This window comes from Anopheles funestus, chromosome X, assembly GCF_943734845.2.
Source record: "Anopheles funestus chromosome X, idAnoFuneDA-416_04, whole genome shotgun sequence".
In the NCBI taxonomy this organism is placed as follows: domain Eukaryota; kingdom Metazoa; phylum Arthropoda; class Insecta; order Diptera; family Culicidae; genus Anopheles; species Anopheles funestus.
In genome coordinates, this window is record NC_064597.1 from 6,841,999 (window position 1) to 6,982,452 (window position 140,454).

The 140,454-nt window shown below is 42.2% G+C and overlaps 16 protein-coding genes and 1 long non-coding RNA gene across 31 annotated transcripts in view; 9 read left to right on the forward strand and 8 right to left on the reverse strand.

The window, feature by feature from the left end:
* LOC125773964 (serine-rich adhesin for platelets) overlaps positions 1 to 1,713 on the forward strand; it is a 15,560-nt gene extending 13,847 nt beyond the window's left edge. For both annotated transcript variants that reach the window (XM_049444462.1, XM_049444463.1), the window contains exon 3: positions 1 to 1,713. This exon is cut by the window's left edge and continues 538 nt beyond it. In XM_049444462.1, the coding sequence (XP_049300419.1) occupies positions 1 to 241 (241 nt within the window). In that variant the 3' untranslated portion in view covers positions 242 to 1,713.
* An 11,260-nt stretch (positions 1,714 to 12,973) lies between these two features.
* LOC125774178 (tRNA dimethylallyltransferase) lies at positions 12,974 to 59,228 on the forward strand. The gene is made up of 6 exons (XM_049444517.1): positions 12,974 to 13,291; positions 15,467 to 15,604; positions 21,970 to 22,325; positions 58,169 to 58,313; positions 58,382 to 58,485; positions 58,561 to 59,228. Exons 1-6 carry the CDS (start codon positions 13,049 to 13,051, stop codon positions 59,135 to 59,137), a joined length of 1,563 nt encoding a protein of 520 aa, XP_049300474.1. The 5' UTR covers positions 12,974 to 13,048; the 3' UTR covers positions 59,138 to 59,228.
* On the forward strand, positions 44,962 to 46,583 carry LOC125774369 (general odorant-binding protein 45-like). The gene has a single exon (XM_049444607.1). The coding sequence runs from the start codon at positions 45,648 to 45,650 to the stop codon at positions 46,581 to 46,583; it is 936 nt and encodes a 311-aa protein (XP_049300564.1). The 5' UTR covers positions 44,962 to 45,647.
* Positions 52,307 to 54,831, forward strand: LOC125774309 (general odorant-binding protein 45-like). Its single transcript, XM_049444587.1, has one exon. The coding sequence runs from the start codon at positions 52,871 to 52,873 to the stop codon at positions 53,897 to 53,899; it is 1,029 nt and encodes a 342-aa protein (XP_049300544.1). The 5' UTR covers positions 52,307 to 52,870; the 3' UTR covers positions 53,900 to 54,831.
* Positions 55,465 to 58,174, reverse strand: LOC125774376 (general odorant-binding protein 45-like). Its single transcript, XM_049444610.1, has one exon. The coding sequence runs from the start codon at positions 57,812 to 57,814 to the stop codon at positions 56,900 to 56,902; it is 915 nt and encodes a 304-aa protein (XP_049300567.1). The 5' UTR covers positions 57,815 to 58,174; the 3' UTR covers positions 55,465 to 56,899.
* LOC125774095 (sodium-dependent neutral amino acid transporter B(0)AT3) lies at positions 59,186 to 65,252 on the reverse strand. Its single transcript, XM_049444510.1, has 10 exons — positions 64,883 to 65,252; positions 63,187 to 63,700; positions 62,826 to 63,100; positions 62,147 to 62,751; positions 61,838 to 62,085; positions 61,474 to 61,581; positions 61,188 to 61,391; positions 60,952 to 61,109; positions 60,623 to 60,886; positions 59,186 to 60,547 (listed from the first exon to the last, which is right to left on the reverse strand). Exons 2-10 carry the CDS (start codon positions 63,277 to 63,279, stop codon positions 60,349 to 60,351), a joined length of 2,154 nt encoding a protein of 717 aa, XP_049300467.1. The 5' UTR covers positions 63,280 to 63,700; positions 64,883 to 65,252; the 3' UTR covers positions 59,186 to 60,348.
* A 636-nt stretch (positions 65,253 to 65,888) lies between these two features.
* On the reverse strand, positions 65,889 to 76,823 carry LOC125774442 (uncharacterized). 3 transcript variants are annotated; one of them, XM_049444659.1, is made up of 4 exons: positions 76,702 to 76,823; positions 66,698 to 67,067; positions 66,531 to 66,629; positions 65,889 to 66,463 (listed from the first exon to the last, which is right to left on the reverse strand). In XM_049444659.1, the coding sequence occupies exons 2-4, from the start codon at positions 66,856 to 66,858 to the stop codon at positions 66,124 to 66,126; spliced, it is 600 nt and encodes a 199-aa protein (XP_049300616.1). In that variant the 5' UTR covers positions 66,859 to 67,067; positions 76,702 to 76,823; the 3' UTR covers positions 65,889 to 66,123. The 3 variants fall into 3 exon arrangements, with proteins under 3 accessions (XP_049300616.1, XP_049300618.1, XP_049300615.1); XM_049444661.1 differs by lacking the exon at positions 76,702 to 76,823 and adding an exon at positions 67,211 to 67,335; XM_049444658.1 differs by lacking the exon at positions 76,702 to 76,823 and adding an exon at positions 67,171 to 67,328.
* Positions 67,543 to 75,892, forward strand: LOC125773840 (brefeldin A-inhibited guanine nucleotide-exchange protein 3). Of its 4 annotated transcripts, none has more exons than XM_049444451.1 (8): positions 67,543 to 68,637; positions 68,701 to 68,931; positions 69,062 to 69,195; positions 69,262 to 69,899; positions 69,970 to 70,284; positions 70,364 to 72,034; positions 72,102 to 72,537; positions 72,601 to 75,892. In XM_049444451.1, exons 2-8 carry the CDS (start codon positions 68,847 to 68,849, stop codon positions 75,637 to 75,639), a joined length of 6,318 nt encoding a protein of 2,105 aa, XP_049300408.1. In that variant the 5' UTR covers positions 67,543 to 68,637; positions 68,701 to 68,846; the 3' UTR covers positions 75,640 to 75,892. The 4 variants fall into 4 exon arrangements, with proteins under 4 accessions (XP_049300408.1, XP_049300409.1, XP_049300407.1 ...); XM_049444452.1 differs by having other exon boundaries at positions 68,705 to 68,931; XM_049444450.1 differs by having other exon boundaries at positions 67,543 to 68,615.
* Positions 76,123 to 77,318, forward strand: LOC125774465 (translocator protein). Its single transcript, XM_049444662.1, has 2 exons — positions 76,123 to 76,945; positions 77,016 to 77,318. The coding sequence occupies exons 1-2, from the start codon at positions 76,619 to 76,621 to the stop codon at positions 77,226 to 77,228; spliced, it is 540 nt and encodes a 179-aa protein (XP_049300619.1). The 5' UTR covers positions 76,123 to 76,618; the 3' UTR covers positions 77,229 to 77,318.
* Positions 77,319 to 78,158: 840 nt separating this feature from the next.
* On the forward strand, positions 78,159 to 79,383 carry LOC125774486 (protein FAM32A). 2 transcript variants are annotated; one of them, XM_049444665.1, is made up of 3 exons: positions 78,159 to 78,293; positions 78,407 to 78,671; positions 78,950 to 79,383. In XM_049444665.1, the coding sequence occupies exons 2-3, from the start codon at positions 78,435 to 78,437 to the stop codon at positions 79,070 to 79,072; spliced, it is 360 nt and encodes a 119-aa protein (XP_049300622.1). In that variant the 5' UTR covers positions 78,159 to 78,293; positions 78,407 to 78,434; the 3' UTR covers positions 79,073 to 79,383. The 2 variants fall into 2 exon arrangements, with proteins under 2 accessions (XP_049300622.1, XP_049300626.1); XM_049444669.1 differs by having other exon boundaries at positions 78,166 to 78,293; positions 78,383 to 78,671.
* Positions 79,384 to 79,657: 274 nt separating this feature from the next.
* Positions 79,658 to 95,929, reverse strand: LOC125774241 (heparan sulfate glucosamine 3-O-sulfotransferase 6). Of its 8 annotated transcripts, XM_049444523.1 has the most exons (7): positions 88,658 to 90,515; positions 88,458 to 88,536; positions 88,155 to 88,399; positions 87,627 to 88,054; positions 85,188 to 86,888; positions 81,537 to 81,661; positions 79,658 to 81,457 (listed from the first exon to the last, which is right to left on the reverse strand). In XM_049444523.1, the coding sequence occupies exons 6-7, from the start codon at positions 81,657 to 81,659 to the stop codon at positions 80,465 to 80,467; spliced, it is 1,116 nt and encodes a 371-aa protein (XP_049300480.1). In that variant the 5' UTR covers positions 81,660 to 81,661; positions 85,188 to 86,888; positions 87,627 to 88,054; positions 88,155 to 88,399; positions 88,458 to 88,536; positions 88,658 to 90,515; the 3' UTR covers positions 79,658 to 80,464. The 8 variants fall into 8 exon arrangements, 5 of the variants coding, with proteins under 5 accessions (XP_049300480.1, XP_049300485.1, XP_049300482.1 ...); XM_049444528.1 differs by lacking the exons at positions 87,627 to 88,054; positions 88,155 to 88,399; positions 88,458 to 88,536; positions 88,658 to 90,515 and having other exon boundaries at positions 85,188 to 86,516; positions 86,856 to 87,017; XM_049444525.1 differs by lacking the exons at positions 87,627 to 88,054; positions 88,155 to 88,399; positions 88,458 to 88,536; positions 88,658 to 90,515 and having other exon boundaries at positions 85,188 to 86,527; positions 86,856 to 87,017.
* On the forward strand, positions 93,688 to 94,262 carry LOC125774565 (uncharacterized). The gene is made up of 2 exons (XR_007421053.1): positions 93,688 to 93,782; positions 94,150 to 94,262. It is a non-coding gene; the product is annotated as an uncharacterized LOC125774565 (long non-coding RNA).
* Positions 95,930 to 101,221: 5,292 nt separating the features above from the next.
* On the forward strand, positions 101,222 to 105,046 carry LOC125774209 (ankyrin repeat and LEM domain-containing protein 2 homolog). Its single transcript, XM_049444520.1, has 2 exons — positions 101,222 to 102,290; positions 103,784 to 105,046. The coding sequence occupies exons 1-2, from the start codon at positions 102,137 to 102,139 to the stop codon at positions 105,022 to 105,024; spliced, it is 1,395 nt and encodes a 464-aa protein (XP_049300477.1). The 5' UTR covers positions 101,222 to 102,136; the 3' UTR covers positions 105,025 to 105,046.
* A 636-nt stretch (positions 105,047 to 105,682) lies between these two features.
* On the reverse strand, positions 105,683 to 110,376 carry LOC125774084 (uncharacterized). Its single transcript, XM_049444504.1, has 2 exons — positions 109,578 to 110,376; positions 105,683 to 108,736 (listed from the first exon to the last, which is right to left on the reverse strand). Exons 1-2 carry the CDS (start codon positions 109,864 to 109,866, stop codon positions 106,785 to 106,787), a joined length of 2,241 nt encoding a protein of 746 aa, XP_049300461.1. The 5' UTR covers positions 109,867 to 110,376; the 3' UTR covers positions 105,683 to 106,784.
* Positions 110,377 to 110,803: 427 nt separating this feature from the next.
* On the reverse strand, positions 110,804 to 112,583 carry LOC125774393 (general odorant-binding protein 69-like). Its single transcript, XM_049444623.1, has one exon. The coding sequence runs from the start codon at positions 112,130 to 112,132 to the stop codon at positions 111,302 to 111,304; it is 831 nt and encodes a 276-aa protein (XP_049300580.1). The 5' UTR covers positions 112,133 to 112,583; the 3' UTR covers positions 110,804 to 111,301.
* A 49-nt stretch (positions 112,584 to 112,632) lies between these two features.
* On the reverse strand, positions 112,633 to 114,804 carry LOC125774293 (general odorant-binding protein 45-like). Its single transcript, XM_049444572.1, has one exon. It carries the CDS (start codon positions 114,802 to 114,804, stop codon positions 113,731 to 113,733), a length of 1,074 nt encoding a protein of 357 aa, XP_049300529.1. The 3' UTR covers positions 112,633 to 113,730.
* A 2,701-nt stretch (positions 114,805 to 117,505) lies between these two features.
* On the reverse strand, positions 117,506 to 118,958 carry LOC125774432 (uncharacterized). The gene has a single exon (XM_049444657.1). It carries the CDS (start codon positions 118,195 to 118,197, stop codon positions 117,529 to 117,531), a length of 669 nt encoding a protein of 222 aa, XP_049300614.1. The 5' UTR covers positions 118,198 to 118,958; the 3' UTR covers positions 117,506 to 117,528.
* Between the last annotated feature and the right edge of the window lie 21,496 nt (positions 118,959 to 140,454).

Below are 140,454 nucleotides of genomic sequence, written 5' to 3' on the forward strand. Positions count from 1 at the left end.
ACGGCAGCGCCGCATCGGGCTGAAGAATTTGTTCGAGGAGCTGAAACGGCAGATACCGCAGCTGCGCGACAAGGACCGTGCGCCCAAGGTAAACATATTGCGTGAGGCTGCAACCCTATGCAACCGTCTCAATCAGGAGGCCGAACAAGTGAATGAGCTTCGTCAGCAGCAGATAAAGCTGTACGAACGCGTGCGCTATTTGCGTGCCACGATGCACAGTCATCGGCACGGTGTGGAGTAAACCTGAGGGGCAGTGGGCGAGAACCTGAAGAGTGAGAGAAAACAAGGTACGGTAGATAGCGGGAAGAAGAGAGTTCGAAAGATACCTAGGAAAGGATGTTGACTCCCACACGTGTGTCGGGTAATATGTTGCTGGTACACCACGCATGATCTTGTTTTTTGTTTTAATTGGTTTTGCTAATATACATTGGCAAAACCACAGCGAGAGACGAATAGAATAAACAATTGAAGAATTGGTTAGAGCTTAGGAGAGAATAGGGGGGAGGGATATTAACGGATATGAAACAAACTAATAGTTCCTGATTTTTTGTTTTGGTTTGTTTGTAAACAAAATCAAGCCTAACGTGTTATTAATAATTTGTTCGATGCGATTGTACATAGCTGGGATTTATAGTGGGATATGAAATTTAGCGATCTAAAGATAACTAGAACTCGCTTTAAAAAGAGGAGAGCATGAAACCCTTAAAATTCATCGTTGTGTTAATTCTGATACAGTGTTGACCATTCGTTTAAGTCTTTTTGTTTTTTTTTCTCTTCTTTTTATCTTTAACTTTTGTAATCGAAAGGATGCATTTTTTTCTTCTTCCTATTAAATATATAAATATACATATACATACATGATATATGATGTCTGATAACAGACTTGTACAGCACAGCAAGGAACCCCACTAGAGAGGGGGACAAGCAAAGACCTCTCTCGAGTGAATCCGTTTACCTTTCTTACCTGTTTTTTGTCGGTCTATACCCGTTGCTGCTATTAGGTTTAAGAATGCGCAGTTAAATGTGCTCAGCCGACAAAAGGAATATATAGTTTATTGCGAAAGTTGAACCGTAAATGGAACCGAAGGATATTACAGCTTTTTTTTTGTTTTGGGTGTGGTATATGGTACGCAGAATGCGTCCGAAAGCACCCCCAAACACCCGTACCGAACGGTTTTGGGGAATGGAATTGCTCTGAGAATCTTACCGAGTGCGTTAGGTTATTGAGTTTGTTTTTTTTTATATACATATATATTTCTTTTACGAACAATTGCTTGCTGCTGGGCGGTAATATTATAATTATACTTTGCCTTTGGAAAGATCGCGACATTGATCTAGCAAGGTTTAGAGTAAAGGGCAAGCAGGACAAGCATATGGTCTTGCTATATTAAACTCTCTCACTCTCTCTCATTGGCTTCCTCTTTTGACACTATGCACTAAAATGCAAAAAAAAGTAGTTTGCTTTGCACAAGGTTAATCGAACGAGATGATCCGTTTTATGTGTGTAAGCGTTGTGAAAATCGGGGAGAGCATAAACAGCATTTATTCGTGCTTCGAAACTATTAGTGAAGCTATTGTACATTCACAAAAAAAAAACTAATAACACGATTGCATATTAGGTATTATATATAAGAGAGTGCATTTGCTGCACTCCATATAAACATAAAACAAAAAAAACAAAAACACACAAACACGTAGAACAGGATATATAAAGCTGCAGAAATACATACATATTTGCTATACTTCGTACGTATATAGACATAAGGGAGAGATAACAATAATTTCTAGCCAGAATTGTATATGCTATATGATGTTGATTAATAAGCAGAATCGTAAGATATAGGGATTATTGAAAACAAAACAATTTAAAAAAAAAAAAACAAAAAACACACTACACTAGCTCTAAACAATTTTGCGGCAGGCATCCATATGCAGAAGTAGAAAGACGAAAGGAGAAAGGGGAAGGGACAAGTGTATTAGTAGCGAATGGTGCGAATATGGATTGAAGATTTGACGAATGCATTGTTGCAATCTTTTTTTTTTCATTATTCCTTTTTAAAGACAACTATTCATTATTTTTTCTGCACATTTTGTTATGCTTTCTAAGAAACATAGTATTTAGGATTTATTTCTTCCTACGTGTTTTTTTTATTGTCCTACTCTCTAAAAACAAAAATTTATTGACTGCGCTTTGTGGTTGGAAACGAAGCTGGTGATGAGAAAAGGGTTTGTCAGTGATGGCGTTTGTTGGTGGGGACTGTAAGCGTTAGAACAGAGAATATCTTCGATATTGTTCCGCTCTCACCAGCATCCGCCCATAATATGCAGCCCTGTGTAACGTTTGTGTTCATTACTTTTTACGATTAGTGTTTGCGGGGTGCGAGCAAAACAGAATACGGCAAAACGAAAGGCTTAGAGGTGCGGGCGAACCGGTAAAAGCTTGGCAAGCATCATTATGTACAGAAGATAATGTGAAGGGAAAGACAAAAGTTTTGTTTTTTTTTGTTTGTATTTTGCAAAAAAACCCGAAATTGCGAGTAGAAACGCGGAAATGTTTACGACATTTAGATTAAGTGAGGGGGGAGGGGGGGAGATATGAGAACAGTGCCCGCTATTGCGGTGATTTAGACGTTCCTTGTGTGCGTTGTGTCTTACTTGTTCTAGGTAGAGAATAACGTTTTTTTTTCTTCATACATTATAATGCTACAGTACTGTTGATTTTTTTTTATTAATTGCATTAAAATACAAACATACTAAAATTAGAACTTTTTTTTTTAAATTTTATTAGTTGTATTAGGATTTTTATAGTTAGGATTTTTTATTCAATGAAGTTGATTTTATTGCTCGTCGTGGAGGAGGAATTAATTTTTTTGGAGAGAGGGAGGGAAGGCAAAGAGAGGGGTCCGTGTTATAATGCACGGAAAATCGAGCTTGCTTTTTGCACGATGGCAACACAGACGAAAGAACTATGCATTTTCCGACGCTGTTGGCCGTCTATTAGCCGAGATAAAGAGAGAGCGAGGTGTGTTTGAAAGTGAAAGTGATGCAGTTGTAGACTATAGGAGTTGCAACGGACGTCTTCTTGTAAGCGAACTGTTGTCAAGGCCCCGTCAAAGATTTTCCCTCCCTCGAAGTACAGAAAAAAAGAAAAAAACAAAAATCATTCAATTCAGTGGTGTTGTGCTTTCCGCGCCATTTACCCGAGATTAGAAATGTGTACTTCTCCTAATTTTGGTCAATCATCAAAGTCACTAAAAAATCATTTTTTTAATTACAATTTAATGCTAGTGTATAAACGACACAAATCAACAGACATTAGGCAGCGCTGCTAGAACTTATTTAGGATGTTTTTTTTTTAATAAAAGGGATTAGGGATTTTTTTTGTTGGATTTCATGTGCGAAAGGATTTCTTGAATACTGTTCGCGTAGGCAATAAGTGGACCTACTAGTTTTACGACACCTTTTTATTACCTTTAATAATAGTACTACTACCAACTACTATTTTTTTTTTTCGTTTGTATAAATGTTTTTTTCCGAACCTAAACAAATTTGGTGTTTTGTTTTTTTTCTCATTCTGACCGAGGTGATGCTTTCTTAGTATGCGTCACTATTAAACCCCATGCGTGGTTGCGTGTTTGTGTGGATGCATATGGAAGTTGTGCGATTGATAATCATTGTTTGAAACATTCAGGAAACGAGCCCGAGGAAAGAAAACTAATCGAAAAATAGCATAGAATGCAAACGTTTGGTAAGAATTTGCTTATTTGCGTGTTTTTTTTCTTCTTCTTTTAATGTCATCTTCCAACTATTTCTGATGTATTTATGCGCAACCTCGCATCTTACGTGACACCGCACAGACGTACATTCACTCATCGTTTTTAAAGGGACGTTATACTAAGAAATAATCGTACCTTTATGGAAGGACAAGGACAAACTGAAGGGTGGGAGGGGAGGTAAAAGAAATACTCCAGCAAGGAAAGAAAACAAACAAAGTGTACCTATAAGAACCATCGGACCTTCGGGCAGATGCGCCACACGTTCATGCGACCTATTTGCAAAATAGTAACCTCTCGCGTCCGCTGGTGGATGAGAAGGAATGGAGAGAAAAGAGGGTGGGGAGGAAGAAATAAATATACCAGTGCTTTACTTACTTATATACATTATATTCGCATACCTATTTAGCGATCAACTTCTACCGAAGTCAAATTCCTGCATGTTCATTAATTATATATCGTACATTCTAAACAAGAACAAGGAAACTACCTATGTACTAGACTATAAACTATGATAAAGATATAACTATACAGACACATACGTATGCAAATTTCATGTATGTGCATATTATATATATACACACATACACTCACAGACACACACACACACTTCAAAATCCCAAAGGAATTATTGATGAGTGAAAAAAACACAAAAAGGGAAGCTAAACTGAAATGAATGCATTTTCTGATAACTATTATTATTACCACTACCATCTTCAAGCTCTGGGGATCATATTCATCCCCAAGGTATCTTCACACAAAACAAGCATATGCAAAAGGACCCATGTGTTTAACATCCTTTGCTGATATTTTGTTTGCTATTTTTTTTTAAATATTTTTTTTGTGTATAAGAAATAGATTGTGTTTTTTTTTGTATACGAATTGCTCAACGTGTATGGTGTAACATTTTGTAACAGAATGTGTTTTACTTTTATTGTGAACTTACGCAACCGCACACCTCGCCCCGAAATAAAAAAAACTGCGTTCAATTACCTCTGGCTTCTGAACCATTTCGTGATACCAACATATTTAGTTCTGTAACATTTTTTTTTTAAGTTTTGTTTCCGTTTTTTTTGTTTTTAAATCCCTAAAATTTAAATCTCATTTGCGAGGTTGTTACGTTTGTACTTTCTCTTTCTCTCTCTCGCTCGCTCTTTCTCTCTAACGATGGCTTATTGTACAAAATCAGAAAACCAGGAACACACACACACCACGTGATAAAGTTATGTTTAACACACATCGAACTTAAATTTAAAAAAAAACCCCGCCATTATCAAGATATACATAGCGAATGCAGAATAATACAAAGCGCGAGAGAGTTAGAGTGAGAGGACAAATAGATTTTGATATGCGCCCGAGGTGAATATAAAACATAAGTAAAATGGCAAAAAAACAACCGACAATTGAACTTGTTGTGTTATGATAAATGTTCGTTTTGCATATTCTTCTTCCTTTTTTGTTGTGTAGAATAGTAAAAGAAGAAGAGGAAGAAGGAGGAGGAGGGCGGTATTGCGTTTGTTATTTGTTTCTTCAAACATCCCGGTGAACGCATGGGAAAATGTTGATGATCGTCTTATCTTACGTAGAATGCCACATACGAACATCCTCCGGTACATGGTGTATGGATGGAAAATCTATTAGGTACTACCCCTCGTTTTTTTTGTTTTACTCTATCCTATAGTTACGAACTTAAGCTACTGTTTGCTACCAACCCCGCTACAAGGCAATAATACAATCTATCTCTCTTCAAGTACGATCGGTTAAACATAGTTTGGGTTTTTTGTTTTTTTTTTGTTTCGTCTATAACTAAGATTTTTTCTTAGCTAATTTAATTAATCTGTTAAGACAAATAATAAGTGCTGCAACGCATGCAACAAACAATGAAGAAAGAAAAGAAAACAACAAATATACAAATCATGTACAGAAATAAATAGGGATGCATATTATAGAAAGGTGAGAGCGCTGATGCTCCACAACTTCAGACGATCCTGCGGATCTCGGATGTCCTTTTTTTGCGAGATGAAGTTGAAGAATATGTATAGGCGGCTCGCAGAGCCATATACAACCCTTCTTCCCAAAAGTTCCTCACTTGTAAGCTAGGGGTTTTGTTTGCCCATACAAGCCAGTTTCGTCGTGCGCGCACTGTACGCGCGAGACAAGCTTGCATATGGGCATGATGAGCCGCACGGTAGAGAAGAGAATAAAATTAGCATGGTATGTTAGATATTGTTTGCAGTTTAAAATAAACAAAAAGCAAGGCATTGATTCGAGTAATGGTAGTTAGTTGAAACAAAGTTGGAGAAGAAAAAATTAAAAATGAACTATTGTCGCTGATTGTTAAATGAAACAAAATAAAATCCACACACCCAAAAAAGATTTAAAAAAACCCCTCTCTCCCTGCTTGCAGTCAAAACGTATGATTGGTGGTCGGGAAGAAAAGCAAAAAAAAAAAACATCATGATTTTGTGTGTTTCGATTCTCTTCACAAAATATTGAATAAATTGAAAGAAATGTTCATGCATATGGAGACCTTGGGATACACTACCGATGGAGAAGCGCGATTGCTGTCACCCAGAAATGAAGGAAGAGAAAAAAATGGTAAGTTTTTGTCTGATTTTCCGTTACTGCATACCGTCGAAAGAATGTACCACCGGTGTACTGTGACCCGGCAAACGTCTAACCAAATCATTCGGCAAACGTCTAACCAAAATCATTCGGCAACCTTGAGCGGTTTATCAGCTGGATCAGCTTCATTTTTCTTTGCACGGTTCCGTTTTTGTGGATGTACTAGTTTTTTTTCCCCTGTGTGTGACATAACGTAAAGAGCTCTAATTGTCTCTTCCCACGAAGCAGGGTAGCGAACGGAGCCACGCGCAAACTTCTTGTTTCGCTGGCATTGACGATGACGCACGGGACTCTTTGGTAAAGTGTTAAAGAATGAATTACCCTGAGAAGGAAGGTGTACAGGGAGTTGGCGAAGGGCTACAAGAGGGAGTTGGGTTTGAGGGTCTAATCCCAGACGATATTTGTTGTGGTTTTTTTTCTCTCTCTCTATTCCTTTCCTGCCTTCTGCTGTTCGTGCTAGTCTACTCATCATCTTGAAGTAAAAAAAAACCCCATCTCTCATTCACTGATAGTGGTGGACGAACGGTTTCATTCTCTTTGGAGTTTTTTTTTTTTTGCTGTAAAAGACGAAATAGAGGGAAGGCGTGTAAGTTCCTGAATGTGAGAGAACGAGCGGGCATACTATTGGCATATCACACAATATTTACACATGTGCCAGTGCGGCGCCGTTGGAGGCCACGAGCCCGATTTTTCCTCGGTTGCTAAGGCCTTCGGCCGCTGATAGAGTATTGGTTATTTGTGGAGCGGGTAGCGTTAGACGCATGGGGTATAGGGCAAAACGCACGTCCGGCTCACGTCATCGCGTCGACTTTACCACTGGATGTCACTCACAAGCCGTGCTTTATGGGGTAGAGGCATCCAACGCATCGCGCTCCGAGTGAGTGCCCTTAAACGTTTGGGAGTTGGAGAGACAGAGTAGTGTTTGACATGGGAATAACACCCGCATTTGTTACCGGCCGGTAGCTAGCATTCGGCCTTACTTGTTCTGCCCTCGCCCCCCCAACCATCAAACATGTATTGACAGCTGATAGTGCTCTGGTCCAGGTGCATCTCAAGGATCTTTGGGAAATAGTTTGCGTACTTGCTATTCCATATCAGATACCGGCTTTTTTTGTTTATAATGTAGGATATAAAAACCTAACTACTTTTGGAGATTGTTCTTCAATTTTTTTTCCAACGAACTACGGTTTAACTTCTACTGTGTAGAGAGATACCACGTAATCGTCTTAACCAATAAATTCCCCAAAAAACCGCGCGACTACTACTCGCACTAGACTAGAATGTCACGCGTAAAAACGGGTGTGGGTTCTAATTTTAATTGAAAAACCACAGCCCCCAGATAGCGTACCGGTGCAGGAAGGTTAAATATAGTCACAACAGGAGAAACTCGGCGTAGTTGTCTGGTTAGGGATATAAGATCTTTCCTCACGCACCGGATGATGGAGACCCGCACGTTAACGTCTGGGCGACAGATTTGGGAACTTTGGAACACTGCTCAGGGGGCATTGCCTCCAAGGTGGAGGTACAGATGTAAGCAAACAAATATTATAAGAATCTGGAGTAAGAGCGGTTTCAACAACGGCATAAATGTACTTCGCACTAGCGTTGGCCGGTTTGAAGCTGTCTTATGGAATTTTCCCTTGGGATGGTGGGGGATGCATCAAGCGTTCTAGCACACGCTAAAAGTTGTCGGCCGGGTGCTAAACGATGGTAATGATCACCTGCAAAAGCATGGCCGTCAAATAGCCCGTCTAGAGATGTTCTTGACGTAGCCCTCTGCCACACTATGGGAATGGGGCAGACTCGGCAGGGATCCAGGGATCTGTACAGCCCAAAGCATCTTCGCCGAACAATCGTGGCGATCGTTGACCTAAACTTAGATTGATCTGTCACGGTCCCTTTATTTTTAACACACACATATACCATAGGAAGATGTGCGCTATCGGCGCTACAGTAGGCAATAGTGGATGAGCTGGGAACCATGAGAGCAGCATGGTGAAGGTAGAAGCTATTTTAGAAGGCATGTTCTGAGCAATTCCACCTCTTTAGAAGCAGTGTGTTGCCATGCTAAACATGATTCACTTCAATTCAGCATTTTTTGAGGATTTTTTTTAAACTAGCGTTCTAAAATCGTTAACTGATTGAGTTTGCAATAGCATTGTGCCTTTTGTACTTGCTTTCAGCACCGTTACATTATCCACTGACGCTATTATATAAGTTTAACGTCATACCTCGCAACTTTTCCTGGTGTAATGGAGTTCAATTTTTTCCAATTTTGCACACTTTCATATAATTTCTTGTTTGGTTGGATGGTTTCATATATACCTAAAGCTAGCACGATGAACTCTCGGAACTTACAGCAGTTCTGAGAAGCTTGCATAAATAACGCATCAATATTAACCAGATCTTTGAGTAAACTCTATACACCTTACCTCTACTAGACCTTCGCTTGCGTGGCAGTTACGATGATAAAACCGTTGTAATTTCTTCTAAGAATTAACGATTCCCTGAAATGTAAAGCGAGCTTGCTTTTCAAATATATGACGGTACGGACTTGCAACCGACGCTGACCTTCACGCTTGGCGGCATGTCTACCGAGCAAGGAATGTACGATGTTGCGTTTCTACACCGCCACTGCCCAGCAGTGTTCGATGTTTTCCATCAAATGTCTTGATAGCGTGCGGTGTGCTATTATAAAATAATAAAGCAACTCACACCGATTGTTGTCCGAACGTTACCTGTGCGGCATGTTGCGAGTATGCTTCTGATATTCTTCAGTTCACCGCACCGCGCACCGCGATAACTTCGAATACGTTGACATTTAACATCTCCACTTCCGATCATCAAATGTTGTGTACGCGCTTTGCGGGTTTTTGCTAGTGCGGTGGGGTTTCGGTCAGGTAGTTTCGCTGATAATGCTCCTGGTAAATTAATGTGATAGTCTTGGTCGGTCGGCTCGACCAAGAAAAATATCGAAATTTTCTCAGTCAGAAAACGAGAAGCGAAAAAGAGAGAAAAAAAAACAGTCGCACAAACAAAAACTGACTCTTACCAAGTGTTTGCGTCCACATCGACATTATTCAGTGAAATCGATAATTCCCTTCCAAGGGCTATTCTGCCAACCCAATCATGTACCGCCCTTTGCCTGCGGTTGAAAAGAAAGTCTGGAAAAACGGCCTTCCAAAGCCTTACACGGCTGTGGTTCGGTACGCGGTTGTAAGGCTTTACGTCCTCCCAGAGGACGTTCACACTGGTTCTTCCAGCGTGGCGCAACCCGGGCACACCCGGGTTCGATATCTTACACGGGATGGATGGATTGGTTAGTTACATACAATCTTCTTACAATTGTGTCGCTCATACGCGGTGAACTTACCGGAAAGGTGGAGTTTGGGTTACAGTTTTCGTATTGCATTTCAGCACTGACCCTTCCCAGCACGGTTGGTAGTGTTGCTGGTCATGTTATGTTGCACTTTGCATTCTAACATGTATGCGGATCTGCCTAGTCGAAATGGCGGTTCAGGGGCGAAGATACCTGAGGTATTTGGAGAACGAAAGTTCTGTCTGAGTCGTCTGAGCCCTGAGAATTACGCTGTCTGTCACATCGTTGTTTTTTGCACGTTGGGAAACAAATCGACATAAAAACCACAGAAAAACCTTGGCTAGACTTAATAGCTGGATGTCCATGATCAGTTTGAATGGTCACATGACATCAACAAATTATGAACCTTATGCAGCTAGCGAACTTGAGCATAGTGCTCAGAATGCTATGCATAAGTATGACATTTATGTCAATTTGCTACAAATTATTCTAAATTTACGAAAGCATGGAGATACTTCATGTGTATTTATTTCCAAGTTTTCAAGTTTCTCTTTGTTTCCCAATGTTTAGGTACTCCACCAGCTAAGATACTTCTCAAACTTTTAGAATCCGACTGGGTCTCATCTGGAGACGCAAGTTTGACGTACAATAGTGTGAATGCTTAAAACACGTTTTTTCTTGTTTCTACCAGGCTCCGAACTGTAGGTCGTTTCATCCAGCGACCCTTACACACTAACCGTGCAATCGTTTAAAGTTGGAACTACAGGAAGAATAAAGTCCAAAAATCTTGCTCTGAATAAAGCATCTTCAGGGGGAAAACCACGAGGACTGAGTGATCTTATGTGCTCCGAATCTCAGAAACGAGGTCGATATCAAAACTCCACACACCAGAAAAGAAAAAAAAAGAAGGTAAATTCTATAGCTCAGCTTTTGTTAATTGTTGGAGTATTTCAAGATTTTGCCCTTCCGTTTTTTGTCAGGACAAACCTATTCATTCTCGAACATCCTTCCTTTCTCAGTTTTTGTTCTGCGCTCGCCAGCCCGTTTTCTCTTTGATCTGTGTGACCTTCAACGATTTATGTTCGGAGTTTTGTGTTCTAGCGAGCAACGGGAAGATTCCGGTTAACTGAAACAGGCAAACATCTTTCCGATGTCTGTATTTCTGCCGTCTAACATATCCGAAAGCAAAATATGTATGTATGCGTGTGTGTGTGTGTGTGTATGCATGAAAACATTAGGATGAGAGATGAGATGAAGAGAAAGGTGCCGGCTAGGTGACTGAGAGGCGGACTACACCATGTTCCGGGCGCATTAAAGAACGCGTACCTAACCTAACACAGCCGCATACGATTACGACCCCGGCACGGAAGACCTCCAGCGAACGGGTCCAAAAAGGGTCCAGCAGCACAAAAACAGGTATCTGAAAGAAAGAAAAGAAAGAAAAAAACGGTGGCTGTGCAAAATACCGAAGCAGTGGGTAAAAGTAAGCGGCAAAAATGTCTAGGCGCAAAAGCAGCGATAGAAAACGCCAAACTAAGACTAAGAAAGGAAGTAAGTAAGAAAAAAAGAGGATCATGAAAGAAAAATAAGGCAGATACAGAAAAGGAACGCAACCAAATATCGTGCAAAAAGGCTGGCAAACACACATAAAACAGCAGAAAATACCAAACATGTGGAGAATGGAGGAATTAAGCGGGACACGCAGTAATGCAAAAACGACCTTAAATAAAAGAGGTCGAAAAAGCCGAAAAACCGAAGAAGGCTTAGATAAGCGGTAGAACAGGTAATGGAAGAAGCAACAGAGAGTTGGGAAGGTAAGATAACGCAAGAAAGGTAAAGAATGCGTTTTTTTTGTTGGTGGTGTGTTGCTGTTGCTTATTATGGTAAAGGAAAGGAACGAACGAAACATACGGAAGGAAAGGTAAAAGATGGCGAAATTAGAAGGGTATTTTTTTACTGCTGCTAAAATTCGCAAACTAAACAAGAACACGAAAGCGGCCCCTAGCCGGTGTAAGAAGTTTGAAACGAAGCGAACGGTAGGAGAAAGAAAAGCAAAAGTCCATACATATCCATGGCAAAATGTCCGGTGAATGGCAGAACGAGCGCGTATATACATGGTGGTTTCAAAGCGTGGAATGTGTTCGCTATCGTTCACCATTATCATGACTCGTTTCATCCCTTTACTGCCGAAACAACGCGGTGTGGAGCACGAGGAGAGATAGTGAGTGTGCCCGGCATTGATGTCTAGAGCTAAGAATTTTTGATGTTTCTAACCTCAAATTGGCTATCTTGTTCCAGCTCTGTTCTTCTGCTTCGTGCAATGTCGATTGTCGAGAACAGGCGATTTTGGTTTTTGGTCGGCTGTAGCTACCCAACTCAAGCCGGTGAAGGGATATTTCGTTCGACAAACTAAAACTGGAAACGAGTGGTACTCGCATTCCGCGGCCAGGTTGAATCACAGACTCCCCAAAATTCGGGGCGCCGCCGCTCAACTTGGACATCATTTTCGCGATGCAAGTAAACTAGTTTTGCTGGTTGCGATTTGGCATGCTGCCGATGTTTGCTGCATGAAGTTGGGCTTTGAATCATCCGTTCCGAGAACGATGCGGAATGCGGAATGGAAACTCAGCTTCTGCTTCCAAGAATAGACGGCGTTTTTATGAATAATAAGGTATTATTGGTATACGATTCCATCAGTAGCGATTTAGTATGACATAGTATGAGCGCGGCTGAGTGTTGGAAAACTATGAATGAATGTTCGTTAAGTGGTTTAATTTTTTCTGTGATGCACTTCGGTAACATGATGTCTAGTGTTTTTATTTAAGTAATACTACTAAACTTTGACTACAATTTTTTTTAAGTGATATCCTTTTTTTATTTCTTAAGAACGTCCTGATCACGTATCAAGACTCATCGTATCAAGGATAGTCAGTCCTTGCTACAGGAAGATGATCCGGATGGGATTTGATCCCCAGTACTGCCGTGTGGGCCGGCGCCGTTTATCACATACACCACCGGACTGCCCCTTATGTGATATTCTACAGAGAGAACAATTAGGTAAATAATTATTTTTTAAAGAACTTATTTCAGGTGATGTAAATTGTAAAAGGAAGGTAAAAGAAGGAAAAATACATTTAATTAAATGAAGAGCCTTCAGGATGTTAAATTTCAAGCATATGTCCTTTCGAAGAATTATGACCAAAGTACGTATCAATCGACCATTGTTTTGTTACCACAGTAGCTCATCCACTCACCGGTAACTCACGAACTGTCAGTGGTGCGTCCGCGTGTCCTCTGCACACGGTCTGTGTTTTTTGTGCGGTCGCGTTCGATGTTTGTATTCGCGTTTCGTGTACCGTTTGCAGTGCGTTTTTGTTTGTTTGTGACCACCGATACAGTGTACTGCCGGCGTGGCATTAGAGTGCAACATAATCCGCGGTACCTGCATTCCACAATGTCTGCAAAACCGCCGGTTGTTGTGATACTCGGTTCAACCGGTACCGGCAAAACAAAGCTGTCACTCGAGCTAGCTGCCCGGTATGGGGGCGAGGTGATCAGTGCTGATTCGATGCAGGTGAGTGACGCGTGAGACCTTGGTTGAGTGGCTTTTTGGTGGGTGCCGTTTCGATGATCCGGTCCAACCGATCAGCTGTTGGACGTTCCGAACTGATGCTGTCGGATGCTGTCCCGAGAACATAGAATTTTAATTTAAAAAAATAAAATGAATGATGGTAGATCGTTTTGAAGTGGCGTTTCCACGCGTTATGCTTGCCTAAAACAAGCAACAACCAGTTGAATTTCTTGATCCAGCCACACCGATAAGGCCAAGGTTCTAGTTATGGATAACAGGTCTTGTAAATGAGCTGCGGTATGATAAATTCGACAGATTAGCCTAATGCGAGATGTCTACCCAGCCGAACTCATAATGGAGTACCCTTTTGGGAAGGGGGAGAGACTTAAAAGCAAATGTACAAAAACTCCGACTCCAACACGCGCCTAGCTTTTAAGATCTGACCTTCAATGGATGGCCCTGAAGAAATAAAAAAAACCTAAAAACGCTCCTTGCTCACCTCACAACGCTACACTCTTTAAAGTGTCCTGCCACTTCGCTTCATCTAATGCTGCGGTAAGGCATACAATTGTAAACTTCATCAAATCCTTACCAAAAAAAAAAACCCTTCGTCATCGTTGGTGGTTCGGTGCCGTTAATGCCCTTCGCCCGTCCGTGTGCTTTTAGCGGTCCTGTTGGGGCGGCAACATCCACACACACGGATATTTGCAAAATCATTACCAATACGATAGGTATGCGTCTGTACGGTTTCATTCCCAGAAAGACTTCCGTAGGATTACTCATATATTACAGGAAGCGATGACGTCCACGGTTTCCCAACGATTTTTCCGGACGTTTCTTGCTCTTACATCTGGCTGGTTGTGATTAATTTCCCCTAATCAAGATTTGCTCCGACACCATATGGTTGTCGGTTTTAAGCAAAAAAAACATAACGTTAGACCAGGAGGAAATTTTGATGTTTCATTTTTTAATTGTTTTTCCGTTCCGTAATATACACCCTTCTTTGAGTAAGCAAACTAAAGGTAGTTTAAGATGAGTTTGTCCATCCTTTTGTTTTTGACTTGTCACGTTGATCAAGGTTGTTATAGCGGCCTATTATCGCATGTTTCGACGACGAGACTTTCATCTTTCCACAGTTACCGACCTGATATTGGGGCCGTGCATCATTGCATATGAATTCTTACAAAGATTTGAACCCACCTGCATAAACCAGCCAAGATCGTGCTCCTTAAACAACGCGCGAAGAATTCTTCGTAAATCTTAAATCTTCTTAACTTTATAGCAAGTTTTTATCAACTATAGACAGAATCCAGGTCTCTAAGGCACATATCCAATTTTGATGGTCTTCGACTTTGTTAAAAAAAACTCATCTATCTTTGCTTAGAAAATGCTTAGAAAATTAGATTTCTTTCTGGTGTTTTTTAGTTTGAAGGTTTGTGAATAAATTATGTTATGAATAGAAATAGTAACATCGGTTCGCAACCTTGAAAAGCTAAACCGAAATGCGTACCCAGGCTGCGACTCGTTGTAGATCCCGGGCACGATTGGGTAAAATCGTAAAAAAAAGCTTCTTTTACTCGGTCCCCTGGACGTGAGTTGGATGCCGCCAAGGGTTTTTGAAATTTGACAGCAGAACCGGGTCGTTAAAAGTGTGTCCACAAACACATCCCTAGCACCGCCCGCGGGGAGGGGAATTCGGGAATCTGAGTGAAACATTTCTCGACTCCGATCGAAGAAGAACTACGGCGGTTCATAATTATCGGGCTACTTAGTCTCGCGAGATCTTCGAGATCTTCGAGACACGGAGCGTTGATAAACGTTCTGTATGCATAAGTCTAAAAAGACTGACACCAACCGACTGTTTGAAGCAGGAAAGCGAACAAGACCTAAAGGCTGAACAACTTTTATGGCTCGCTGCTATTGCTGTAAAGCTTTTCGTTCTAACGTTCTCACGCATTTCTGTGGTGTGGAAGCGAAGCGGTGTTTTTTGTGGAACCATCGCTGCCAGGCCGCTCCACGAAGGGGCCAGCAAAGGTGTAATTCGATAATGGTTATCTGCTTCCAATCTCAGCTTCGGACGTCCGTTTAGTGGGTAGTTGGGGGTTAGTGTGGAACGCAAAGGCGAACAGGTCGATTGTGTGAATTAAAATGTTTCGATTTCGATTTCGTTTTCCGCAGGTTTACAAAGGACTAGACATTGTAACAGCGAAAGCGACGCAAGAGGAGCAGCAACGGGTGGTGCATCATCTGCTGAGCGTGGTAACGCCTGATCAAGCCTTCACCGTGACCCATTTCCGCGAGCGAGCGTTACCGATCGTATCCTTTACGTATTGTAGACTTAAGTGTACTTTGTACTTGATTTCTACCTAACACTAGAACTACCAAGCGTTTTAAGCGTTTTAAGCGTTTTTCGTTCGAAGTTATTTTTTTTCGAATTTCGAATTTTCGAAGAGTTGGAGTATATTTGATTGATTATTGGAGATATAAAGCTCATGTTTTGAACTACCTTAGGATTGTTTAACCCCCAAAAAATAATGTGATGAAAATGAAGCGTTTCAGTCAAAATGACTGGTACGATCAATCTAGTGTTAACCTTTATGATATGTTTGCAATACCTTGGGGAAAGGGTGGTCAAATGAAATCAGGAAATAATTTTATTGACTACGAAGAAATGATGAATTGTTTGTACACAAATACAACTCCTCTTACCAGCAACTCTCAGTACCTTTTGCCATGGTCAAGTCTGGTACATTACTGTTGCGTTTGCCCATGAAGATATTTTTCTTCTCTTTTTTTATTGGGCAAATGGGTGCCCTTTCCCACGGAGTATGAAAAAAACGCAGCTAGTTGTGATTGCTCATCAAACTTGAAACATACAGGAAAGGACAGAGGAAGGCATGGATTCTCTGATGGTTTTACAGAACGTGTCTACATGTACCATTGAAGAAGTAAAGTAAAAAAAAAACCGGTCCTATCCTGGAACTGACCAAAACGTTTCCAAATCGTTCGACGGATAGTAGTAGTCGCCCGTCGTCAATTCATTCAATATTCATGAACCGCTTCTGAGGTGCCCGCACAGCTGAACATTGGAACGGGGGAAGGTGGTTCTGTCAAAAATCGGCTTTGGGACGACGAGTGGTGGCTTGCGCAACACGCTGTACCTCACTCAGTGGTTCGTTTGGCGCGATTTGTATCGTTCGACCAGCCACCTCCTAGAAGTGGAAGAAGATGCGTGCGTTCGGGAGAAATACCATTAGCATGCAAATGATGATTTGTGTGTGTGTGTGTGTGAGTGGTTTTTTTTTATCGGAACTTCCTTCATCTATTCCGTTGGACCGCTTGACTTGGCCACCTTCTCGTACTGCTCGTAATATCGGCGGGTAAGGTGAGATCGGTGCGGTTTGAAGCAGTTTCCTGCTTCTAATGCTTGCCTTACGGGTGCCGTACTTCTTGTGGTTGTACCCTTTGACCAGCCGCGCACCACTTCTCTTACATGCATCACCAATCATTCTCCATCTTCGTTATTGGGTCGTTTACCATTAACGCCAGGAATTAATGGGACACTTTTGTTTGACGGAATTGCAATTCAATGAGTCAACTTGGTTTGCTGCTTGGTTCGGAGAATTTAATAATGAAGGGCTTAGTAAGCTTAACATCCAGACTGGATTCTTCAAAGATCTCAACAATTGAATATGAATCCCTACAGAAGTCATGTTTGCTAAGTTGTGCTTAAGCCCTTTTTGTTTTACTAAAATATTAATCTCTTATCTTCCCTTTACACAAAACTGGTCGACGATATCGAAAGTGTTTAGAAGCAGTAAGAAAGACGCTTCATGAACCGCCGCCTGGTCGGCAATATATTGAAGACATCAAAAAGATGGCGAATACACTTCGCCTGCTTTTATGAAGACAAACGTAGCAAAAATTCATATTTGTTTTTTGCGCCTCAGGGTTGGGTTCGTTTCTTTTTCTTTTTTTTTTTGTTGAGCAAAATCACTCTTGTATGCTAATTAAACACAGTGTGAAATCTTTTTCCCATCCTATTTGAACCTGTCTGACGCAAAACGGACCGTGGCTAGATGTGTCTGTATTTTGCTGGATTGCAATTTTGCTGTTTTGGCGCATTATTTTAAACTTTTGCTTTTCTCATCTATTGAGACAAATAAATAGGAAAAGAAGTGGGTAGAACGTTAAATAAAGAAAAGCCCCCCCGGCCCCCCATCCTATAGATGCGCATTCCTTCACAGTTTGGATGTGTTTTTTTTTTCTTGTGCGCCTTTTTTTGTTATTTTTATGTGCAATCGGGAATGGAAATCCCCCGTAGAATAATGTTTGGATTTGTAGTTGAATGAAGCAAAAAAGGTAGAATAAAATCAATTACGGGGGCCCTGTTCGTAATGGGGAAATACGTACGCTGATTAACTACAAATTGGACGCAAATTCAAGTAAAAAATGTGTTTAGTTAGTTACTTAAGTAACTATCTGAAAGCTATAGACTAGTATTACATCATATCTCGTCGAAAGTGCAAGATGCTCCAGTTTTGTACTGCATATAGCATCCAATGTTTGAGGCAGCTCGGTAGCTTAGTGATAGCCGCGTCTCGCTCCACACGACAGCACTGATATCAAATCCCTTCCAGACTTTTCCCGTAACAAAGAAGAAATATTGAGAAACTTTTTGAGTGAGAGAGAGAGAGAGAGGATCCGATTCTCAGCCTTCATACGAGAAAAAAATGTACGAAGAAGCACATTTTTAAATGTTAGCAAAACAACTGTTGGGCGGACAAAAAAGAGTATTCAAGTTCTCTAGAACCAGTTTTGAAAGAATGGAATTTCAGTAGGAATACACAACCATTTGTGGTAGCAGCAAACGATGTGGTTGGGGGTGGGGAGCTTAGAAGTATTTCGTTGCTAGAAAAAAATGTTAATGGAAATGTTAACGTTTGATATTAGCACAAAGTTGTCTTTAAACTCAATTCACAATGAAATAGGTGAATGGTATAAAAGGATTGCGAACTTCAAGATGAAGAAGTATATTGCCTAAATGTTTATAGTAAAGAGTTACATACTTTATCACGCTTGCGAATTCCCTTACTACCAGACACCAGGACGCAGACCAGACGCATCAACATAGTTTGGAACCCAATATTCCACACCCAGACGGTTTGTGTCTTTGTTTTGCCATTTAAAGCGAAAAAAAAACGTTTGGATTATGCGCGACAACAACTTCATCGCAATACGCTTTAGATATGGCGATAAAAAAAAATGGAAGGCAATCGGTTGGGGACGTTGGGGCATACGAAACGGAGGCACGCAATTTTTAAACCACCCATTGTGTTTAACCAAAAAAAAAAACGGGATAACACGCGTAAGAGAACAAGAACAAGAATAAGATGGCTGATGGGTGGCGTTGAGATGGTTTTTACTTTCGTTCGAGAATTCCGCCTCGGCGAAGGCGCCGTTAGCCTTCGTGTAGCATTCCCATTCATACGTTTCGCATCTCGATAACTCAACGACGCTCTGCCCCACAGTTACTTCCTATTTAGCTATGTTGCGTTGTGGAGGCCTTTTTATGCTAGTGGACACGACAACTATTCAATGAATCGGCAACATTTCTTGGAGAAGAGTTAAACCTTGGTTCCCGCCACTGCGTGGTGATCTTCGCTTGGGGATGAAGATGAGATGGATGATCCCCGTAAGCTCCCGGGGAGGAACTCCAGCAAACCACAAGCAAAACAAAGCAAAAAACGCACACATATATAAACCTTGGAACAGGAAGAGTCTGTGGTATAAATCAGCGTTACCGATGAGACGCCTCTGGGAACCTAGAGCTCGTTCTGCGAGGAGTAGCGACGAAGATGTGGAAGATGGCGTAAGCAGAAATAAGACGCTGTGTGTGCAAGAGGATGATGTAAAAATGTGCCGAAAAGAATAAGGAAGTTAAGACGCAAGTTTTATCGACGCGGGTGCGTTAGCTTAAATGTGTGCGTTAGGTTTTCTGCGCAACAACCAAAAAAAAAAAATGGTTGTGCACCGGATTTTGCGTGTCTTGGTAGTCTGCCGTTAAATTCAACACCCCCCGCACCAGAAGGATCAAGGGGGTTTGTTGAGCGGGAAATCGGGCAGCATTAGGGTGAGGGAATAAGAAGGGATGAGACCGGGGGGGGGGGGGCTTTGGATGACTGTCGATGGGTTGGCGCATGTGTTAGAAAGGGAAACGTTAAACGCAAGTGAAGAAAACCATATCGTCGTCGTCGATGTCGTTGGTTGGCGAAGGCGGTGGCGCACGCTAGCCGAAAATAAATTAACATCACGCGGAAGCAAAGTACGCGAACACCGTTGCGTACGCGGCGCTTTACCGCTGTTGCCATTTTGATGCCGCTCCTCTTTACCGGCTCACCCCCGGGAGCTGTTCGTCGGAGACATTCTCGCGGACAGGGGGGGGATGCCAGGGGTCACTTTTATCGGTCTTATGATTTTTGTTGCTGTTGTTGCTTTAACGCTGACTGGTTGGATGGTTCTGTTCAGTATACCTAACTGAATGGATGGATGGATGCGTACACGCAACGCAAAACGTCGACATTATGCGCAAGCGTATGATTGGAAGGTGGTGGGGGGGGGGGTCCGGTTACGTCTGCGCCCGAGAGAGGGGGGAAGCGATTATTAATTTATAGTTTAACAAGGCAGCAATGGGCTTTTTTTTCTCTCTGTGTGTATACACGCGCATTTTCTGTTTGTTGGATTGCGCTTGTCTCGTATTCAATTGCGACTGGGGGTCTCGTAGCGCTTTTTTATTTGTCTACACGCGCAAGATCAACGAGAATATGCTGCAGTAACCGTGCACCTTGTATTCGTGAATCCTTTTAAAAAAGCTCAGGGCCAATTGATGGACCAGCCCATAGAGCGAAAGCGAATGTTATCCTCCGAGAGTGTGCCTTTTATGTATTATTACTTGCTATTTTCATACATTTTGAAAGGTTGATTAGAGACTTCTCTGATGATTCTGCATACCTTCAACATTCAATTAACACATTTCCTCTCCCCCCCCCCCTCCCCCCCCCCCCCTTTCCTTCCCTCCATACAATTGAGAACGGTAAAATGAATGCGCATTATGCTGAGGCAAGCGGGATCGTGACATGAGATTTACATCGAAACCCACACGTGTACGCCGCACTGACCTTGAGATAAACCAGTCAACCCGATCCATATTGTACTGGTTGGCTACTGAAAGTAATGCCAAAGAAACGTAATTCCGTATAATTCCCCCGTTCTAAGTTTAGATGTCTAGACACGTGTATCGTTGCCGGCACAACTGTTAAAATGTTTTTGGAGATTGTTTTTATTTTACTAATTGTTTTCTCTTTTCGGGGGGGTTTTTTTAATCACCGAATGGAACAGACAGAGTTGCAATAACATCAATTTTGTTTATTTTTATTTTTCAACAATCTTGATGGGCACACATTACCATATCGAGTTCTGACACAATAAATGCTAAATTGATCCGCGGCCGTGTGGTTCGGCTTTCGGTTTGGTACACCGCTGGTTATGGTTCGAATCTCGCTTTCTTATGTGGCACTACAACTTCAAGAGATCTGGCATTTCTGGAATTTCTTGAGGTTTTAAATACCTGTATTGAGATATTTGAGATAGTAAGTCCTGTGTACAAGGAGGGAGGTATGATCCGGATGGGATTTGATATCAGGTCTTGCCGTGTAAAGGACCGGCGCCGCTACCAACTATACCACCAGTTCCGCGCCCCAAGTACCTTACCTAAAAACAACCCAGAGTACCCTTTTATACCCTAAAAAGGGGAAGGTTTCATGAAGGTGCTCTGTGAGTACCATAGGGAAATGTACATGAAGTATAGTGAAATTAAGACGGATCGCTTAAACTTCTCTAGATACAGCTGAATATCTATATATGGCAGTAGATATTTGAGGATAAAAGAGATGACTATCAAGCCAGAGGGAGGGTGTTATACTGCGTCAAATAAACACCATATCTCGATTGCCATTCCATTGCCATGCGTCGTTAAATATTACCACAGCTTTCCAAGCTGCGAACACACTTCATCTTTCTTTCCCGTTTTCATCCACCGTTTGTGTTGCTTCTGTGCGACGTCTAGAGAGATCTGTCACAGAAATAACGGAGCATTTGAGCGCGGACGACTCCGTCGTCTAACGATTACAGCCAACTAGCAGCTTGTTGGATGAATCGTAATTACTATTATCGATCTTCAACTAGTTCTTCTTGAATGCCGTTTATTATGTGAAACCGTGTTCAAAATCTGCCTGTTTATAGACGCGGCAGAAAAAGGAAGACTTTGCTGGAGTAAACATTCCGAACATAGTTTCTGTTTCCACCCGTGTTCTGGTTTTATGACACCGATTCTCACAGTTTGTGTGGTGTTTTCCATTGTTTGTGGAAGTGTTTCGATGTGGCTAATCTAAACAAGAGGGGGGGTTAGTAGATTTACTTCAGACCATAGCTAGCACAGCTGGTTTCGTGCAACGTATTTTATATAGCGATTCCACTCCACTCCACTGCGAACACACTGCGCTGGACAGTGTGCTACAAGGGTGCGTAGAATGGAGCGTCTTTCGTCGGATATTGAAATGTTAAAAGGCAGTGCAACACGCACAGGATGAAGATTTTCTTTCACTCAACTTGAAAAACCCCAGATCGATACGCTGCTGGCGGCCAACCGGATGCCTATCGTCGTGGGCGGCACCAATTACTACATCGAGAGTATCCTGTGGCGGGTACTGCTGGGTGAGGGTGTGAAGCGCGAACGTGTCCGGTTGCGTAGCGCCACCATAGTGCAGGATGTGGCCGAACCCGATACGAAACAGCCGAAGATGAGCGAGCCCGTGGAGACCGAACACGTACTGAAGCGCATTCTGGAGGAGCTGCCAACGATGGAGTCGAGCGATACGCTTGAATCGTACGATTCGGCTTTACTTCATCGTGTGCTGCAGCGTGTCGATCCAGAATCAGCGGATAGATTGCATCCAAACAACAAGCGCAAGATTATCCGGTAAGTGAATATCAAGCTACTACACATCCTTTTTGTTCTATAACTATTAAGATATGTGTATAACAGTTATGTTTAACTGCATAATAATTATAACAGATCAAGATCTTCCAAAGACATCCAAATCATATAACGAGTTATACACAACTCCATCTACAAACTGTTATAAACTGTTATACACTGTTATAAACTGTTATAAACTGTTATACATTCAAATTGGACGCTCCGTTAAATTGACTCAGATGTCAAATCGTTGGACCAAGCATACTATTTGTTCTGTTCCTCAAAAATATTCACTTATAGCATTTGAATGTATTTCTTTCCAAAATATTATTACACCTCCAGTACCTGTGATGGTCTGAAGATGGGCAATTATTTTTATTGCTTAAAATGATTACTGAAGCCCAAATTAAATTTGTTGTCCCACGTTATCGTCGTTGCACTGGTATACAGACATAAGACAGCTGTTACTCTTCGCGTTAATGGTTGTTCTGAACGACGATCATAATTCTTCCCCATTGATATTCATTAGCATTTGAGTGTTGTTCTGTTTTTAACGGGTGCAAAATTACCTTTAATTGCATTAAGTCCGAAACAAATCATGCAGCACACTTCATTTCTACCACCGGTTTTTTTTCTGCTGGCCGGAAGCGATCGGGAAATGTTGCACAAAGACACAAAACGCCGGGTGGCGTCACCCGGGGTGATTTTGTTCGGCGCTGTGTTTACTGCATCCGGCTTTGCAAAAATTGCATCCAAACCTCAAACCAAACACCCCTACACACGATTTAAGTGTCCTGCACTAAAACACGATATCCTTCAGCGTTTCGTCTCGTGTTTGTCGTTGTGTGTTTTTTTTTGTTCAGCTCGTTGTGCGGGTTGATTTATTTACCATTATTATTTTTTTTTTATTTCGCTACTGCTGCCAGTTGGACACCGGCTGCGTTTTGCTTGCTTTCTTTTGCCTTTGGTTCTTTTGGCGTGTTGGGGCCCGCTCGTTACAAATTGACCAGACGGCGCGTACACTTGGCCGAGGCCGTTGACCCAAAACCACCTCCCCCTCCCCCCCTCTACCACGGTCGACAAAGTTGTGAAGGAAGGGGGATGGAAGTGAAGCGGACACTGCATTTTAAGCAGTCGCTTGTGCGCCATTTGCCCACCCCAAAAGCATGCGGTGAATTTCTTTTTCTTTAATTTTCGATGGCTGAACTCATGGATGGAATATTAAAAAATTAAATACACTTCTTAGCCTCGATTCAGGCGTTAGCCTCCTTTTTTTGCTGCTGCTGCTTACTGTTGGATGTGGATGCTTGTGTCCGTCGGAACCAGACAGACATTTGTGTCAATAGTCGATGCGCACTCCCTGACGGTGTGGATGTGTTTTCTATACCTTTTGGTCTCGCAAACTTCCGCGCTACTCATGGTCCAGCCGATGGTTATACCCGGGAGCGCCGAACATGTCAACATAAGGTTGATACTCCGGTGTCAAGCGATGTACAAACGTAAGTAACATTGAAGTAAACGAAGCAAAAAGAACACAAACTTACATAGTGTTTGTAGAAACAGAAAAAAACAATAAAACCGCGACATGGGTGCAAACAATGACAGCAGAGAAAGTTACCAACTGAGTTCTGTTTTTTTGCTCCCTCCACCAAACACTTACCTCCGGAGCATTTCTCGTTGCCGGACGATAAGCGGTACATCCCGAACGCACACGCGTAAGAAATTAATATTTCCTCATGGTGGAGGTGTGCAAATGCAAATCGTTAAGCGACTGTTTATCAACAGTGCATTTTCGCCACCCGGCAGACACGCGTTGGTGTTTTGGGAGGGTTTTGAATGGTTTTGCAAAATTGTTCCAATGAATTCCTCAATAAACAGTGCCGAGTGAGTCATTCGTCTATTCGCGTTCGGGGTTTTTGGAATGTTTCATTATTGACGATTAAAACTCAGAATCGTTGTTTATGGGCGAACTGTCTGCTTGGGTTACATCTCTACTCATAAGTTTAGTGCTAGAGAGGATCATCCAAGACTCTATGGGTGGAATTTCCGAGGACTCATCATCTACAGGTTACTCCAGCCCTTGACGAACCTTTGGAATTGAAGACTAACGAGATTGAAACAAAAATATTGGAGATTTTACAAGAAATGTCCATAAGATCTAGAGTAGATATGGGACAAACGATTCTTTTAAAGGATTGAGTACGGTCCAGTTCGATCAGTGTTGTGAACTGAACGCGTACGGCAGTTCTTCCGCACGTCGTCCGTGAGGCGGTGTTGATCATTCAGTTTTTTGACTACACATGTGAAGTAATAATGGGTAAATCTTCAATTTTGCTGGAGTCGAAGTAATCGGACTCCGAGACATTCCGGAGTAATTTCGGAGTAACTCCGGAGCAAACTTCGGAGTTACTCAGGAGTAATTCGAAGTAATTACTCCGGAGTTACTCAGGAGTTAAATCCGGATTAATCCGCAGCAATTACTTCGGAGTATACTCCGGTTTTTATACGTCGGAGTCGGAGTGAATTCAAGAATCCACTCCGGAGATCCCATCACTAATGTGAACCGGCCGCAACTGTACATGCTAATGTGTTGGTACGTGTATTACTGGCAGTTTCAGTACGAGTAAAGAGCATTCGTATGTGTAGTCGGCAAACTGAATCATCCTCACATTGAACTGTCGCCGTTCGGGTTGCGTGCGGAAGAATCGTCATTCATAATTCTCTTGTGCGGATATCGTTCACTCAGTATAAAGATTAGAACAAATCGAACGGTTCTGATTCAATACGCGCATGTCTAATCTGGAGATCTTCACATGGTACATTTACAGACAGGAGATCTGACCTGAACCTTTGAAGTTACGTAGTAAGATACTGCCTGAAATTGACTATTTCACATCCAGAGGAACGTACTCCACTCTTACCCTAAAGCTAGTTAAAGCAAACGAAGAAAAGGTAATTGATCTTCTGCTTTCACACGAGCTTGGATTGGCGTAGGCGATCGAGTAATAGACCAAAAAACAAACCCCCTTACCCTAACGAGATGTACGGATGGGAATTGTTTTGTGGAGGTGGATGGATGGTAACCACATGCAGAGTAGTCACGAAGAGTTCCCGTCCGCTAAACCGTTTTGTCATCGTTTATTTGTCTCCTTCCTTGTTAGGCTATTTCACAAATGAAGAGATGAGATGGTTCCGACGTGTCGGACAGCTGACGAGTGCTGCATTGTTTATCTAGGTCGTTCGTTTGCAGTCGCACTTCTAGCGACACGGGAGTATGTACATCCTCAATAACACCGTCCTTTTTGCGAAAACAAAAAAAAAACCCACAACCGGTGTGTAATGCAAAGTTGTATTTATTTTGTCGTCAAGAATGTTGCGTGGGTTTTGCAAACAAAACTCAACGAGCCATTATAAAAGCGGGTCAATTCGGAATCTGCCAAAGTTCGGTAGGTGATGCGGATGTCTTTTCACTGCCTACATTGTTGCACCCCACCGTTCGCTAAGTGTACCGTGAATGAGGTGAAGTGTATCCAGAATTTCTTCCTACACCTCAGCACGACGGCGTCACTGGGTGTTTGCTGTTTGTTAATTAGTTGCTTCCTCTGTTTGATTCTTACCGTCCCGCAAGGTAGTGGCAAAGACAGCATTACCCAGGTGTCAACCACTGAGAGCTGATGAGCATCAGGGGGGGGGGGGATCGGGCCACAACCTGGCGGCAACTTCCGTCTGCATTGCATATTCATTGTGCAAAAAATACAAACAAAAAAAAACCACCACCTTTCATCCGCTGGTACCAATATGGACGAGTGGATGAATTATTACCCAGCTCGAGGATACTCTTTATTCACTGCACGGAACGGGCCCTGCCCAACTGCAGCGTACGTATGCACACCTGCATTAAACGGCAACGATTAGCGTGATGTGCGTTAATTATCGTTTTTATGTTTGATCTCCATTTTCTCTTTCATGCTTCCCACTGCTTCCCGTCCTAATATCGTGGTGTTTAATGTTCTGTATGCCCAGTTCTGTCGCTACTTGCCCCGGTCCATATGGAGGGGAAAGAAGAAAAAAAAACAAACGAATCGTTTCTCGCTTTTATGTTCTTGTCTATATCCGTAATGTAAATTAAGCTGCATCAGTGAAGGTTTTACTTTTACTCTTTACTTTACTTTTTTAATTTAGCTGCCGTTCATTCGCTTTCTATTTCTTTTAGGTTTGTTGGATTTGGTTTATATGTTCTTTTTTTCTACTAGTTCCGGTTATGTGGTTAATTTTTTGGTTTATTTTACTTAATTGAATTGTTGTTTTTTCTTCTATGACAGCTGCCAAATGTATATATTGGGTTTATAACAAAAAAATATATTTGGCATCTTGTTTTTATAAACTTTTTAAAGTTACTTTAGTTTTTAAGAAAACGAACATCTTATCTAATTAAAAAGTGTGGAACAGAAAAATAATTAAAAATATTTAAGCTTCCTTGAAAAAAAACCCCCCTTACCGGCTTCACTGCTTGTGGAGTAAGAATTTTCTGGATGCCTTTTACGCCGTTTGGTGCGGTGCATTGTCCGTATGTTCCGCTGTGTATGATGCGACCATTACCGCTAATTGAGTTTTGCACCTCTTCCCGGTTTGATGGCTATGAGTTTATAGTCGAAAGACCGCTGCCGTTGGTAGCTTATTATTTACACACCGATTCGAAGCAGGTTGAAGTGCCGAGCCCCGACGGTTTGGTGGACGGCGAAGCGGAACCGATGGTTTTAACTGGTTGCTTCGGTTTTTGCCTGGTGCCGGTGCCGATGCCGGTTCCGGTACCGATCCGTACGTTCTATGTATAGGATACACAGGTATATCCAATTTTTTGACAGTTCAATGCCATCGTCGTGCGACACGGGGAAACGATATTAATTGGAGCCCCATCTACCCCCACTCCACCCACCTCGGATGAAGAAGGTGCTGATTTGGGCTTACGATGTTCATTTTTCGGTAGATTTTAAGAAGAAGAGAAGAAGAAACAAAAGTGGTAGATAGAAAATATGAAAAGTGGAAGTAGAATGAAACCGTGCAATTATCATAAATTAAATAGATGGTACTTTAACGTTTTGCGGTTTTAGGCACGAGCTAGTCGAAAGGTAGATTTGTTTTTTATTATTGGTAAATTATTCCACCGTTAATATATGCTTGTTAGTAGCTGAAAATAATTAAAAATAGATAGCAATAGGTCTTCATGGCATGGCGATCGAAACATGCATCGATGGGTGGTGTAACGTATTTTCCACTAATTTTCCACTGCCGATCGGAGCAAATGTTTACTGCTTTATTATGGGGCTGTGGGCGCAACTAATTCCAGCCACGAACTCAGCTGGATGCACATAAAGCTGTCGGAGTTCCGACTGGCGCTTATCCGTCACATCGTGTGATTTACTTCCGTCTTACTGATCCGTTTCAACGCATGGATTCATGATTTTATTGTTCATAAAAACGGCAACTTCCATTTCCGTTGACTCTGTTCAAATGGGCTTATACGTTCGTGGGCACGTTCGGAGTTTCTGTATATCTGTTGATCGTGAAATTAGTCAACGTGCTTGCAACACGAGTATGAGTGCAAGCAAATAAATCTTTTGCATCATAAAACTGGTTGCAATTGATGTACTGCTTCCATCACAAGTTAATATTTTTCTATCAAGAATTTTCTTTTAGACGACTTTTAGATTTAGACGACTTTTAGACGACTTCGCGAATTCGCCAACTTCTAACATCGTAAGTCGCAATTTTTACTTCCGCTTCGAGTGTTTCGGTTTCTTGCTTTTGGTTGCTATTACTACACTTGCCCACCATGTCTGCGCACGCTTCCCCCAAAAACTTCAACTCCTCGCCCGTACCTCCCCGCAACCCGTACACCGTGGTTGGTGCAAAAGAACCGCGAGCTATTTTTACAGTAACTGACCTCGTTTAACGGCTCGTGCGTAAATCAAATGGCGAACGCCTACCCGACCGTATGCGTAAGCGTCTACCCTTTTGCGCGTGTACTCTTCATCCTTTACCCACGCGCACCCACCCCTTTTTTTCCATACCCTCTGGTGCGATGCTGTCAAAGCTACTACGGCTATTCGGCATCACACACCAAAGAAAGCAACAACAACAAAAAGGCAGAACGATAAGGGGTGTCTATCCAACTAGAACGAAAACCCATCTAGAACCCCTAGTGAAGGAAAACCGAAGTGAAGATCACATCATTTTCCAACCTTCTTCACCGCTTCATTAAAGTGGTAAAAAAAGGTTGTTGGTTTTTTTTTCTTGTTGTTGAAGAAGCTAAGAGGGAAAAATCTTAATTTTCTTCACCTGACTGACTTGACTGGCAGTGTCAGTTGGGGTCACGATCGTCTCCCTTCTTGCATAGCGCTTTTAGAAGCAATATATACATACACACACACAGAGATCCACGCACTCCCAAGATGGAGAGAAAGAGAGAGAAAAACCCGGAAGTGTGTGTGCACGCGCTCGAACCAAATCACGCAATCGGTTTAATTAGATTCGGCTCTTTGCTGTGTTTGTGTGTGTGTTTTTCTTTCTTGAGTTCGCGACTCACTAGAGATCGGGATGGCAGAGGAGCAGCACCAGCAGCAGCACTATAACACGCTTCCCCATGTTTTCCTCATCATTGCCATTTTGAAGCTACACAACAGAAAACGAACCAATTAATTAGTGGGTGTCACACACTGGGCCGGATTCGAAATTTTATAGGTTTATTTTATTTTCCATTTTCATTTTCAACCGTCTCGGTTAGATGCATCGGCCCGTTTTCGCACATAATTTTGTGTGGTAGAATGGTATTAGAGTGTGCGAACCCACACACAGGGGAAAAAAAGGTGGTCACGGCTGTGTGGCGCTATCGAATGCGCATCCGATTGACGATGTATTAAAAATCGCAAATTAAATTAGCGCGGTGTAAACTCTTCCCATCAGACGTCAAACATGTATTCTCTCTTGCTCCTCCTCTCGGGTAGGTTTGAGATTTGAACTCGTTCCTGTACCACTACGCGGCAAATGTCCTTTCTCTCTTACTATTTGAGCTGTTGAACTGGAATGGATATCTAACGCTAAAGAGCAACAAGTAAAACGCCCCAGATATTTAGTTAATTTAGGCGATTATTATTATTTTTGGTTTTATTAAAATATAACGTTGAAGGAGTTAAAAAGAAAAGAATTGGAGTGATCGGTTAGCGTAGCTGCATTTTGAGACGGGTTTTTTTGTAAATTTGTTCGGTCTCACACCTTTACACAGTAAACTGATCCTACACTCTCCCTCTCTATTGCGTAAAGAAGCAAATTTAGGATAAGAGGAAGAACGGAACGGAGCAGCAGAAATGTGTTGGTTCGCTTTCTACCGCTCTTGTTCACCGTACTGATCCAGCTCAAATTTAGCATCTAATGCGTAGATCGTGCCTGTGAGTTTAGCACTAGCGCTCTAAAAGATTAAATCTACGCATCAACTAAACGCGTAACGCTTGGTAATTGCGGTGCACAGACGAGCCGGGTTAGAGCTGTACGGTTGAACGTGAAGTTGCGTTGGGTATGCATCCTGTGGATGCATTAATTTTCACACTTGCTTCCGATAAATTTCGTGTACTGTCCAATTCTCCTTTTTTTGGGGGGGAAGGGACCGAAACCGTCTGGTGGCTGTCCTTGCGTGCGTTCAACATATTTTATTTGGTTTGCTCTCATTTCATCTTTACTCTGTTATTTTTTTTACTTTCCTCCCCTGTCTGCTTGTCAGCTGATCAATGAGTTAAATTTTTTTGGTAATCTTTCTCCATCAATTGATGGACTCCCACACTGCTACAGCATGACGCGTTGATAGTATTGAACGCTATGTCCCAAGTTGCTAAGTGATACTTTCCAAGATTTATGTCCCAGAAGATTTGGCCAACAAATCCAGACTAAAAAATATTCGGGATAAAAGCGATGCAAGCTTTCAGGTCGAGAATTCGGGACTTGGGAACAAATGTCCCCAAGATTTTGGAACTCTGATGCCATCAAAGTTAGTACATAGTCTACAGCAAGTATTTATTCCTCCGGTAATTCTTGCAAGAGTCCCAACAAATCCAGACTAAAAAATACTCGGGATAAAAGCGATGCAAGCTTTCAGGTCAAGAATTCGCGACTTGGGACCAAATGTCCCCAAGATTTTGGAACTCTGATGCCATCAAAGTTAGTACATAGTCTACAGCAAGTATTTATTCCTCCGGTAATTCTTGCAAGAGTCCCAACAAATCCAGACTAAAAAATACTCGGGATATAAGCGATGCAAGCTTTCAGATCGAGAATTCGATACTTGGGAACAAATGTCCCCAAGATTTTGGAACTCTGATGCCATCAAATTTAGTACATAGCCTACAGCAAGTTTTTGTTCCTCCGGTAATTCTTCCAAGAGTCCGGATGTTAACAATCAACCCGATGCATGATTTTGACAAGTCTGCCCCGGGCCCTGATGTTGAAGAGTTCTACCTATAGTCTAAGATTCAGCTGATGATAGTTCCATGAGATAGTTTAATAAATTGGAGGCTAAGAACTTTGGGTGGTTTTATGCTGTATTCTCTAATAGCCTTATCAACACTAAAACTGTGGACTACGTCAACGCTCAATACGTATAGGGCCAGCAATAAAGTTCTCAATATAAAACAAGCACCATTTCCCTTACTTCCATGTAAACAGTATAAACGAAGAGAGAGAGAAAAAAAATCGAATTCCCAACAAGTTTTGCACCGCCCCAGCATATTATGGTGAGGCTTGGAGACCTCCCACCGGCACAGAAGCATTCGTTGCGTACAATGTCGTATAACGTGTACGGTCTAACACAGGCTTCCATTTGCTGGGAAAGCAATAAAAAGAAAGAAAGAAAAAAAATCGCATCATTTCCTTTAGCCCACTATCCCTTTCATCTTCCACCTGTGGTATTCCCTTCCGTGCCGAACGTTTTCAGTAGTTTCGCTCGCGTGTGAATGTAATTAATTTTATAAATCATCCCGCCAGACCTCAACGCAACGCGTTTGCGTTGGCGTTGACCTTCTTTTATTTCGGTTGTGGCGACAATGAAATAAACAAAACAAAAAAAAACACACGCACAACATCAACAATAGTACATGATAAGGGAAGGGTGGAGTATGCGAGGAAGAGGGGAGAGCTGTACTAATTCCCTACTGTCTGGGTCGTGGTGCCGATTCCGGTACCCGCTAGCCGCTGAGGAGTTTCGGTTTCATTCTTCAAAACTCTTGTTCTTGATCGTACACCCGCAGGCTGGGAACCAGATATGTACAGCTGTATCGGGGCTGCTGCTTCTTTCGATTCTTCCAATTCTTGGATGTTTTTTTCTTCTTTGGATTACCGTTGGAATGGGTGGTTTGTGCAAGGAGGGGGGAGGAGGCAGATGTAGACCACTGCCATAGAAGCAATTATACAGGGAGAGTAACAGCGGTTGATATTTTCGTCACAAATTGAGGAATTTGTGTATCTTAAGTACGGGCTGAGTGGCTGGGAAGGGATGTGTTATGCTTTTGTCGTCCACTTGCCCGACTCGTTCGTCTTGCCTCGTTGCTGATACATCTATTGCCTTTTATTTGTTCCCGGCTGGGTGGTTTTGCGTATCGTAGACAGGTTATGTGGGTGAGAATTTTATGCAAACGCGCACCTTTATTTCCTCTGCCTCATTCATCTGCTCTGTTCGGTTTGCTGAATGGAAACTACTATTTAAGCGTATCGCGCTGATGATCCATAATCGGTCATACCGTTGGATCTGAGCGTAGTTCATCTCTTGTAGCCATGTTAGTCTCATCGGACCGTAATTCAAATTTATAGCAAACGGCACCATAAAAGGCTGTCAAACTGGATCGAACTCGTAGAAATTACTTTTTGGACAGTAGGTGATGCAATTCCACTCGACATTAATCTTTTCTTCGCTAACCACTATTAGGTACGGTTGCATTAATTTGCATAAATCTTAGTATTTTGTGCAAATATTTTCTTGCGCTTAAGTCTTGTTTGGTGGGTTGAGGTTTTAAAAATTTCCAATTTTTTTGTTTCTTGATTCTCCAGTTTTTCGAACTGGAGTTGGATGGCGATATAAAAAACAGTAGAGGTGAGATTTTTTTATTGGGGTAGTATGGAAGCAAATTAGAGTTCCAAATAGTTCAATACTTTCCAATACCAACCAGTATCGGGATCGTAAACCTTTCCAGTTCCAACCATTATCGGCACCATAAACGTCATCCACAATTTCTTGTTCCATCTTTTGCTTTAAAAAAACGGCCCCAAAAAAAGCGTGTCAAATGTCACCTTGATAACGCACAGAAATTGGAAATTATGTTATCGATATTTCTGCGAGACATCACTGTCGATCAATCCAGCGGATATACCGCAAAAAGAAATGAATTTCTTCTGTCTATTGCTTTGACATTTCGTAGGACGGACTCAAATCTTCCTGCTTAACATATAGAGTATTGGAAAATGAAAAAAAGTTTGGAATCAGTACGCAGAAGGATTGTGGGAATTTTATACGAAGTCCAAGAGAAAAGATACATTTTTCGCGCCACTCTGGCGAAGGTTAATTTTTGGCTTAAGTGCTTTAGACACAAGCCGTGCGGAGTTCACATTGATTCCTTGAGATTTTGGGGGGTGGCGATGGGTACACCCGGACAAGCAGCCTTAAGGTGTCTACCTGTGAAAAGTTTTGGGTCGCAGACGGTTCCAGCTCAACTGGCTGAATATGGTAGTAAACTGCAAAAAAGTGAGGCAGAAAAAAAAGCACGTCCAAAGTCCATACCTTCGATGCGAATGCTAATCAAGGTTCCCCTCCTTTTTTGGGACCCTAAACTGCGGCACATAATGATGGTTAGCCGTGGGGCTTTACATCGTCTAGCATCACGTCTGGCAATCCGTCTGGAGCGGGTTGCTTTGCCTTTACCTGGAATATAGTATTTTATTTGCAAAAAAAAAACTGACGATGATGTTTTGATAGTGGGTTTTGCAGTTTAGCTTTACTCTTCTTTTCTTCTTTTTTTTTTGACAAAAGCGGCGTCATCGATCTGACACGGGGTACTAAAACAGGTTCGTGCACTCTAAGTGTATCATTTCGTGTAGCTCCACTTGAAAGTCAATAGTTGTGTTTTTTTTTCATTTTATTCTTTTATAGGAAAAAAAAACTTTTATTAGTGCTTTTATTTTAATGTTAAACAAACAAGCGTCCACAAGAAGCAACAAAAAAAAACATGTGTGGGAATTTAACTAGGTCTTGTCTACAACGGATAATGGCGAACAGTTGCCAAAAAGGTAATAAAGCCACTATCTTATTTTTATGATAACTCAATAATCATCTAAGGCTGCTTATTTTTTTTTGTGTTGCCGTCCCGCAAACACGACACAATAGGCAATAAAAACAACCTTAATAACCTAATCGACAAAAGGATTCGCTTTTTGGACGGATTTTCGCTTCGCTTGGGCGAGAGTTCAAGGATATTAAGATCTCATTCCTTTTTCACGCGCCATATGCATAATTAGATCACATTTGACTTTTATTAGTCCGAAGGTTTTCTCTCGTCCCAAAAAGCAGGAACTCTTTCTTTTGTGGCATAGTTTTGTTATCAGTTTGAAGAGACGTGTTTTGATGTAGACATAGTAATAACAATAAATTACGGAATGCGATATTAGATTGAATAGACAATCGAATTTCTTGTCCGAATGTCACATTATTGCGTTGCAGTGGTGCTGTCAAACAGTGTTAAAAGCAATGAACTTTTGACATTTTTCAAAGCGGCTGTCAAACAGTTTTTATCAAACAATAACATACAAGAAATATGTGATTGATAAATTAGCTTAGGGAAGTAGCTTTTCATCTCATGTTCAAGACGCACCGGTGTCATTTGCTACTGTTACTAACCGAGCTGTGGTGAAGTGAAGTGGAATGGAACGCACCGAAAAGCGTAACACTCCAATAGAAGCGGATCCGATATGAAGTGCTCTCCTATACGTACCATTCCAACCCATCTCGAGTGTAGCAGTGCGTACGTATTGGTTGGTATGCCGAAAATTAGTGAACCGCAAATTTTTATCGCTAAACATTAACGTGCGCTAAGAAAGACTGTTGAATTAGAGCGGGTTGAGACTTACCTGTGGCGGACCTAGTGATGGGTAAATTCGACAAAAAAACGGAATCGCTTCCAAATGACTCCATAAATTTTGGAAGCGGCTCCGGAAGGTAGGTGCAATACTCCGAATTCGGAACCGTCCGGAGCCGCTAGTCGGGAGCTGGAGCCATCCGGAGCAGTCGGAGCCATCTGGAGCCGTTGGAGTCGTCGGAGCCGCCGAAGTCGTCCGGAGCCGTCCGAATCGTCGGAGCCGTCCGGAGCCGTCCGAAGCCGTCCGGAGCCGTCCAGAGCCGTCGGAGTCGTCGGAATTGTCGGAGCCGCCAGAGCCGTCCGGAACCGTCAACTAGCGGCTCCGACAGTTCCGACGACTCCGGCGGCTCCGACGACTTCGATGGCTCCGGACGGCTCCGGCTGCCGACTAGCGGCTCCGGACGGCTCCGGCTGCCGACTAGCGACTCCGACAGCTCCGACGACTCCGATGGCTTCGGACGGCTCCGGCGGCTCCGGGCGGCTCCGACAATTCCGACAACTCCGACGACTCCGGACGGCTCCGACGGCTCTGGCGGTTCCGACAATTCCGACGACTCCGACGGCTCCGTACGGCTCCGGGCGGCTCCGGACGACTCCGAGCGGCTCCGGACGGCTCCGGGCGGCTCCGGGCGGCTCCGGACGGCTCCAGGCGGAATCGTGGTTTTAACATAGCCGGAATCGGAGACAGAGTTGCTATGCTCGGAAGCGATTCGGAGCCGCGGGTGCGATTCCGAGAACCCATCACTATGGCGGACCCGTTTGCTTAACGTTCGAAAGGTGGATCATGCCGCGGAGCCTCACGGAGGCTTTACGGACGTGCTAGTCACACACAGACATAAACAATTTTCGTTTTGGGAAAACCAAAGAAGCAGACAAGGAGGATGCGAATAACCAGTTAAAAAATTAACGAAAACTAAAAGGCGAAGGTTGAAGAACGGACGAACAGGCATGAAAACAGAAAAGACGGTCTAAATGTAATCAGACTGACTGATCGGACTGTTTCAGGTCTGATGAAACGTATGATCAACGAGGGGTCGACGATGTGTACCTGTCTCCCGGTAGGTGCCTGCTAACTGTGCCGGCATCCCCACGGAAGAATAGATTGCAGTAGACGATGAATAACAAAATCGTGGATATTTTAAACCCTGGTACCGAAGGATGCCGGCCGCGCAGGGTTACCGTTTATTTCTTTTTGTTTTTTGCTATCATCTTCCTAAAAAAAAACATTACCCACTACGCGTCGAAGCTGTGCCGTCCTCTTATCCTTTTGCTAATGTGTGCCGCCGCGACGCAATAGACATAACGCTAAGATGTTTCTCAAGCGGAATTCTTCTTCGTACACCTACTTTTGGCTAGACGCGCCGCGTTGGAAAAGACTACAAAAATATAACTCGACAAACGGAAAAGGCATGGGTGCGCTGCCTCCACCTAGATATGGGTCAGTCTAATATTGGGTACAAAAGTGAAGACAGCAAAAACGAAGCAAAAAGGGATAAACAACCACTAAACGGAACCGCGGACAAAACCGCCGGCTTGTCCTGGTGAGCTGTCACAAATGTTTACCAACTTTGCAGTATGATGTGCACAAGTCAGACAGTGTGTGATGGTCGAAGATGTCGGCTTAAAGTAAAACAAACCCCCCTTCCCACTATTTATCACATAAACCACTGTTTTTGGGTATTCTTTTGGGGGTATAAAACAGATACGCTAGCAATTGATTACCCAGGGAATTGTCCTGGGTTTCCAATTTTCTGCAAATCTGCTCCTCAGAACCCAGAACTCCCAGTTAATGGGGGGACTCGATCCATCAGAAGGGTATGTGATCACAATCGCGACAAAACTACTCTGAGGTTTGCCGACTAGTGAAGTACAGGTATGCAATGGATGGAGATTTTATGGCATGTGTTAACGAGCGGTTAGGAAGCGAAAGGTATGCATGGAGAAATGAAGCGTAAGGCCTCAGGAAAGACGAGACAAAACCGAGCATTATTTATCGCGTATTTCGTGTGCATCCATGAAACGAGAGGAAGAAACGAAACAATTCTTTTTTTTTTTGAAGATTTGGCGAAGGTTAGACCTGTTTTTTTGTATGAAGTAGAGTAGACAACCTCACTCGTTTGATCCGCAATTCGCCGAAGGTCCAAGCGTAATACGTCTGACTGCTACCTTCCCTAAAGAGCAATCTGAATACCCGACTGACGAGTTAGTTAAATAACGTTTCCCCCAGAGATTGATACTTTACTACTGAATAGGTGGGTAATAAATATCCCAAGCAATCTATCCTTTTCTCATTGGTGTAAAATCCCAAAACTCATCGTTTGTCGTAAAATGCCCAACAAGCATAGGATTGAAGAAATCGCCGTCTTCACCGGTCTACTACACGTGCCAAAGTAATGCCTAACCTTTCGCCCCCCTTCGCTGTCCTTCGTCGGTTTCTTTGAGTAACAGCTAAACGGGTGCGGAGAGCTTCGATATTGAAGGGCTGACAATGCCACGAGCTGACTATTACGCAGTCAAACTGATTTGTTCTCTTTCTTTACTTCCTCGTCAAGAGTTGTCTAGCGAGTACCCTACCACCTACCAGCCGCCCAGAGAGCGCGGGTGTACGTAATACAGTGAAGACGCAATTTGGCCTGAGCAAGCCGAAATGTTAAGTTGCAGGCAGTTTGAACCACTTATGCCAACATCTCAGCTGGAATCACAGCTGTAACTTGACGGCTTTTGGCGCCCAGTCTTTTTTTTCTTTGGTAAAAACCGTAACATTCATGGTACAGAAGGTCAAGGTAGCGGTATGTTGATAGCATGTAATGATGATAACCCGTCTGGCGATAACTAAGAACAGGCTGATCGGTTATCAATGTAGTGATATAGTGCGTCAGTTTTGCTCGTTAAATGGCTAGCCAGCGGTATTGGTGTAGTAGCACTTTTTGGACATTTTTTTCCAGGAAGATATTCTGTATAGTGCTGGGGGAATGTATCGTTTGTTCGATTCCAACCAACTCTCGCTTTCAATAATTTGAATATCTTGAAGGAATTTTGCTACAATTCTTGCAGACCAGTTTAAGAGTTCTTGTATTCTCTTGGAAGAAGAAACCATAATAACCTCGCACGGTTTACTACAGCTTATCTGTGGCGGACTGCTAATGTCCGACAAATGCCTCATTTTCATAGATATAACCCAATCGCGCTAGGTTCTTGATTGGTCAATCTAGGAGCGCGCGTTGTCGCTAAGGAAAGACCGGTACCGGGAGGAATTTCAACTATTTTGATTTGCATTTTCCTAAAAACCTTGAACCGATTAGGTACAACCGGTCAGTGGAAGCGCTCTAGAGGACCTTGAACACCTTTGCCGGTGAAGATTCGCAGGTGCACCGCACAGCTGGAGCGGCTTCCAATGGTGTGTAGAAACCGGCCGTAGTCGTATGCGGGAAACATTGATACTTGCCTAGTCCCCGTGCGACCTTATGGACTTCCTGTTCCCCATGTTCCAGTATCTTCCTCCACTTCGCATGGGATGCGTGGTTAGCGGTCTTCTCTAAATTGTTCCTCCCGGGGACTTTTTGTGCAGGGGTGCCCAGAAGAGATGAAATTGGCCTGGCCCAGAGAGGACAGACGACCAATGTTTGGCACGTGTACGTATATTGGTATTCACGCTGGGCGGACCCGCACCATTTGCTTCCTTTTTTTCCCCCCGGCGGTAGGTCTCACGCACTGAACGCAACGACGTAGTGGTTTGGCGCGTTTAGCACGTACGGTGCGAGCTGTTAAACGCATTCGTAATCATGCGCGCGCCTTCGCTCGCTCATTCGTGCACCCTCGGACCGGCCCCCCGTTCTCAAACCCTATCATAATAATCCCCACCAACCCTCGGCGCCACTCCTTCACACGGGGGGGGTTTGGGGTTTTCTGCTCACGCAGCTCAAACTCGGTGCGTCACCTCACCCGTACCTCACCCTACTAATCCACGATTTTTGGGCAGCACTTCTTCCTCTTCTGTCCGAAATTGGTTTCATTCGAATCGGCTCGTTATTTTGCACCTCTTCCTGCTTCGACCACCATCGCCGTGAGGATCACACACACACACGCGCGCCCGCTCGCACATTCCGCCGAACACACTCAAGGTCAGGTTGTTGACACCGATCTACGCGCTAACGGCTCCCTGCTTCCCTTCCTGCAAACAACCACATACACCAACCCGCGTTTTAGATGTCAGCGCCATTCAACGTACAGTAGGTGAAGCGTGGTAGATGGAGGTTTTTGGCATTGCGCACTGCGTTTACTACTCTTCCCGCATCCGTTCGTGGCCCCCTCTCCCCAATTTTGGTCATTCGGATTTGACGGCAGGTTGAGGGGTTTTTGGGGGAGATTAGATGAGTGGGGCAACTGGGTGTCCCGACTTGTGGAGTAGTTTTGTCCAAAAAAAAACACACCTAGAACCAACCCCGAAAAGCAGCATAGAGTAGTAGTAGTTGTGCAGTAGTAGCCCAAATAGTGGTAGTATGGATAGGGCGAGCGAATTCTTTCATCTCTGTCGATTCCTTACCCATGGCGATTGAGTCTACGTCCCTCCATTCCACGTACCATTCGCCATGACTCGATTTGTCAATTTTGACAACCACTGGCCATTAGTTTTTTTTTCTCTCGCTCGCTTTCCAGTTCTTCCACGATTCCCAACAACTCCAAAAAGCTGGTTGAGAATCCGGCGGAATTGAGATCCGGTGTTTTATAAACTGCGTTACTTCGCCTTGCCTTAATTGAAACGAATGCACGGTTATTGTCCATTGGCGACCGGTCCGGTGGGAAATGATTCTTCCGGTTGTGGATGTGGGTAAGAAAACTGGAAGATCTGTACTCTTGGTCTTTTCTTGAAGACTGACGTTGTTTGATCAAATGTTTGTGGTAAAAATGTTGCCTTTGAAGAAGATACCCTTTATAGCAAATGTTTGTTCATAAGTATTGCAGTATTTTTATTAATATTAAATCCACACAATACTTCATTACAAAACTCGAATGTATAGTAACTTCAACCACAGTGTGTCACTGTCAAACATTGCCAGAAGTACTCTGCACCGTACGGAATGGGGTCACAGTGCGAAAGCATACGAACATGCCTGTTTTTGTGACCAGATGCCAGATGCCGGTACCGGTGTCTGGACAAGATGACGATTGCCAGATGTCAGATGTCATGATGACGGTGTTGATGACGGGGTTTTGTCTGGTGACACCGTCCCACTGGAGAAGGAGCGCGGTTGTAGATTTGGCAAGCCGGAAATGGCAGAAATGTGCATGCTTTTCAGAACAGTCGACGACGATCGGGTCAGTTTGGTCGCTTTAGGCACAAGATCTTATCGAGGCGGGACACTGCGGGACAGTCATACTTTCCAATTGGAGGGGTTATAGGCTATACGCGCATATACAGCAACATGCCAAAAAAAACCGTCTGAGTGTGGTAGGGTTATAATGAAGAGGAGCTAATTTGTTTCTGGTGGTTTAATGAGTCGTGAGCAATGGTTGGTTTGAAGATGTGTCCATAACTGATGTCTGGCAGATGTGTTGGTTTTGTAGGATGATTAATTATTCCACTGTGTTGATTATGTTTTAACGCCCTTTATTACTACTCTATCGGGCGCGAAATGTAAATAGCTGATTTTCCAGTACGATACAATTCATTCATCCAAACTCTTTGTGCTTTACGATGGAAAAAAGTATATCCCAAATCGTGTTGTCCAAGTGCGTTATTCACTTCCGCATTGCCCATGGACTTGCAGATCTGTAACGTGTCGAATAACGCCCGTCGGACTATCGGCGTTACACGCATCTTAGTATCTGTGTTAGAAGCCACTATTGATGCGAATAAGTAAAGTTTTCGTCTTCGAAATGCAACTAACAGAATGTAAAACCTTTCCGTTTCAAGTTTCACATTCATAAATTACATCTTCAGCATAAAATGCTGATTTTGCAAATTACATTAAAGTGTGAATTAAAGCTCAAAATAGAATATGTAAAATCTAACTGTGCTGTTACCAATTTGGTTTACCTTCCGAGTTAAAACAATGAGCTGACTAAACAAAAGCAAAATAATCGCTGTTGTTAATGACTCTACGTTATGTCACCGGTAATGACCACTCGATTCCAACCACACCGCAACCGCACAACAGCATTCGATGGAATCAGCAAAAATAACATAAACGTAACTACACACTGTAAACATGGGTTGCTTGTATCAGGAAGTTTTTGTTTTATTTTATATTTTAAAAAATTGCTGCCCTAATCGACACATTATTATGCTAATGCTGAACCATGTAGCGATTGACTAGGTACCGTGAAAAAAAAGTTTTGTTTTTTAGTTACGCAACTTAAAAAAATGCAACTTTTTACTTGGAGATACGTTACAAAGTGAAGATCAAAGAGTACAGTAATGAGTTGCTGACTTCAAGGATTTTCTTTTTTTTTGTTGCTACGGTAGGAAATCGAAACGCTAGGCAATGAGTTGATAATTTATCAATGGACATTTTGGATACTGTCATCGGCGCCATTGTTGTTTTATTTTTGCACCGTAGTAATCGATTTGAGGTAAATACACACAATGTTAATGTCATTTTTTTTTTGCTATTTGTGTGTTTGACAAAGACTGGTTCACAAAAGCCTTCAAAATCTTGTTTATATCTCTTATCATACTGCTGATGAAATTAAAATAATTGGGTATTCTAATCAGCTATTTGGTTAGAGAATGAAGATATCGCAGTTTAGTACATTTGTGAAGCCATCATTCAGCTGAAAGAGATTGCCACAATGCTTCCTCCTCATTGATCATGTCCTCCTCAAATTTGAGTCAGAAAGTTGGCGTTGGGTAGAGTTCATAACCTAAAGACGTAAAGGAGAGCATTGGGAGTTTTGAGGAGTTTTGATTGATGCTTGTATACCTGTAAGACTATTGCGATAGCTGTTTTGCGTGGAGTTCAGTATCATGGAGCATAGTGACTACAAGCCTCTCTTCATTCTAGAGTTTTTGACATAAGCCATTTTCACGATAATGGAATCTTATCAATATTGTACTCAAAATTCTCAAACTTCCTTGTTCTTCCTGGAAACATAAACTCAGCGATTTTGAAGCGATCTTCAGGGTCTTTGGGGAAGGGCCACTTAGATTTCGCAACGTTTCGCATCTTCACAGTTACGCACACGTAGACGCATGCGAGGTGATTTAAAGTTCTCCAATAAAAAAAAAAAACACCCAAAACCCCAGACGCGCTTTACGCAATAGCGCCGCCAATACGGCAGTGGAGCATCAGTTTGGCAGCGGCCGGTCTCCAACCTTTTTTTTCTTTTTCCTCTACCTTTTTGTTATGCGTGTTTCTTATTGTTTCGGTCTGTCTGCCGTTTTTTGGCAGGAAGCCTACCAGACGAAACGTGTCTTGAATGAGGGTCACGGCGTGTGCCACCCAATGCCAGCCCCCCCCCCCCCCCCCTGGGCCGGTCATCTTTTCGGTGGCAAAAGAAGTGGTTTCTGTTGCTACTATAACCTTTTTGTTTTCTTGCTCTTTTTGTTTGGGGGGTGCGAGGGGGGGGGGAGGGTGGTTTTAGCAACCTTTTGGGGAGGAGGAGGGGGACTGGAACCAAATGCGAATGCGCCGAGTACCACTTGTTGCTAAGCGCATACAGGCGTCGCATAGCATGTAATATCTAGCGCCAAAAATTATAGCAAAAAAAGAAGAAGTAACATAAAGAAATCAACCCCCCCAAAAAAAAAATCCGCAAAAGTAACATGGACTTGTGGAAAAGAGAGAGCGAGAGAGAAGGATCGTTATACACTAAGGTCACCCAAAAAGTTCGTGCGTGCGTGCGTTCATGAGTGAGTCACGGTAGCTTCTCTCTCCCTCTCCCTCTCTCTCTTTGCTATAATAGTAGGCACATAAATCGCACACATTCACCGCACGGTAAGCCCACTAGTTGCCATCACATGGAGCTGGAGTGTAAAATGTGCGTATCCGGTTTTTCGCTATTCGGTCGGCACATCCTTCACAAACCGACGACCACCCCGTAGAGCACCACACACGGGCCACAAATCACATTTTCCCTTTCAAGGTTTCATTTCTAATTATGTTCACTAGGCAATAGCGTTTTTTTTCTGCAATAATGTCTAGACGAAAACGATTGCCAACGCGAGGTGCGTATGGGCTTTGTGTTGATATTTTAGTTGCTGTGCCATTTGTTGTTGTTGGTCCGTTCACCGGTTTGAACAATGGCCAGGTGGGAATGAGATAAAGGGTGGGTGAAGCAGCTGAAGGAAGCTCGAAAGGGATATTTTTTCAAGTGACGAGGAAGGGGATGTTGAAGGAAGGGAGGGGTGGGAGGGGGTGAGGGGGGGTGTCTGTTCGGTAGTGTGGGAGCGGAGATAGCCGAGACTGGAGGCTTGGCCCCATGTCTGGCAAGCCGCGAAATAGCGGTATTATGCCGCACGCATCGAATGCTTGGAAGGGTTTTTGCTTTGGGTAAATGAAAAAGTTCGGTGTATTTCATCCCATGCAATATTATTAAATTTTTGAATTATTTTTGTTTATTATTGAAGTTAAATTTTGCACCAAATATTTATACATTTCGAGAAAAAATTAATTCAAGACTTTAGATTGGAAAATTTTGGGAATATGGAAAACAAAATAATTTATTTAAGCAAAAAAAGATGCTTTTGTGACATTACACCATCTGATTCGCTAACCTTCTTTCGATCATGTTTTTTTTGCAAAATCAGTCTAATGCGTTCCGTCTAACCGCTCCAAGGAAGCATATGCGACCAACGCGGCGACACAGACACGCACGGCGGGAAAAGGTCGACTATGTACGCAACATAATTCCCCCCCCCCCCGTTCCAATGGGCCACCGTGACTGAGGAGGGAAGGTTGGTTATACCGTATCAAACGAACGATCAGCATTTGGATCTAGGTGCGTTTGTTCCACGCATTGGCTTAATTATTGGCTGCCGCGAAAGCTTTTTTTTTCGAAAGCCGTTGTTGGTCCTATTCTCCGTTGTTTTTTTTTTCTTCTTCTCGCTCTCTCTTCTCATGTTGGCATGCAGATGTCTTCCGTTGTATGCAAACTTTCAAACTGGTTCGAACGCGTATCGTTTATTTTTGCTTGACATTTCTTTCCACATCATGCGATCAGGCTACGGTTTGCTGCAACTCATTCGTTTGCGTCCTTTAAGGGGTTTTGTCGTACAGCAACACGTGTGTTGCCTTTATGGAGAAGGTGCAGTTGAAGCTTTGTGATGATTTTATTTACAGGCGTCCCCCGAGTTACCACTGTATTTGGGATCGGAAAAAGAGCCCGAAGCAAGGCGTAAGTCGAAATCGTCGTCAGTCGAGAATACATCGTTTATAACCATTAGTAGAGAGTCGAAAGCTTTATTCAAATATTCTAGAGGAAAAAATAATCTAGAAATCGTTTTGAATGGTATATTAATTAATCTTTCCAATATCTACTCATTACTTCCTTAACATATTTATCGATAGTGTATAAGTTTATTCCAACAATTTAATTTTTATATTCAGTGAAGACCATGATTTTTTAACGGTTGCCGGTGAAAATTAAAAAAAACTGACAATTTGAGCAAAATAACAACTGTCAACTGTCAAGATCAAAATCATCGAAAATCTGCGAATCGTCGTATCTCGAGGGGGTCGTAACTCGGGGGACGCCTGTAGTCACTTTGGAAAAATTTTGTTTTTAAATAAAATTATACGATTTATGTTAAAAAGTTACATTACTTGATTTAGTTTCATCAAACAGCTAAAATGGGGTTTTTGTCCAAATGTACTTATATAGAAATACATCAAAAGTATGATCACCCCTTATTGTATCGCTCTTATCTTAATGATGGTGCGAAATACATAACATGCTTTCAAATCATGTTAGCGAATGTCGATCGTTTGACGAAGATCCGACATAAAGTTCCGCTCGATCAGTTGATTAACGTAGTCTCGCATTATTGAAGAAGAAAGAAAAAAAAGAAACGATCACATTTTACTGCTTCCGCCATAAATCGTACATGCTTTGTACCGGTTTTTCTTTTTCTTAAACGGACATTCCGCACCCAAGCGTGGCCCTCCTGTGTGGAGATCGGCGACACGGGAAGTCCAATGGCTCGGTGAAAGGTGCCCTGTCCAAAGGAACTCCGTACCGAGGCACGATTACACGCACACGGCAATAGTCGATTGTGATAACCTATTTAGATAACATCGAACAAACTACGGTCGTCGGACGCGTACCGTCGCTTCCTTTCAGAACAGGTCTTCTTTTTCGCGCCTTCCTACAATGACGTTCTCCCATTGGAGAAGGAAGGCTATTATCAGTAGCTTATCTTATCGTCACCAAACGTAAGATACGGCACAACATGAGCAACGGGTCAAACACCGCCCTGGGACGGGTCGAGAAACCTAGGTATTTAGATAACAGTTTCGTCAAGTAATTGAAAGGCTCTCCCGGGCTATTGCGTAATTAAGTGCATTCGTAGCAGAATTGTATGATGAATGCAAAGCGGTTTGAATAATCGTTTGAAGCAGTAATGTTTGCTTTTGTACTACTGGTCTCATCAAAATTATTATAGCAAATTGATTTTGCTATAATAATGTGCTCCAAACTAAATTCTCTCGGGTATTGCTTTATGTTCACTTCCAAGTTCAATACAATTTGTGAGGTTAGAAATATAAGTCTTTCTTACCAATAAAAGACATCGCGAGATTACTCTAAACTCGCTAGCACAACGTTGTTCGAGGTTGATTATTATAGCACTTGCAGCATTTTAACTATTTGTAATACATGCACAATTTGTAACGATTTTACTGCAACCAACTTGCACTTCTGTTCACGGTGGCCACAAGAAAGAAACTGGGCAGGAAAACTAGTATTTTTGATACGGTATAAACTTAGCCCATTATAACTGTCAGTGTCATCATACGAGCAGTGTCACGTACACTTGACATGGGTGAAATGTACTCCAAACGTGTGCATATGGGTTTTTACAATCTCTCCACAATCCAGGGTGCGTTGTTACGATTAAGGAACACGACAATTCGGCTAAAGAGCACGCATAATACTTATGGCCTGATGTACATGTACCATACCGGTATATAAATGTGTCGCCGCCAGTGAGAAAGACATGCAGTTCCAGCTGAATTGTGTACAGCAACTAACTAGAGCAACAATGAATTCGTTTGCGCTTTCGATTGTCGTACTGGCGGTGGGAGCCATCTCCCTGTCCGCTGGACTACAGCACTACGTGGTGGAGAAAAGCTTCAACCAGGCGCAGAAGGAGTGTGCCGAGTATCAGGGTGTAGCACATGACGATCTGCTGCGCTACGTGAAGGAAGGCTACCCAGACGTGGAGGAGGTACGCTGTTTGCTGCGTTGTGTTGCCTTCAACCTTCGCTTCTGGAACCACACCACCGGTCTGCAGAAACACATGGTCGAGGGACACTTCGTGCCGCGTCCGGATGACTTCCACAACGTGGAGCGCACGGAGGCCTGTCTGGCAGAGAACTTGTACACCTGCGACGATGATCTCTGCACGCAAGTGTACAAGGCGTTCCAGTGCTACTACCAGCACTACGGTGCGCTGAGCGAGTGCCCACAGTTCGTGGTCAACACCTACCATGAGGATTTGCAGGCCTCTTACGATCTGATGGGTATGATGGCTCTGACCCAGCACACGCTCCAGAACCTGGCCGGAGGTTGCTTCCCGAGCGGTGAGGAGTCCCTGTGCTTCTTCTACGCATTTGTGACCCGCACCGGACTGTACAGCGTGGAGGATGGTGCCCATCTGGAGCATCTGTACTACCAGTACAACGAGGAGGTATTCAACCCCAACAATGCCAAGACTGTCGCCTGTCTGCAGAACCAGAAGAAGCTTGCCTGCAAGAAGACCGTCTGCCAACAGGCCTACGACACCTTCCAAGCTTGCTTCGCTGAGTCTCACGGTCTGGAGTATCTGCTCCACACCGTGTTCGTCGACTCTGCCAAGAACTTCCTCGGTCAGCCTGTCTGCTACTGCGTCAAGGGCAAGACTTGCCCGATGCACCAATGCTATGGACGTTAAGGAAAACTGATAATTGCACTTATCCAGAGCAATCTAAATCTACCTGCAGGTGTGAACGAATGAATCAATAAATCAAAATCTATCAACTTGAATCATTTATATGTTTGTTTCTATTTCTACATATACATTTAAAAAATATACTTTGACCGGTCATGGCATAAGTCAAACGATCCTGTTTGTACAAATATTTCATATGAAAATGTCATTCTAGGTTTTATGGATTTATTTTTAATGCCATTATATACTAATATATACTATTATTCATATCCCAATTTTGGCTCATGTGAATATTTTATTATATTATTATTATTGCGAAATATCAACTCATATTCGTTAAAAAACAAACAAAAAAGTTAAAAGAGAGTTCGATGCAGACTGACAACTAATAGGTTTGCTAATATTGGAACTAATATTGGAAAACGGATTTGACGCTCGTCGTTTTGACGACTTCTCTATTGTTCGTCTACATGTACTACTTCTATACTTAGCATGCGCTACAAACGATTTGTGATCTTGGGCTTCCAGCTGAAATCCTCTTGTAGCACACAACATCGAGTATATGCGTCTGGTAATCTATTACTCCGCTATTACTGGATAAACACCATCAGTAAATCTCAATTGGGCCCTATCACATCTCTTCTGATCAACCTAAATGACACGATCAAGTCATTGAGAATCTTGGCGAGTCTAGTTTTGATATATAGTTCGTCATTGTAGCAGTTACCTAAAATGTCCTTTCACACATGCGGGGTCAACTAATATTCTGAGTACTATCCTCTCTAGCGAGGACGTTCGTCACCTTTGGACAGAATCTATGTCTCAGATGAACCGTACATACAGGGGGCATACGTAATTGTACATTTTAATGCTAGTTTATATAACTTATTTCTATAACTGTTTATCTTCTTCGAAATGTATTGGATAACTTATGATAACTGTAGAAATGAGAGATCGATAATAATTGTGAGAGATCGATAATAACTGCGCAAATCAGATAAAAATCTTGAGAATAAGTGCTTCTATTTTTTCTCATGTCAGATTTGTGTACAATAACTCAATATACTGTACTGTATTGTACATCTACGAACAACAGGAAAAATACAATTAACAAACGTAACCAACGTATTAGGTTAACTGCTTGACCTCTGCAATATCCAATGTTTTATTTTGTCTGCTTGTTTGTATGCACAACCAAGTACACAACGTAAACAATTCTTTCTCTGATGCAACAGTCACAACCACTATCTGGCACGCACCATATATGCTACAATCTAGGGTGGACTTCCCAACGTATATGTTTGTGTGCTTTTTATCATGTTAGTTGAATACAATCGAAAAGCAAGCCAGGTGAAAATTTGCCCTGAAGCACGCATTTTTCTCCTGTATGTGATATGTCATGCCGCTGTTCTGCTAAACCACGGTTCATATATAAATGAGTGGAAACACAGTCTATACAGTACAGCTCCACTCGTGTAGCAAATAGCAAGGTAAAGCAAAATGAAATTCTTCATCGTGTTGGCTGTTGCCCTGGTATCCATCATTGGATCCATCCAGGCGGAGCAGGTGTCGGCGGAGCATTACTATATGCGAAAGAGTTGGCCCGAGGCTCAGGCCGAATGTGCTGTCTACCTGCGAGTGCCGCACGAGCGTCTCCAACGCTACATGCGCGAAGGATACCCCGATGAGCCGGAGGTGCACTGTCTGGTACTGTGCGTGCTCGAGAATCTGCGCGCCTGGGAAAACGGAACACTCCAGGAGCATGTCCTCGCCAACTACTTCGTCCCGGCTACGGAAGACTGTGACAACGCCAAGCGTACTGAGCGGTGCCTGGTGAACCTGCCCCAGGAGTGCAACGGAGAGCCATGCGTGCAGGCTTACCGTGCCTTCCAGTGCTACTACCAGTACTATGGTACGCTCACCAGCTGCCCTGAGTACGTCCCAAGCTACTACGACGAGGACCTGCAGGAGGCCTACGATCTATTCTCCATGTTGGACGTGTCGGACGATACCCGCCGTAAGATGGCTGGAGGATGCTTCCCGAGCGGACCGGAATCGCAGTGCTTCTTCTATGCGTATGTGGTCCGATTCGGTGCCTGGTCTCAGGATGAGCCGCTTATGCACAATCTCTTCACTCAGACCAACGACGTTACCTTCAAGAAGGATAATGCCGAGACTCAAGCTTGCCTGTTGAACCTGAACAAGCAGGCCTGTAACAAGAGCAAGTGTGCGCATGTCACCGATGTCTTCTCTCAGTGCTTTGGCCATACTCAGCTGTACAAGCATCTGGTGGAAGTGTTCAAGAATGCTGCCGCCACGTACACCAAGCACTAAGAACTGGGTCGACCGAATAATTTGTTCCATCGGACAAAAGAATCAATAAATCACTTATAATTGAATGAATTAATAGCTTGAATTCCAATGTTTTTTGGAGCTTGTGTCGCTAAAGTAATATATTTATTAAAGTGCAGTAGGTACGCTATAGTACAGCACATTACGTAAAATTCATAATCACAAATTATAGGTAGAATGGATGGATTTATTAAATTTGAATTTCATGTTATGAAGGTGACAGCGCAGACTGCAATGTATCGAATAATAAGGAACGATATTGGATGGAGCTGCATTTCCACATAGGAGAAATGATACGATATCTCCATACAAGACAAGCTCCTTACGACATTGCACTCCTTACGACATGCATTGTGCGGTCATAACTTTAATATGCTTGTATCGTCTAGAGATCCACTAGTCAGGTGGGGAGATATAATCTAGAATTAGTTCAGCGACTCGATATAAGACGACTTCTTGGACGCGTGAGGTCCTCCGTGTCATCTTACTAGCCTAATATCGCTAGAGAATTGGTGTGATAGGGCACAAATAATATTTACCGGAGACCCATTTCTACAAGAAATTAACTTCTCCGTCCTTCTATCTCAACTTCCCTTTTACACTCTTTCCAAAAACCCTATATCCTCGTTCTATTTTGTCAGTGACTTCCCGTTATACCCTGTTAGGTTCATCGGATTATGTCCTACTCCGTCAGCGTTACTACAATGTTTTTTACTTTGTTATTTTTATGTTTTTTCAACTAAATTTTGTCGACTTATTGTTAGATATTACATTCTTTTGACTAGTGATATCTATGATTTTATTATGCTGTTCGTTGTTTATTACCATGTGTGTTCGACTATATGTTTTTTGTTATTTTAAAGAAATATATCCATTATGAATTATGAATGATTACTACCCAGATGGATTAGCTGTAAGATAGTACATTTATTGTAGACATGGTGAATAGCTAGAGTATTATAGCTACAATACCACGGCAACATAGAAAACATTAAGTTTTTGAAGATTATTTTGATTGATTTTTATAGGAATTACAATTCTTTTAATACAGACTTATATTACAAGAAGACCGTACTTTGAGAGTGTTTGACATATGTCTTATTTTTTATTATTGTAGTTTAGATACATAGATGTTTCATTGGAATACTTAGTATTTTTCGACATGGAATTCTGATTAGTGACCCAGCTGCTGAAAGATAAAATGACTTTACAACAACGTTGTATGTGTCTCTAAAACCTGAGAAGAGATCTTGGCCTGCCTATCCTAGCTTTCCTGGGCTCTATATACCCTTAGATCAGGGTAGTCAGTCCTGGTGGGTCTGGATGGGATTTGAGACATGGACTTTGGAGTAAAGACCGGCATCGCTACCTCATACACTAACGGGCCGCGGTGCAACAATAAGATCTGTAAATTTATAAAGGAGTTTTCTCATGTATGTATATGCCAGACTCTGTAATACTAAATTACTACAAACGATGTATTTTGCAAAATATACCAAGTAAAGATGTAGCTGTACTTCTAGCCTAATCTAATATGAAGTTGTTTCTGAATCTTCAGCACGCAACACTTAAGTAAATATGTTATGAGCATTGTTTTTTTTGTACTGCCTGTGTATATGATATCACCTTTGACAACGCGAAAGCACGAACAGCGCGTACCATAAGGAACGGTGTTTGAACCTACCGTATAAATACGCTGTGCAACGGCCTCAAACAGCATACAGTTGTCTGGTGTGCAGCGAACAGTGTCTAAACAATAATGAACAAAATTTTCTTCCTAGTCGCGGTGGTTGCCTGCATTGGCTCCATCCAGGCGGAGCAGGTGTCGGCGGAGCATTACTATATGCGAAAGAGTTGGCCCGAGGCTCAGGCCGAATGTGCTGTCTACCTGCGAGTGCCGCACGAGCGTCTCCAACGCTACATGCGCGAAGGATACCCCGATGAGCCGGAGGTGCACTGCCTGGTACTGTGCGTGCTCGAGAATCTGCGCGCCTGGGAAAACGGAACACTTCAGGAGCATGTGCTCGCCAACTACTTCGTCCCGGCTACGGAAGACTGCGACAACGCCAAGCGTACTGAGCGGTGCCTGGTTAACCTGCCCCAGGAGTGCAACGGAGAGCCATGCGTGCAGGCTTACCGTGCCTTCCAGTGCTACTACCAGTACTATGGTACGCTCACCAGCTGCCCTGAGTACGTCCCAAGCTACTACGACGAGGACCTGCAGGAGGCCTACGATCTATTCTCCATGTTGGACGTGTCGGACGATACCCGCCGTAAGATGGCTGGAGGATGCTTCCCGAGCGGACCGGAATCGCAGTGCTTCTTCTATGCGTATGTGGTCCGATTCGGTGCCTGGTCTCAGGATGAGCCGCTTATGCACAATCTCTTCACTCAGACCAACGACGTTACCTTCAAGAAGGATAATGCCGAGACTCAAGCTTGCCTGTTGAACCTGAACAAGCAGGCCTGTAACAAGAGCAAGTGTGCGCATGTCACCGATGTCTTCTCTCAGTGCTTTGGCCATACTCAGCTGTACAAGCATCTGGTGGAAGTGTTCAAGAATGCTGCCGCCACGTACACCAAGCACTAAGAACTGGGTCGACCGAATAATTTGTTCCATCGGACAAAAGAATCAATAAATCACTTATAATTGAATGAATCTAAATTATATTATCGTTTTGTTTTTTTTTTTGCATCGTCTATGGAATGTCTCCTGATTAATATTTTAAGCAAATGTGTGATATTTAATATCTGTTTCGTGCAATATGCATTATGTACAATGGTTTAAAATATTTTAAAAATATTAATGAAATGTAGGTACAGCCAGGTCTTGACATAATTTGCCTAATAGTTGACTGTTGGTGGCTTATTCCACCCATTACCCATTAGTTAAATATAGTCTAAGAATATCTTAATCTAAGAATAATTAAGAATAGTATCGGAGAAGTTAATTAATGCACGTTAGTTAATACACTATAAGCATTATTTCATAAACATCGCTCCGGAGAAGCCTGACATGTGGATGAACTCTCAGGAATTGATCAATGAAACTGGAGCGGCGCGGTGGTATATGTGGTAAACGGCGCCGGTCCTCACGGTAGGACCGGGTTCAAATCCCATCCGGACCGTTCCCCCGTAGCAAGGACTGACTATCCAGCTACATGGTAATAATATGTCTCGTAAGCACAGAAATGGCCGGCATGACCTCAGAGGTCGTTAAAGCCAAGAAGAAGAAGTAGAAGAAGAAGCTAGAGAGAGAATATCAATAATGACATTTAGCTAGTAAGGGATACTTGTTTGAAGCAAACTTTTAAGAAATTTTTATTGGTTACTTGATTCTATTGATGACGAATAAACCGTCCCCATCTCGTGTTCTACAAACACCAGAAACTTTTAGTATAAGGTAACCTAGGATACGATATATAATGTATAAATGATGTATTGTTGCTATTATTCTTTTTGATACATTTTATTTTAAGATATGCTGTATTTACAACTAAAATCCTTGAAACATTAAACATTTCTTAAAGAAAAAACAAAAGCCGAATAAAAACAGTACGTTATATTGTACAAAGACTAATAAATACGCTAAATAAAATGATACAAGTATACAAATTCAACCAATATTTCAACAAAGAATGTTTCAACTATTTGTGTGCTTATTACACATGTAACCGCTGTACTGGATATGCTAGTACTAGAAAGATAGTACAGTATAGGCTTTTTTCTGCATGAATTTGTGATAACGCTTGGTAAAGTTTGATATGTTTTGAGTAACAAATGTATATACAAAGAGACTTCAGTGACGATTGTGAACGTTCTTTTGATTTTCTATTAACATTTTCTCTTGCAGTTGTTACCGGCAAGGTAATGGTGAAATAGATAATACTTATTATTGTTACTGTCACATAGTGAATTCGCGGTCGCGATTAAGTAACATGACATTGCGGCTAAAGAGCACGCATAATGCTTATGGCCTGATGTACATGTCCATACCGGTATATAAATGTGTCGCCGCCAGTGAGAAAGACATGCAGTTCCAGCTGAATTGTGTACAGCAACTAACTAGAGCAACAATGAATTCGTTTGCGCTTTCGATTGTCGTACTGGCGGTGGGAGCCATCTCCCTGTCCGCTGGACTACAGCACTACGTGGTGGAGAAAAGCTTCAACCAGGCGCAGAAGGAGTGTGCCGAGTATCAGGGTGTAGCACATGACGATCTGCTGCGCTACGTGAAGGAGGGCTACCCAGACGTGGAGGACGTACGCTGTTTGCTGCGTTGTGTTGCCTTCAACCTTCGCTTCTGGAACCACACCACCGGTCTGCAGAAACACATGGTCGAGGGACACTTCGTGCCGCGTCCGGATGACTTCCACAACGTGGAGCGCACGGAGGCCTGTCTGGCAGAGAACTTGTACACCTGCGACGATGATCTCTGCACGCAAGTGTACAAGGCGTTCCAGTGCTACTACCAGCACTACGGTGCGCTGAGCGAGTGCCCACAGTTCGTGGTCAACACCTACCATGAGGATTTGCAGGCCTCTTACGATCTGATGGGTATGATGGCTCTGACCCAGCACACGCTCCAGAACCTGGCCGGAGGTTGCTTCCCGAGCGGTGAGGAGTCCCTGTGCTTCTTCTACGCATTTGTGACCCGCACCGGACTGTACAGCGTGGAGGATGGTGCCCATCTGGAGCATCTGTACTACCAGTACAACGAGGAGGTATTCAACCCCAACAATGCCAAGACTGTCGCCTGTCTGCAGAACCAGAAGAAGCTTGCCTGCAAGAAGACCGTCTGCCAACAGGCCTACGACACCTTCCAAGCTTGCTTCGCTGAGTCTCACGGTCTGGAGTATCTGCTCCACACCGTGTTCGTCGACTCTGCCAAGAACTTCCTCGGTCAGCCTGTCTGCTACTGCGTCAAGGGCAAGACTTGCCCGATGCACCAATGCTATGGACGTTAAGGGAAACAGCTATCAAACTGATCGGCACGATTTTAAGCTCAATTAATAAACGCATTTAACAAATAATCATGTTTCTTTCTTCGATGTTAAAGTATCTTGTTTAAGTGTGTATGTACATATATGCAATATTGTATAATATTTTATTCCCTTTGATTATGCAAATTGGATATCAGACTTGGGTGACTTAAGTCGAAGATCAAACTTAAGTCGAAGCATCTATTAACCTGTTTTACTATCTCTTTCTGCTGCTCGTAGGAGTCTGCTCGTTTAACGGCTCGTTTCGGAGTCATAAAAAAACCCCGGCATAAGCGTATAAGTTAAGATTCGGTCATTTTACTCACTCATGAGTGTAAGCATGTAGCCGTGGTGAGTCGAGTTGCAAAAAGAGTAAATACGTGAGTTGAAACGAAACTTTTGATACACATGAGTTGAAGCGGAATACATGTGTACAATATCCAAACTAGCCAAATGAATATACTTCTTGCTCTGCCTAACTATCAAACCTGGATAAGCGAACAAACGGGTTAGTTTGATCGGCAAGGAAACAGGATACTCCTCTGATAAGGAAATTTTTAAATTTTTTAGATTTTTTTAAATATTTGTATTATTTTTCATTCTTTTTCATTCTTTTTTCATTTAAAGTATTATTTGAGTGAAAAGAAACTTATTTGAACCAATTGGCATTAAAATAAAACAATTTAATTTTTTTTGCAAAATTTCCCAAAAAAATCGTAAGGGGTAAGCCTTATGAAATTTTCGAGTGGAAAATTTTTTTGAAATTTTTTTCTGATTTTTTATTCTTTTTTTAGTTTAAAGCATTATTTGAGTGAAAAGAAACATATTGCAACAAATTCCCATTAAAATATATCACATTTTTCAATATTGCTAAATTGTTCAGAAACAGGGTAAGGAACTTGGTTCCCTGAATAACTTCTGGCACAGACATCTGACGGTATGGCCGTCCAAGAAGAAAATGTAGCCATTGGTGCCATCTATCGACCACAAGTTAAAGATTGGCGATCCGTTGGATACCGACCGAGTTATAGGCAAAATTTGGTGCAAAAATGGGGAAAATTTTCATTTTTTTATTAATTTTTGGATTTTTTTTATTATTTTTCACTCTTTTTTTCATTTCAAGCATTATTAGAGTGAAAAGAAACTCATTGCAACCCATTGGCATTAAAATAAAACAATTTAATTTTTTTTGCAAAATTTCCCAAAAAAATCGTAAGGGGTAAGCCTTATGAAATTTTCGAGTGAAAAATTTTGTTGAAATTTTTTTCTGATTTTTTATTCTTTTTTTAATTTAAAGCACTATTTAAGTGAAAAGAAACTTATTGCAACAAATTCCCATCAAAATATATCACATTTAAAATTTTTGCTATATTGCTCAAAAATGAGGAAAATTTTACATTTTCTCAAACAGGGTAAGGAACTTAGTTCCTCGAATAACTTCTGGCACAGACATCTGAGGGCATGGCTATCCAAGAAGAAAATGTAGCCATTGGTGCCATCTATCGGCCACAGGTTAAAGATTGGCGATCCGTTGGATACCGACCGAGTTATAGGCAAATTTTGGTGCAAAAATGAGGAAAATTTTCATTATTTTTTTTTGAATTTTTTGATTTTTTTTTATTATTTTTCACTCTTTTTTTCATTTCAAGCATTATTAGAGTGAAAAGAAACTCATTGCAACCCATTGGCATTAAAATAAAACAATTTAATTTTTTTTGCAAAATTTCCCAAAAAAATCGTAAGGGGTAAGCCTTATGAAATTTTCGAGTGAAAAATTTTTTTGATTTTTTTTTCTGATTTTTTATTCTTTTTTTAATTTAAAGCACTATTTAAGTGAAAAGAAACTTATTGCAACAAATTCCCATCAAAATATATCACATCTAAAATTTTTGCTACATTGCTCAAAAATGAGGAAAATTTTACATTTTCTCAAACAGGGTAAGGAACTTGGTTCCTCGAATAACTTCTGGCGCAGACATCTAAGGGCATGGCTGTCCAAGAAGAAAATGTAGCCATTGAAGCCGTCTATCGACCACAGGATAAAGATTGGCGATCCGTTGGATACCAACCGAGTTATAGTTATATATATTGATTTTTATATTATTTTTCATTCTTTTTTTTATTTCAAGCATTATTAGAGTGAAAAGAAACTCATTGCAACCCATTGGCATTAAAATAAAACAATTTAATTTTTTTTGCAAAATTTCTCAAAAAATCGTAAGGGGTAAGCCTTAGGAAATTAGTCAATCTTAAATCAACGAGGTTTATTTCGCATTGATCCACTATGACCGATCGGAGGAAGTCAAATTAAGAAAATACTGACCGGGGGGTGAACTGATTTCATAAGTGCTGACCGGGGAGGGAGTCATTGTTGGAGACCCTAACTGAAAATCCTCGGGGCCCCTAAAACTCTGGTTGCGACGACGGAATAAGTAAGGTATTACAATATTGTAAGACATGCATATACTCTACAAGCGCCAATAATTTCGGGTCACCTTTAGAGTGAGTACTCCCAGTCACTCCCAGTAAGAGTGTCTCTTACTCACTTTGCACATCTCTAGTTGGGGTAGAGTTCAATACACTATTATGTAAATATTACAAGGTGAAATTCTTCCCCTTTTAGATCGATAGCCATTTATTGGAAAATATTTAATAAACAGTGAATATAATATGAACAAACTATTGAGGTCGAAAGATGAGGATTGCTTTATTGAAAAAGAAACAGAAAGTTTGCTTACAGAATATAGAAACAAAAATTACATTAATCGTGTTTGGAGCTATTGAATTTGTTATTGCTGGATAGATTATTGGGTAGCCGGATGTGTATAAGTAAGGTTATGTTGTTCCATTTTGATTTTTTACTGTGTTTTTTTTTTGGTCGCTGTCGGTCTCTATGTTGTTTAAAGTTGACTGTCTGTAAAACGTTTTTACATGAGCTGAATAAGTCAACTTTTTTTAGATTAGAGCCTCAACAAAGCATTATTTTTAAACCGGTAAGGCCGGTGGCGCGACAGAAGAGACGGCTGCAACTAATCCTGCCACTATGCCGGCAACATCTAATTCAATACTGATTTTGATTCCTCCTTCAGGGAAACATTCTCTTAAGAAACGACCCGCTAAAATACACTCGTCCTGACATTCGCTTTTTAGTTGCTGATAACAGGTGCTGGTAGTTTCGCGGAATCTTGTCTCGTTCGCATAGTTATCACCCTGCACGTACCACCAATCAAGGTTGGGTCCGTGTTGATCGGTGTACAACCCGCTTCTCAACAAATAGCATCGCGCCAAGCAACCAATGTCTCGCTCGGACGGTTTTACACCTTTATGGCAGAACTGCGATTGCAGACCAGGGAACTGCAGCATGTTGGCACACTGCATTATTACATCCGACAGCTGCAGTGAAGTTAGTGGAACAAACTGGGGCGTTACTACGATGTTGCCGTACTGCTCGTAGTAGCAACGGAACGATTCATACGCTCGCTCGCACCCATCCACGTGCGATGCAGGATTGTCCAGGTGTTGCGACTGCAGACAGTGGTAGGCCCGGCGTTTATACTGCTTGTCGTCCGGATCCGGATGGAAGTAGTTGCGTATTGCGGGCTCCTGTACACCTTGTGTGTCATCCCACCAGCCCAGGTTAACACCCATGCAGCGTACCATGCATTGCGTTTCGGTATCATTCGGATAGATGTAGTCGTTGTAGACGCCTAACCTAGCACACGGGATACCAAGATAGCGTACGCACTCCTGCTGCGCTTGTGCAATGCTCTTCTTCTGCACACACTCTGGATATCGTTGCGATGCTGTAATTACAGTCGTAACCAGCATGCACAGTAACGCGATGTTTTTTACACGAATGTTTGCCATACTCAAAACTGCTGAACTCAGACTATAGAGCATAGATGCTAGAACCGGGGATATATATACTACTTCGCTAGCTAACTTTGCATGGGAAGTAGACCATTAGCGTTCTTTAGTATTTTGAGGCAAATAGAAACGTTTAGTTTAGACTAGAAGAATATGTTTGGAGACTAAACTATGATAGATGATAGACACAACATGCATTACGCAACATACAAACGAAGTACCGCGGCACGTCTCTCGCATATAGGTACGTCTAGGCACGTTATCAGAAAACCGTCACATTAGTATTCTGTTAGTGTCCAGTAAAAAAATCCCCATAAGAATAAATGTATGTTTATGTAACACACCGTCTAATGCACACACACTCCTAAACTGTCAACTCCTTTCCAGAGCCCTCGAAGTGTACATGGAATCCGATGGACAACGGACGATGAGTCAAGGGCTGGCCGAGCAACGAGCAGCACCAGGTTCCTGCAATCTGGGCGGTCCCCTTCGATATCGGAACGTTGTCATTATTTGGTTACGGTGCGATCAGGTTAGAAACGGTTTGAACTGAACTGACATACAAAACACGTTGTACCAGCTGTTAACTGTTGTTATTAGGAAACCTTAAACCATCGTTTAGATCAACGGGTGGATAGTATGGTTGCGCAAGGACTACTGCCGGAGATACGAGCATTTTACGAAGCGTACGTCAAACCGTACAAGTAGGTAGTACTGTCTGAATGTCTTGATGGCTCCATTTGTCAGAATTGATCACATTTCCACCCAATGTTTTGCAGCACTTGCGAATATCATCGTGGCATTTTACAAAGCATCGGTTTTAAGGAGTTTGTCAAGTACTTGGATTGCAACGGTCCGGAAACGGATCGTGCGTTGCTAGAGTATCGTACCGCGACTCGGGAAGCGTCCAGCTCCACACCAGCAGGACTGCAGCAGCTCGAGGATTGCCTTGAGTACCTAAAGCTGGTAACGCGCCGTTACGCCCGCCGACAGCTGCAATGGATCCGGAATCGGTTTTTGTGCGATACTGGGCGCGAAGTGCCACCGATTTACGCACTAGACACAACGGACATTAAGCGCTGGCAGGTGAAGGTGTCCGACAATGCCGTTGCCATCATCGATGCCGTACTTGATGGTCGTTCTTCACCGTTTCCCTGCGTACCGAAGATGGAATGCAACCGCGTACGGACGCAGCAACCTGAACGCACCTTCCACTGTGAGACCTGTCAGCGGGTTTTTATAGGCGAGCATCAGTGGCAGATACACATTCGGTCGAAAAAACATCGAAAGGTGACAAAACACAAAAGCACGGCGCGTGTGGACAAGCCTGCGGATGCAGAAACGGAACCAAACTAGTTAATGATTACAGTAATGCAGAAACATAACGAAAATATGAACAATTCGTTTGATTATACGATCAAGGTTGATCTTGTTTGACAACACCTTAGACCCACTCTATAACGTCTTCCTTTATTATAAATTATTATATATGTACAGACATGCGTGGCTACGAGTTTGTGTGTGTATATATATAATATGTATACTGCATTCAACAATCAAGATTCTTTGATTAGCGTTGTTGTTCTATACCGCGTACGCCACTCTAGATATATATATGTATATTTGTATATGTTATTAGTCATGGTTGCACGTTATTGTCGTATCTACTTATGTGCTGAAACGCTGAACGCCCATGGATCATGACACCTTTTACGGGAGATTGTGCACCTGAACAGCGTTCACCGACAGCAGTAGGTCCAGGCAACAGGTTATTGTCAGATTTTTAACAGTTTCAACTCGTTCGTCTTTCGTCTATGTCGGCTATTGCGAACGGAGCTCTCGGACATGTTGTTTTTTTTTCTTCCATTGGTTGGTTTAATTACGTTTTTTGTGGATTTTGTTTGTTTTTTTTCTTGTTTTGGTAAGAACATCCCAACAATAAATAACCGTCGATTGGGAACACATTGATATGCTAAGGTCGGTAGGTCAGCGACAACAAGGTGGACTAGCAGTGTTAATTGATGATAGATTTTTTTTTTTGTATAATTTTCAAGTCTTGTCATTTACGCTTTTCCTCAACTGTTGGATGCGTTTTGCACTGTGCTGGGCGTTTGATTGTTGGTTTTTTTTCTCTTCCTTTTGTTGTCTTAACTTGTTTTTTTTTGTTTCGCTTGTTACCTTTTTGTTTACGTTTAAACACTAAATTCGAACATTTATACTTAACATAGCATAGGATGGCTTTTTTTTTGCAACTGTCGAACCATTAAAGCTATTGAGTAGCTGTGTCTAGGTTATGTTGTATGTATAATTTGGATGTTACTATCCTGTGGACGTGGATGTCTCAGTTTAGCGTGTTCAGATGGTACGTTGCATGCTCCGGCTGTCAACTTAACAATGGACAGAAAGGGGGTGGGGGGGTTGGGAGGATCCTCGGATCTGGTAACGTTAATCACTATAGCACACTGAACTGTAACTGGTTTTGTTTACGCTATGTTACGGTAGGATAATAACGCTTGCTTTGTTTCTTTTTACAAACACCCTTTTTGCAGACGTCCACAACCAAAGATTTACTCCTCCTCGTCGAGCGGCTGCTCTCGCGGTCCATACGTTGGACAGCAAAGCCCTTCCGAACCGTCCGCGCGTATACAAAATAACGAGATCTCGATATCGGTTGGTTCGTGCGGTACGATACCGTGCACATCGCGCAGTTCGGCCGATGGGAACCAGGCCGGCTCACTGTCTTCGATAACGTTGATACCACATAGCCTACAACAAACAAACACACACAGAAGAAAGAGATGGATTTAGAGAAAATATTGTAAAACGCACCGAAGCACTTACCGCAGGATGGCCACACCAGGAATCCACAGAATGGACACAAGAATCAGTAAAATGGCCACTACAATACACCAATGGGGCCACTCGAGCCGATCGGTACCACCGGTTAGTGCATTCCATCCCGGGTAGCTGCTACCTTCGGAGGCAAGTTCCAGAAATGACGCAACTAGAATCGTAATCATTGCGATCGGTGATATATACTTCCAGCACAGCATCCAGTAAAGACTTGGTCGAGCACCTGTCATCAACTCAATGTCATCCGCAAACCTGCAACAAAAACCGGAACAACTTAGCAAACGGATCACCGGAAAAGCTGTTGCACGGCGACATACCTTTTAAGTCCATAGATATAGCTGACACCGATGCACTCGAAGAAAGCAATGATGAGCAATGTGTAGCTACCGGCAAAGCTATCCATCAGCTGAAAGATGTAGCTACCGGCGCCGTTTGCAAAACACATCGATAGGACACAGCACGATATGCACAATCCCTGGCGAAACGAAACGAATGTCAAACATTAATGCATCAGCTTACGTTTGTGGTACACGGTTCCGGTTCCATATATTACCCCAGTAATCATCTCTTTCGGTACGTTCGGAAACAGCTTCATGTCCATCAGCGATGTACTGACGCCCTCGAGCGTACCAAACTGTGAATCGATACCGAGTGTGAACAGCATCAGGAAGAACAGAACTGCCCATAGTTGTGCCGCCGGAAATTGGTTGATCGCTTCGGTGAAGATGATAAATGCCAGCCCGGTACCGGAAGCGCTCTGTCGTGAAGGAAGATACAAAACACACGATTAAGTAACGAATTGCCAAAAAGGATACGATGCGATAAAGCAGCATATTTACATTTTCTAGCTCCTTCTGCAGATCGCACACAGGCAATAGAGTATGTGATTTGTTCTGGCGTATCATTTCAGTTCGTTCCTCGATACAGCTGTCGTAGATTGAAGTAGCCTGCAATGAAGCATTATGTAAAGATGGTGATGGATATTATGTCTTCTTACCCAATTACAAAGACTTAATCAAATACGCAAACATAAAAATGAAATCGATTACATTAACTGGTAGAGTTCATGAGGAATTATGACGAGGAATATTTCAAACCTTTAACCTTTAACCTTTACCTTTAACATTAAATGGAACAGATGTTTCCGTCTTTGATGAAGTCGTTACATTTGGTAAGAATACATATAAATAAACCTCAACTAACCTTAAACCCAATCACTGAAAATACAACCACACCCGCAAACATAGACGTGGAGCAATTGGTAATGGAAACAACGAGAGCATCGCGGTAGCAGTTGTTGTTGGCTGGATTGTATGAGCTGAATGCAATCAGTCCCCCAAAAGCAAGACCGAGCGAGAAAAAGATTTGCGTACCGGCCTCTAACCATACGACCGGTTCCAGTATCGACTCCCAGCGTGGTGTGAAGAGATGGGCAATGCCGTCCGATGCACCTGAAGTGAAAAGAGTGAAAAGAATGGCAACGAAGAACAAAGTGTCTAAACCTCGGCTTACCCTTGAGCGTGATGCCACGAAAGAAGAATATGATGAGTACCACGTACGGGAATATGGCGGTTATGTAGACGATCTTGCTCGACTCGGTAATGCCCTGTACCATGCAGAGGTAAACAAGCGACCAGGCGGTGATGAGTGCCAGCGCAACGGTGTAGTTAATCTGTACCGGGTCATTTACGCTCGGCGAAACTTGAAGTGTTTCCCGATACCAGTAATACTTGGTGGGCGATGATACCACACATTCCGGCTCGATATCATAGGTAAAGTTTTTAAACAATCGCTTCGGACATTCGGCCCACGGTAGCGGTGTTTCGAAGCTGTGCAGCAGATAGATCAGGCACCAGGCGATGATGGTGTTGTAGTACAGGGCTACTATGTAGCTGACGAAGGCGGACGAGATGCCTATGCCGCCGAGGTATGCGGACACCTCGTGCCATACACCGATCGCACCCTTGCGCAGTCGCTGACCGATCGCCAACTCCAGATAGAAGATGGGCAAACCTTGGAGCAGTAGCATGACGAAGTATGGTACCAGAAAGGCACCGCCGCCATTTTTCTGTGCCAGATACGGAAAGCGCCAAACGTTACCTAGACCGACCGCGTAGCTGAAGATGGTTTTGGGGGAAGAAGAGAAGCGTATTAAGAGGTGTGATGGAACGAGTTTTCCAGAAATCCTTACCCAATGGTAGCGAGCAGGAACGTCCACTTGCTGTCCCAGCTTTCACGCTCGTCTTCCGGCCGTTCGACGATCGCGGCCTCCTGCTGCTGGGATACGATCGATGCCTGCATGGTGAGCTTGCGTGTATCCTTGCCGGGCGGACCGGTTGCCGACGGTCCAATGTCGAGTATGCGGCCCATCGGTGGATCATCATCGCTGATGAATGCCTGGTTCGTTGCACCGTACACGACATTTTGGGAACCGTTCTCAGCACGCACCAACCGGCTACGTAGCTCCTGTGAAAAAAACCCCAAATTTAAAACACGATCAATTGCAATAACCAACGCGGATGTGATTTGGTATCTTCGCCGTCAACACCTACTCTTAGTTCAAGCTCATCTAAGCTGCGTACAGTCGCCTGCTGGATCAAATCGCGAGAACTCTGCCTGCGGAACAGATGTGCAGTGTTGGCCATTACCACCACACCACTGGCCGGGGGAGGGGCACCACTACCGTGCCACCAGCACTAATCAACCAACACACCGCCAAGAAGCGAATGTAAACGGGGCCGGGCGTACGGGCGCAAAATGCCGATAGTGAACCGTCTAATAATGCTGTTTGTAACGATTTGTGCGTTGCGCTTTTGTTCGTCTCGTACGATCACAAAGTGCTATCCACCCGGTCCTGTTCCGTTCGCTGCTCGGCCTGTGCCCTGTGTCTGTACTGCGACCTGGTGGTGCTGCTTCCGACGGTGTGTGCCGTACCGTCCCGTGATGACTTCCGCCTTACGGATATGGGTTGGTGAAAATCGCGAACCGAGCTAGGTATATGTGTGCGGGCTATTCGTGCATGACGTGCTTCCAAGACAGCAACACTGCTCCACCAAGTTTAAGATTCTGCGCGTGTGGAGTCGCGGGGGTGGGTTGTTGTTTGCAAGATGCGGGTGCAGTGGTGAAAGATTGTGCAGATTTATGCAAAAAAAAAACACACGAAACTCGGTGTTGTGCCGATAACAACAACAACAAAAAAACAAAGAAAACAAGAAAGAAAACATTCGAACCAAACAAAGAAAGAGAAAAAGGACAACGAAACACGAAACATGAGGACCAGCGTGAATGGTAGAACTTGGAGTGAAATTTTAAACTGGCGAATCGGTGCAAAAAAAAAAACCCCGCATTACCAATCAGGGCACCCATTATCGGTGCGTTTCTTCATGCATTTTAGCTTTTGCTTTTTTTGTAAATCTACCGTACGACCATGCTTTGACGCAACAAGACACCACGTGACATACAGACTAAAGCCTCGCCAACACGTGCAATCTCTAGCAAATCCTGTTCGCTACAACATTATTTTTTTATCCACTCTTCGCTGCTCAAACTTATCACGGATCATTTTGATTTATTTAACATACAAGGAATGAAGTGGATCGGTAACAGTGCCCGGACACTAGCAGCTCCTTTCACAGTGTGTGCACATCGAAATTGCTCGAAACTTCAATCAGCCAGCTCTTTATCGATGTTGTGAAATTAGTGTTGCTACCTTTGAAACCTACGGTTTCCTACGAACCATCGCTTTCCACCGTACATTCTCCATGCCAAATCAGGCACAAAGGAGGGATTATCGTACGTGTGTGCTAGGTAAAGCAACAACAACAACGAAAATCAATACATCGAACGCTGGATGATCGGTTTAGATATCATGCAACAAAACATGCGACATCCTTCCCGGGCCCAGTCGGGGGACCGAGATGTGAAGCACCCGAAACTTCCACCAAAAACGGTACCGAAAGCGCAATTGTGTGCAAAATTCGAAAACTTCGTTCACAATTTTCTGTGCGAGGGTGAAACGAAAATTTTGTGCTAGGATTATTATTACATAACACTACACACCCGTCACGCCTTCATTCGCCCCGTACGGGGAATCGAATTGGCGAAACGTGAAAGGATCGTCCTGTTTAACTTGTGCCTTTTGGGAGATGCTTTACATCGATTCTAGCACAATTTTCGGGTTGATTGCAATTCATGCTCATACGTTTGATAGCTGACTGACGCGGGGGGTTTCAGAAGTTAAACAATTACCCGTTTCCCTGCGACTGTTGCGCGGCGCTACGAAGAGACGGATCATGTGATTGGATACACACAAGACACTTGTACGAGCCTTTTTTCTTGTCTTTTCCTTCCCCTCCCCTTTGGCGGATTATCTTCCACTCCGGAGATACACTCTTTGCATCCACTCCAAAAGCAAGTCGGAAAATTAGTACGGAAAAGCAATGGTTGAAGCGTTCCGACGGGGACACGTTCCGTGTGCAGATTGGTCCGGGACCACTCCGCTGGTCCGTCCGGTCAAAAGCACTGCCAAAGCGAAAAGATATATTGCACGTTCACTTTGAACTACGAATGCGAGTCAACTGAAAGCGCCAACCAGCGGTCTTCAAGCTTTTCCAAAAATTGGGGAGAAATATTTCAACACCAAGTTTGAGAGAGAGAGCGAGAGCGAGAGTGGAAAAACAGGGAATTGAGTATGAAAGTTGCTACTGTTAGAATTTAAGTGAATGAACTGTACCATAGGTTCAGGACTTTTCCCCCAACAAAAAGGACACATTACTCATTTCATTCTACATAAAAAGAGAACTAGTACATTACTGGGGAGAGCAATACTGTAAGCGCCATCCAAAAGCTTTCGTCCTTTTTAGCTTACAGAAGTATACGGAAGCTTCCAAGAGACAAAAAAGATAAGGAATAGAAAAGGACGAGAGCGTACTGGAGAGTTAGTTGTTTGATACGTAAATTGGAGTATTTTTAACTTAACTGTACAGTTTGGAGGTTAGGAGCTGAGGAAACCAAAAGCTGATCTTGAACTGCAAAGAATCGACCTAGGATAACGTTGTACAAGAGATGGAGAGTAATACTTTTCTTTAACGTTCTGATGGAGTTGGCTAGATTGTTAAGTCGCACGGCATATGTTACGTATTAAGCTAAAAACGTAAAACGAGGAATAACGTTTATCAACTAAAAACATTAATTTCTCAATTACTGACGATAAAAGCGTAAGAAACCAAGCTACAAATCATTCTACATTTAAATGTACTTTTTGAAATGTATTAATGTAGTTAAAGAATCATTACACTTTCATCTTAGCCTTTAAGCTGAGAAGCAATGTAGTACAATTATATTTAATTTACAATTTTGAAGCTCTTCTGCCTGTGCTTATTACAAATTAATCTTCACTGCATTCATTTTTTCTTCCTTCAAAACGCGTTAATTTTTGTTATAAAATTCAACATACCTTTTGTAATGTTAACCGACTCAAAACATTCGACTCATTGCTGTACTATTGGGTTGAAGGTTGACTTAAAATGCTTCGTTGAAACGATTGATACCAACCGTGCAATTGCGTCCTTCAATCCATTCATTTCCTGCAGCTGTAGCGTTTCTTCCTTTAGTCCGTGGATGTAGAGTGCGTTGGCAGTCAGCTGCACTTCGTGCAAGTCCAGATTTAAGGCATACAATACGCTAAGTGCTTGCTCCAGATGTATACAATGCCGCTGCAACGATTGGCGTTCCAGCGTTGTTATATTGAGTGCCGATAGCGAATCGATTTTTCGACGTGTACGTTTCGCTTCCTCCATTAGCATTTGCAGAATACGCGACGAGTTTTTACTAAAAGAGATATAAATATCCAATCAATTATTCCATTCCATTGAAACCAGCAACAATGCAAACTTACATTTTCTGCGAGCAGATGAAAAATTGCTTACTATCTGCTGCTTCGGCTGCTTGTCGAAGCTCAATAGCAATAGTGGACGGAAGGTCACATGTATCCGAGCTAGAGGCAAAGAAAAGGGAAAGAGTTTTAGTACGGACCACTATGGCATTAGCCTGCTGCTATCTCACCTTAGTGAATTAAAGCTACGTATATTCGTCTGCTTCAAGATTGTGCCAGCCGAACGCATTTCGTCTAATAGCTTTGGCGAATGAGACGCAAATTGTAACAGAAACGATTCGACATTTTCCAATGCAATTTGTGTGTTTTTCATGTCCGTTGAATTGGCCATTATGGAGCCGATTGATTGCTGTGGTCGAAGAATATTGGTTCAAACGATCAGGATAGTCGTTCACGTTTGGCTGCGGTAGTTTGTGTTGTTCCGTTTGAGTAGGAATTCACTGTTGGCCGTTGCTCGTCGGTCGTTTGTCGTTTCTTACGGGTGAAACACTTTCGTTGAGGTTTTGGATTCAAGTACATATCCGTGTACAGTTGTTCTTGCTAAAAAAAAAACAGAATGAAAAGATTAAAATTAGTATTAAATAACATAGAGAAATTGTTAAAGCGTTCGTAGATGAAACCACAACAATTGTCGCATAATTACTTCCATCCAAAAATGGTATTTAATGTTCTTCAAACTTTACACTTGGTTTACTATTCTGGTACATAGCAAGGATATGCGAAGATTCTAATAATTTAGTGCTTAAACTTTTCACAAACAACCGATTGCAATGAACTGTTTTTCATAAACATAGACAGCATAAACATTAGCATAGATTGCTCGATGCCAAACAATACAATGACAGCTGGTCAAGGTGATTATACGGCAGAGGTGTCAAACTCGTAAATAACCAAAGGTATCGGGACGTTTATTCATGTAACTTTTATTTCGAAATCTTCTTCTCATTTGGGAAATGACGAAGAAATATGATTTTCACCATGTAAGAATAATATCACACAAAGAGAATTATTCGTGAACAGCAACAGAAAGAATTGCAAAATTTGTAAAGAATTGTAGAAGTTTCATACAAGTCTTGAGCGCTTTGTGTTGGACAATACTACGATCTTTCCGGTTTCCTGGTTGGTGGACTCCAACAACCACTCTTGTTGAGGTGACTCAACAACGTGCCCTGTCCGGATTCAAATCTCGATTGAACCATGACCCTTAAACCACACCCTTGTGATATTAGGGGTGAATATATTAATCAATAGAAAAATAATCTTCAAATTGAACAAAAATTGTTATGTACTTGTTAGTACCAACAAGGCCCATTAGATACTAATTACATATGAACAGTTATAGTTTGAAAAATTTCGAAACTATAACTTTCTTATAGGTGGTATAATAGTAACCTATGAAATTTATATTGCAATGGGCTTGCCAGTAAAAATAATGAACTTAAAATGCATCTAAAACCATTCAGCACACGGACAGAAACCACATAAAGCAAAATGCTACCGTAAATATAAAGTTTTATACAATTTGCAAAACATTGTTACTATCCTGCTACCTTAACATCCAACAAACCCTACACCGGTAGCAATACGTTCCTTGTCAGAAAATTAATCGATTTTACATTGCATCCCAGGCATGCGCCCTTGCACATTACCATTGCTTTTCGGACGAAAGCAACAAAAAATCGAAACAGAGACAGTTTACATCTTTTAGTTTATGTGCGCGTAATCCCGAAAAGGAAGTTAAAGTTTTTTCCGCGTTCGTTTGTAACGTACTGGAGGCATAGGAAGTAGGAAGTTCTGAAAGGAAACCGTCTGCATCTAAGGCAAAAATATGTTGAGGAGTCTCACAGCTGCTTCATCTAGTGCAACCTTTGTCCAGATGATGATACATTGAGGGTCTGGGCATCGCATACGGTGGTGCTTGTGAACATTCGAGTGTGGTTAAAAGTATGGTAAAATTACTAAGTGTCTGTGTTAACATATTCATATATCAAAGCAGGAATTGACAAACGCTCTGCAATTCAAAATCAAATATACATCATTCAACATTGTTATATAGTGCAAGCTGCACTATTTCTACATCAACTTGAGGTAAAAAAAGGCTTTAAAAAAGGTGAAAGATTTTTCCTTTTAAAGATTTCTTCAATTCACTATTCCATCATATCTTCATTATTAGACAGGCATCATCGTACCTAGTGCAATATCTCACAGCCTGTTTCAATGTGTAAATGAACTCCATCTGGAGTTGCTAGCTAGAAAGCCTAATTTGCGCGTGTAACGTATGTTACATTGTCTTGTGGTGAAAATTTAATAATACAAACGATGGAAGAACTGCTAATGTCGATAGTGAAGGAAGCGATCGGGAGTAAGCTGCAAAATCTGAAACAGGCCGCACAAATCGCACACGGTAGGTATAATGCGCTAGAGCACATTTCCGTATGGCGTCACGCGCTGCACTGCAGCACGATACAATCGATATTTCGGTCGGTATACGCACAAACACTGACATGCCTCACCGTACTACGTTGCATTTGCAGAGAAGCTATCCCGCCAGCATGGTATGCACCGGGACCCATCCTATGAGTTGCGCTCCGTTTGTTTCACTGCCCTGCAAATGGCGCTGGAGACGAAACGACCCAAGTTTATTACCTATGGACTGAACGGTTTGCATGTAAGTGCCGCCCCGCACTATTAGATACCAGCTGCAGTGTCCTGTAATTGTTCTACCATATTGTAGCGAATCATCCGTGACGAGCGGTTTTTTATTGGGCTGGAACCGGAAGATGACTCCCTCTGGCTGCCGGCACAGCTGCTCCGCGCTACATCCAGTCTCTCCACCATCGCGAACGAGGACACGGTGGTGAATGTGTTGCGCCTGATCCTGGCGATGGCCTGCTCGCAGACGTGCACACTGAACGGTCGCTTACTGATCGAGATGCTGTCCAAGTGTGGCGAATGTTGGGAAAATGGTTCACGCGCCGTTAAGGCAGCCTCGCTAGCCGCCGGCAGCCAATGTTTGCGTACATTCTGCGCCTTCCTGAAGGATGAGGCAGAGGAGATCGTACGCCTCGATCCGACCGGTATCATCAGCCTCGGTATGGCGGCGGCTGTCTATAACGAGGTAATACCGGTAATGCAATGGCTCTGCAGCAGACTCGTCGAACCTGCCAGCGGTAACACCAAGGCAAGTGATAGTGCGACGAATAGTTCACTGTACCTTATGGAATGCATACTGACGCTGGTAGTGTCACTACCGTCGGATGTCCACGCTAATCCACACTTTACCGCATTTCTGTGGCAAAAATTCTGCCCCACCTTAGCCGCAACGATGGGTTCGCCGGGGCGCGTCAACAAGGACAAGAAATTCACTTATCGGTAGGGACCTGCTCCTGTCTGTGTGTATAAGCAGTCGATAAATTGTGCTCTTTATCTTTCCAAATTGCAGCGATGCAATACATCTGATCGAAAGCGAAAATCGAGGATTCTTTACACGGCCAGGTTTGGATGGTCCGCAGGCTCGCTGCATCTACCTGACAAGCATTCAGCTACTGCGAATAGCAGGTGCGCAAGGTAGCTTACGACCAATGCTAGAGGCATTGTTCCACCGGATGCTATTGCTACCAGTTCCAAGTAATAGAGCGGAACCACTGCGCTATGCGCGTGAAATCTTCAAGTCACCGGAGCGACTTATTGATCTCGCCATCATTCTCTATCCGGACAAAACCCAGAGTAGTAGCGATGATATGGCTCTGTTTCGGCTGTAAGTGACACCTTTAGCAACCTTTCATTTGTTGGGTTTTGTGTTGGACTCTTATTCTTTTTTTTCGTACGGCAAATAGGTTAATTGATGCAATGGAGGAGTGTGCAGCTGCTTGGCATCATGGAAGTGCCTCAGTGTACGGTGCACTAAGCTCAAGCGTGGAGTGTGTGGTAGCACTGCTGGAAAGTCTCCAAGTACTATCGTCTGGTAATTTCGATGAAACACTCATCGGCGACCGGATTGCAGAAGCGGTGAACGAACGCTATGCGATACTGTCCGATGCTGACTACACCGGTCCACTCACGTATCAGTCGATGACTCGATTACCACCTCCATATCGGGACGCTGTAGCCGAACTGCGTCAGAGCGGGTTTGAATCATCATCCGAATCGGATGCGGACGGTCCACTGGAGCAAGGGACAATCGATCCGGAGCTCGGTTCGGTCGGTTCGGGTGATACCGAAGGTCCGGAGGACGAAACACATTCGTCCGGTGATGATGTGTCGTCGAAAACGAGCCAAGGCAATTGGCTGTGGGCGCATATCGACGATTCTGGTTCGAGCGGACGTTCGGATGGTGATTGTGATAGGCAACACGCACGTGATTTTGCTGCCGTACTAGCAGGTGAGCTTGTACCATCGCTGTTACGGCTCAAGACATCGATCGAGATTGATGAAGCGGTGCAGGAGTTTGCATCGCGTGTCTGCCAGCGCAACAGTGCAACGCGCGGTGACGCCGATTACAGTGCCCTCACAGCACTGAATGCGGATGGAATCTATCTAGCTACGTATTCCGCACTACTGCTGGCGTTGCAACTTGTCAGCGGTGGTCACTATAACGATGACGGTGGTGGTGGTGGATGCAGTGACGGTCAGAAACCGGCCACGATTCCACTCACCGAACAGCAGTTTGTAACGTCGGTGCAGAATTCTGGCATACTGGTGTACTTGTCGGCTGCTTGGCTTCGTGAGCTGTACCAATGCATTCTGGCGGCAAATCCGTTGCAAGCGTTAAGCATCACGCTGCGGGTCGGTGAACAGACGGGTGGACATTGCGCTTTGCTCGACATGCTGCACGATGCAGGTGGTACCGGCCCAACACAGATGCTTTCCGACTGGCAACGGTTGCAGTCGGTCGTACGGATACACAGTGAGCAGACAGCGAAACAACGGGCAGCACGTAAAATCGCTCGTCGTCTGCTAACCTGTTGCTGGGACTCGATGGTAGCGGTATTGACAGCTGGATTAGGCGAGGTAGACGGTTCACCGACGGCACGTCTTGTAAAGCTATCGAAAAAGACGCTCCGCGTACGAAAAGAAACTCGCGGCTCGGGAGAAACATTGTATGCGCTGAGCCTGGATGGGCTCCATGCAGCAGCGACACTTAGCAATGCGCTCAGTCTGCAACACTTGGCCGGGAAAATCATCAACCTTATTGCATCGAACGTGTGCCAGAACGCAGGTCCTAAAATCCCGGCTAGCCACGCACTCTCCATGGACGTTGTATTGTCGGGAGGGCTTGAGTTGGGCTCCCACAGTGCCGACTGCTGGTTGCCAGTATTTTCCGTCTGTCGCCACGTAACCCAGCTGGAGCATGATCTATTCAGCTCGCAAAACAATACCACCAACGTAGGCAATGCCTCGGGCGTTGGACAATGCAAAGACGCTTCGGATCAACAGTTCGGCAAGAATGATTCACAGTCAGACAGGCAGCATCTTTCACTCTACTCCGTTGATGAGGATGAAACATGGTAGGTAATTGTTTGCTTAAAACAAACAAAGCTTACACTATTTTTTCTTGGGTAATTTTCTTCACAGTGTCGACGTATATAGCTTTCTGCAAGCACCGAACACAAATGCCAATATTAACGTTATTACCATACTGAAAGCGTACTCGGGTAATGATGCGGTAAATCTAACGCAAACGGATACCGCCAAAATGCTGTGTGCACTGTCGCATCAAGCCGACGTACTGTTTTCGGAGGCTGCCGAGCGACTCAGCTTGCCTGCGCTGCAGCAGTTCCTGAGGAGTTTATGTCGGGCTTCAAGGGAACAGCTTTATCGCAGCACGTCGCTCAAGAAGGGCAAGAAGTCCTGGTGGCTAGGTCGACCATGGAAGGTAAAGAATGATTCCTTGCCACTCTCGTTACTGTTGCACCGAGTTGGAGATGTAACGTTGAAGGTATTCCGAGGTCCTCGCCCACTGTTGCATGTGCTCAAAGTGTGGGCAATTACTGGGCCACACCTGATGGATGTAAGTGTCCTCCGAAGTGGTATGGTTGTGGTGTCTTATGTACTGATTGTATTTTTCCTATAGGCCGCTTGTCACAAGGATCGCAGTATCTCGAAGCGTGCGATTGAGTACATCCACGATATCATAACAGCGCTGTTGGTAGAGCAGACTGAGTTACCGCATTTTCACTTTAATGAGGCGTTGCTTAAACCGTTCGAAAATTTGCTTAGCATGGACACGTGTGACATTGACGTGCAGGATCAAATCGTGGCGTGTCTGTACGAGATTGTTGAAGCACACCGTACGGAGATACGGTCCGGGTGGAGGCCACTCTTCGGTACGTTACGTACTGCCCGTAACCGGCCGGTACATCTGTCCAACATCATCGACATCTTTCGCGTATTTCTCGAAACGGACAACATGCTGGTATTCGCTAATGCGGGACTCGATTGCATACTCTGTCTTTTATCGTACCTTGAGATTTCTGGCAGTGGCCCATCGGCAACCGACCACGGCCAATATCCGGCGGCAGGTTCGGAAGACATATCGCTAACCATGCGCTCAGGCGACTTTCTGTACGATGCACTCAAATTCCTTGAGCGATGTGCCTCCATACTAGACTTTATGTACAACATGCCGCAGTGTCCAAATTTGCACTCGACGTACAAAATCAAGGGCATTACCTATACGCACATAATAGACGCGAATATACCAAACTCGATGGAAAACTTTACGTTCTTCGGGCAGGACTATCTGCAGAACACGAACGAGCAGTGTATGATCAGTTATCGGTCCCTGCACATCGACAAGGAATCCATTCGAAAAATCGACGAGCTTGACCGACCGAGCGGTGTGCTGAAGGTGTGGTTTCTTCTGCTGGATGGTCTCACAAACTCACTGATCGTGTGCCCAATAGCACACCAGTCGCCAATACTGCAGTCCATATTTAAACTCTTCAAGGCACTCATGATCAGCCCGGGGGTGGAGTTTGGTTTCTACTGCATCAATCACCTGCTGATACCGATGATACAGGATTGGTTACGATACGTAAACAAGGCCCAGAAAAATTGGGTACTGATTGAGAAAAACTTTAAGCATTGCTGTTGCATGACTACCGATCTGGTCGTAGACTTTCTGGCAAAATCACAATCGCTCGAAACGTTGGGTGATCGTGTGGTGATCGGTAGCGAGTCGTTGCTCGGCCACAGCACGTTGAACACAACGCCCCCATCTACCGCTAGGTCTAACATGCGCGGCTCGACAGACGGAAAGTACCAGCGGCAAAGCAAATCCCGCGATGATGATCAATCAGCGGGCAAGGCGTTCGCTTCGACCCGTCTTCCTAGCTCAGCCATATTAGCACTCAAACAGCTGCTACTGGTGCTGATCGAATGTTCTGCTCAGTCGCAGGAAACAATCGCAAGGGTCGGTGTCTCCTGCATGAAACACATCATCTTCTCCGCAGGCTATATGTTTGATGAAGATCAGTGGGTAATTATCGCATCCGCCATCCATCGTGCAAGTACGGTTTCGATGGCACCCCTGAAGCAGTTAATATTTGCGTTCAATCGCAACTCGAATAGTTTCTATGGAGATTGTGCGAATGTGAAGGTGGCCGCTCGACGGGACAGTACGCCGGAAGAATTGCAGCGGATTCATTCCTTAGCGCAGCAGGTATTCCTCATGGACACTCAACGAGATGCGCTTGGTGGACGCAACCTTGCAGTACCGCAGGAAGACAGATCTTACTCGTTTTTGCTGTACCCACTGCAGTGCAATGGTGGAATGACACCGTCAGTAACTACCGCTACTGCCGGATCAACTCACGCGACCGGGATATCTTCGTCGTACGGGTTAGCAGTAGATTGCTACATCATTCGCATTCCATATCGCAACTTGATTGTAGGGATGCTTGCCAGCCAGATGTTGCTACAGTTAATCGCAAACATCCTACTGAGCGGTCTCTCCAATGTACCGAGCGAGCTCAACACCTGTTTCTACACTAGCGGCGCAGATACTGCTACAGGTGGTTCAGCTGCGACTCCACCCAACACGTCCGTTGGGTCAAAAACGTTGTTCTATCTCGGGCAGAACAGCAAAGAGATACTGCTGCGTGCTTTACGACAGTTTCTGATAGCTGCAGTCGAGTTTGATACACGTCCCGGATTGAAATTCCTGATACAAAAAGTGTCCGGCATTGACTATGCCGCCAATCTGTACAAACAGATGAATTCGTCCTGGATCATTCACTATATGGCACTGGTGGACATGTATCTGAACAACGTGCGCATACATAACCTCACAGCGGAGGACGTGCGATATCTGCTCAGTTCGTGTTGCGACCAGTACTCGTCCGGATTGCATCCATCAAAGGGTGACGAAAAATGTATCCATTATCTGTTTGCATTGCGGGATCTCTGGGAGATGATCGCCGATCACTTCATACAGCACCTTGAGAGTGATCGGGAATGCAACTTTACCCGCAAGCCACACAAATATTCGGAAGTTTGTGAAGAGTTGGATAACCAATTCGGGGAGAATCGCGAATGCGCCGAGCCAGGCATCGTTTACTATGCGGACCAATCAAGTGAAGATTGTGGACAGCAGGCATCGGGATTGAAGCCGAGTAACGAAGCTCTCAGAAAGACGGCTAATGGAGAGGGAGAAATTGTAGGCATTCCGGTAAGAAGAGATCCGAGAAATTTATCACATCCGCACCATCCTTGCTACTTGCCTAACACTAATGGGCAATCAACGCAAGAACCGGCGAAAGAGTTCGAGCCACCAAATCAACAGCAACCGGAGCTCACCGAACAGCCACAGGTATTGAAAAATGCAACCAAATGCGAAAGCCAACCACTGACGACCACCTCGGACAGTGAGCGGCAGAAACAATCAATACCGCCGGAAATTGAACAACAGCGTGCACTTAGCATCCAAAAAGACGTATCGCATAAAACATCTGCCTTAAGACAGCTTATCGTTGCTTCTATTGAGTTGATTAAGCTTTTGCCGAACGAGCAGTCAGAGTTTCTACAGCTGCTGCTTACACCCCGCATACGGGAAGCGTTTCACTTTGTCGAGGAAAAGAATCCATTCCTATCGCTGGACGCACAGAATTAAATGAACTTCTTCATCACCGGATCGAGCGGAGTAAGCGGCCAGTTTGCATTGCATGGCCTCAGTATAACACACACACACACACACACATACATAGAACAGGTGGGAGGAATTAATGCCGCATTATATTAGGTGCTTGAACAGATAACATTGGAATTGCTACATTTTGTGTATATACTGCTCATATTATTGTACGGACTTACCATTTCATGTTGATTGCCGTCACTCGTGAAATATATTTCTCGATTATGTGGAATCGTAGATTTCGCATTTAATATACATTCCGAAACTGGTTAAACCTTTACGCAATTACAGAAGTATTAATTCGTAACTTTATGAAGGCTTACGTTGAAACATAATAAAAAAAGAATGAATATTCTATACGCATACTGTATATTGTATATTTGGCTTTCTAACGAACTGTGTTAGATGTTTTTAATAACATAATTTTCATAACTTTTTGAACAATAATCTCATTTATAAAATTATGTATTTCTTTGTTTAATTTCTCCCAACATAAATCGCATGCAATCAAGTTAGACACAGGGTGATGCTCGAACCTTCTCGATCATATGGGCCATCAGTTCTTTTTCTACGCGCTTTTCGTTTCCCATCCCAAAAATTTTAACATCTGGCGTGCGTACGCCCTTACCCACACTACGATACATGTACTCACGCAATCCAAGTGCAATGCAAACAAACATCGTCATCATAGCAGACCGTCTAAAATCTTGTCATGAGTGTGCAAAGTTGTGAAATCGTCAAGTCATAATCGTAAAAGCGTACATGATAATGGTTTAGCGTACATTTCTTGGAGAGTGCATTCCTTATTTACTTCACTGTAACGTCGTTTTATCTTGCGTTATCTTTCAACTAAATTCACTCGGAAGTTACGTGCAGTCAGTGTGTGAACCGGACGTTTTCAGTTATAAGAAACACAAATTTTAGTTAGTTTCGCTTGATCGGAAACACCGTCAGAATCATGCAAAACAAAGGTGAAATTGTAAAGATCGCTGGTGCTGTTATTCTGCCCCAGTTGGGAGGATTCGTAAATGGCAAACTTACCCGTATGGAGATTACCGGCTGGTACAATCAACTCAATTTTCCATCATTCCGACCACCGAACTGGGTGTTCGCTCCGGTATGGACAACACTTTACACTGGCATGGGATACGCATCTTACTTAGTTTGGAAGACGGGCGGTGGCTTTAGTGGACCAGCACAAATTCCGCTGATACTCTACGGTACCCAGCTAGCACTGAACTGGGCCTGGACTCCAATCTTTTTCCGGATGCATCAACTGAAATGGGTAAACATACTTTGCATCAGCATCGTTTCACTTTACAGCGCTAACTGTGTTTCCTCTATTTCCATTCTAGAGCGTTGTTGAAATTCTGGCCCTAACTGCGTCGGTTGGAGCGACCGGTATTGCTTTCTACAACATTAATAAGCTCGCGGGTTACCTCTTCATTCCATACTTCGCTTGGTCCGCATTTGCTAGCGTCCTCAACTATAGCATTTACAAGCTGAACACACCGAAAACATCTACAGCAACAATCGAAGAAGTTACCGATGATGCAAAGTTAAAATAAGATGCATTGTTGTATTAACAGTCGTACAAAGCACAATAACAATCGGTGTATGGTTTTGTAAGAATATAATCTTGCAGATTTTTCAAATAATACTGCAACAATTTAGTTAAAAAATTACTATAGTTATTTTTTCTTTTATTTGCCATAGAGAACAATCTCTTCGTTCTTTCCAGAGCAATGCTGAAACAGTAAACTTTACATCATTACGGTTCATTATAGTGAAAAACGAATTATGACTGGGCTGATTCAATAAGTAAAAGGACATCGAGCATCAACGAAATTGTATGCGGATTGGCCAGCATAGAGGTCCTCTACAATAAATTAGCGAAGCAAATCATAAACTAGCATCGATCAAAGCCATCAATCAAAATACAAAGAACATCATTACAAAACGTTACAACGTGTATTGTTTGTAAGAAAGGATCTTGCTGCTACTTTGTTTGTAACAAAAGTGGTTTCTAAAGTTTGGGTCGTGCAACTGCAACAAAACATTTCAGTAGATTAGCAATGTTTCCTACAGGTTTATTCATTTGTTCGCAGAGATTTATTTACTTACACGAATCGGAAGGCTTTCCACAAAGGTATTCAGAAATATTCACTGTTTTTAACGAATTGGGAAAACACAACGCATAAAAATCCGGTAACAATCAGGTAATTCGGTTCGAACACGGGTAAATGTTATTATGTGTGTGTGTGTATATATTTAGGTTTTGCCGAAACTGTCAAAACAATCTTAACAGACCTTGGTTTGAACCACAGGGTGATGGGTGTAACATAAAGCAAAGTTGTTTTTCCAGGCGTAATTCATATTCCTAACATAAAGAGATTATTAAATTCACTACATAGAAATGATACAGAAGGCTAAATTGAGACAAACATATTTCTATACCATATTAAAAACAATAATTTCATTGTTTTCTGTACTTTCTACCAGCCCCTTCCGCGAGATGGGTTTGTATACATCTTGTTCAGTTCAATTGACAGATCCAAAACAGAAATCAAAACAAAATATTGTTTGTGGTTGTAGTCAAGCCATTCAGACGCGGGCAGAAGTTAGCTAAAAAGGTAAAAATTCCAACAAATTATAACAATTTCCCCTGTTTTTGAATAGTGACGTAGTAGTAATGATGATCCATTAAGCATTTTTCATTAAGATTGTATGGTTTTCTTTGTTTTAGCGGTGGTCCCTTCACCTTTCAATTAGCGATGTCGGATGAGTACCAGCATGTAAGCAAAAGCAAACTGAAGCTCAAGAATGATTCTGATACAAAGAAAAAGCACAAGAAAAAGGATAAGAAAAAGGAAAAGGACAAAGTAATACGTGCCGTGCTTGAAGATCCTGGTAAAAGCGAGGAACGCAAGCAACCAGCGCAGACAAGCACTTCTGAAGGACGCACATTGACGAAGGCGGAAGAATCGTTTAAAAAGATGCAGGAAAAGATGGTAAGTGCATTACTTCTTTGTCACCATTCCTTAGCTGCGAGCTACGAGCTTAAAAGAAATAACCATTCCTAAAGGCCCTCATCAAACTTTTGTTTGAGTTGATAGAGAAAAATATTAACCCATAATGTCTTCACGAAGGACAGATGGTGTCCAATCAAAAACTAATCAAACAACAACTAACAAAGTTATCTGTCTTGGTGTAATCCTTTCCGGGAGGCAAGAGTCGCTATGGTAACAAAAAGTAACATTTGTTCTGTTTCTTTCTTTCTACATTTTAGCAAAACAAGCGCATCGTGGAGAAGGCACAGATGACTCATAAACAACGGGTGGAACTGTTTAACATGCATCTGGACAGTCTGACAGAGCACTTCGATATACCTAAAGTTTCTTGGACGAAATAGAGTGGTTGTCGAATCGTTTTTTTTGTCTCTATATTTTGCTGTAAGTATGTGTTGGAAATTATACAACTAACACGTATAATGGAGGGAAGATTTCTTTATCATTCAAACACAATCCCAATTAACTCAGCTGTAATAGTAAGACAAACATGTATTAATATGTTCAAAAGTATATAGGGCAAAGATCCGGATACTAACTCTGTCCTTTACTGCTAACACTCAACCACCGGGACGCCCTCACAATAGTTTAAAAAGAAAACATTAAAGTTGTACCGATTTGGTAAATAAACCCTAGAAGCCCAACTTACCCAAAATGGCCATTCCTTTTCAATATATAGGAAACATGTAAGTGAAAAAGAAAAAGCAGAAAGAAAATCGAAGCACTAACATATTCTAACAATCTACCCCTATTTGTAATCTGTTGAGAATTTTTGATTTTATAGCACAGAAGTAAAATGAAAATTTGAGAACACTAACAAAAACTCATGCATTTGAACTGGTCTCTCAAAGTACCAGCTACAATGAACATAAAATAGTAAGGAAATAAGAAACAATACAATAGGTCATACCTTTGAAGGAATACGCTGATTATCAATAAAATTGCTTTATTTGCAGCGCAATGTTTCGATTGCCAACACCTACACTTCCCAGAAGCTTACGATCTAAAACATGGTTCATCCGGTAATGCGGATTGCATACTCATAGGCGTAAAGTAAATTAAAAGTAATATCCTTAAATTTGCTGATAGCTCCGTAATCAGTTAAGGCTAAATAACATATACAGTTTAGTTTAAAACGAGTTTACTTCTTATCGATAAATTTTGTGCTGTTTAATATTCTCAAAAGGGTTTCGTAAATTAAGCTATAAATTAACTTGCGCAATGTGGGCTTTTAGATTTTCAAACATTTTTCATTGAGTTACATTTTTCGCAGTACAAGGCATAATAAAGAAATGAATCGTTTCAAAAACAAGGAACAGATTTAGATTTGTTCGTGCTATTCGAATTCGCATTCGTTTTCCTATAAGTGTTTTTTTTAACCTTTTACAATTGCTTTGATTTTTTGTTTGCTGCCCTTCAGGTCTCCTAATAGCATGCATCGCCGTCCTGCTGATTCTCCTATGTACACCTACTTATTGTGTATGAGTATACTAAATGTGTATCTCGCATATAATGCTCTAAAGTTTTGCGTTTCCGATCGCAGCTAGCGAGGCTTAATAACGCGCTGTGTACCGATACTGCCGTACGTACTTAAGATATAGAATATGGATGAAATGCATGTACAGTGTTGCGCCGGAAGAAGATGCGCCCATAATTGACGGAGCTCGCACGCACAGCGTCCGCTTCATCTTCGTACTTCAAACTTAGCGGGGAAAGCTCACAAAAAGGCACGGGATCTATGGCCAGCCGAAATTGATGCCAGTGAGGTGGTAAAACTTCTGGTTGAACGGCCGATAGAACTCGCGTAGCCGATCAATGGCGACACTGTCGATACGCGGATGGTTACGCCCTTTCGTCTTACCGAGACAGTGCGGGCTGGACCGTTCCTCCGACTTGAGCAGACAGGGGAAACCCTTGGTGGAGTTAAAGTAGAAGTGTTTCTCGTTGACCACCCGCTTCAGTCCGAGAAAATCCTGCACTCGGCCAATCTCTACCGCAGGATCGGCGATCAACCGTTCACCGCTTACGAACAGCAGCTGAGAGAGCGGGAAACACTCGAGCCAGCGTTCCAGGTACTTGGCGTAGACACCGATCCGTACCGGGCCCCAGCTCGTATCGACGACACCACCGGCCGACCCATTCGTAAAGGCAAGCTCCTCAAACCGCTTCATATCCCGCTTCTTGCTCTTCGCCTGCGTGTAGTCAGAGATGGCACGGGTGACGGGGTCGCGTACAACCACCAGCAGCTTGGTGGATGGATTCATGTGCCGTACACGGCGCGGTGCTTCCCGCGTTATGAAGTAGCTGGGCGTTTTCTCCATCGTGATTTGGCCCTCGATCGTTGGTGGCATATGGTGCCGGTACCAGGCCAACCCTTTCGTGTAGTGCCGGTCGAAGAAGTGTACCTCGCAACCGGCCGCACGCACGTCCGGATGTAGCCGGACAAACTCTAGCAGCGCTCGCGTACCGCTCTTCTTCACACCGATGATGAGTGCGTCCGGCAGATGGCGCGACGGTCGGAGTCCTTGCTGGCGCAGAAAACGATACTTTGGCGAACCGTCGGTCGTGTTTGGGGACAGTAGACGTAACGTTGTGGATGTCTGCTTGACCGTTTCGTCATCTACCAGCGGCACGATGCGCACAATCGAACCAAGGATGCGGACGTGCGGGAGTGGCGTTGGTGAAATAGTCGTTACGGTCACCGTTGATGCTATCGTGAAAGCAGCGGTCTGGAAATATAGAGACAAAAGAAAAGGCGCATGAAGCAAGTAAGCTTTTACAAGCTGTATCTATTTAGTTTGTAATTACCTGTTTGAAACTGCGATTGATACCAGACAGCAAGCAGGCATGAAACGTGTACAGTACATATACGGCACACATGATTAAGCCGGTCGTTATTGCGATCGTACGGTTGAGCTGTTTGTGCTGCATTTCTGTATGTGGAATTGAGTTAATAAAAGTTAATAAAAATAAGAAAAAAATTATTTATTAATTTATAATAATAATTTTTTTTGTTAATAATTTATTATTATTTTTTAGATATTGAATAAAAATCATCCCTTTTTTATACAATTAATTGCCACATAATTGAATCACTTTTAAAACATTTTCCTACTAATCAAAACGATAGTATTTCATTTTAATAAAATGTGTTTAAATGCCACCATTTTTTTATGCCATAAATGTACGTACAGATTTGATCGAGTGAAGTGTATGCGAAAGAACAGGATGCGAGAGCTAAGATCGGACGACCGCTTCGTCACTTGCAGCTGTGTTGGTGTGGCGTGATAACGAAGCAGAAGAGATGATCGTGAGATAAGCAGCAATTGTCATCAGTAGCGATCGGACAGTGACGCGTCAGAGTCGTGCAGAAAAAAAGCTCTCGGTACAAAGCACATGTTGCAGGAGTTGTTTTTTTTTTCATTTGGTGCCCAAAAAGTAGTGTTAAAGGATCATATTCGATGCAAACAATAGTTTGTACAACAATTCGTGTGTTAATATGATGTTAAACAGTGAATATTTTAGGTTTTGAGCGTGTTTAAATTGTGGCTAGCGTCGGCTTCGGTTTGTGACAGCTCCGTGATGCTGTAAGTGTTAGTAAGTGTTAGTGAAAGGAGAAGGCCACTCTTGACCAGTAAAGGGGAATAAAACTCTCAAACAGTATGTTCTTCCAGAAGTAAATGCAAAATGTTCATCGCTTATTGTATTCTAAAACTAATTTATAATTCTTTTGTAAGGAAAAGATTGCAAAAACCGAAAACGATTAAGCTTAAATCTGCGCGGGCAATGAGCGTTCTGACGCCAACGCTAAAGCTGTAATTGTGTTCAGCGCAGTTTGCTGTACGCTGACGCCGGAGGGTTCGTGTGTAAGTGTGTAAAGAAATTATTAATCAGTGCGTATAGTACATGCGTGCACTAAGCAGGCAAATTCTTTGCATTGGTGTTGTGCAGTGTTTTATCATAAAACCATGACATAAATGTGTGGTGATTGAATTTATTTCATAACCTCCGTGCTAACTTTGGCTAATTAATAACATTTTTGATCAATAAAAAAAACTTTCGGTACATGTAGTGAAAAGTTACAGAAAAAAGGAAGTGTTTTTTTGTGAAAAAAGTGAAAAAGAGAGTTGTTTTTTTTTTGTTGGTAAAAAGTGTCTTTTGTGTAAAGCTTATTGCATAAATTCGTGTGTTTTAAAATTTGGTCAATTAAATTGAGTTGGCAATTAAATTTTGGTAAATTTTTTAAATTTGTTTTTTTTTCAATGTGCCAAAGAGCTTTAAAGTGTGTATGAGCCTTTGTGTAAAATGCATGTTTTGATTGTTTTTTTTTCAGTGAAAAAAAGTTATGTTTATTTAAATTAAATTGAGTTGGCCATTAAAATTTGGTAAATTTTTTAAATGTGTTTTTTTAAATGTGCAAAGAGCATTAAAGTGTGTATAAGCCTTTGTGTAAAATGCATGTTTTGACTGTTTTTTTAGTGAAAAAAAGTTATGTTTATTTAAATGAAATTGAGTTGGTCATTAAATTTTGGTAAATTCTTTAAATGTGTTTTTTTTAAATGTGTCAAAGAGCTTTAAAGTGTGTATGAGCTTTTGTGTAAAATGCATGTGTTGGTTGTTTTTTTTAAGTAAAAAAAGTGATTTGTATTTCCTAATGAGCTTGTAGGTTATTGCGTAAATTTGTGTATTAAAAAATATGGCAATTCAAGCCAAGTGTGTTGATTTAAATGTGTGTATGTGTATTTAAAGAGTGTATGCTAAAGAAAAAAAAAGAAAATGGCCTTTTTTAAAAGCAAAGAGGAATCGAAGAAGCAGTTTTGTTCTCCAAAAGTGAATGCTTTCCTGTGGCTTATGAAAGTAAACTATCCTGCAGACGAACTATCATTTACCCGGGTAAGTAAACCAACATGCAAAATTAAGTATATTTCATGCAAAGCTAAAAAAGAATTTGCCTCAAAGTTCAAGTACATTATTTCCCCCTCACGATCAGCAGTTTTGGGTCTCCAAAGTGGTTTGATTCGCCACTGCTGAATCACAATGCTTTTGAATAAATGAAAAGGAAATGAAAGGTAGAAAGCAAGCAAGAAAAAAAACCCCATCATAAACAGTAAGCACGTGGAATGTAAAGCATCTGTGAAGCTGAGAGCCGAATATGGTTCCTTTCCTTGGAGATTATGGTTTCGAGAGAATTCAGCTAACTGAAGCTCAGATTTTTTTTAGAATTATTTTTGCAAAAAAGTTTACCACACATTTCAGCACAGATTTGTGCTGGCAAGTTGCTCTCTTTCATAGGCAAAAAAAAATATTATCGATTTACGGCAGAATCTCCATTAGATTTTGAAAGGGCTGGGGAGGTGGTAACATCGAATCGGAAACAGTAAACCGGCCCCCGGTTTCGGTGCCCAGTGGCCCAAGCGATGTGCCGAATGTCAACAACATCATTTCATATGCCGACGACCCATACCGGGCAAGGCCGTTTCCAAAACAAACCCGCATTGAACCGAAGGGAAAGTCAGCAATATCTCCATAGCGCCCGTTCGTGCTTCGTGCACTACACGCGCTCTCTTTACGCACGTGGCCAGACTAGCTCCGAATCCGGTGCTTTTCTTCGGAGCAAAACCCATTTCCATTCACCCCATAAATGGGGCTCTCGCCCCATAGGGACGGCTACATCCTTTGGAGTCCCCGTATGTTCGGTACGATGTGCTCTACTTTTGTGCTCTTCGTGGCGCACACACAAGAACAAACCCCCCCCCCCCCCCCCCGACAACTCTCCGTACGTACGGGAGCCACTACTCAAAGTAACGCTAAAAATATCGCTTCCTCCGGGGCTCCGGAGTTAAGCGATTCAACTGTTTTAAAATGCTGGCCATGTACTGTGGGGAGAGGGTTTTGTTTTTTTTTTTTTGCAACACCCTTTGCATGTATAATGCAACTAGACAAGACTTGTGTGGTGTACGTGAGCATTAGGGATGGAGCTCTGGCCCACGAGCTTTGTCCGGTATCTGCCTGAAGATGCCTCTCCCTCTCCACGAAGAAGCGAAACACAGAAAATAGTGTCGCAACTTTATCGTGTACACGTTGCTATTTCTTAACGAGATGAAGTCACAGAAAGGATTGGATACTGATTTGATTACCACAAAACCTATCCATCCAGCATCCTTGCGACATTTGAAGTCCCGAGTACCCGGGATCGTAAACATATTCCTTTCAAGGCAGGAAACCAGCACTTATTCACCATTCACTGCTGTCATTAACTTTGTACCGAACTCACTGGGAAACGTTTTTGGGCATCAGCCGGAAATGAGATTTCACGGCAAACCGTGAGCGGAAGGGAGATGTAATAAACTAATTTGAACTCCGATGGCAAACCTTGGTAAACTGGGAACTGTGTTGGTACGGAATTTAATTACAGCTCTGGACTGGTCCCGAACAGCTGTGTGGAGTACGTGCACTTACCTATTGTTGATGACTGCAGTCGCTAGGTAGTTGCTCATACATCCGGCTGGAAGCTTGGACACGCTTGGTTTGATAGAATCGAATGATGGTTGATAGCTGGGGCTTCTCCGGTTACCTCCTTTGCCGTACCGCACACAAAACCCTGCATCAAGCGTACTCCTCCGCGAGCAAGGACAGCGACTTACTGCTCTCCGAACACCGAAGATATTCCCCCATCCACTGCTTTTGGTTGCCAAATTTTGGAACCTTGGAATTTCTTGTGTCCGAGACTCCACTCCACAAGACACAACTGTTCGATGGCAAAATGCTCGTGTGTCTGTCACCCCCCCTCGCCGTCGTTCTACACCGGGAAGATAATAATACGCACCCACTCACTGATTTCTTTGCAACATGTGCAAAAACCGCGAACCGCACTGACAATCGAAAGAAATCACTTCCCTGCCGTCTTGCTTTTGTCTGTTCAGCCTGTCACACCGATACACGGGGCGTCTGTGCAAATGCCTGCAAAGATCCAATGATTGAGTGGCTCGACCAGCGACCGCGTTCCGGGGCACACACTGCTTAAAACTGTCAAATCTTGCCTAGGACTTTCCCGAGCACATATTAAATAGCAAAACGAGGTGGGGGGGGAGGGAAGAAGGGTGTTTTTTCCTCTTTTCTTCGCTGCCAGTATTCTGCCGCAGGTCGGAGAACGATAGCGTACGCGTGTGTACGACTCTCGACTCGCACCGAATGCGCTGCCGGGAGAACGTTGAGAGCGCGTTTACCCGAACTCGTCGAAGAGTATACCGTTCGACAGCATCCCATCCGTGTGCCGGAAAACAGAGAGCTAGGTACCGGGTTTGTCGCTCTTGCTTACTGTTCGGTACTTGTTCGGCTTTCCTTGGAAATTGTTTTTTTTTGTTGTTTTGCTTTATCGTTGTGCAAACCTACTATGTATCTTAATGGTTCTAAATGTCCTATTCTAACTTATATTTTTTTAAGTATTAAAACTGTAAGATATATAAATCCACAGTTTTAAATACGATAGCACGTGAGGTACGGGGCATATGCAGTACAGTAAAAAAATTAATTTAAAACTAATATTTTAAAACATACATTTAAAAACACGGAGAGCAAATGCTTCGACAGTTTAAGCGTATAAATTTCCACCCACAGTCAACAGTGAAGGTTGTTGGGAAATATATTAATTTTAACCAGAAAAAAAATCTTTTAATTGGAAATCTCATCCTTAGGGAATTTGAAAATTTCCATTAAAACTACAACTAGACATAAAATGTTATTATATCTGCTTTACTTCTTCTATAGCTACTTGTAAGACTCTAAAACCTATATTCTACCTATATTCTAACTAATAAGAATATTTAGTAATATCTTAAACGCGGATCTCAATTCACAATTGGTTGGGAGACATTTCCTTCTCCGAACCGTGAATTGGCCGGGTGGGCTCGGCCATATTTTTTTTTGTTTTGTTTTTTTTTTGTTTTTTTTTAACGGGGAGAGGAATCTTCTTAAAACACTTTCGCTGGCCAGCAGACAAAGTGTGTGGGATTCATCGATCTCTATCACTCGAATGAATGCGTAAAGATCGACGCCTACCCACTAAATCCCTCCTCGGCTTGTTTCCTATAGGTGGATGTGCTAAAACCTATATTCCCTATATCCTACCTATATTCTACCTATATTCTACCTATATTCTACCTATATTCTAAGTAATAACAATATTTAGTAATATCTTAAACGCGGATCTCAATTCACAATTGGTTGGGAGACATTTCCTTCTCCGAACCGTGAATTGGCACCTTATCCCGGGTGAGCTCGGCCATGTTTTTTTTTAACGGGGAAAGGAATCTTCTTAAGACACTTTCGCTGGCCAGCTCCCCCCCCCCACCGTTTCGCTGGCGCAGCACACCTAATGGCAAAGTGTGTGGGATTCATCGATCTCTATCACTTGAATGAATGCGTAAAGATCGACGCCTACCCACTAAACCCCTCCTCGACCTGTTTCCTATAGGTGGATGAGCTAAAACCTATATTCCCTATATCCTACCTATACTCTACCTATATTCTACCTATATTCTACCTATATTCTACCTATATTCTAAATTATCTCAATTCACAATTGGTTGGGAGACATTTCCTTCTTCGAACCGTGAATTGGCACCTTATCCCGGGTGAGCTCGGCCATGTTTTTTTTTTTTTTTTTTTTTTTTTTAACGAGGAGGGGAATCTTCTTAAGACACTTTCGCTGGCCAGCTCCCCCCCCCACCGTTTCGCTGGCACAGCACACCTAATGGCAAAGTGTGTGGGATTCATCGATCTCTATCACTTGAATGAATGCGTAAAGATCGACGCCTACCCACTAAACCCCTCCTCGACCTGTTTCCTATAGGTGGATGAGCTAAAACCTATATTCCCTATATCCTACCTATACTCTACCTATATTCTACCTATATTCTACCTATATTCTAAATTATCTCAATTCACAATTGGTTGGGAGACATTTCCTTCTCCGAACCGTGAATTGGCACCTTATCCCGGGTGAGCTCGGCCATGTTTTTTTTTTTTTTTTTTTTTTAACGAGGAGGGGAATCTTCTTAAGACACTTTCGCTGGCCAGCTCCCCCCCACCGTTTCGCTGGCGCAGCACACCTAATGGCAAAGTGTGTGGGATTCATCGATCTCTATCACTTGAAGGAATGCGTAAAGATCGACGCCTACCCACTAAACCCCTCCTCGACCTGTTTCCTATAGGTGGATGTGCTGTCGATTGTTGCTTCGCTGCCACCAGATCCGTGGACGATCCATCAAAGCTCGTACGAGAGTGAGGTTGAATGTTTACTCTATCCGGCATTGCTGCTATATTTTCTGTTAAACACAAGAAAACGAAGAACATAAGCCATATAATCTAATCTTAATGCAATGAGTCGGAAGGATAATGTCGCACTGACTCAGTTATGCCTATTACCGTAATTCGTGGGCTGGTATCTTCCCCCAACACAATCCTGTGATGTCCATGTCATCTTTAACATGAAGACTATCGATGGATATTTCGGATAATAGTCCCTCTTGGGTTGATGATGATGACCTCGTTGTGCTCAAGCGTATGCAGATGCTTGCCTATCGTTCAGATCCCACAGGAAGGCGAGGAAATCCTTGCCACCCGACGTGCACAGCGAACCATCAAGCGAAGTCCCTCTTGGGTTCCACAGTCTACAAATAGAAATACATTAAACTTGGAAACGTCACTTATCTAGCTTATTTAGCTTACCTAGTTCAAATCTTGCATTCAGGTATTGGTGAATACTTGGTAGAACTTGTTGATTGACGAAGTGCATGAAGAAGCGCCACTGAAGAATTGAAGAATTGAAGAATTGAAGAATACATCGAAGAACTTGTTGATTGACGAAGTGCATGAAGAAGCGCCATTGAAGAATTGAAGACGTCACTTATCTAGCTTATGGAGCTTACCTGGTTCAAATCTTGCATTCGGGTATTGGTGAATACTTGGTAGAACTTGTTGATTGAAGACGTAGCATCGAAGTACTTGTTGATTGACGAAGTGCATGAAGAAGCGCCATTGAAGAATTGAAGAATACATCGAAGAACTTGTTGATTGACGAAGTGCATGAAGAAGCGCCATTGAAGAATTGAAGAATACATCGAAGAACTTGTTGATTGAAGAGACTCTGTCTTCCATTACACATTCCGCTGCGTTCCAACTGAATATAGACAACATCCTAAACTTGCTCCTCAACAATAAAAAAAAGATGATGTAGTATGCTTTTTTCGAAAGATTCCTGAGATTCCTGAGAGGAACTCAGGAAGTCTGGACATGTTATATCTGGGTTTAGTTGTCTTCATTAACCGCCCATTGAGTTGTCTTGATAATAACTATGAGGGTATTCCAATAATAGAATGATACCTTTTAAAATGTATTTGAAATGTAAATACTGTCCCATTGCCCTTCTACCTTTCTATGTCAAAACTCTTAGATAAAAGATAATTTCAAAGCGATCAGCAGATGAGCACTTATGTTTGTGGAGATCGGTCTTATTCCTATAGTCTTCGTTGTTGTTGAGTCATTAAAGATGCCGTTCCGGGGAAGTGGTATTTAATATCCAGATTATTAGTACTACATGCTACATTAGTACTACTACAACAAAGTTCTTCGCACGCGGACTGTATCGAGCATTTTTGAAAACACGTACGGTCATTTCAATCAAACCGACCAGTAGTACAGTGATGGAACATCCTTTGAGTAGGGTACAGGCTTCAGAGTCTCAAACAAGCCCACGGAAGGATTAGTTAATTTGAAGCAAACATCATGCAACACTGCCACCCAAGATGTTTCCTAAAAAAAATTAAGCACCGGTATTCAAATTTGCGATCACATCGGATCGTGACCCAGATATTTACAGATTGGGTTGTTAGGAGCTAAGGCTGTAATCTTCTGCATCTGTGCTTTTTACATCCTAAAAGCAATATTCCTTGCCTTCTCAGTTTAAGAATAATTTTGCTTAAAGTCTATGGGAACGCATTTTTTTTCACATGCTTAAGATTTACGATTACTAAGCGAACTTATTGCACAATTAGCTTCGATTTGACAAAAGCTTTAAGTTTGTTGTACATGAATAATTTTTTTTATCCTGCTACGTGTTAGCATACGGCCAGGCCGTTCTAACCGAGCAACAAACAAAAATCCATTTTTTGTTGATGAATGATCCCTCCCTTTCCCCCACTGTACTGTTTGGACATCATGCACCTAAGTACAGTGGGCACAACTATTTTTGAAACAAAATTCGAAATCCATCAACAGACGTCCTCACACTGCTGTTTGCAGTATTCAGCGTAAGCGTCAAACTGAACAGCTTCCGTAGATCGGTAACTTGAAGACTAATGCCATGAAAACACAAATTCTGTTGATGAACTATACTGACACATTGGGTGCGTTTGGGACAATTGTTGGAACGTGCTAAGGTTCGAAGCATTCCGCTCTACTGTTTCTGCATCTACCAACAAGTACGCAAGTTCCCAACGCCTGCAAGCGGTGTGCTCGAAACCACACCTTATCTAAAATTTGTCCATAGGATAAAATTAAACAGCTAATCAGATGCGAACCTATCTTAAGTTAATTTTTTGTACATGACCACGCTTTATTGCTACATTCTTTTTTTTTATTTTTTTTGTTTTTTTGTTTTGTTTTGTTTTTTTGTTTTTTTTTGTTTTTTTTGTTTTTTTTTGTAATCCTGCTACGTGGTCAAATAACTCTTGATACGGCCAGGCCGTTCTAACCTAGCACAAAAAAAATTATCCTTCCCTTTCCCCCACTGTACTGTTTGGACATCACGCACCGAAGTACAGCTAATCAGGTGCGAACCTATCTTCTATAAATAGTTTTTTTACATCTTACTACAATAATGTTTTCTTACATATTAATAAGTAATATCTACCAGGTACCAGGCGACTCCATCAAAGAACAATATTTGCTCTCTAATTTTTACAATATACATTTACATATATACAATTAAACAATAATGTATTTAATACAAATTAAAGCTAACTAACGATTCTTCGCCAAACGACGATGTCGTCTAATTGGCCTACAGCCATTACTCTCATTCCCATTTCATTGCTTGTCACCTCATCTCATAACACGAGGTTGACGATAGAGGTTGAAAAGAAATGTAAGGCGGAAGCAGAAGAAGGATAAAAGAAGGTGGAAGGGAAAAAAGTGGGAAGAAGAGTTAAACACACGTAGAGCAAGCAACAATGGATAGAAGCGACATGCTGCAGTACAACGTTTGGAGATAGTTAAGAGAGGACGAATTCGGAATGAAAGATTAGGAGCAGAAAAGGGAATCAAAGAGAGCAAGGTTGTCTGGACATCTGGATTCATAGTTTGGCAATGTAGCAGAAGAATTACCCAGAAATTTGCGAACAGCAAACCTGGTGAAGGATCGCTGCACTCGCTCTATGATATAAATCCGAGCAGTAGGAGCCCAGACTACAGAGCAATACCTAACTTATGATAATAATTAATGACACTTATCAAATAAAGTGCTCAACAACAATAAATTCCCAGGTTTTTCGAACACTTGGAATGATGTCAGTAATAATTTTTTTAAACCACTCAATATTTCAAGTGACTTAATCATCATTTCATCATTTCCTGTTTCAATCTTATCCTGGCCCTAATCGAAGGTCTGTGCTTTGTCTTGAAGTGCTACAATGAAATTACTTGTTCCAGTTCATGTCCTCATTCTTCGCTTTATGCTTGATGGAATTTCTCGCAAGATTTCCATGAAGCTCAAACTGTTTCTACAAATTCTACAATTATCAAAAGGTCTTATGATAAATAGCACTCCTTTAATGACACTTATCATCTGTTTGGGTTTTGGAATCCTCGATTTCTAACTCCACTCCAATAACACTAAATTCCCAGGTTTTTCGAACACTTGGAATGATGTCAGTAATAGTTTTTTTTAAACCACTCAATATTTCAAGTGACTTAATCATCATTTCATCATTTCGTGTTCAATCTTATCCTGGGCCTAAGCGAAGGTCTGTGCTTTGTCTTGAAGTGCTACAATGAAATTACTTGTTCCAGTTCATGTCCTCATTCTTCGCTTTATGCTTGATGGAATTTCTCGCAAGATTTCCATGAAGCTCAAACTGTTTCTACAAATTCTACAATTATCAAAAGGTCTTATGATAAATAGCACTCCTTTAATGACACTTATCATCTGTTTGGGTTTTGGAATCCCCGATTCCTAACTCCACTCCAATAACACTAAATTCCCAGGATTTTCGAACACTTGGAATGATGTCAGTAATAGTGTCTACTTGTAAATGAACCACTAAGTAGTTCCAGTGACTTAATCATCATTTCATCATTTCCTGTTTCAATCTTATCCTGGCCCTAATCGAAGGTCCTTGCGTTGTCTTGAAGTGCTACAATGAAAATACTTGTTCCAGCTCATGTCCTCATTCTTCATTTAATGCTTGAAGGAATTTCTCGCAAGATTTCCATGAAGCTCAAACTCAAAAAAATCCATTTTTTTGTTGATGAATGATCCCTCCCTTTCCCCCACTGTACTGTTTGGACATCATGCACCTAAGTACAGTGGGCACAACTATTTTTGAAACAAAATTCGAAATCCATCAACAGACGTCCTCACACTGCTGTTTGCAGTATTCAGCGTAAGTGTCAAACTGAACAGCTTCCGTAGATCGGTAACTTGAAGACTAATGCCATGAAAACACAATTTCTGTTGATGAACTATACTGACACATTGGGTGCGTTTGGGACAATTGTTGGAACGTGCTAAGGTTCGAAGCATTCCGCTCTACTGTTTCTGCATCTACCAACAAGTACGCAAGTTCCCAACGCCTGCAAGCGGTGTGCTCGAAACCACACCTTACTTAAAATTTGTCCATAGGATAAAATTAAACAGCTAATCAGATGCGAACCTATCTTAAGTTAATTTTTTGTACATGACCACGCCTTATTGCAACATTCTTTTTTTTGTTTTTTTGTTATTTTGTTTTTTTTTTGTTTTTTTTGCTTTTTTTTTGTTTTTTTTTTTGTTTTTTTTTGTTTTTTTTTTGTTTTTTTTTTGTAATCCTGCTACGTGGTCAAATAACTCTTGATACGGCCAGGCCGTTCTAACCTAGCACAAACAAAAATATTTTTTTATGAATGATCCCTCCCTTTCCCCCACTGTACTGTTTGGACATCACGCACCGAAGTACAGCTAATCAGGTGCGAACCTATCTTCTATAAATAGTTCTTTTTACATCTTACTACAATAATGTTTTCTTACATATTAATAAGTAATATCTACCAGGTACCAGGCGACTCCATCAAAGAACAATATTTGCTCTCTAATTTTTACAATATACATTTACATATATACAATTAAACAATAATGTGTTTAATACAAATTAAAGCTAACTAACGATTCTTCGCCAAATCGTCGTCGTCCAATTGGCCTGCAGCCATTACTCTCATTCCCATTTCATTGCTTGTCACCTCATCTCATAACACGAGGTTGACGATAGAGGTTGAAAAGAAATGTAAGGCGGAGGCAGAAGAAGGATAAAAGAAGGTGGAAGGGAAAAAAGTGGGAAGAAGAGTTAAACACAAGTAGAGCAAGCAACAATGGATAGAAGCGACATGCTGCAGTACAACGTTTGGAGATAGTTAAGAGAGGACGAATACGGAATGAAAGATTAGGAGCAGAAAAGGGAATCAAAGAGAGTAAGGTTGTCTGGACATCTGGATTCATAGATGGGCAATGTAGCAGAAGAATTACCCAGAAATTTGCGAACAGCAAACCTGGTGAAGGATCGCTGCACCCGCTCTATGATATAAATCCAAGCAGTATGAGCAGAGATTACAGAGTAATACCTAACTTATGATAATAATTAATGACACTTATCAAATAAAGTGTTCAACAACAATAAATTCCTAGGTTTTTCGAACACTTGGAATGATGTCAGTAATAGTTTTTTTAAACCACTCAATAGTTCAAGTGACTTAATCATCATTTCATCATTTCCTGTTTAAATCTTATCCTGGCCCTAAGCGAAGGTCTGTGCTTTGTCTTGAAGTGCTACAATGAAATTACTTGTTCCAGTTCATGTCCTCATTCTTCACTTTATGCTTGATGGAATTTCTCGTAGGATTTCCATGGAGCTCAAACTGTTTCTACAAATTCTACAATTATCAAAAGGTCTTATGATAAATAGCACTCCTTTAATGACACTTATCATCTGTTTGGGTTTTGGAATCCTCGATTCCTAACTCCACTCCAATAACACTAAATTCCCAGGTTTTTCGAACACTTGGAATGATGTCAGTAATAGTGTCTATTTGTAAATGAACCACTCAGTAGTTCCAGTGACTTAATCATCATTTCATCATTCCGTGTTCAATCTTAAACTGGCCCTAACCAAAGGTCTGTGCTTTGTCTTGAAGTGTTACAATGAAATTACTTGTTCCAGTTCATGTCCTCATTCTTCATTTAATGCTTGAAGGAATTTCTCGCAAGATTTCCATGAAGCTCAATCTGTTTCCACAAATTCTACAATTATCAAAAGGTCTTATGATAAATAGCACTCCTTTAATGACACTTATCATCTGTTTGGGTTTTGGAATCCTCGATTCCTAACTCCACTCCAATAACACTAAATTCCCAGGATTTTCGAACACTTGGAATGATGTCAGTAATAGTGTCTATTTGTAAATGAACCACTCAGTAGTTCCAGTGACTTAATCATCATTTCATCATTCCGTGTTCAATCTTATCCTGGCCCTAAGCGAAGGTCTGTGCTTTGTCTTGAAGTGTCCTCATTCTTCACTTTATGCTTGATGGAATTTCTCGTAGGATTTCCATGGAGCTCAAATTATTTCCACATATTGTACAATTATCAAAAGGTCGTATGACAAATAGCATTCCATACTACGTAGTGGCATGTTTGCAAAGCATGTTACAAAGTGCACCAAGCTCCAAGAGTACCCGAAAATTTTGTTATCAACCCCAAAAACCTGTAACATCTTCTGTAGAGTATCTGTCACTGTAGTAATGACCGCTCTATCACGACCATACTTGTGCGCAAAAGTGTTCGTCGCTATCGTCCGGCAAAGTTTTCGATACTTGTTTGTCCTTGTCACTAGAGTCTTCTTTTCCCCTATATGCGTATGTCTATGCGTATGTGGATGAGTATGCGAATACCTCGTAATCATCAATCACCAAAGAGCTTAACACTGTTCAATAAAGGAGAAGGCGAAGGATGGAAAAGAGTAGCTTCCTGAGTAGCTCAGGAGTACAAACACAGAAAAGGAAGTTGACTCAATGCCGGATTCTTGCGCTGCTCATTGGCTAACGAAGCACATCGCTTTCAATCAAATTCGCACGTACAGAGGTGATGCAGTGAGAACTCATGTTTCTGGGAAAAATAATTAAAATACCAATACCCAATTAGCTCATCGTAATTTGCGCACGTATACGTCTTAAACTTGAAATTATGCTAAGGTCAAGGAAAGGACACTTCAAACACTTCTCGATATTTGCATCAGCAGTTAGTTCGTGTTCCAAGAATTAGATATTACTCAACCCAAGCGCTAATGAGTCTTTTTTTCCTAACAGAACATATATCATTTGATGATTTGATTATTTGACTACAGATCATGCGATTAGCGTTTAGTAGAAACAGTATGTGGAAAGAGAGTATGTACAATTTTTTTTGGTTGATAAATGATCCCTCCCTTTCCCCCACTGTACTGTTTGGACATTACGCACCTAAGTACAGTGGGCACAACTATTTTTGAAACAAAATTCGAAATCCATCAACAGACGTCCTCACACTGCAGTTTGCAGTATTCAGCGTAAGCGTCAAACTGAACAGCTTCCGTAGATCGGTAGCTTGAAGACTAATGCCATGAAAACACAATTTCTGTTGATGAACTATACTGACACATTGGGTGCGTTTGGGACAATTGTTGGAACGTGCTAAGGTTCGAAGCATTCCGCTCTACTGTTTCTGCCTCTACCAACAAGTACGCAAGTTCCCAACGCCTGCAAGCGGTGTGCTCGAAACCACACCTGATATAAGGTACGTCCAAGACAATTATCTTCCAACTCAAGAACTCAAATCGAGTTCTCAACTCTAGAGCATAAATATATGCTTTTGCGTGCCTATCTGCCATTCGTTACTATTTACAATATTTACACAATAACACATAGTTTCTTAATGCAATCTTCGCCGTCTGTAAGCCTTATGCAATACACTTTTGTTGTGGACTCGTTTTGTAGACGTGCTTTTTAAAACTCTTAGTTTTTGTCTTACGAAATCCTTAACACTGCTTTCCGTAATTTGCGGGCCTCCTATTCGTTTGAAAATGTTTAAAACATTTTTATAAGCTTCAATGGCCACTATTTCGGTACCGTCTCGTGTTCGTCCTGTCCAGCTGCAGCCTACAGCAAAACTACGACTGAACAGTAAGTAGAACGCGTCGTGCATTTGATGTTGCTTGTAGTTTGGTTCTACTTTTGCCGCTAACCATTTTATCAGCAAAACACTGTTGGCTTCTAAGGAGAGACTGGATTCTAAATTGTCCAGCTCTTCCTTAGTGGTAACGGGCGCGGCAAGAAACGCAGGTCGTTCAACTACTGACTCAGTATGTTCGGCCTGTTCCGCGGCATTTGCTTGTTGACGCACTAAATCATTTAGTGTTACGGCTAAATCTAGATTTGCTTGTATAGCCATTTTAATTAGCCGTAATTCCTCAATTGTATTCTGGGATCTAGCCATGTTTTCCTTAATGTGCATAAAAAGCAATAAACGTATAAAACACTATTAAAATTTATCAATAAATATAAATATTCGAGAAATTATCTCTTTTATAAGAGTATTTGGTCAATTACTATTGATAAACATCAACAACTTCCGAGCAAGTTTAAACTAACGCCCGTGGCTCAACAAGACCTCGTACGAAAAGGGAGTAGCGTACTGTCAAGATGAGGACCAATCCCAATATACTCAATAATTTTTTCTCATTTTTTTAACAATATGCTTTATACAGTGCATAAATTGTTTAAATTTTGCAATGTGTTATATATATTCAGTTATTGTGATTTTTTTTCAACATTTATTGTTTTATTTGCTCAAAAATGTGCTACAAAAATAAATTTTTGTGACATTCAACATCCAATATGACAGCTGTCAAAACATTTGACCAGCCTGAATTTATACAGTTACATATGTAAACTGTAATATATTTCCCTATGTTGCTTGGACAGTTGTTGGGAAATTTGTGTACAGAAAATATATTTCTAAGAATTGTAGAAACGGTGTTCTACAAGAATGGCATCGAATTGTTGGATTCTCTTTCCCTATAGCTTTGGGGTTCCCGAAAAAAGACTATTGTTGTTAGTGTTATCTATTTTTCTTCTTTTACACTCGACGACTAGGACACTCTACGACACTCTACGTCCACGATTAGGATAGGGGGAAAACACAACCAACACACCGAGGTGTGAACAGTGAGTAGGCGGTCTTATAGGTAGCATCCGTCAGTATTGGGATGCGCTAATTATGTATTATTATCGCTCATTTAAACGACACAATTTCCACTGGGACCACCGCCATGGCCATTGTTCAGACCAAACTTGTCCCATGAATGAGGGACGGGTTGACAGACTAATGGAACGTTTAATACGTAAACCATTCAATCTACCGTTAACCACATAATGGAAGCAACATTCAAAAAAAAAAAATTAATATTTAATATTTTTAAACCTACGCCTACAGTTGCTGTCCCATAGACCTTAGGAAGGAAAGTTTTTTTTTTGAATTTTTTTTTTACCCAACTCGTGAATGTTACGAGTTTGGGAAATTAAAAGTGGTTTTTTTTTTTGTAACACTAAAGACGGAAAAAAAGATCTAATAGCAGGCTTGGAAAGGCTGGAAGCGAGAAGCGATTGGAGAGGGGGGGGGGGGGGGGGGGGAAACGAACCGGATGGTATATGGTGCCCGGTTCTGCCGTGTTAAAGACAGACGCCGAAGCCCCAACATACACTACCGGCCCTCTTATATCTAATAAAATTGTGTTAGCAGGTATGAAGGAGATATGAAGTTAGTATTTCTTTTTTTTTTTGTGATTAGGATGAAGTGATATGATATTTTTCTAACTAAACTTAAAAGCTAGAGAACTACATTACTACTTAGAGTTTAAGGTGACCCAATTTTTTGTCACGTGTTCTTACAACTAATTTCTTACGTGCTAATAAGCCTTACTTATAATTAAAATAAACTTACAGCTAAAAAAGCACATCAACTGTATCTTTATGCATGCAAGATAAGGAGTGTCGTTCTTAAATTAATCTTAAAAAACTAGCTTAAACATAATAGCTATATCATTTATACTTACAAAACTAGATACTTAACTTAAAGCGGTAAGACTAAAGTTGTAACAGCGCCAGACCTCACCGCATACAGAGTAAGTGTTGCCGGATGTCCTGTGGATGTAATAGCAGCACTCATATAAATTATGTTTATAATTATGTTTATGTTTTATACGGATACAGTCCGTACAAATCCATAACCAACTAAAATGAAGCATTACAAGTATTTTGTTATAATTAGCAATTAAATTACATAAAAATTACATATTAATAGCACCAGCTTGTACGTTTTTTTTGCTCGGTTAGGACGGCCTGGCCGTATTAAGACTTATTTTACCACGTAACAGGATAGTCAATCCATGCTACGGGGAGGCGGTCCGGATGGGATTTGATCCCCAGTCCTGCCGTATGGAACCGACGCCGTTTATCACATACACCACCGGGCCGCCCGACTTATACGTTTGTTAATTATTTTAATTAATTCGTTAATATCTACAAAGTACTAGGCGCCTCCATCAAACGTTTGTTGGAAGATTAAAAATAAAATAAAATAATAAACTAATTTTAATCCGAGACTGTATGTTATATTTTGAAAAAAAAAGGATCGTTTATCAATTAATATAAAATGGTTTAAAAAATATGTATTTTTTTTGACGTGTGTGTTGTGACGAAAATGTAAGCAAATGTAACATAAAGTGTTGATTTGAACAAAAAAAAAACACACACACACAAATACATGTCACAGTTTTCGGCTTACGAAATGTGCCCCGAAATGCTTTGCTCAAGTCGATATGGAGCCGCCATTGGTACAGCGAACGACCAAGGGCTGCACAGACCAAAAAAAAACCGTCCAGCGGTTCTCAATTCAAATGGGTTGAAATTTTTGGCGATTTTTTTATCAAATTTAATTTTTATATTTGTAAAGGAAAAAGTTTTGAAAAGTAGACTAGAACCAACAAATATTATTACGATGCGTCATGATGATATCATCATCTAAACCTTGCGTTAAGACATCTGCCCACGAAACGTCTACGTTTGATGGTGGCTGTTAAGACGTTTAGTAGTGTAAAATTATAATTATTTACGTGTTGTACATCCACCAGATTAGAGAGTCCATACCACACAGAAATTATTTTCATTTTCCATTCCACTAAACTGTTATTCTCTAAACTCCATAACCAAATTAATGAAAAGTTTAATTAATTACAAACAAAAAAAAAATGAAACTTAAAAAGAATTACATTTACGGGAATGTCAGAATAGTAACTACGATCAGCAAATTCAATTCCGTTCAACTTGCGCTATTTTGCTGCATGCAAAATTATCATACGGAATGTTGAAGGATTTTTTCACACACTTCATGCACTACACAAAACTGTCACTGAACACACAACACTCAAGCGCACGCGAATTTTTAACAACGGGTTTTGCGTCTTACAACTGCATTAGCACCAGTTTACAGCAAGAAGATATCACTTACCAGCTTCTGTACAACATACACTACATCACTAAACTTAGAGTAACTAAAGCTACTTAAGCTAACTAATGCTAATCGCACCCGGCCTGTTTGCTCACACACAGTCACAGTCACAAACGCACAGTCACAGTCAATCTGTTCAGAACTAGATCCTGAGTCTTGCTCCTAGATCCGAGCTCGATGAACGTTGCTGTCAAACACGCAAGCTAGTTCACTTCAAGTGCAAAAGACCGAATGCAAATGCTGGTCGGTTTGGGACCAGCTTTTATACTGGAGTTCTTCGGCTCTCTCCTGGAGCTTCCCCTGCAAATCGGCACAAAGAAATAGATCGTTATTTTCCCCTATTTTTTTTACCGAATGTTTGTTGGTAAACGTAGTTTGGACGAGTAGCTGAGTGTCTACTGGACGATAATCCGATCGTTAGAAATGTGTGCAAAATGGTTTGATATACATTCAGTATTGTTCACATATTAGGTAACGCACCTTCCAGCGTTATACTGGTGTGTTGCTTTAGCTCGAGTTAAGAGAGAAAAGAAGCAGTTAAAAGAGAGTGAGTTACGATCGTGCTACAGAAATTCCTAACGCTGATCTTGGAGGATACGTTAGCGACGCAGGGTGGTGAGTTCCATAGCGCAAACGAAAAAGACTTGGTGAGTGACCCGATTTGTGAGTGCCATTTCCCCTCCTCAACTACAGCCTTCGGGTGATGATCGTGCTACTTGATCAGACACAGGAGAAAGAAAAAGGGAGTGTCGGTTAGCAATACATTCTCTCTCTCTCTTTCTCTCTCTTGTCTTTCCGTTTGCCAAACGGTTGTTTCCTTTCCCCCTTTCAACATGTTGCCCCATACTTTGCCGATGTTGAGTATGCGCAGTAACGCTAAGGGATGAAATGGACAGAAGAGAGAGAGACAACAAGAGGTTAGCTCCATCATATAGGGTTGAGTTGTGGAAGGTACTAAATTTGCGGAAGGTTGAAACGAGACAAGTGACAAGGGTTGCGAGTTGATGCAGTTGCGAGTAGGCGCAGTTGCGCCTTCATGATTCATACATTTTTATACTGAAATAAGCTCCAAACAAAGAGATGCTCGGACAGCGGGAAAATTCTGAAAAAGTACTATTTTTTTTAATTCCTCTGAAACGATGATTTGAGAGAATAAAATCATTTCTAAAGAATTGTTTTTTTTTCGAGTTAGGAAATATGGCTCCCATTGCTTGTGCTAACATGTACCAGTTGCGTGAAGGAACGTGTCGGCCGTAAAACCGACGTCTGACGTTATTGTTTCCTGTTATATGATATGGCGTTTCTCACGCATGAAATGAATGACATTCGTTGATGTCATATTTTGGCTCCTTTTTTTTGGTTCGTGACGAACAGACGTTACCAAATATGGTAAACGTTAGAATCTTCTGCGAACACTCTCCATCCTTATCGCGCGCGCTCTCTTTCTCTCGCTCTTTCTCTTTGTGACGCGCTTTACACAGAGATTTCAATGATCCAACAAGTATTAATGAAATGTTTGCTTAATATTAACAATTTAAAAAAAATTCTCAAAAAAAAATATTCTATATATTGAAGTTTGTAAGAAAATGGCTCCCAAAATCTTGTATTTAAAAATTTCTCTAAAATAAGTTTCAAAAACTTCCATTCCATCGTATATATTTCTCTATTGCTCTTTCTCAATATTTCTCTTTTTCCTTTTTTAAAATATAAACCTTTGATGAGCTTCTGAGTGTGTGATTCTTCGCTTTCCCAAGTCTAGTGGTAGCCATACACAAATGTTTCCTCCCAATACCCCAACCACCCTCCTCCCCCTCCCACGGTTGCGACACACCAAAGAAGAAAGAAAATTATTCACGCAAGTGTGCTTCGTTGCATGAATGGGAAACCAGAAGCGAATGCATTCCCTTGAACTCGGAAAGCGTAGCTACGCCGCCGTACGATCGCGTTGCCCACTTGCGTCCGCCGTAAAGCAGAAGAGAAGGCGTGTGCGGTGGTTTTATGGTTCCCTGGTTTTGCAGACATATTGCATTTGTCGTGCCGTTACGATCATCCCGTCCCGATGTACTGGGATTCGTTCCAGTTTGCATAACGGAAAGCATTGTGTAGAAAGGCTACCGTTCACACCAGCAGCGTTGAAGCAGCTGTCTTATTTTTTTGGGAGTGGGGGGACTTTAGTGGTCTTATTGTATTGACGACTGTAGTGTCCTCTTATAATGATTCACCGCAGCGGTACATGCGGTCAGAACGTATTGATCGGTGTTGACTGCTGCACGGCGGTCCGAGCTTGAGCCGCGTTAAGCCAAGGAAAACTAACCATCGAAAAACGAATTCATTCACCCAAGCACAAGCAGTGTGCGTTGTGCAGTCAGTACGAACGTATCGTTGATCGTTGTGTAACGAGTGCAGAGCAAAACGTATTGTTGTCTTTGTTGAAAAAAAGTGACTTCAAGTGACAGTAAAAAATGATTATTTTCGCTATCATCAGCTTCGATGCTGCAACAAAAGGTGAGCGTTTTTGGTGAACCTCGCAAATGTGCGTGAGTGTGTGTGTTAACAAAAATGTGGGTAATCGTTACAGGGCTGAAAGCTTGCAGTTACGAACGTGCAGAAGCGTTACAGTTGCTGCGGCAACACCCAGGTGCACGTATGATGATATTTCCCACCGCAAACGATATGTTACAGTTTGTGATACATCGACTACCGCGTGTGACGGGTAAGTTGCGTGTGTGTGTGTGGTGTCGTTACCGTGCGTAACGCTGTATGTAACGCAACTAGCGATGTGCAAAGTGAGTAAGAGTGAGCAAATGAGTTGAAACGTTGTAGTGAGCGAGTTTCGCCAGCGAGGCTAAAGGGGTCCCGACATTTTTGGCGCTTGTAGAGTTCAATATGCATGCCTTACAACATTATAATATTTTACTTATTTTCTTTTGTCGGTTGTGGCTATAACGTTGAAATATTTTAATGCAAATTTGTTGCAATAAGTTTCTTTTCACTTAAATAGTGCTATTAATTAAAAAAAGAATAAAAAATCAGAAAAAAATTTCAAACAAATTTTCCACTCGAAAATTTCATAAGGCTTACGATTACGATTTTTTTGGGAAATTTTGCAAAAAAAATTAAATTGTTTTATTTTAATTTTAATGGGTTGCAATGAGTTTCTTTTCACTCTAATAATGCTTGAAAAAAAAATAGTGAAAAATAATAAAAAAATCAAAAAATTAAAAAAAAATGAAAATTTTCCTCATTTTTGCACCAACTTTTGGTTATAACTCGGTCGGTATCCAACGGATCGCCAAACTTTAACCTGTGGTCGATAGATGGCAGCAATGGCTACATTTTCTTCTTGGACGGCCATGCCCTCAGATGTCTGTGCCAGAAGTTATTCGAGGAACCAAGTTCCTTACCCTGTTTGAGAAAGTGTAAAATTTTCCTCATTTTTGCATCAACTTTTGCCTATAACTCGGTCGGTATCCAACGGATCGCCAAACTTTAAACTGTGGTCGACAGATGGCACCAATGGCTACATTTTCTTCTTGGACGGCCATACCGTCAGATGTCTGTGCCAGAAGTTATTCAGGGAACCAAGTTCCTTACCCTGTTTCTGAACAATTTAGCAAAATTGAAAAATGTGATATATTTTAATGGGAATGTGTTGCAATAAGTTTCTTTTCACTTAAATAGTGCTTTAAATTAAAAAAAGAATAAAAAATCGCAAAAAAATTCAAAAAAAATTTCTACTCTAAAATTTTATAAGGCTAACCCCTTACGTTTTTTTTGAAAAATTTTGCAAAAAAATTTAAATTGATTTATTTTAAAGCCAATTGGTTGAAAAAGGTTTCTTTTCACTCAAATAATGCTTTAAATAAAAATAGGTGAAAAAATTATAAAAAAATTAAAAATTATAAAAGTTTGAAAATTTCCTAAGGCTGTTTGGTTGAACCTAAGTTGTTTGAATCTCACTCGCATATTTTCGCTTCAACTCACGTATTTACTCTTTTAGCAACTCGACTCACCACGGCTACATACTTACACTCATGAGTGAGTAAAATGACCGAACGTTAACTTATACGCTTATTCCGGGGTTTTTCATGACTCCGAAATGAGTCGTTAAACGAGCTGACTCCTAATAACGACTCACTCACTCTGAGTTGACTCACTAAAAAGAGTTGTTATTGTCATTGTGGTTTGTGTTTTTCCCCCCATTAGATCAGGTTGTCCCGCACACTCACCCAATGCCGCAGGAAGGTGTGATGTACGATATTACGTACGATAGCAGCTTCATACAAGCGATCCTGGCTGGTGATTTCCGGAAGGTATGGTTGATGATCATAAGCGTACCGACACTGCTCATTAACGACATGAGCCATCCACGCGTGTACAACGCACGCGGGGAAACGGCGCTCCACATTGCGGCCCGCGTTGGTTCGGTGGAAATATGCACCTGCATACTGGAGGCGGTCAGTTCGACGATGTTTGTCGCATCGTACCAAGGGCACCAGACACCGATGACGTACGCGATGAGTGAGAAACTGTTGGACCTGTATCTGAACTCACCGGAACGGCACAACTACGATACGCCGCTCCATTTGGCAGCCCAGTGCGGATGGTCGTGTATCGTCCGTCTGCTCGTCTCCTACCCGCAGTGTGAGATAAAGCGCAACAAGTGGGGCCTACTGCCGCAGGACATTGTGTGTGTGCGGGCAACCCGTGCCAACGGGACGCGCGCGATCCGGGCCACCATAACGGGGATGATCGAGGATTCCTACTTTGTACCGCTGATCAGGACGGAATCGGATCTGGAACCACCGCACATTGGGGAACCGTTTACACGCCGAAATCCGCCCGGCTTAATGGATCGTACTGGGGATAAGCTGGCACCGAGGCAACGCATTACCGCCTTCGCTGGACCGATGACGCACGCACAGGCAGTACAGTTCCGGAAAATGTGGCAAAAGCCACCGAGACTGATCATTATTGCTACGAAGAAGCAAAACACACCGACCGGTTCATGGTACACCGATCACAACCAATCGTACGTGTGTTCGATCTCCTGCAAGATATTCGACAAAACCAACATGACCGAGTCGGCGGGTTACGTAATGCGCGATTTTCGCAAAAGCAATCTAACCACCGGCATGGAAAGGCTTGGCCGCCAAATTGCCCGTGGCGTCAACGTACAGTGGCGCGAGTATTGGCCATTTCTGCGCGTGTACTGCGATCTGGCCGAACCGTTCGGGTTGCAGCTGTTCGAGATGTACCTAGCGGAACGTGTGCGCACTACGGAGGGGGAGCTCAGTACCAACTCGATCGCTATCGGGGGCGACATCAGAAGTGCGGAAAATGTGTATGCACTGTTTGCAATTAAGCATGTGGAAGTCGATGGGTCTATTTACCCATACGTGAACCTCTGGAAACACAGCATCCAGTATCTTCTGAGTATGGCCTAACCAACGAAGCGAGATCCGGATGAGATCCAAAAAATTCAACACAATTCAAAATTCATTCAAAAATATTTTAATTTTCATTTAAAAAAAAAACAGTTAATAACTCTATTTTATTATCTTGTTATCTGTTCTATTATCTAGTTCTATTATCTTGTTTAATTACTATTACGGTGTGGAATGTTAAGGGTGGCAAGTGAAATGAGGATAAAAGCGAGAAGACTGAGAGAGAGAATAATTTTATTTTATTTTATTTTTATTTTATTTTTATTTTATTCTTATTTTATTCTTATTTTATTCTTATTTTAATCTTATTTTATTCTTATTTTATTCTTAATTTATTCTTATTTTATTCTTATTAATCAGTAGTGAAGTTAGTGGGAGTATTTTTTTATATTACTGTTTTCCTTATTAACTTTTTTTTGCAAGTTTAATATTGTACTCTTAAAAAAATATATTTATTTCTTTTTTTTCATATTTATTAAAGTGTAGGTTTAAAGGTCCTCTTGTTTTCGTACTAGTTCACATTCAGTTATAAATTATTCATATCATAAATAATCTTTTCCACAAAGCAAAAATCAGAAACATTTGTGGAGATCCGTTCAAGTACTGGGCGTCTCCACAGATATTGGAAACGTTTTTTTCTTTCAAGTTTTAATTATGTTTTGCAGATGATTTGTGTTTAAAAGACGAAAACAAAATTCACTAGTTTTACGACCAGGTTTATTATCTATTACATAAAAAAGCGGAAGGAGGAGAGGGTTTTTGGTGGTGGGATTCATTTTTATTCAACTTTACATAAAATAAAGCGTTTTTAAAATGATCAAAATTAATGTGTTTTATTAACCAAAAAAAAAACGATCAAGTGAAAAGAAAATTATTTTTTTCAATCTTGTTATGCGCTACGATACGATGGCACGATCCGATCAATGGTGAGTGATTGCTGATTGCAGATGAAGGATGGTAATTCATTATACGGTGAGATGAATTTAAATAAATGAGCGAGAGCGAGACAGTTAGCTGTCACATTAAATCTAGGTTAGTGAGACATGTTGACGAAGGTCAGTTACCTTTTGGCGAGCCTTCTGACATTGACCTTTGTCTTGAATATATGATCATCGTATATGCCGCCATTAATTAACAGGGTGTTGAGGATAAATTAGACTGTTACAAAAGGATTTTTTTACATTTTAAATTTTGTTGAATTGATTAAAAAAAATTATAGAAAATATAAAATACTATAATTATCAACAACTTATCACTTAAAATACCACCATTAGCATTGAGCATAGCTTCAATGTTGGTTCTTTGGGAAGAGCCTGTAAAAGTGTTTTAGTTTTATCCATCAGCTCAGTTTTTGTAGTACAGTAAGTGCGATCAGTGGCTTTTTCATATAAAATATTCCTCAGATTGAAGATCTGGGGAGGTTAGAGGCCAAAGATTTTGACTTTTCAGTTTTAATTTTTTGTTTTACTTTTCAAAGAGGTATAGCTAAGTTTTCAAAGAGCTAATGGCTTAAGCTTAAGAGATAATATAATATTTTTAAAATTATCTTTCTTCTATACACCTTGTGCCATGAGATGCAGCCGAAAAGCTCAAGTGTGCAACAGACACCCTTAGAGATAGTTGGCGATAATCAAACGAACACACATACCTGTTTAGATAAACAATCAAATAGTTTCAATTTATTTTCGCTATTAACTTTGAATAGTTGAATAAAAAAAAGGAGGTCGTTCGTTAACTTATATTATACGGTGCTGTGCGTACTAGCGGAAAAGCTGCGAGTTTTGAAGCGATTGCCGCAGGAACTGACTCGGCACGAGGTTGTGCGAGTACTCGACACCGGGCACAACCACCTCGGCCTCGGGTTCCGGTTTCGGTATGATCGGTGGTATGCGTGACTGCCGGACTGCCTTGACGCGCGGTAAAGACTTGGTGAGGTAATCAGCGGGTGGCATGGGTGGTGGCGCCGGTGCATCACTTTTTTGGGTGAGCAAAATAGGCCGCAGTACGGTACCGGGTTCGGATTTGACCGTAAGCGAACCGAGCGCTGGATCGGGACGCTGGGACGTGCGTGCCACTAGCGGTGGTAGCAGTGGCAATGGTTTGATTGTTTCGGACGGCAGGTTACGGCCACGAGACATCTGATCCGAGCCGGTCGGTGAGTCGAGGCCACGCTGCTGAAGGCGAGCATTAAGATAGTTCGCTTCATGCTGTCGCCGTAACGCATCCTGCTGCTGCTGGTGAAGGTGCGGATCCTGATGGTGGAGGTAATGCGCGTGTTGATCGAAGTCGTTGTACGGGCTGCGGCTGCGACTGCGCGCCGTAGGACTATTACTGGCCGGACTGTGATACGATCCATTGCGTGGATCGCGCGGATCAGGGGAATCGGGATAGAGCGTTGCAAACCGTGCTGCATTTCTTGCACTTAGCTGTTGCTCGTGACCGTTCGGTTGCTGCTCGTCGAGCGTATCATCGAGCCGACCATTCGTGTGGGATGTGTCGACATGAAGCTCAGGATTGACCATGGTTTGAGGTGGAGGTTGTTGATGGCGACGACTAAATGCAAAGTAGGAACGCATACGGCTAAGATCGTTCTCTATTTCCGACAACGATTTACGGCCCGTGTTGGGCATATGCCAGAGAGTTGCCACCGCACACACAACACCAAGCACGATCGCCGTAATATAGTGCGCAGCGATCACATCCTTGTGGTTGCTAGTTGGCTCCGGGTCACCACCGGCTATTTCCACCATCCCGAACAGTGTGCCATCGTTCGTACCGTAGTACTGTAACAGCGCAATCGCAAGTAGCTCGAACGCGGTACCAAGAGCGAGTGCCGCTTCGTTACAGTTCAGCGGTGCCAGCTCTAAAATGTTAATAGCCGGCAATGGTAAGGCGGCTCCAAGGAACGCAAAGAACAACAGCTTAGCGATACCATACTCGGGGTTCAAGAGATCGGCCGAGTAGAAGGCAATGGCTAGCACGAGCGCTATCACATACAGTACGGAAGCGCCCAAAAACAATGTCTTCGGTGCAAGCCGAAGTCCAAGAATGGCGGTAAGCAGTGCACCGCCCGCCATCAGCCAAAACGGTAAGTATCCCGCGTCATCCACTTCCAGCAATTCGCGGGTCGCCATAATACCCTTGATCAGCAATACCCAATAGAACGCAAGCAACCCGATCAGCTTCGTGCCTATCATGTACACCGTCCACAGTGTACGGTAGCGACAGCCGGTTTCGTTGACGCCGGTACTAACGATCCGTTCGGTGGACCAACCCGTACCGGTAACACCCTTGCCGAGGGCCGGTGCAGCCCGGCCGAACTGGGCGTACGGTGCAAAGGACCGTCGGTCAGGATTCAGCAGCCGTCCACTATCGTGAGCCATTGCCGTGTCGTAATCGAGCGGACGGCGATAATCGACGATCGTTTCACGCTGCAACAGCTCTACCAGTCCAAGCAGTACCAGCAGGAAGGTGCTGGCAGTAAGTAGAGCGATCGCAACATTCTGATGCAACCGCTCCTCACCAGCTTCGTTTACCGCGGCCAGCTCGTTGATTGTTGCCGTCGTTGCTACACCGGCCAGAAACCAGACAGTGCACAGTGACATCAGCAACACGCGGTGACGTGAACGACAGCGTATGTGTAGGTAGCTAAGGCCCGGCACGAGCGTCAGACCAAACGCGATAGCACCAAGATAGATCGCCGGTACGACATCTGCAGGTAGAAGAGTTTAGCCCGATATTAGAAATACGAAATAAGTGAAGAAAAGAGTCACACTATCCTATTCGTAATAACGTAGAATATACGTACTACACACTCCCGTAGAAATAGAAAACAAACGCGATGGAATTAGGCTCAGATTTTCTATTATGAGCCGCCGTGTGAAAAACGAAACACGCGTACTACAATACATTCGCAAACTATTATAAGTAATTCCAACATGGCGCAAAACTATTTTAATAATAATTAATGTTAGATCTAGCCTCCGACTGCCGTATAATCGTGTTGGTACAGTTCGATGCAACACACCCCTGCACTATCCGTTCTGTAAACGATCGGAAAAGAATGTCAATTGGCGTGAAGGTGTTTGATAGTGATCGGCAACCCATCGTACACAAGCAAATACACACGGCTTGTACGCATGTCGCTTGCTGTTTGACAGCTGTCAATTGAAAATTTGGGCGCGGTATCTCCCCGGTACCGTGATGTTGATAGATGCTCCTGTTTGATAGCGTGTGTTCGAGCCGGTGAGTCAGTGGTAAGAATTTCATCAAGAAGTGTAGCGCGTAAAGGTGAGGAGAGTGGAGTTGACGTTCTAGATTTGGCCAGGGGGGGCAAACAAAGCACTAAGGTGGGTTGATAAGGCGGTTCCGCATGTAGAGAGGGCAGATGATCAGAGACGTTGTAGTGGCCGCAGGAATATAGCGCGCACGATTTGATAAGATAAGAGCGTGGTGGGCACTAGATATCGCCAATCAAGTGAGCACTTCAACCCATCGCACCTCACACCGATGGTGTATTCTGTTTCACGGTAAACCCCGCGTGTAATGCTTACCATCCACCAGGAGAAAGACGAGACCGGCGGTAATCGAGAAGACGGTTGCGGTTAGCTGCAGGTAGAGATGGATAAACTGCGTCTTGCGATAGTTAAGCTTGAGACCGTTGGTCAGCACAACCGTGATGAGCATAGCGACGATTGCGATGATATGCGGCCAGTAGTACGTTTCCTCGTACAGGCAGGCGATGAGTTTGTCCTCAGCGATGGGCAACAGCAGCAGATAGCCGTAGATGATGCCGGCCGGGATGTAAGCGATCCCGGCCGTTACCTCGGCGATGTGATCCATACCGGTACAGCTGCAGTACCACTACAAGTGGATCTGTACCGACTACTGCATCGGTTGGAACTCTCCCAACAAATACGCCCAAAACTTTATTGGGCTCACGAATTACGGCTACCAGCTACTCGAATAGAAAAACTACTACTGCTGCGAAACTAGCTTCTATTTCCGCTGACTCGTCTTAAGGAAGTTACACGGGTGCGTCTTATCAACGACAAGTGCGTCCGACGACTGAGCGAACTGAACGCAAACTGAATGAATGGTCTGTTGTTGGGCAATCGCATGTAATCGATAAACCTTCTTCCTCCGATGATACCTCTTCGGTGCTTGCGGTTGTATTGAACCGCAAAACGGAAGGGTTGAGGAATCCGAAGGTTCACTACATCGATCATGCGTAGTTGGTTGATGATGCGATCAATTGGGGCAAACCCCTTCAATGCGTCAGAGAACAAAAAAAAACAATGTGAAAGTTAGCCATGGCAAGAATTCGTTCATGCACGTGGAGTTGAAGGTAAGCTCGACACAAAACGCGTCTCATATCACGTGTCATCGGGTGGGATAAGAAGTTCTTCGGATATGCTAGCGAACTCTTCTTACGAAACGGTCTGACGTTGAATTCAGTGTGAGCGTACTCTATTCGAAGTCATGGACATGGAAGACGCGTTCGAAGCTAGTTGAGATCCACGCAGCCAATATAGTGCTCTGTCAGTTTTTGCAGTGAATCAGGGTAACTTCGAAAACACTGCTATGTCCCACCCGGAACATAGCTTCACCTACCCTATACCCCAACCAAGTTATTCGATTCCATGTAAACAGAAACCGTCAACGGTTATCTTATCACTGTACGGACCGTAGTGCATCGATTGTCCGTCCTCCGGCATGCCTCCGTTATGACTACCTATTAACTTTTACAATCATAGCATTCTACCCTGCTGCAATAGCCAGCACCCACCACAATCGGGTCGGGCTGGAAAAATCGATCGAGTAGCAATTTAAGGTGATAATGTACGCGTAAGATTAGAATGTGCCAAGAACATGCCGGGAATTCATTCATCATGCCTCATGCCTTGCTGGAAGTTCTTTGATTATCTGATATGGTGTATGGTGGAGGGAATCGGTGTAGCAAGAGTGGAATAAAATTTTTACTGGATATGATTGAGTTTGGTGATCCATCGTTTATCTTACCATTAAAAAATCATACATAATTTGCGTAATGACAGGTTCAATGCTATCGTCTAAGCATATTCAGCCATGCACGTTGCTGTGAAAGATAGACGAAATCAAATCCATGTGGATGAAGACGTCTAGACAGCTAGCAGAATATCTGTATGACATTTATGGAGTAAACTCTAAACTCAAGTAACTGTTTTCATTCAATTATAAGTGATTTATTGATTCTTTGCTAAGATAGAACAAACCATTCCGTCGACCTTAGTTCTTATTACTTGGTGTACGTCAAGGCAGCGTGTTTGAAGACAGCCACCAGATGCTTGTACAGCTGAGTGTGACCAAAGCACTGAGAGAAGACATCGGTAACATGCGCACACTTGCTCTTGTTACAGGCCTGCTTGTTCAAGTTCGACAGGCAAGCTTGAGTCTCGACGTTGTCCTTCTTGAAGGTAACGTCGTTGGTCTGAGTGAAGAGATTCTGCAAAAGCGGCTCATCCTGAGACCAGGCACCGAATCGGACCACATAGGCATAGAAGAAGCACTGCGATTCCGGTCCGCTCGGGAAGCATCCTCCAGCCATCTTACGGCGGGTATCCTCCGACACGTCCAACATGGAGAATAGATCGTAGGCCTCCTGCAGGTCCTCGTCGTAGTAGCTTGGGACGTACTCAGGGCAGCTGGTGAGCGTACCATAGTTCTGGTAGTAGCACTGGAAGGCACGGTAAGCCTGCACGCATGGCTCTCCGTTGCACTCCTGGGGCAGGTTAACCAGGCACCGCTCAGTACGCTTGGCGTTGTCACAATCTTCCGTAGCCGGGACGAAGTAGTTGGCGAGGACATGCTCCTGGAGTGTTCCATTTTCCCAGGCGCGCAGATTCTCGAGCACGCACAGTACCAGACAGTGCACCTCCGGCTCATCGGGGTATCCTTCGCGCATGTAGCGTTGAAGACGCTCGTTCGGCACTCGCAGGTAGACAGCACACTCATCCTGAGCCTCGGGCCAACTCTTTCGCATGTAGTAATGCTCCGCCGACACCTGTTCCGCCTGGATGGATCCAATGACGGATACCAAGGCAACAGCCAACACGATGAAGAATTTCATTTTGCTTTACCTTGCTACTTGCTGTACGAATGGAGCTGTACTGTACTGTACTGTGACTTTGCGCTCATTTATATATAAAGCGCTGCTTAGTAGACCATGGGTTTCAGATATCGCAAACTGAAGAAAAGTGCGTGCTTCAGGGCCCATTTTCATCTACTTGCTTTTTGGTTTGCTTTCAACCACCAAGATAAACAAAACCAAAAGCACACAAACATACACTTTCGGATGCCCAACCTAGATGGTGGAGCATGCGACTCGTGCTCGGATAGTGTTTGTTATTGTTACAACATAACATCAAAACAGTTTACATCGTTTACTCAGTTGTTTGTCCATACATGCAGGCAAAACAAACGTTGCTTGTCACAGAGGTCAAGCAGTGTGGCGTCTAGTGAAGAATCGTTGTTAATCGTATGTTGAATGAGTTAACGAGTATTGTATTACATCCTATCGTAGTACTGGTACGCCACTTGTAGTAGAATTGTTTAGATTCACCTCAACATCATGCTTAAATTGATAACAGTCGAAACCACTGCATTCGGCACATCTTGGAGATATCAATCTTTCAATTAGACACTTAACACCATTAAAAAACATACAATTTCCACGCATTGTTTGTTGGTGGTTTTCGTTCCAGGTTACAAATGCATATTAATTTCATGATATATTTAATTAGACTCTTCTTCATTCTTCCTGTCTTATCCTAATAAGATAACCTTACTAATATTATATTACTTTATATTTACAATTCTGAGTGACTTTGTAGGGAACTGCTCGACAGCAGTAATAAGGAATCTGCTCGATAACAGAAAGTTGAAAGCTGCTCAACAGTAGCCCGAATTGTAATCCTCCGACACTGGGGCGTAAACCAAGCGCATAAGGAACTCGTCCTCACTAATTATAATAAAACGTCCTCTTACATTCTGAACTCGAACCGAGTAAGTCTACATCGTAAAACTCATCCGAAAACCTTGGGCTACAAGCTACTCCCGCTCATCTAATTGCCCCAAAAGTTTGAAAAAGAATTTTAAAGTATTTCAAATAAAATATTAGACATTCAAAAAATCATCAGACATTCGCATCTCACGTTCACACATACATAGACTTGTTCAGATAACAATAATATATAATAGCAAACATTGCCAGAAGTATTCTTTCAAAATAGTTGAGGCAGCCCGGTGGTGTATCAAATCCCATCTGGGCCGTCCCCCGTAGCAAGGACTGACTCGTGGTACTCGTGGAGTCTACGTGGTAAAGATAAGTCTAATAAGCCAGAAATGTGCGGTGTGATCTTAGAGGTCGTTAAGCCAAAGAGAGAGTGAGAGAAATAGATAAAGAGAGAAAGAGAGACAGAGAGAGAGAGAGAATAAATATATTTTTATATAGGATATTTGAAATAACCTTACAAAAACTTCAAGGCTACAAGACCAAAATAATTCATTGCAAGTAGAATGCGTATAGGAAGGAATAATTTTATGTATACTATAGTTAAAATATTTTTTTAATACAGTAAGACAGACACACTGATAAAGGTTTAGTTTGAGATAATTTTTTTATTGATTCATTCGATCACGCTTGGAAGGAATTTTTTCTTAGCATCCTTAGCAACGATGCAATGGGCAAGTCTTGCCCTGGACGCAGTAGCAGACAGGCTGGCCGAGGTAGTTCTTGGCAGCGTCGACGAACACGGTGTGGAGCAGATACTCCAGACCTTGAGACTCAGCGAAGCAAGCTTGGAAGGTGTCGTAGGCCTGTTTGCAGACGCTCTTCTTGCAGGCAAGCTTCTTCTGGTTCTGCAGACAGGCGACAGTCTTGGCATTGTTGGGGTTGAATACCTCCTCGTTGTACTGGTAGTAGAGATGCTCCAGATGGGCACCATCCTCCACGGTGTACAGTCCGGTGCGGGTCACAAATGCGTAGAAGAAGCACAGGGACTCCTCACCGCTCGGGAAGCAACCTCCGGCCAGGTTCTGGAGCGTGTGCTGGGTCAGAGCCATCATACCCATCAGATCGTAAGAGGCCTGCAAATCCTCATGGTAGGTGTTGACCACGAACTGTGGGCACTCGCTCAGCGCACCGTAGTGCTGGTAGTAGCACTGGAACGCCTTGTACACTTGCGTGCAGAGATCATCGTCGCAGGTGTACAAGTTCTCCGCCAGACAGGCCTCCGTGCGCTCCACGTTGTGGAAGTCATCCGGACGCGGCACGAAGTGTCCCTCGACCATGTGTTTCTGCAGACCGGTGGTGTGGTTCCAGAAGCGAAGGTTGAAGGCAACACAACGCAGCAAACAGCGTACCTCCTCCACGTCTGGGTAGCCTTCCTTCACGTAGCGCAGCAGATCGTCATGTGCTACACCCTGATACTCGGCACACTCCTTCTGCGCCTGGTTGAAGCTTTTCTCCACCACGTAGTGCTGTAGTCCAGCGGACAGGGAGATGGCTCCCACCGCCAGTACGACAATCGAAAGCGCAAACGAATTCATTGTTGCTCTAGTTAGTTGCTGTACACAATTCAGCTGGAACTGCATGTCTTTCTCACTGGCGGCGACACATTTATATACCGGTATGGACATGCACATCAGGCCATAAGCATTATGCGTGCTCTTTAGCCGAATTGTCATGTTCCTTAATCGTAACAACGAGATTGTATGGAGATGATACCAAAGCACACGCATGTACAAGACCGAGTAAAATCAACATGTTTGGAGTACATTTCGCCAATTTTTAAAATAAAACGTGACTCTGTGCGTTCGCAGTGCGTTCAACGGTGTTTACACAGTACTGTAGTGTTACTTGTTCAGTTGTTTTCCTACTGCTACGCGTGAACAGAGCTACAGATATCCAGTTACTTGCCGTTAACATCAGTTAACTTAGTTAGCACGCATAACTAAACACGTTGTTCCAGCAAAGCAAAGACAGCGAAAATAGCCCCTCAAAACAATCCAAAAGGTTCTGGAAGTTCAACAGATATGATAAAGCGATGAGACCCTATCGAAAGCTTAAGCAAGTCCAATTCAACTACCGAGCACAACAATCGATCTAATCTTGGTAATGCCGATACGATACAGCGTATGATAACTTCGAGGTCTAGACGTCAGAAACAGGTTGCGATGGGTGTTATTTATGATTAGCCATTATCGCTCAGTTTTATTAAGCTGCTTTTCGGCTCATTGCAATTTCACTATCTAGCGGTTATACTAAGCTTATGTAAGTGATCCAAACGGACACTACGAGCGGTGGTATTGGTGATGTAACGGAAAGACGTAACGCTTGGCGTTGATCGATGAGTGATCGTTACACACCTATCGACAGTCATTATTCACTTTTAAGAGGTATAAAAACGGAAACATGCTAACAATTAATTTTAAAAGTAGTATCTTATTAAATTATTATATTAAATATTCGGTAGCAGTGATACACCAGAGTTGAGGAAAATATCATTTCAATCACTTTTAAGGCGATAAAAATAACGTCTGATCGGGTAACTCACCGATTATTTTTTTTCTTTCCCGTTGTATCGCATTTGCTACCGGCACTCAGCATTGCGTGCCATGCTCATGGTGAGCACCCATTGTGAGTGAAGATGCGGTTCCAACCGTTGCTCTCTCAACGATGGATGCTGTTCGGTGTAATTATGCGATCAATCATGGCCGTCGTGGAATTCTCGGTAGATCTTTTCTGTTGGTGAAAGAGAGTCAGCTATCTGCTGCAACTGCCTATACTAACACAGATGCGCTTTTCGTATCTATACACTCCGTGTACACGCATTATTCGTATCCATACACGGCGTATACGTATACGGAACCTCGTACGTATACGGTGTAGCTCTTTCTCTCTCTCTTCAAAAATTGAAATCAAATTCTCTCTATAATCATACAACAAGCAACGATTCTCTCTCAATTCGCGGCTATGAAAAATTATATTAAAAAAAAAACAAAAAACAACATTCAAGTTAGGAAATAAGTTAGACAACTAAAATATACCTTAAAAATCTCTTATGAACCAACCAAAAATAAAAAAAAAGCAAAACAAAATGAAATCTTATTATCTCTGAGTATATCAATAATGGTGCTTTGTTGGACTCAACTTCACGGGCCTGTTAACTGACGATCATTTCTGAAAAGGTTATAAAGCCATGAAGTCACTAGAGGAGTTGAGGAATGCGCATAGCAACTGCTAATTCCTCATCGCATTCCTTTGTTTGTTTGTTGTTTGTTTTTTTGTACAATGAGTAGCATAGTTATTGAGCTATGATACCATTCTCTCACTCAAAGTTAAAAAAAAACACAAAAAAATGAATCGTCTCTTGTCTCTTGTGTCGCACACTCGTCTAAACGACATCCGGATGGAACCTTCCTGTGGTCCGCCCCTCACGCCCTCTTCACATGTACAGGAAATTCTTTCATTCCCTCTTTCGTTTAAACAAATCAACCATAAACAAAACATTCGTTGCAAAATGCTTACGACGGTTTCTCATTTCTTTCTTTGTTTCGATTTTTATTGCCTACGGAAATGATTTTTCTAACTGATCTAACCAAAAATGAGTGAAGAATTGTACACAAAATAATAAAAAAAAATACATGAAATCTCTTCTTTGCTTTATTTGCATGTTTATTTATAAACCCCATGAAGTATTACTATGATAATGTAATATGAAAAAACAAAAGATAACAAAACCAACCCCTTAAAGAATCTAACGCAAGTGTTTAGGGGACCGCGTGTGTGCGCGAAATAGTAAGCCGATGACTCATCGCAGCGTCACTTGCGCGTGGAAGCAATATGGCGATATGTTGTTGCTGTTTCTTTCGCACGTACTTTTGCCGTTCACTACAACATGGCGCTTATTCGTTGCAGTTTGTTTCTCGTTCATTCGAATATGATTAAAATTGGTCATCATTTTTAAAAGATAAATACATAAAAAAAAGCTATTTAGTAGTTTCCAAAAAATAAAAAATGTCTTTATTGCAGTGAAATATAAATCGTTGTGTGTATAGTTTTTTTTTCTCGCGTATAAAATTTTCTTTCAAATCCTAAACTTTTGTGCTTTATAACATGATTATTGAATTATATCTCTGTGTGTGTGTGTTTTTTGTTTCTTATTCTCCTTCTTCAATTACTTACACAAAATATAATTGTGAATATGTTAAAAAAAAATCTTTTTAAAAGTAACAATTGGTTTGATTAATCTCTTCTCTTCCTTCCTTCTAAAAGAAAAATTTAAAAATTCCAATTCTCTTCCTACGTAATTTGTGCTCGAAAATGTATATAAAATATTTCCTTTAAAAACGTTTTGTTTGGTGCTTGTTAAATTTATTATTTTGTTAGTGCGTATGTTGTTAGAATATCATTATGGTTTCCATTCGTGTTGATTCGTGTGCGTTGAAGTTGAATTCATTCGCTTATTCTTCGTCCAGCCGTTTGTAAGTGTTTGTCGGTGAGATTGTGCGTACCATCCGTCCCATAAAGTTCCATCCAAGGACAACGTTATGCAGCAAGCGATATCCAGCCCGGGGTTCCATATATTGTTGGCCAGGGTAGTAGACGGACGACACCTCGTTACCGATGCGCACGTATTTTGGTACCGTTTTGCGCATAACCATGCGCACCAATCGTTGACCGCTTGGGGTGCCGGCGTAACGCACACCAGGGCCCCAGTGGCTGTGCCCGATCGCGATGACCACCCCGTACTGTGCCATCGTTGCATGTACCTGCTCATCCGTCACCAGCTCGGATAGATCGAACATCAGCACCTCCATCGGCACGTCGATAAGCTTCATCGTGACGCGGGCACCGTGGCGCCCCTCCGGGAACGTATGCCGTCGGCTGTGCACCGCCACAAGACGCCGGGCCGTGCACAGATCGCACAGGCGCAGATACAGACAGCGCTCGACACCGTTCCACTGCAGATATGTCACATGTTCCGGTGCCAGCTGCAGATAGTGCTCGACAAAGCCGTGCAACTCCAGCACGGAAAGATCCCGTCTCAGGAAGGAGAAGTCGCACCGGACCGTGTTCTTGCGCAAACCATCGTTTTCCACATGAAAATCATTATCCGTTGTGATCAGCATTTTATCGCCCGTTTTGCTTTGTTTTGTGCTCTCTTCGTTCTGGGTAATTTTCAACTTTTTTGATGAAAGATCCAGCCAAATCCGTTCTGTCACTTATGTTTCGCTAGCGTTCACCGTCCAAAAATATTCGATTTGTTCGCGTTTTTTCACCGTGAGTGAGTTTGCAAAACTTTGCCGATTACCAAAACGATCGAACTGATCCTCACGAATGCTTTCGCTCAACTAACTGTTCGGACACGATGCGCTCCGCTTTACGGGTGCGCTCAATAGCGCTCATCAAGGTTCCAAAGTGTCCAGCACGGTGCGTCACCCATAATGCCCTCCGGGCCCCGGAACAACGGAAACACAAACGGATTCAATGGTACTCACCGTTGGTACCTTCTTTGCAATTGCATTCTCCACCAAATGTAGGAGAGGTGAGGCTAACGATGACCATCCACCAACACTCCACTCCATGTTAAAAAAAAACAAAGGAAGGGACAGCAACTGAACTCTTTTATCCGCTTCGCAATTGGATTTTAGTTCGACAACAAAACTCTATCGTGTAGGAAAAATCTAGTGTGTCGCAAGTGATAGAAACGAAGTAATTTAATTTAAACCTCAAAAGAGTTACAGATGCGAGAAAACATATTCCAAAATTCCTTGAGAAACGTATTGATATTTTTTGCAATTTATTTTCCTTCTCTTTCTTTCAATCGTTTCGCCCAACGCCTCCCTTCTGGTACTGCTTGTTGCGCCATCACGAACAAAGACTTTCCAAAGTATGGAGGACATGTATAGAAAAAATAAAACTCGTCTATTGCCAAAACCAGAGCTTTACAAAGCTAAACGAACAGCAAAATTCACCCAAAAAAAAGTTGCAAATAAGAAAAACATGAACAGCAACAAGCGACGAACGGCTTTATAGGAAATTAGCGAATTTCTGCTTGTTCGAAAATTTGTTGAGGAATTATGAAAACTTAAACCAAAATCATAAAACCACCAATCCCATCCTCCTACCAAGCCACCCTTCCCAATTCTAAGTTCTTTGTTAGAGGGAATATAACCCTTTACCAGGTAAAACGATGACAAAGAACGCAGCACGAAGTGTAAGAGATTATTATTCTCCTTCCCTGTGACGTGCAAAGCTCACGCGAAACACATCGACTAACGGTGCGTTAGTGGAGATGATCGTTGGGCAAAGCAAATCAGTTGCAAATTTACAGTCCAAAGCAAAGAACGATTTAGTGTGAGAGTGCCGGACAACGCACAGTTGGAGCAAACGAGCTGGGCTACTTTTTTTTTCTTGTTGACCTGAAGTCCACTGCTAATGTGAGAAATGTGTATTCCGAGAATAAAGGATGAACCCTTGCAAGTCCCGGCAGCGAATTGGAATGCTACGCCTCGTTTTTTAGACCCGCCCGAGGCACCAGGTATCGAATGGATATTTGAAGAACTGGTCCAACAATGGCACGACGAACACAATCCCGCTGCTGAGCACGTTCCGGCACAGGCAGCGGAACTGGCGCAGCAAGAGCAACATGATGGCGAGTCCAGGGAAGCGTATTATCATGAAGATCCAAACATGATCGCACCGGAAGATTTGCTCGACATGGAACGTAACGTGCGAGAGCTGGTGCGGGGCATTGAAAACCAGATGTCTAGAGAAAGCATGATGTCCATTTACTGTGACATTATGAGAAGCTACGGTATCAATGAGACGTCTACCTTACAAGCATATACCATGCTCGTTGCACTGGAGGAGTTCATAAGAAATACATGAAAGCTGTTCTAACTTTAACCGGTGTGTAGTGTTTTATTGTACAACATCAGAAATGTAGATATATAGATACTTGGCAGCGTTATAGATTTTTTTAGTATTAGCTAAATCACAGCATCAGTAATGGTTCCGCGAATTTCCGCGAGTAATTCTATTCAAACCACGATGATGAATCCCAACAGTAGCTGTTACGGAAGGTATTAGAACGTGACGAAAAGCATGCGTTAATTCCGCTTTACGTCTCACTGATTCATCAGCGGACTGTTTGTCTCTTTATGACTATTCCTCTCCAATGGTGTTATATTGGTGAACGTTGGCGTCATAAAATAATGATATATTAGTTTTTGGAAGCCGTGCTCAAGCCGTTTATTTTTTCTCAGGGGTTCATTAAAAAAACCACACAAACAACAGGGTGTTTGTGCCCTTGTAAGGCCTCTCCCCCAATTCCCCTTTCTCGTTGGAGATCCTACGCATCTTAGGATGTCCGTAGGATGCCTTGACGGAAAGAACATCCAGTCGCCCGTGGCTGTCCTCCTCCGCTCAATTTAGCCATTTAGCCCATCTTCCCAAGGAGTTGGGTTTCCTCGTATATCCAAGCTCAGATATTTGGAGAGATATGTTACCATTCTGTACGACGTGGACGTATTGAGTCGGAGTAGGGTATAGAGTGCCTATATTACCCTTCGAGAGGCTTAAGATCCATACCCATATCAGTTCTCCAAGGCGACTCGATCGATCGTTGGGGAGGAAGATCGTTGGGGAGGAATGGTCCGAATTCATCCGCTTCTCTCATGCTCATCATAACAGAAAAAGTTGCTGTGAGGAACGAAGGAATTCTTGCGATGAGATGGGTCGGTCGTAAAATGTCTCATCCATCCATTCATCCATTCATAAAAGCGAGGCACATATAAGACAAACCAGCAGTAGGAGTTGCGGAAGGGGAAGAGAGGAGATCACACTAATAGTACGTTCGCACGGCAAAAACCAAAGATAGCTCTCAGGTCATCGTCACCTCGTCACCGTCCCCCATCAAGTCGCGAATTGCGAATGCACTGGACTGCGTTGGACGTGAGTTGGGTCGAGCAGCCTCGTACTCCACACAAGAGTATAGAAGATGATCTATGTCGTGATATCCGATGTCGCAGTCACATACTTTGGAGTCGACCTGTTCTATACTCTGGAGATGTGCACCCAATGCGAAGTGATTAGATCTAATCCTAGACATCACTCGAATTACTCCTGAGATCCCTGAGATGGAACCAAGGCTTCAAGGACACTTTAGGAGTGATCGAGATAACCTTCCGAGCTCATCAGTGTTCCACGAAGTCTGCCACCGAAAAAACAGAAATGGAGAGTACCCGTAGAACGTCTGATGGATGTGCGCCCCAAATTATCATATTAATCAAATGCATCTCCCCTCCAAAGATCTCCATTTCCAAAAATTAATTGCTCAATTATTATTTTTTCCATTCCTTTCGTTTGCTTTGTTTCTTGTAATTTCTACTTTTGGGTTATGTTTGCATCCGTTCCTGTTCGTACCTGTCCACCATTACCTATGGTCACACGTCACATCGTCATTGGTTCACAACTATTCCGCACCCCGAGTTTTTACATCGGAAATCTTCCATTTCCCTTATTTTCACCTTCACCCTTGTTTGTTTTCCCATTTCTGCTTTGTTCATGTTTTCCTTTTGTTTATACCGTACCGTTTGTTGAATAAATTTTTCACCTGAAATCCCTCAATCTTCCCTTGTTTCTGCTTTCACCATTCTTTGCTATTCTTTCATTCTCTCTTCAATCTCCCTATGTTTATTTTCGTTTAGTGAAATTGTTTCTGTGTACCTTTTGAAGGTAGTTTAACTCCTCCCTAACCTCTGCCCACTTTCATCCTCAGAGTGAGATTATTGAGATTTGTTTATAAAACAATTAATGATTAAGATCTTAAAGAAAAACAAGTTTAATACGTGGACTTGGACATACAGAGGTCTATATAACGCATTCTTATACCTGAACTTGGGTATTCCTTAGCATCAAAACTCAGAACTTTAAAGTTCAAAATTGTCACCTCTACTCCTCTCCATTGTTCGTCCTCTGTGGGAAAATGCTGGCAAAATATGATGCCCTTCAGGCTGTATCGCAACCAACTAAGGAGTCAAGCTATCATCTTCATGGTAGCTCCATTGCTGTTGCCCTTTTTGAACTTTTATCTCCGATGCTGCTGCGGCAACCACAAGCTTCACGGTCTTTCGCTTTTGCACAATTCTTCCTTCCGCATATTTTATCTTCATCCATTCTACGGTTCTTCCTTCGCTCTTCTTCTGGGCCGTTTTGAACGATCCTCTTCGTTACTATTTGCGACAGTTTTATGTTTCTTCTGACGCTTTCGTCGCTCTTCATTTACCTTTCCCTTCTTTTAACCGTCTATTTCTTCTGTGTCGCTTCCTTCGCTTCGTTTTGTCGTTGTTATGCGTCCGGACCATCCTTGTGCTATGATGTTTCGCACTGTTCGTTCATTGCACACAGAAGAAAATAAAAAAAACATGTTGTTAAATATCTAACATTCTCCCATTTTCCAAAAAGAAAACCTTTCAATTTTCTTCTGCACATTAAAAATTCTAAACAATTTTCCACGGTTTTCCAATTTGGTGAGGTAATACATTTTTTAATTTAAAAAAATCAATAATTATTATAAAGTAGCCTGCATGACACAAATCAAAATCTATGCTTGCGTTCAGATGCATTCACGATTCCAATTTAACTCTCTCGCGTTGAATTTGCACAAACCATATGTTATTGTTGTGATGCTATGCTACGCTACTTCTCCAAACGTTTAAACGCATCTGCGGGAGAGCAACCATAAAAGCGCAAAAAAACACGCCACAGAGCAGAGAGAAGCGCAAAAATGGGTATGAGAAAGATATTTTTATTATTTTTAGCTCGAGATTTACAGTAAAACGAGAATGGAGAGCAAAACAAAAACAAAACAATAAAAATCGCATCTGCATTGGTAATGTTTCATTTTGCATCACACGTCGAAATTTTTTCACACAATTATGTAAAACATTTTTTATGAGATGTAATTTGTACACCGCAAGCATCACTTTAATAATGGCTTTACTAATTGTCTAGTAAGTGTAGCTAATTGCTTAATCTCATTGTCCGTCTCGTCCCGTCCTCACCACACTGTCCTGTTACTTCGGGAGGTCTCACATATCACGGCGGCAGTGTAGCATCGCCTTGAAGTACCTCACCCCGACAGATGAAAGAAATGATAACATTGAGCATTCCTTTTGTATGCAAAAAGGGTCGGGATGGAAGGAACTTAGCGGATACGTTTCATCATCAAACGTGCTGTTTTGTTATTTTCACACCATCCAGACATCAGAAAAAACACTAACCTTCCCCAAGGCAACAGTGTGTGGTTGCAACATGTGCAGTATGCACTGTCTGTGGCAGCAAGCATTCTCTTCCTCAGACATTTTATGTACGGAATGTGATTATACGCTTTGGAACTAGGTCGGGTCGCCCCGATAATGTTTTCGCGGTCGGAAAATGCAAAGCAAGATGCAAAAACACAACTGGAGCAAAAACCACATGCCTGCATCTAAGAAACAACAACATTAACGTTCAAAGCGTTGCGTCTTTTGTTTTGAACTGGATTTGCCATGTTCGCCTTCGCGTCTGGCGTTGTCTGTCTGCTTTCACCAGACGAAACGGATGCAACATACTGCGCGAAGGAGAAAAAAACTCGCCCTACAAACATGCGAGATGAAACATGACGAGTTGAAGTTAGATTTAAAGCAAACAGATGTAACGACACTGTGATTTAAATTAACTACAGACCTTACGGAAATTGGCTATTATTGTCTCCTTTCACAGCATTTCTTTGATCTTCCACAGCTGATGATAGCATTGAACGGAACTCCGCTAACTGTATGACAGAAATAGCTATTAAGCATAAAACATATGTAGCTCCTTCGACGTTTTTTTTATGATACCCTAATAATGTCCATAACATAACAACTTGACAGTAAATAGCATCATTACAGGGAAATGCAAATGATGGAATGCGGAGATCGAATCACCCACAATTGATACGGAATCGCGTGCCATTGATATGGAATGTCAAATGAGCGGGCTGGTTACATATGGGAATATGGATGAGTTCAAGCCTTCAAGCTTTCAAGCCTTCAAGCGGGATGTCCTCATTAGTGATGGGAAATGATCCCGAATGTTGGGATCGGATCTTTCTCTCTCTCTTCTTGGCCCTAGACTTCTAGACTTACTAGACCTACTAGACTTGTATTTTACCACATAGCCGGATAGTCAGTCCTTACTACGGGGGAGTCGGTCCAGATGGGATTTGATACCCGGTCCTGTTGTGTGGACCGACATTCCATTCCATTTCGCACAGAGATCAGACCGGATCGTTTTAGTGCGAGGGAGGGGGGGGGGGGGGGGGAGGGTCGGGGTTGATGGATCACATCGCCATACAAAGGAGATCCCGGATCATTAGTCCCCTTATTCTTGGATCGGATCCAGAGGCGGATTCCCCCCCCCCCCTCCTCCCTCCGCCCCTTACGCTTTGTCAGCCCAGTTTTAGGAGCCCCGATGAGTAGCAGTTAGGGCCTCCAAAAATGACTCTCTGTGGTCCCTATCAGCACTTCTGAAATCAATTCACCCCCCCGGTCAGTATTTTCAAAACTTGAATTCCTCCGATCGGTTATAGTGGATCAATGCAAAAACCTCATTGATTAAAGTCTATCGACAGTGCGACTTAGTTTTGGAACCCCAATTACCATTCCGCTTAAGGCCTCGGATCAGATCAGATCAATCTTTTGCATATCTTGGGAATTAGTAGAAATCCATTTGCCAGCAGAACAAATTACGTGAAGGAATGTTGATTGTTTTCGTTTTGTTAATCGTGTCCAAAAAGAATTCGTTTTATTACTCAGAATTCCCACAGGAGTTCTTGTACCAGTCGAGTGTCTGACAGTACACTCCAGAAACCACATTGAAGCAATTATTCACACCCACAAGCGCTGGTGTCAACCGAAAGATCGAAGGAAAAACGAGCTGGGTAATAAAATCAAAATTCTTCAAAATTGGAACCAGTTTACGGTCGTCAGGAAATGCAGAGACTGCAATTATTGGAGTCGAGGATGCTGAGGACATTTGCGTTCATAGTTCGAATTTCCATTCGCTGGACCACCTCGGTACCCTTCAAGGCATGATTATGCTTGCATCTTTACTGTGACTGTTTTTGGTCACACACACGACACTCTCATTTCTTGGGACATCTTAGTTAAAGAGTCCTCATTCTACACATTCGGGGATGTAGCATGAACAGTAATGATTGTTTGTGGGCCATTGAAGAAAGGGGCTCACAGTGACGAAGTGTCGTCCGCTTGCGTTACATGCATGTGTTCCGCATGAGGGCAATGAACGGTACCACAATTCCGAAAGTTGTTTTCTCCCAAAAAGCATATAAACCTCGGGCAAAAAAATGCACATACTTCAAAATCCTGGGAAAAATCACATATCAGCTCGTCTTCCCCGTGGGACGTATCATGTTTATGACCATCACTAATGCAAGTAACGCTGTCCAAATTAAAATCTTAAAAGTGGCGGAAAACTTTTAAAGAAATTAATAACCCTTTTTTTTGCCCAATTGCTAATTACCCACAAAAATCCTGCCGACCCAAATGCAACCTTCAAGCCGTTTATTGCTAGCTCTCCGTGTGCAACCATGCAAAAGGATGTAGGAGGTCTTAAGATTTGGCTTTTATTATGTTTTTGCTTTGGCATTTCGGATGTGCATTTCATGCAAATCTGTTTGGTGCCGAGCAATAAATCGCACTGCATCCAAAAAACCAAAAAACATCTTCATCGGAACGGGTCCCAAATTAAATCATAAAATTAAAGAAACCGAAATATCGTAAAAGATGCCGGGATGTCTGGGGGTCGTAAAATCCCTCGCACGCGGATGATGTTCGGCGAAGGTGAAGACCAGTTCTGGACACATCTGTTCCGGTGCGTTTCGGTGCCGTGACCCGTTGCTACAACCCAGCACACAGCGGATCAAGGAATAATGATCTTTTGGGCAATGATTTCCAAAAAAAGGCTTTCTACCTCTTGTAATAAATTCATCTTACCTTTACTTTCGCCCTTGCCATGATCTAACATGCTTAACCCATGCCACAAACAGCTCAGAAGTAATGCCACGGGGCCACTACTTTCAGCACTTTCGCTTTGTGTTGTTTTTCCTTTTCGGTCAGCAAAGCTCGTGCTCAAATTTTTGTGTTCTGGCACATCTATCTTGTCTAGGATGTTGAACAGTCATGTCGCGTCCGTGGTACGACCCGTACGTGGTTCGGTTTCTTGTGAGTGAGTGAGTGATAAAATTCGTGAATTCTTCTTGATCTATTTTAAACCACAAAACCTTTAAAAGCGAGATTAGGAAAATGGTACAAAAGAAAAAGGTGTACAAAATGTTGTTAGCTTCAGAAAATTGTTCAATTGATCAGAAATTATTTATTTTACATGATCACGGCTTTAGCCGTATTGTCAGCAGCAGAGGGCTGAAGTAATTAGTAATTATATCGGGCATGCTCTGTAGTAGATGGATTTTGTTGTGTTTGTAGTTGTTGGTGCTGGTAGATGAAGTTGGTGTTGTATTGTTGAATATTGAATATTGATGTCCACAGACACAGTAAAAAATTGCGGCGAGCTCAGCTGTAAACACAGTACATGGCTGCCGCAATTTAAAGAAGGCTTCGGTAGTCTCGCTAAAGACACCGCCCTCCTCCAATATTTATTGGTCATCACTTCTAGGGACATGTTGTGTGTTGATTTCATGCTCCCAGTGCGAGTCAAAGACCACGGTACTGAATTCTCTCCAGTTTAAGTATCTGCGTATTGGATTGGAGTCGCAGGACATCTGTTGGGTGTGTGCCCCACCAGAATCCTGTGACTGTCCTTAGAAAGTTGATTCTTTTCGAGCACTTTTGAATAGGGTATGTAATATGCGTGCATCAGTTTAATCTGGTGGAGATCCTAGACACCAAGGTATCGGAAGTTGTCGGGGATTGTTATCTTTTCCCCATATAGAAAGACATCAATGTTGGGGTCATATATTCCCTTCTCCCTGTTATTATCGGTGTTGCTGAAGGAAGAAAAGACTACCATTTCGGTTTTCGTTGCAGAAAACTTGATACCAAGGTTTTCAGACCATTCGGCAAGGTTACCCAATAAATTGATCAGAATTCATCAAACATAAAAAAAAACAAAAATCCCATGTTTGGACGCTTCATTTTTGTGTGAAGCGGCGATATGGAAATAGGTGAGATCAATTCTGACACATCTCATCTCATTCTCATCCGATCATTCTACGCTTCTGTAGGTGAGTGGAGAGTAGGTGATTTTTTGCTCACAGTTTGCCACCGGTTTTCCCTATGTTTACACGCAGTTCTTGATCTTCCGATCCGACAAGCGGTGGGATATAACCCTCGGGTGGTCATCCCGCACAATATTCATACGCCACAGTGCGTGTGGAAAATAATGCCTAAAAATAAAGTAAACCGTGCTGCTAAGGGTTTCATTTTCCACCCCAAACCCCCACCCCCCTGGGTCGTCCAGTGTTCTGAAAAAGGGGGGAGGAGGGGTGCACCTCCAATCCCCTCTAGGGGGGGTGACTTTAAAGTGGTACACACCACACACCAGGATGGTAAAGGGGGAGGGGGGGGGGGGGGGGGGTTGTTAGATGATATTCCCGTTTTGCGCCAGCGCGCGCTCTCTTGGTTCGCGACGTAAATTTTTGATTTTTTGAGGTTAAGTTTTGTTATCCTACTCATGTATATGTGCGTACGCATACATATGGGTGTGTGTGTGTGTGTCGAATATTTTGCGCTTACTTCTTATCCAAACATGCAGATTGAAAAGAAAAAAACAACCCCCACTCCCACCTCCCACACACCCCCTCCCCCACACCCCTCTCCACATGCACACACGCAATGGTACACACATACAGCTCGTTAGTGGGAAAATGAGCATCGCGTGTCTTACATGACGGGTGAACAGGAGTGACGGGGTTGGCGGGGTGGGTTTCTAGTGGGAAAATTTCGTTCGGTGGAAAATGGAAGAAGAAGATGGAAGAGAAAAAAAACAACTTCTTCTCGCACCGTGCACCTACACGGGACCCGAATAAACGTTTGGTCAGTTGTCGTTCGAGCGCACGTTCGGTATCGTGAAAAACCCGTGGTATCGCGCGCGCATATCGCGAAACACCCGCGTACGTAATCCCGGGGGTTTTTCGGTCGGATTTTGGGGTTTTATTTTGTTGTTGTTCTTGTTGTTCTCTGCGTGCGCGGGGATAAATTTCGGGCGCGCGAGTGCCAAATTCGAACACCTTTTTTGCACCAAACGCGCGTATCTCGCGGTGTAAAGAAGAGTTTTGTTGCCCCAATTTTTGCCCTTGCCAAGCGGAACCCATCATCAAGGCGTACCACCTATCAAAAGAGGTGTGTGTGTGTGTGTGCTTTTTTTGTTTTGTTCTTCAATCGTAAATCGGTTACCGACACACCATGCCGTGTTGTGCATTGTCCGTTGCGTTACAATTACATATCGATAAAAAAGGAAAACTCATCAACAATACGCAATTGTGTCATTGTGCTCTGTGCCAATTTGTGAGTGTGGTCGTGTGGCCATTCCTGACGACTAAAGGCGAAGTGTGTGGCGAAATGCTGCAATTGCCAATCGAATCGATCTGAACAAAAAACAAAAAACGCTGCCGGTATATCACCATTTCAACAAGGCCAGCTCGGAGGGGTGGATGTGGGGGAAAGGGAAAGGGACAGCGAGAAAAAAAAATGCAGGAAGGGAAAATGAAATTGCGCCTGTAGTGTGTACCACATATACCGATCCACATATATTAGTGTCCAAAAGAGGTTGCACCAAATGCAACCAAAAATGAATGGATTTGTGTATTTTCCTCATTTTTCTTCTCATTATCTCTCTCTCACGCACACAGAGAAACACTTTATTACATCAATTTTCCTTTCATATATATTTCTTTTTTTCTGCTTTTTTTTTTGGGTCGTTAAAATTCGTTTTTTTTTTCTCTTCAATCATATTCCATAATACTTCTTCATGCCTGGAAAAATATCTTTCTCCTTCACTACGTCTTTGCGTGACAAATCCGTGCTCTCCTTCTCTGGTTTTCGTCTTCTTGTTTATGCGTGACATTTTTTTTATGTTTTCCACACTCACCACTTGTCAATAAGGGGGAAATAGAATACCAAAAAAAAAAACAACAAGGGTCCCTCTGTAGTTCGAACCTTTCCATACCGATAGGGCATGACCACATGACCTGTGTTGTTACGTTAAGTGTTAAGACACAATAAAATTAAAGATTTGTTTTTTTTTTCAAGTGTTGAAAATGATAAAACAGGTTGCCCTTGGGGTTTTGAAAATAAAAAAAATAGACGCCTCGAGTGAATAGATTTTCCCATCACCATCTGGCTCGACATTCCGTCAAACAATTAATAAAAGCATAAATTTTTTTTTTTGTTTGTTCTTCTCAACATACCAGCACACATATCTATTTTCTTACCTTTGTATGAACCCGTGTGTGTTATGTGTGTGTAGATCGTTCGTTTCACCCTGCGTGTGTGTGTGAATAAAAGACACCGATGGCGTTTCAGCCCGATATCAAACTGTGGTCCAAATCGTGCAAATCAATGTTTCAAATGGATAAATTTAGTTCGATTTCGGATGCTCCCGAACACGCGGGCCAACAGTCGAGTGTCGAGTGTCTCTGCTATAGTGCGTAGGAAAGAGAAAGAGAAAAGCGATGGAGAAAAGTCGTGCTCCTCGTTCGCACGAAACGATCGTGTACGATCGTAGAAGAATTTTCATCATTTTCGTACAAAACAAATTGTTGCAAAAAAGAGAAGAAAAAAATAATAACGTTAGGCAGGTAGGCTGCTGGGTGAAGATAAGACGATCAGGAGGATGCACTTGATCGTCAGTGGGAAAATGCTTCATTGATTAAAATGCGAAGCATGGATGTGTTGCTGTTCTACTTGTTGGCAAATTTCAATATAATCAAGCATGGGATGGCCAAAAAAAAGAGAAGAGAGAGAGAAAGAGAGCTCTCTCGAGTAGAGTATTTCACAAAAGCAATTATACGGTTTCTCTTGTTTTGAAAATAAAAAAAAATTAATATGACGAATTAAAGGTAGCAAAAGATAAATAAATGAATCAATGAGAATGAGCAAACAAAGTGGGGGAAAAAAAACACAGTAAATAAAAATTCTTCCACAGTAAACTACCCTCAGCACTCATCACGGTGGACGTGTGCGGCTGGTTTACATTTACATGCAAACGACAAGATTCAACAAACATTCCTCTAGAGCAGTACACACGGTCAAAACGCGTTAAAAATATGTTCTCACTGACCCTTCCCCCCCAAACGCCTCCCCTCGCCCCCACCCCCCGCCACCCTGACACGGCAATATCGTCGCGGCACGGTTTTTCTGTTGCTTTTTTTTTTACTTCAAAAAGAATACACTCGGGTGGAAAATATAATGCCAAGGGAGCATTCATAACACTCATACACGCATACCGTACAGGAGGGTGGTTTTTTTTAAAAAAGGGGATGGTAGCGGACATAAGGGATGATGAGGTTTTCCGTACTTCTCAACTGATTTTAAGCGTGTTCGTAAGTGGATTCGTTGTTTTTTTGCGTACGATCATGCAATTGGAATTGCTGTGTGTGTGTGTGTTTGTGTCTCACAGTTAGCAGAGGAAAAGTTCTAAAACCGAAAGCGAAAGTGGCACAAGAGAAAATAGATGTACTATTTAGCATTAGTTTTTTTTCGGAAAAAGGTACGATTAATATTAAAAAAGTAGTTTATTGAGGATGGTTCAAATTACTTAAAAACCATTCCATTCAGTTTATTCCTAACAGTTGATTACTTGCTATAAATCTTTTGCTACTACTAAATCCCTGTATGCTAATTGCATACTTTTTGGCGCTAGTAGTTAGTAAATATTATAAATCTTAGTACATTGCCGGACTTGTATTATTATATTCGTTTTATTTTTTCTTTCGTTAGCTACTAAGGAAACAATTCTTTTCTTATTTTAAATTTCAATGTTTAATGAAAATTATATTTATATGTTTGCATTAAGCATTTTCGCTAAAATTATAGCTCAATCGAAATAATTAATTCGCGAGGAATAATTTTAATTTTTTATGGCAACTGCCATTTTGCTAAAATATCGCCTTGGAATATCGCACTGTCCATAGAAAAGCGAATGGAATTTATCAAAAACAAATATCACAAAATGGACTGCATTAAGCGGCATTTCTAGAGTGCAAAGGAAAAAAAGAAAGACAACCAAAGAGCAAAAGACAAAACAAAATGAACAACTAATGGATTTATACACCGGGCCAACCAGCACCGGGGGAATGTGAGACAATTATGCGACGATCGTGTGATTGAAGCACGCGATCAATTCATAAGCTTCGCACCAAAAAGACAAAAAAAACCGGTTTTGTATAAATGTTTTTTTTTTCTTTTGCTTTCCGCGTTTTTGCTTTGTTTCAGTGTCATGTAGGCACGCAAATTGCTTGGCGTATGCTGTGTGTACCAGCTGCTTTGCTCACACGAGCTGAAACTAGTTAGGAAGAAGAAGAAAAAAAAACACACACACACACAATCAGTAAATGCTTGCAGGCGATGGAATTAAGGGTGAATTAGGGGCAGCATTAAAACGCGATCGCGCGATCTTCTCATCTCATCTCAACCCACGGTGCGTTACGTTCTCAGGCGCAGTGCGCAAGAGAGCCGTCGTGGGCGCGCATGATTTTGTCACCGTGTGTTCGTGTTCGCTCTTTGCCGAATTTTCATTTGGAGATCGGTTCCACCGGATGGAATGGAATGTGTGCAAAAAAAAAAATGACAAACACGCACCCACACACACAGGCACGTCCCGACAGGAGGGGTCGCCTTCTGGCGCCAGTACATTTTCTTTTTTTTCTCTCACTCCTCTAGGTCGTTCTAAAAATGTGTGTGTGTGTGTGTGTTTGTATGATGGTGAATCGAATTTAATACAAAATACAAAATATTATCATAATACAAAATCATATTCTACTTACCTTCATTCTCATAAAGGGTTTTATTTTTCCGCTCCCAGAAAAAGGGCAAAGGTGCAACAGTGACGGAAACAAATGTCCTTTACTCTTCTCGCACACTTGCGCTTGATCGGCCTACGCCTGTTTCTCACTGCGCTTCTCACATTGCTCACATCTCACTAGCGACTGGTGAGCTGCTTTTTCGCTTCTCACGCGCAGCTCACACATTCGTTCGCTCGCTTTTCTCACACTCGTGCCCTTATGAAAAACCGATCGCTATATCGTTATGATCGCTATACGGTATGCGTGCGTCTGTGTGTGGGTGTTGCTCACACGTTCGTTTCACGCTTTGAAGGCGCATCTTAGCAACAGTGCGTTACAGAACGCTTCGAACCATGAAGAGGAACAAATGCAGCGATGCCTTCAATCAAATCCACAACTATCAACGCACATTTTCTTCAATCAATCAAACCGCAATAGAACTTCTACAATCAACTACACCGACGTCAGCAAACCAACTTATCAACTATCAATTGTTTTGCACGCGATTTTTTTTTCTTCGTTTGTTTGAAGCCGTTTGCATAAAATATTAGCAAATTTTAAATTCGAAAAAAAGTGTAAAAAACCCTTTGTATGCACGTGTCAAGGCGCAAGTGTAAATGTTTGCCCTTCTTTCCTCTATTACTTGTTGAATTTTAGACTTTTTTTTTCTTAGTACGAAAGTGTTTTTTTTTCTCCTTTACCGAATCGAACCCCCTTGCAGCACACGTGTGCGGTACGAACAAGCGACGTATTGTTCTTTTGGGACAACGGCGCGACCAACAATTGTTCGTAGCGTGCCTTAGCAACCAAGGCAGCAAAGGCAATATTTTCTATGAAACGACAGAAACACACGCAAGGAAGGAGGGAGAAAAAAAAATTATTAGGTTTCAGTTTGCCCAGGAAGGGCCCGGTTTTTGGGAGTTTTCAGTTTGTTTGTAATTACAAAAGCGATAAGTCGCAAGTGACGATAGTGAAGATCGTAGTTTTTTTTTATTTAAAATATTAAATCAGCTTTTTCGCTATTTTTTTATATAATCTGTGATGATTTTGCTATATCAATTATTTTCTTTAACGTTGTATGGTGTAGTAAAAGTATGGAAAAAAGTGCGTTATAAAATGAAAAAAAAACTGGTATGTAATGTGTATAAAGTGTTGATGTTTATTTTTTATTTAATTTGCGTGTTTTTGCTATATCATTGTAGCAAGGTTTTAAGATACATAACCTCTTCTAAAGCGACACAGCGAATTTTTGGTAAACGAAAAGCAAGGTGGCGGCTTCTGAGAGTGAACAATTAGCGAACCGGTTCATAGAATTTAAATTGCTTTAAAAAAACCAAAACGAAATTATATCTCAATTAGCAAATTATATCCCAATTCTGGCGTCAAGACGTCAACTTGTTTCGATTTTGCGATTTTTTTTGTTTTTTTTTTTTAAATCAAATTTCGGTTTTATCATTCTAAGCCAAGCCACAGAAGCTTGCTTTCCCTTTTTTCTTGTTAAGAAAAAATAAAAGTGCGTAGGTGTTTAACAAAAACAGGAAAAATCGAGGGCAAATAAGTGAAACAGAAAGCCCGAGTACGAAGAGAAAAACTTTGCGGAAGTTTATTTTATCAACATGGCGCCGGTGTGTGTTCCGTATGTGAGCTCCGGATTGTGTTTTTTTTGGCATGTGTTTTAGAAGAAATGAAAAAAAAAGAAAAAGTATTATATACCGACCTGGTGCCAGTGAAAAGTGTCCCGTGAGAAAACGACGTTTGTATTGTGTTGAAAAAAAATTGTTGTGTGCGTGCTTTGTGCTTGTATCTGTTTATGTCACTCAACTGCAGCGTCCCTCCACAATCAACACAACAGGATTTTTAAGAAAATTTAACCCTTATTTCACCCTTTCTTAGTATTAATTTATAAACCTATATTTATGCAATGTTTTAGATACAACCAAATGAAGTGCTGTCATACTATGATTTACTAATGTGTGTGTGTGATAAGAATTATGACAGATGATGTATTTTAAATAGTCGTCAAGCTACCTGATGACATGATTTTTCCATGTTATCTGTTCAGATAGTTTTTTTTTTATTCAAATCAAAACATATCTGGCTTCATCTTCAGCTCATCGCATAACTTGTTCGACAAGCTTGCCGCTTATTTTTATCCTAATATGTTATACCCCAGCTCAATGCCACTTTTGATGACTTTATAACCCGTGAAAAAAAAACCTGTTACCCGAGTAGTTTTGATTAACGATCATCTTTCCAAACGATCCACCGATCGAACGATCAAATGGTGTTCCGATCATCATAAACCAAAAGCCGAAAGCGTTCACACCGGGAAGCTTTTCAGCCGGCATTTGAGCTTCATAAAACGATCGAAATAAAAATGTTTCTTCTACCAAAAAGAACGCACAGGGCGAGAAGAAAGAAGATAAACAGGATTTATGAGGATTTGGACGAGAGAACCTGTTGATGTTAAGCACCGTTGGGTAATCAAAATCTAGACTGACAGCAAGTTTTGTTCCGTGTTAGACAACGTTAAATTATGATACAATAGCTTTTTCTGTACCGTAATTTTCACCGTGTTTGATCATTTGAGTAATACAATTATTTATTTGCGTTCCCTTTTTTATCATTAATTCGCAACTCAATCCATATTGCGCGATTTGACAGATCGTTTTTGAGTTTGTTGTTATCGAGAAACGAAATGTCAAATGTCAATGTCTTTTTGACAGTATTGGTAAAATATATTTTACGATACAATATAGACTTTAAATATGAATGTAAATGCAAATAACACAACACCAAGTGGAAAAGGACAAACAATTTTCATGGGCTTTAACCTTCGCCGTTAGATCGTTAAACCGAAGGCATTTCAAACAATTGCTTTCTTTCTCCACGTACTTGATGCGAAACATATGTTTGTCGAGGTCTAGGATTTAATGGCTTTCTTTCTCACAGCCGCATGCCGACATTGCACACAGTTCCTTTACCATAACTAATCAAACATAATAGATTTTTCGTTTTTCCCGTGACCGTACACCGACGTATTACCAATTTGCTTTGCATAAGTGGAGTTTAATGGGTGTGAAAAAACAAATGTACGCTCGATTAACCACTTCAACGGTTTTTATTGCTTGGGAGATTTGATTTCGGCTTGGGAGAAATTCCCCTCCCCGAAAACAGCTTCAGCAACCGACTATGGACTCATTTGCATAACCCTGTTTGGCATTTCGTGGTGGGAAATTACTGCACAGACACATCCCGAGCAATATCAGGCCATTGCTTAGGGTTGCCATCGAATTTGAGTAAGGCCTGTGTCTTGATCAGGATCCCTTTCTGGGTGGATTCACCAATTTTGGCTAATTTTGATACAATTTCTTCAAGAGCTTGTTCCTTTTTTAACTTCCTTCCCAAGTTTTTTTCTGCCTCTCTTTCCGTGAAAACCTTGAACTCATCCCTGTCTCGATTAATTGGCACTTGCGACTTAGCTAGCATTCCTATGACGATTCATGAATCCAATCCGACTCCGACGTATAACAAACGGATGTCCAACTCCGCTAAAAATCCGGAATTGACTCCGAATTACTCAGGAGCTAACTCCGGTGCTGCATCCAGAGTTAATTCCGGAGTAATCTCCGATTTTAACTCCAAATTCCACTTCGATTAGTGGACGGGCGCAGTTACTTGAACTGTTTTTTCCTGTTTTGTTCGGGTGGATTACTTCGACTCTGGGAAAATTGAGGATTGAGGACATGGGAATTGAGGATTTGAGGAGGGGAAAACATTTTGGACGAATCAAAGATTTCCTTACTGTGCTTATAATAAGGGTGTTTTAACCTTTCCTTGAAGGCACCGGTTGGAACCGACTGATGGAACCGCGACTGATGAGGCTGAACTACACGCTTTGGTCCATACCATACAAGTTCAAAATTTTATTTTAAGTTATTCAATTTCTTTCGGTTGTTCAATCTAATAAATGATTGAAAACTTCTCCTCAATTGTTCACCAACACTTTATTGTCTCTTGTAGGCGTTTTACTAAAGGTTTGCAAACATTTTAATCACAACTCTCATTCTTCATAAAAGCCGTTATCACATCGTACTGAAGTTCTATGATCGTCCCGAATGCGTCCCTTGGTTGAATCTCCAATTTGCTTGTTTAAGATATCCTCAAACTCGTTAAGGGTATCATCCAATATCCGTCTTCCTTCGTTTATCGTATTAATGATGATTGGTTACCGCCTCCTTGTTAGCTTCTTGTCGCGTATGTATAGCGTCACGGCTAGCCAGAACCTGAGGGAGAGAGGGAGAGGGAGAGAGAGAGAGAATGTGTGGAAATGCATCGTACGATAGTTTCTGCAAGTTGAACGACTTGATGCAGTCGGCATGATGCAATAAATCAATGAAACCGGCACGACAAAGCACAGGAGAAGATGAAAATCGCTCCACGGCACCGGTACGGATGAAGTCGGCAAAACCACCCAAAAGTTCAAGGATTTGCCGGCGTTCGAGCGGCTTCATTAAAATGTGCAAAAGGAAAAACTTCTTTCCCCACATACCCTTTCTACAATCTTCAGAGTTCTGATGCTGCTGCCTGTTGGTGCGCTTTTGGTTCTTTGCACCGGCACAGGAAAATGTGCAATTATTTTCTGTTTTTCTTCGTACATAATTTGCATGACGATTGTGCTCTGTGGACAGCTGCTGCCTAGGTTATTGCTTCATCTGCCACCGGGGATGCATAACGGTGTGCTATTATGTACCGTTCTCCTTCTACCATCTTGGATCTTGGAGTTGGAGTTGGAAGCAGAACGGTAGCCATAAATGTCCCTTCACAGCTATCGGCCACAATCCAATAATCTAAGACGGTTTCCCTATTGCCTTACCACCTCATATTTCTGCTCGGTACACGGGATGGCTGAAACGAATTGGAAATTATCGTCGATCCAGTGGAACCTTCATCTGCTATCGGTGGCTATGCGGTTTCTTTGATGGGTGGCAAACTCGTTCCCGAGCACAGCGTCCCCTTGGAGCACACCATTTTCGAAGAACTTTTATGAGAAGTTTGTAGGGCATCGGCATCGAAGAACTGCAATAGAAAGAACCTCCCAGGATGGGTCACAATAATCCGTCTAATTCTTGGAAAATAACGAATCCATCGTACGGTTGGGAGATGCTATAAAAATGGATTTACTTATTCGATACCTTCAGCGCATGTACGGATGTGTTGGGCAAAAAGGAGCAAAATTTAATTACCTTGGAAAAATGGCAAAAGGGAGGCAAATTGCGAGGACGATTAAGAATTATTGCGTGACATGCGCGCGCTATTTATGAAGTCTTCAGTTAATTTTTTCCCGCCACTAATGGCTGTAAACATCTCCGAACGTATGGCTTGGGTGGTATTTTGCATTTCGTTTCTGCAAAAAAAAATTTAAGTCATATAAGGTAACCCGTCCATACAAGGCGTGCGGTACAATCGTCTCGGAAATCGCCGCGCTCCAAACCAACAACACAAAAGGCATCCCGCTATCAATCAATTATTTTATTGGGCTCAGTTTTTCGGAGCGAAAACGCATCAATCATACGTTATCCGCCCAAAAGCTCATGCATAAATTAACCGTCGGACACAATACACAACACTCTACGGTGTATGGCCGAATGGCGTTACATCGGAACATGCACAAAATACCTGCCATTGCACACCTCTTCCTTTATCTCTGCAACGGCAATTTTGTTTTTTTTTGGGTAGAAAAGCGATAAATGAAACAATAAATTCCTTTCCTCCTTGGTCTGTTCCGGTTTCGTATTCGCTGTTCATCATAAAATCACATTCCACCAAAACAAGAAAATAAAACTCTGGAAGGAGCATTTTTGCAATCTTTCTTCTTCACATTTTTTTGGGGGGATAAACCGGACTTTGGGAGTATAAGCTTGTCTGAGGCATATAAATCTTCATGCATTCTTTTGCCGGGATGCCGGCCGGGAGTTGTTTTATTGTCTTCTTTCGGACACAAATCTAAACAAATTCCTTCAAAACAACTCCAGAAATCTCAACACAAAAGACGTAGTAATGGAAGCCTGTTTTTATTTCAAAATACGCAATTCGATTTTTGGGGTCGCGCTTCATTTCGTAGCTCGGAGTCGAAGAGACACTAAAACAGAAATATATTTTGCAAAACATTAGACGTTAAAAATGATCGCCTGAACGTATTAAAAAAAGAAAATTAGTTTCACACGCTTACCAAGGATTTACAATGAGTCTGGAGCCTCGAGACAAATGCGTATTTTGCAGCCCTCAAAAACCCAATCAAGGATATTATTCACCCTAATTCCATTTTACGGTGGGTTTTTTGCGACGATTGGTCTAAACTACAACTATTCCGTAGAAAGGCTGTAATACTGTAATGCTTATTTTAAATTGGTTTTTGTGTAAACCTCGACAAAACAGTCCGGAAAGTGGAACCTTTTTATGTAGTAAGCAAAAACGGGAGGAATATTTTGGGAAATATTGTAGCTCTGTGTCTTGAGAATTCTTGAGCAATTCGTGAGAGAATTGCCTGACATTTTTAGCTAATTACTTTTATTGAGAAAGAGTTTAAGACTTAAGGAATATTCAAGCGACAAACCCTCCTTTTAAACTAAAGCACTCAATCACCGCTTATATCCCCTTCAAACGTCCCCCGCCCGGAGCTCCAAGCTTTCAATTGTCATTATATTTCTGTCATCCAAGTACTCACCGGTAGTTCTAAAATGTTTACAAAATATTTTCTCAATAATTTTAAAACACAACTCGAGTTATTTGATTATTTTGTTTTTATGTCTTTTTTTATTAGCAATAGCATGTAAATGGAAGTTTAAAAAATATATAATCTTGTTTTCCACGTATTAGAATGTTGACATCACGCGCTGTGTTGAATTATTCCGATGAGCTCCCGCGCTCTGTGTCCGTATCATCCGGTTCGAGTTTTTCACAAATTTCGCTAATGCATTTAATGACCAGGCGCTTAAATTTTTCCAGCATTTCCACATCCGGGCGCGGTCCAAGTACCAGCGTGCGTTCTATTTTCCACAACAGCATCAGCGTAACCATTACGAAAAGATCGTCCTTAACATGTAGCAGCATGGCCCGCGCCATTTCCATCTTTTGGTTCAGCATCTTCTTCAGCTGGCGTCTGCTTGTAACGTCCGGCATCGTTGGCTGGTGGTTGGTGATCGAACTGATGATGAAGTTTTGTTCAATTCCGTACCCGTTACGCTTGTTACGCTTGTTCACGTTCAACTACTGCTGGATGACGGCGGCCGCGGGGGGGAGGGGAAAGTTCGTTGTGCTAAGGAAAAAAGGGCTGTCCTAAGCAAAAAGCCGCGACGAACTCTGGTAACTACTGATGCTGCACGTACGTTGTTCTGAGCACGTCTGATGCAGATGAGTAACCGGTTTATGCCTATATAACTTTTATTTCGCTTTTGCATCCAGTGCCTACTTGATAAGATGCGTCTAGGGAAGAAAAGAGAAAGCGACTAGCATAGCGAAATGTGACACTAATTTATTCTTTATATTAGCTACTAGAGGAGTGTAATAATGGGCGGGGCTCGCTGGTTTATGTGATAAATGGCGCCAGTCCACACGGCAGAACCGGGTTCAAATCCCATCCGGACCGATCCCCACGTAGCAAGGACTGACTATCCAGCTACGTGATAAAATTAAGTCTCGTAAGCCCAGAAATGACCGCCGTGACCTGTAAGGTCGTTAAGCCAAGAAGAAGAAGAAGAAGGCTTGTACTAAAATTTATCCCTTTGCCATTGCTTATTGAGCGCAACAAGGAAATGACTTTATCCTCCATCTTTCTTTCTAAATGCCATGTTTGGTTGGATTGCTCCGGGATTTATTGCTTGCTGAAATAGCATGATTAAGGGCTGATTGGGCTAAATGAGAGCTTCATTAACCCTACCAAATATGGTCAAAGAGGCCTTAAACGAAGCCTTGGGAAGTGCTCTGTTATGTCCAGTTTTTTTTTATTACATATAAAATAATTTAAAGATGACATTTATCAGCCTCCTGAGTAACCTTTAACATTACTAATAAAACGATACTTGTAACGAGTGCTCGTTTTGATTGCTTTCGATACACACAGCCGTACTCTGATGAATCTGCATCCTGCTCGTTTGCACTGGAGAAAGGTTCACTGCAGACATGCTGGCTGCATTGTTGAGAAACTTCTACTGGTGCAATCAGCACGAACCGTTTTTCCCCATTGCTCCAATAAATAAATGATACTGTCATAAAAATAGGACCAGGAAATCGTACTTAATTGATTAATTTTAATTGT

Coding starts and splice junctions, on each gene's coding strand:
- LOC125774178 (XM_049444517.1), top strand. CDS start 13,049: ATGTTTGTATTCGCGTTTCGTGTACCGTTTGCAGTGCGTTTTTGTTTG. Junction 13,292..15,466: donor TCAGTGCTGATTCGATGCAG/GTGAGTGACGCG, acceptor CGTTTTCCGCAG/GTTTACAAAGGACTAGACAT. Junction 22,326..58,168: donor AACAAGCGCAAGATTATCCG/GTAAGTGAATAT, acceptor ACTCCTTTCCAG/AGCCCTCGAAGTGTACATGG.
- LOC125774369 (XM_049444607.1), top strand. CDS start 45,648: ATGCAGTTCCAGCTGAATTGTGTACAGCAACTAACTAGAGCAACAATG.
- LOC125774309 (XM_049444587.1), top strand. CDS start 52,871: ATGACATTGCGGCTAAAGAGCACGCATAATGCTTATGGCCTGATGTAC.
- LOC125774376 (XM_049444610.1), bottom strand. CDS start 57,814: ATGCTCTATAGTCTGAGTTCAGCAGTTTTGAGTATGGCAAACATTCGT.
- LOC125774095 (XM_049444510.1), bottom strand. CDS start 63,279: ATGGCCAACACTGCACATCTGTTCCGCAGGCAGAGTTCTCGCGATTTG. Junction 61,582..61,837: donor TTTCAGTGATTGGGTTTAAG/GTTAGTTGAGGT, acceptor GCTTCATTGCAG/GCTACTTCAATCTACGACAG. Junction 61,110..61,187: donor CGAAAGAGATGATTACTGGG/GTAATATATGGA, acceptor TCGTTTCGCCAG/GGATTGTGCATATCGTGCTG.
- LOC125774442 (XM_049444659.1), bottom strand. CDS start 66,858: ATGGCCAATTCAACGGACATGAAAAACACACAAATTGCATTGGAAAAT. Junction 66,630..66,697: donor CGTAGCTTTAATTCACTAAG/GTGAGATAGCAG, acceptor CTTTGCCTCTAG/CTCGGATACATGTGACCTTC. Junction 66,464..66,530: donor TTCATCTGCTCGCAGAAAAT/GTAAGTTTGCAT, acceptor TATCTCTTTTAG/TAAAAACTCGTCGCGTATTC.
- LOC125773840 (XM_049444451.1), top strand. CDS start 68,847: ATGGAAGAACTGCTAATGTCGATAGTGAAGGAAGCGATCGGGAGTAAG. Junction 72,035..72,101: donor GTTGATGAGGATGAAACATG/GTAGGTAATTGT, acceptor TTTTCTTCACAG/TGTCGACGTATATAGCTTTC. Junction 72,538..72,600: donor CTGGGCCACACCTGATGGAT/GTAAGTGTCCTC, acceptor TTTTTCCTATAG/GCCGCTTGTCACAAGGATCG.
- LOC125774465 (XM_049444662.1), top strand. CDS start 76,619: ATGCAAAACAAAGGTGAAATTGTAAAGATCGCTGGTGCTGTTATTCTG. Junction 76,946..77,015: donor GGATGCATCAACTGAAATGG/GTAAACATACTT, acceptor TTTCCATTCTAG/AGCGTTGTTGAAATTCTGGC.
- LOC125774486 (XM_049444665.1), top strand. CDS start 78,435: ATGTCGGATGAGTACCAGCATGTAAGCAAAAGCAAACTGAAGCTCAAG. Junction 78,672..78,949: donor AAAAGATGCAGGAAAAGATG/GTAAGTGCATTA, acceptor TCTACATTTTAG/CAAAACAAGCGCATCGTGGA.
- LOC125774241 (XM_049444523.1), bottom strand. CDS start 81,659: ATGCAGCACAAACAGCTCAACCGTACGATCGCAATAACGACCGGCTTA. Junction 81,458..81,536: donor TCAATCGCAGTTTCAAACAG/GTAATTACAAAC, acceptor CTATATTTCCAG/ACCGCTGCTTTCACGATAGC.
- LOC125774209 (XM_049444520.1), top strand. CDS start 102,137: ATGTGGGTAATCGTTACAGGGCTGAAAGCTTGCAGTTACGAACGTGCA. Junction 102,291..103,783: donor TCGACTACCGCGTGTGACGG/GTAAGTTGCGTG, acceptor TCCCCCCATTAG/ATCAGGTTGTCCCGCACACT.
- LOC125774084 (XM_049444504.1), bottom strand. CDS start 109,866: ATGGATCACATCGCCGAGGTAACGGCCGGGATCGCTTACATCCCGGCC. Junction 108,737..109,577: donor CGTCTTTCTCCTGGTGGATG/GTAAGCATTACA, acceptor TTCTACCTGCAG/ATGTCGTACCGGCGATCTAT.
- LOC125774393 (XM_049444623.1), bottom strand. CDS start 112,132: ATGAAATTCTTCATCGTGTTGGCTGTTGCCTTGGTATCCGTCATTGGA.
- LOC125774293 (XM_049444572.1), bottom strand. CDS start 114,804: ATGCGTGTGCTTTGGTATCATCTCCATACAATCTCGTTGTTACGATTA.
- LOC125774432 (XM_049444657.1), bottom strand. CDS start 118,197: ATGCTGATCACAACGGATAATGATTTTCATGTGGAAAACGATGGTTTG.